This window comes from Amphiura filiformis, chromosome 10, assembly GCF_039555335.1.
Source record: "Amphiura filiformis chromosome 10, Afil_fr2py, whole genome shotgun sequence".
Classification (NCBI taxonomy): domain Eukaryota; kingdom Metazoa; phylum Echinodermata; class Ophiuroidea; order Amphilepidida; family Amphiuridae; genus Amphiura; species Amphiura filiformis.
Window position 1 is genome coordinate 14414765 of NC_092637.1, and position 144179 is coordinate 14558943.

The following is a 144179-nucleotide window of genomic DNA, read 5'->3' on the forward strand; positions in this document are numbered from 1 at the left end:
ACCTTGGGTCAAATTGGGCTGATGGGTCCACCACCAGAGTTCCTCTCGCGCGATCTCCGACAACGGAACCGCGAGGGATATTGGGTGACGACTGGGCCTGCAAGCAGGCTAGAAGGTGTAGTTGGGTAAGCCGAACGTAGAAACGGCAGTACAGTACGAGGTCTACCATACTGGCCATTAGGCCTACCACCTTCATCCATGCCACAGCGGGTTTTGCCCGAGACTCGCCAAGAGTCAGGCACACCGCACCATGTTAAATCACCCGCTCGGGTGAGAGCACCGCTGAACCCCTCCGTGAGGGTGATCTGGGCCCCTACAAATAGTGGTGACTGCGTCGGGACCCCGCTGGACTTTTTTGGAGCTGATCAAAAAATCCAGGGTCCCGCACCCTACGGACTATCAACCCCATGAGACCCGTAGTCTTCAGTGGGTGCGTCCGTATATGAGCCAAACGTCCAGGTAGCAACTGATGTTGACACCCCTGTGCTTCAGGTGCGCTGCCACCGCTCTGACCAAGAGTGTTAAACACCCTGGGAGAGATGGACAGGCTGGATGGCCGGTATCAAAACTGGTAATTTTGATCCTGTACCTAGAAGCGCAGATGCCTCCGATCTTGAGAGGCGATTGGCATATGCAGATAGGCGTCCGAGAGATCTAGCGATGCTGTTCCCATGCCCCTGATGGAGCAGGCTAGCACCGGCGAGAGTCCCCATTCTGAACCTCTGGGCCTGAAGAACGTGTTCAACAGCCTGCGGTTCCGGATGGGGCTCCGTCGCCGTCTTCCTTGGAGCCAATGGCTCCAAGATCACCCGTAGAACGGGGGTAGACCGGACAATCGCCCGCCGTGAGAAGCTGTGTGATCCCTGTCAGTAGTGCCCGACGCTGGGGGCCGTCTGACGGCACTACTGTGGACCTCTGAAATGTGCAGATGAATGTGGGGAGACTGGGTTGCCAGTCTGTAACCCCCACTCACCACTGACCATACCCAGGCGCTCAAAGAGATGGTTTCCCACCTCTGGGTGAAAGCCATAGCGGTGGATCCACTGGGAGATCCCCTGTGGAAAAACCGCTGAGCCCCCAGGAATGCTCTGCCCAGCTTCCCTTGGAAGAGCGCTTGCTCTTCTTCGGGGCTTGCCAGCTGTTCCTGTGCTACCCTTGCGCCTCCCAGAAATGGGTGCTGCAGAGGTAGTGGGCTCGGGTACTGTTGGTGGTGCACGGCCTGCTGAAGTCGGAGCTCCTACCCATGGTAAGGGCAGTTTCCGACCTCTTCAGAGTGCTCCCGTTGGTAGCTTCTTTGCACGGTCCTCCACCGTGGCGCAGAAGCATCCAAAGAAAAAGGACCCTGCCTTTCCATCGCGTTGAGCGATTGGAGTGGCAGGCCCCTCCCAGCGCTGAGTGGACACCCTATGGGCTAGGCCCATGGAGCTCTCGTTGAGGCTAGCTGTTAGCACCGCTAATAGGCTCACCTCGCGGAAGAGCTCAGATGTTGTCTGAGCGTGATACGCTTGACGACATCTGGGTCCCTCTCGGCTCCCCTCAGGTAGGGCCCGTGGTCCTCCCGCGTTTCGCGCAGAGGAAGCGTGCAAGCACGCGGCGTCCATAGCTCTACTGAGCTCGACAGCCCTCGATATCTACCCGTGAGGTTTGCCGGGAATGAGAGTGTAGGCGTCCCCTGTGAGGAAGCAGCAGCTGAGTATCCTACTGAAAGGATCCCCTGGTCCTCCTCCATGGACTCCCCCTTAGGGGGTGTCCGGAGGAAGATCAGTGCTGTTGCTCCCTCGCGGGGCAGCGGGGAAGGAGACTGTAGTGATGTCACTACCGGACTCAGCTTCCGACTCCTTTCCTCGCCCACAGTATCCGTATCATGCTCCGATGATGACGGTAACTGAGGACGGGCATCTGAAAGCGGGTAAGAAGGCATAACCACTGTGTGGCTCGCCGACTACCTGCCAGCAGAAGAGGGAGTACTCCCCGCGCAAGACCCTGAGGTATCCGCCATGGCACCACTGGGTCCGCTTGCTCTCGCAGCCGTCGTCCTAGCGCTAGCAGCACGGGCCTACCCTGATCAAGATCTGGGTTAGCCCCATGCCGGCTGGCCTGGTCAACAGCTGATGTTGGTACTGCGTGGCCATCGCTGGCGACACTTGCCACGGTGCTAGGCCGTGGAAGAAACACCCTGTGGCGGGTACCACGGGCATACCCGCCGGCAGCTGACCCTGAAAGGATCCGCCACCAGGGTAACCCCATGGTACTGCAGTACCAGCACCGCCTCCCCCTTGTTGCCACAGAGACTGTGGCGACTAAAGCGGTGCTGCGGTACCGGTGCGCGGTATCAGCGTGGGTACCCGTGAGGGTTCCCAACTGTGGACCGCTGTACCCTCGCCACACTGCGTTCCCTGTTTTGGGGGATCAAGCTGTGTGCTGGCGTGGTACCGGCGCGGTACTAGCGTAGGTGCCCGTGATGGCTCCCGGCTGTGTACCACTGTACCCATGCCTCACTGCGTTCCCCGCAAGGATCAAGCCGTGTGTATGGGTACCCTTCTCGGCTGTCCCTTGGCTAGAGGGAGCTTGCCTAGTACCACGGGTAGCTGAGCGGGGATACCCCCGACAAATGTCCTCGCCACCTGAATAGGCAGCGTCAATCAATGGAGCTATGCCCTGTTGATTTGACAGTGATCGATCAAGAGAGGGTAATTGACCCATTGACGGTAATGGATCACCCACGCTCCGCTGGCTCTCGAGGACATAAGTGGGTTGTTGATCAGCTAGGCTGTTCAAGCTACTTACTGTACCCTCTAGAGCTTAGCCCAAGGTCGCTGTGTGTGGCGGACCACTCACGGCAGCTATGGGCGGGTGCATAGCGGCTACCACTGAAGTCAAGCCGTAGCTCGTCTTTGTAGCTGCCACCGACTGCACCTGGGTCGCTGTCCCGTGAGAGACTGCGAGCCCAACCCCTGAATAATCGCCAGCCAGGCCCTGTGGACAGCCAGCAGCTATTCTAGGGCCCAGGGTATCACTCGGCGGTCCCGCCATGGAACGCTGCCGTGTGACAACCCCAGTTGGTTCTGCTAAGACTACACCCACAGCGTTAGCAGCGGTATCGTCTCTGCTGAACCCATGCATGCTAGGGTTCAACCCAGGCAAGCCGGGTACCCTTGCATGCTGCCCGTCGCTGGCTACTACTGTGGCTGTTTGAGCCTGTAGATATGCCTGCAACAGGCGGGTGTCCTCCTGCTAAAAACCCGTGAGGATTTTCGCTGAGGACTGGTATCCTCCTGCTACAAACCCGCTAGGGTTTTAAGCTGGTGGTTACCGCTCTGCTGCCTGCTACTTTGCTCCGGCGTATAGTCAGTGCTTTCGCTGGCTGCTGAGCCTTTGGGCGCTTCTAGCAGTCCCGAAGGAACCGCTTGCTTGTCCGGGGACCGGAGCCCCTTAAGCAGACCTGCCATGACCCATAGGGGCTGTCACAGCAGAATCTACCGTATCGACTGGTATCCTCCTGCTGCAAAACCCGCTAGGGTTTTCGCTGGTGGTTACCGCTCTGCTGCCTGCTACTTTGCTCCGACATATAGTCAGTGCTTTCGCTGGCTGCTGAGCCTTTGGGCGCTTAGCAGTCCCGAAGGAACCGCCTGCTTGTCCGGGGACCGGAGCCCCTTAAGCAGACCTGCCATGACCCATAGGGGCTGTCACAGCAGAATCCACCGTGTCGACCTTACCAGTGCCCTTGGTAGATTTCTTCTTCGTCTTATGGCGATGACGGAGCCTATCCAAATCGTCAAGCTGGAACTCGGAGAGTCCTAAGCAAAAGAAAGACATCTAGAAGATCGTGAGCACTCCCTGTGGGTGAAACAGAGCGGTGTGGGTCCCGCCCGTCACCAGGGAAGGGCAAGCCCGACAGGGCGAGGCGAAGCGAGGAGAAAAGGGAGGGGGGCACTACCCCCCAACACGCGACTCAAGCCCAGTAAGCAAACCTGAGCACGGAGGCTGGTCGCTAACGTTAGTGGTAAAAGTAAGGACTGGCTAACTTTATTACTAAAATGTCAGGCGGTCCCTACCAATCCCCACCGTATGAATATCTGATTAACTTGTCTTTATTGGGCGGTAATGAAGACATAACGATAGAGTAATCACCCTAACATAGCAACAATAACCTACCGTACATGAAATACAATGTGTATGTACAAACATCTATTGTAACTTACAGGCTGCAATGGTTGTTTTACGTGGGAAACAAAATGAATGGCGTCAACGAGCGGCAATTTTGAATTGCTCGTGTGTCCCCTATACAACGGAGGCACGATATGTAGCTAAGTTTTGGATCGTTTTTGTCACTTTTTCGCCAGAAAATGCCGTCAAAACTATCCTCAGCCCGAACAATACCGGTTTGGTTTTACCTAAGGTGTGAAACTACAACCAGTATATCTCGCTTTGGTCGAGAAATTGATACACAGTGCTATGAACAATCGATAGGCACGTCTGTGTCAGTCGGAGACCAAGGAGGATAAAGGCGATCATATGGTGTGGCGTCACCTTTTGGGTGAGTCCACCGGGGATCGGGGTTTTTGTTATTTATTCATTTATGTGGGACAAAATGACTATTGGTTTTTCCGCATCTCGGGATCGATGCAAGAAGTATCTTAATCAACATCGGAAGCGGTAAGATCGACCGGTGTACAATCTGACTTGTACAGAAGCATGTGCTTATGGAGCAGATGAAGAGTGTACCAATACAGCTATGGTGATGGTGAAAATACTGATAACATAGATGATGACAACTAGGCGTTCAAATGCCTCAAGGTCAGCTCTATCATAAGCGTCTACAGTTGAATTACTATATTGAAATTTCAACTTTTTAAAACGCGATTTTCTGCATTTCATTGCATAAATGCTGACAAATTAGCTGAAAATCTTAGCCAATTTCAAGATACTTTAGTGGCCATTTTGAAAGGTGAAATACACCTATATTCTCCTTAAACAATGTTATTGCAAAAGATGTTTAGAATCATTTTCTTACCCATATCTGACAGAAATGAGTTTGTATTTCTCAGTGGATTCTCAGAAACATAAGTAGTGAATAAATCAGCAAAAAAGGAAAGAAATCAATGTCCTTATTGCTGGCAGACCATTTTAGACAAATTGGCGGCCATTTTGGATTTGGCAGCCATCTTGGATTCTAGAAAATGATCCTAATTATGTTCTTAATGGATTTGACAATCAAAAGTATAAATAATCAGTAAGAAAAATATGACTTTGTGCACTTTCGGGATAAATATGGCTTAAAAAAGGCTAAATATGGTGGCCATTTTGAATTTCAAAATGGCCGCCGAAAAAAAAAAAAAAAAAAATGGAACCAACTCAGGTTTTGTTCGTAGGGGTATTTAGAAGCTAAAAAGCATTGGTTCCACTAATGTAGCAAATTTTGCACTGGGTTACATAACACCATGTACTAGTATCTTTAACATTGCCGCTAGATAACTTATCAGTAAAATAAGATGCCTTGGCACTGTGGATAAGTTCAGAAAGCACACCCAACTGAACAACATATGCTTCATGGGTCAGTATCCAGTTTGCTCTTACGCCAGCGACGCTTCAAGTCTACGCTTAAACTTTCTAGCAAGATGAATATCATCATTATACCAAGGCACTCTTGGGCTAATAGTTCTATTGCGAGATTGTATAGGGCAATACCTATCAAGAACATCACAAACAGTGGCATCATAGAATTGCACTTGCTCATCAACATTCATGATGCTCATTAAAGGAGCTAACTCAGATGTCAAGTCCATCATGAGTTGATTAATGTCAACAGTCCTAAAATCACGGCAACTAGTATATGTTCTAGGCATATCTGGTTTTTTACGATTTAGTTTGAAAAACACAGAATAGTGATCATCAGACATTAGATTTTGATGGGTTTTGCAATTCATCACAAGATTATCATCAACATTACCAATGACTAAGTCTAACTGGTTTCCAGATTTATGAGTAGGACCAGTCACATAGTTTTGTAAGTTATTGCAGGAGAGAATGTTAATAAATTTGGCAACATGAGATTTTGTGGGCTCATTCATATGAATATTGAAATCCCCCAGGTAAATATGTTTACCTGGTAACTGGGCTGTTTCCCCTATAAAGTTGTCGATTTCAACAAGATAGTCACTTAGTTTGAGTTTGTTAACTTTTGATGGTGGGGGCCTGTATATGACAATGAAAAGAATTGATCTAGATTGATCAGTTACTACAATATGCTCAAATGTCGTTGTTACAATACCACTACTAATTGACATCAAATTCAATTCGGTTTTATATAAAACACCAATACCACCTCCTTGTGTACCACTTCTTCCATCGTGTCGAGGGTGGTTTAGGAACAGATAACCCGGGGGTTTGAATTCCCCAATAATGACATTTTCGTCGTCATACAGCCATGTCTCTGTCAGAAAAAAAGACGTCAATGTCATTTTCAGTTGTGTAATCACATAGAAGAGCCGTCTTGTTCCTGACAGACCAGGCGTTCCACAAACATATATCAAGAGTAGTTTCATTGAAATTTGAGACACACTTAATTGTACGCAAGTTATTAAAGTTAGGTTTAGAGTTAATCTGCAGTGATAGTTTAGAATTGTTCCTCCTAGGCGGAAGATGACAGGTATAGGTTGTATTACTTCAGTCCCATTAAAGAACCCAAGATGATGTTGTTTGGCTATCTGCAATCGTCCACGTTGTTTCTTCACGCCGGCTCTACATCCACGATGGGTAGATGGTTTCCGATTTATGTTCAGAGTCTTTATGGTATTCCAAACAGAAACAGGAAGGAAAGGTTCTGATGGTTCATGTCCAGCAGTTGCTCATTGGTATAACATATCTTACTGGGATCATATGGGGGAGCAGTGTCTCTATGTTTGCTAGGATTTACTGAGATTTCACTTGTAGGGCCAGGGTTCGGGTTAATATCGCCTGAGCGAAGCAGTTCGGCTTGAAACGTTGATGATGAGTTACTGTACAAGGGGATCCTACGTGCAAGGTATCGGCAATGCACAAGTCCATATCTCCCATTGCAAGGTGTTGAGGATTCAATAGAACAAAGATCAGTAAAGGATATGGAGGTCCAGTTAAATGATCTGAATAAAGGAAGTAAAAAGATTGGACTGAACATACACAAGGGCAAAACAAAATATATGACAAACTACCAGTCAGAGGATGTCATTGAAGTTGAAGGCGATGTTATCGAAAAGGTGGATGGTTACAAATATCTCGCCAAACAGTGAAGATGGAGGACAACACCAGGGAAGAAGCTTTGATCAGAATAAAGGCAGGTTGGAGTTGCTTTGGAAGATTCAAGGACATTCTATGTGACAAAAAGTTACCAATGTATCTGAGAAGTAGAATGTTCAACCAGTGTGTATTGCCAACAATGACATATGGGGCAGAAACATGGACAACAACCAAGTACCTGGAACAGAAATTACAAACAGCCCAAAGAGCAATGGAAAGGAAGATGCTTCACATTACCTTAAGGGATACAATTAAGAACACTGAAATAAGACGTCAAACTCAAGTCAAAGACATTATGGTGAAACTCAAAGAAGCGAAATGGAGATGGGCAGGTCACCTTACACGAAGGGAAGATAACAGATGGACTAAACGGCTTACAGAATGGCAACCAAGAACAGGGAAAAGATCAAGAGGAAGACAGAAGAGGAGGTGGCGTGATGACATTACTGCCTACATGGGACCTACATGGACAAGAAATGCAAGAGACAGAGAACAGTGGAAGAATCATGAAGAGGGCTACGTCCAACAATGGTCGAACACAGCCTGGTGAGGTGAGGTGAGGGCGAAAGTTTGTGACTTTGTATTTAAAGTGTTTACAGAAACTCTTATTGCTATCTACTGAAGATAACATGAGCATTCATTATCACAGAAACGCAGACGGAATCACAGAAATGGTAATTATAATATGTTGTTCTGGGTTTTTTTCCTTTGTATTCATGCAGATGTAAGAACATTTTCCATTACTGTTGGCAAGAGTGTGGGAAATAGGCACCCATTGGACAGCAAAGCCAAAGAGGGTGGAAAGAAGTATAGAACCTGGGCCAATGCAATCGCTGTCTTTGACAGAATTCTACAACGCTGTCTAGTGGACGATTGAGAGGAACCATAATGGGGAAAGGCCGAACGGCATCCCCCTGAAAGACCTGCTGCCAGACCATAGGTTGTGGTCAATGCTGAGAGAACGCATGGTGAGTTGGTGACCAAGGCATTAGCCAGAGGGGCATCTTTAGGGTGTCCAAAATGGTCAAAAATACCTTATTCTACAAAATCAGGGTGTCTACTTCCTATTCTCTCCATTATAAAAATCAGAATTTTAGGGTGTCCAAATTGAAAACAGGGCGTCCAAATGACACCTGGACACCCCTCTGGCTAATGCCTTTTTGGTGACACACACATCCCAGACACTAGCAAAATTCGTTCCAGTTTCAAAGGCATACCAGTGGTGGAAAACATTGCACACAAATTCTCAAAGGAGTCATCACAAAAAAGTGAAATAGTAAGTACTATTTTCAAATGGTGTATACTTGCAAATTTTATATACTTTGTTACAGAATGAAGGTCAACTTGGTAGTCGTAAAAAAAAAATCCAATCAAATTGGGCGGCGTCATCGACATCACTGGCTGGCTATCATCATTTGTCCCCATAACACCAAGTGGGAAGCACTGGTCACAATGACTTACGGGGATCAAATGAGTGTCTGGAGGATGATCCAAGCCAGGATGGGGTTTTCCACCACCGAAGACGAAATCCAATGACGCAAAGATTTGAAGCCAATACCCCAGGAGTGGCATATGAGAAACATTTTGTTGCAGATATATTTTCTTACTATCAAACTTCACATAGCTAAAACTATTGTTGTTTGTGAAAATAGAGTAGACATTTAACCATGCAATATATTAAATGTTGTGTGAGCTGTGTTGTGTGGCCAGGAAACCTGGAACACCTTCCACTATAGGAGTTTAAACATGGTGGATCCCATACAGAGTTTCCACCAGTGGATGGAGTTCGCAAACTTCGCGACCAATGGATTTACTGGTGCATTATATAAAGATCTTCAACCTAAGATTTACCAGATGCGTCAGCAGAAAACGACAGTTCCTGAACAAAACATCAGAGAGACTTGTCAACGCCATATGGCCTAACACCGCGGACAATCAAGGCAAAATCATTGCGGAAGCCGCAAGAAAAGACTTCTGTCAATGCAAGAAGTCAAAAGGTATAGTGATGATGCAAATCATGATTTCATACTTGTTACTATCATTATTACATGTATTATTATTATTATTATTATCTTGTTTACTGAAACTCTTTTATTGCTATCTACAGAAGATAGCATGATCATTCATTATCACAGAAACGCAGGCGGAATCACAGAAATGGTGTTTATAATGTTCTTCTTGGTTTTCTGTTTTTTTTTGGTTTTATTTATGCAGATATCAAAACATTCTCCATCACATGGGATAACGTTGGGAAGAGTGTTGGCACCAATCACCAAGTAGACAGCAAAGCAAAAGAGGGTGGGAAGAAGTATAGAACCTGGGCAAATGCCATAGAGCTCTGTGTTTGACAGAATTCCACATCGCTGTGCAGTTGATGATTGGGACGAAACCAAAAATGCGCGAGACATCCCCCTCAAAAACCTCCTACCCGACCATACGTCCTGTTCTATGCTGAAACAGCGGATGGTAACACTGACATCAAGGACACTGGCCAAATTCATCCCGTGTTCGCAAGAAACTGAAGTAGTGTAACACATTCCACACAGATACTCAAAGGAGTCATCACAAAAAAGTGAAATAGTAAGTACTATTTTCAAAAGGTGTACGGTATACTTGTTAATTTTATATACTTTGTTACATAATAAATTTTGGTTTTTTTTTCCATTTTTATTGCCCTGTACTTGGGACTGGTGGGTGGAGAAAAGATACAGAAAACCACCAGCCCCCTTCTTCATGTCAGCCATACAATATTATAAACAAATATATGCAATTATTCCTTTAAGCCCAAATTAAAGTTTGATATGTAGCTACACTTGTAATTATTGACACCCACCACTCACAAGTGCTGTGATGTATACACCACACAAGCTGAAGCCAGGACATAAGAAAAAGAATGGTAAAAATCAGAAACTGGACCAGGCCTGACAAAAGCACAAAACGAAGACCATCCCAGCACTGTCATAAGCGGTGAGTGTCAATTGAGATATAAATGAGACATCACATTCAAGAGAGTACGGTATCAAATTCAAGGCATCATAATCTTATGGTTGAACAAACACTCAATCAAATCTACATACCCAAGGAATAAATGTGTAATTAATGGCCTTACACTTTTTCAGGTCAACCTGGGGGTTGTCGAAAAAAATCCCATCGAATTGGGAGGCATTATGGAGATCAGTGGCTGGCTCTCACCACATGTGCCCATAACACCAAGTGGGATGCACTGGCCACTATTGACCAACGGGGATCAAATGAGCGTGTGGAGGATGATCCAAGCCAGAATGGGATTTTCGACCACAGAAGATGAGCTGCAACAGCTAAAGGGTTTGGAGCCACTACCCCAGGAGTGGCAAATGAGAAACATTTTGTTACAGGTATATCAATCATGTATATTTTTTTACTATCAAACTTCACATAGCTAAAACTATAATTCTTTGTAAATACCGTATTTCAAGTCAAATAAATTCCCCGGGCGTTACATTTTCCAAACGGGAGGGGGGGGTTATTCAAGGTCAATTTTAGAACGATAAATATCGTTAAAATCATTAGGTAAACTTAAAACTCACGCTAAAATGACGAACTATGGTTCACTTCCGGGTTTCCAATCCAGATTTTCTCCAAAAATGACGCTATTATCGACCATGTGTGCAACTTGGTAAGCTTACTACACAAGATAGCATGGAAATATCAGCATTTTTGAAACATCTTGGTTGAAAAAAGTGGTGGGGGCGTTTATTTGAGGGGGGGCGACTATTTGACAAAATACGGTAGACATTTATAACTATAACATTACACACGTTTTGTCTTGTGTATCAATTATATATTTGCACGGTTGCACCAAATCACAGTTTTCAGTGTTACGCACATTTTGCTGGTGATTGTTCGTATGGAAAACCTCCTGGAAAACAACATTCCACACATCACTTCACTGCACTAGAACACAATATCCGTGAATTAAGCATTGCTACGGCATTTGTGTACATGTATGTTGAATTTTTAAATCCATACAGTATGTTGTAGGAAGGTTTTTTCACGGAATTCACCTTTGAATGACTACCATTTGTGTGATGATCATGATGATTGAAGACATAGTTGATGGCAATAATGTACGTGATTCAAAATAAGATGCAAGGTAAGAATGCTATGTATATGTACTAACATGGCTACGGTAACATGACCGGTATTAACGGGTTCACTAACAAAGAAGCCTTTGATTGACGTCTCTTTTTTGTGATGAATTTAAGCATTTACAGTAAGCTGTGTGACCCCGACATGGCCAGACAACCTGGAAGTCTATACAACATCAAAGATGCCTTCCACTATTGGAGTTTAAACCTAGGGGACCCCACACAGAGTGTCCACCAGTGGATGGAGTTCGCTAACTTCACGACCAAAGGATATCTATATGTGTACATGTACACAGCCATTTCCATGGAATGCTGTGTACTAAAGCAAATCTTTATTGTTTCAGCCAATTCAGAGTCTATCTTGTTTACATTTCAGAACATGACTTTCTACACCAGTTGTAAGCAAATTAATTGTCCAGACTTTTAGATAGTACCAAAAAATATATAAATTAACATTTAAGAAAATTGATCCCTAACTTAAACTTACCTATTTGCAGTGTTTTCTTCTATTTCGAGAAGCCTGCCGTTGGTGCATTGAAAATAATGAATAAATGAAATTTCGTCACAAGCTAGATAACCATCACAGTATGCAGAAAATGATACCTCGCATATATGCATGCATGGCAATACCTATTTTGTATTTAGTGCCACATCCACATCATGCCACATGGCCTTTCATTGAGAATCAATCATGCATGCCTACACACAGGCAGCAATTTGTTCAGAGAGCCAATGACAATGTAGGTCACACAATGCATGTGTCCTTGGAGCAATATCATTGGCTGATTTTTGTTGACAGGTCAATTACTATACATGTAGCTAAACAGCAGTATCTTACACAGATTTGACTTGCATGCTCTGTATACTTCTGCTGTGTAGAGTAAGTGAAATGTACACATTGTGAATTTGTGTGAGGTGCATTGGCCCCTGTGTGAATGATCACTGGCCATGCTGGTTAAAAATGCAACAGAGGCACTGCAATTTTGATTAAAGTTTATGAGCAGAAATGGTAATTAAAAACAGGAATATATTTTAGAAACACAGCTGGTAAAGATAGGAGTCAATGGTAAGTAGAACATGTATTTTTGTTGTAATAGCTTGCTGTACATTTTCACATGTGAATCTTCGTGCTTCACAAGGATATTTCAAATGGGCTTTACTCAGTGTGGGATATCTACTGGTGCACTATATGAAGATGTTCACCTTAAGATAAAGAACCGAAAGATGTACCAGATTCGGCCGCAGAAAAGTAAACTTCCTTAACAAAACATCAGAGAGACTGGTTAACGCCATATGGCCTAACACCGCCGACAACCAAGAAAAATCATTGCGGAAGCCGCAAGAAAATACTTCTGCCTGTGCAAGAAGTCAAAAGGTAAAGTGATGATGCAAATCATTGTCTAAAATGTTATGTGACATAGATGTTGTTAACTCTACTCCATTGCACATTGCAGATTTGTAATAATTAAATGTAAATCATACTAAGTTAAAGTAACTTTACTTTATGTTTTGTTTTGTTAAAGTGGACCGAACCATGTTCAAATGGTCAGCCGGGGAATTATGTGAGTGTGTCATCCAGCCATAGACGGCGACGAGGAGTGGTGGTGATCGCATGGGCGTCACCAGAAGTCAACAAATTGCTTTTGTCTTGAAACCTATATGGATGGCAAAAGTGCTGACATCCTATGCAGTAATAGCAATTGTATCGGCTATAAGCGATTCCACATGGACCAACACTGACGCAGTAAAAGAATACAGCAGATTCACCACATGGCTTAGGTTGCTAATATTATGTCATCAAGACGCGGAAAGACAGAACAACGGCCCTGCGTTGATCAACATAATTTGGAAAATTGCTCAAATTGGGGTTTTCAGTAGCTCATCGATTATTAGCAGGTATATGCCGGGGGTATATGCACACTAATAACATGAATATCTAACAAATGAAACATTTTAAATCCATTTATAGGATATGAAAATTTATTATCATTTTGTTCCCAAACATACATTTAAAAAGTATCAAAAGTATCAGTGGCTATTGTACAAGTCTTGCACCTAGTCTATTGTAAGGAGCACACATCCCATTTCCTTGCTGTATAACTAAAAACTTGCCAAGGGTACAGAATTCGAATCGGCAATAAAAATATCCAATCTTTGCGATCAAAAACACAAAATTACAACTTTAAACATACTAATGGCAAAAGACAATATTGCCAAACAATATAGAATAGAACATTCGATGTCAACTTGTCAAAATATTGGAGAAAATATCCCCACCAAACATTGGGAAAGGGTGCAATCCAATTCCCATTCGAACGCGTGGGAAACTGAAAGTGCATTTTATACACACATGCACAGCTCAGGCTATAAATCCCGGCCAGTGTGACACTCATTTTTAAATCCGTTTAAAACACAATTAAGATGACTGTTTTGAAACGAAAATTGGTATCCTGAAACATTGTTACATACATTAAATATTGTGAATGCTACTCACGTTATTTCGATGACAATTCAGCTGTAAATTTTGGTAGAAAATCAGGAAAAAAGAGAGCGACACTTTTTCACATTTTCCTGCGATAATTTATGTCTTAAATACAGCTTGTAACCACGCTAGCGCCCTCTATGATTGCGATAATTGATTGGATTTGCAAAAAGTATAGGGTGGTACAAAATTGCACATAAATTCGCAATACGGTCGAGTTTCTAAATTTTTAAAGGAGGGGTAATGAAATGAATAGACATGTGTAGGACCGAGGGTTAAAACTTTCTCAGTAAGGGACATTCAGTATGAACAAAATATAAAAAAAACATAGGGTCATTTTGTGAGAGCATGATTTTTGAACAAATTACGGTGGACTGTAATTAGGGGGCCATACGGTGAGAATAGTTATGTCATATTTCAAAATGGCATCTTAAGATAGGCTATGTGAGTCAAAAGAAGCCTCCGACACTGAATTTCTATATAGTTCATAGGCCTATCAATGATTTGCCATTTCAGTGCTAAGTTGTTGTTGTTCAAATTGAAAAATAAGGGTTTTGGGGGGGTGACAAATCGAATAGGGATATAGGCCTACGTGACAGAGTCGGTACGCGGTGTGTTCGAAAAAAAGTATGGGATCTTTTGGTGACAGGGGGGGGTGACATGACAGCAACAAAAGAGCGTCTCAACAGCACATTTAGGCCTACATGTCACCTCCAAAGTGGAACTGCCTCCTGTAAAGTCTGCTTGTTTATTTCTTCTCCCCCCCTTCATATATAGCGTCGCCAGGATTTTGGTGAGGGACAAAGCCAAATTTTCGTCCCAATTGTTTGTCCCATTTTATTCATTTTAAAGACAATACTCTTTGCCGTCCATATTTTATCACTGAAAAAGTTATGGCGGCACTCTGCCCATATCAATTTGTAAGCGCTCTTTAGCAAAGTCATAATTCATTAAATTTACAACCGTAGACCTATGACAAAACAGGCGAAAATAGTAACTTTTTGCACAAGATTTGCAATTTAAAGAGAATTGGTCATCATTGCTTATTAAAATGAAGCTAGTATGAACAATAAGTGTGCTCTTTCATTTAATGACATAAAATTTTAAAATATTGCAAGGAACACTTGAGGTTTTGACTTTTAAAACCTACATTTTGGTTAAAAATTGTGCTGGGATAGGTCGTTTTCAACAGATTTAGCATAATATTCGCTAAAAAATGAATTGCGTTATCTGATAATCTAATGAAAAAAAAGTGTTTTTAGGGTTAGCTTTCGTTCGAAATTTTTTTTTAAATCTGATTGGATGAAGGGAACACTTGAGGTTTTGACAAAAAACCAATCACAGAATCCAATTTTCCACTAGATCTCACACCGCTCTTATAATGCTATGCACTCGGCGTTTTAATAACATTTAATGTCGGGTTAAATGAAGATCATGATTCATGAATAGGCCTACGTATATATAACGTTATTGTAAAATTATTAGGCAAATATTTTTACAAAATATTTTGTCAATAGTTAAATAACATTCTGTTAAAATATTTTGCATCACGTTTTGTGCATGTTAGGCCAAATACAAAAATAAACATGTTTCACGTCCCCTCCTGCTTCCTTTTTTGAGGTTTCTTCAATTTTATTTTTATTTTTTGAAATTCAGTTATAACTTTTCAAAAAATATGTGATAGTTAGAGGGGCCTATCTCTCAGAACAACAAATAAAAAGAGGCCTCCTCCTTTTTCCAGGCATTATTGTTTACGCTAAAACAGCTCCAATTATGGGTATTTACACCGATTTTGCGATAAAAAATAAAAACGCCCCTCTTCCTCCTTTTTTTCAAAAACCCGGACGTGAAACATGTTTTTTTAAATTTTACTTGGCCTTATTAAAACGTTTTATAGGCCTACCCTTATAACCCTTCGTTTAAACCTTTTCTACAAAACGATGTGCGTTTACTGCATGGGTAGGTCGTATTGAGGATACGCAAATTCAGAGAGACATCAACATTTTTAAGCCTGCTACTTTCAGTCCAAATTGGAAGAAATTCATCCCAGAAGATAATGGCGGACCTAAAAAGTCTTATTATAGCTCCAAATCTTCGAGCAAAGCTAAAAATTAATTGTTCTCAAATCTCAATGTTGATGGGGAGCTTTATCTAGACTTGTCCGTAGTCCACTTGCCCATTTTGCATACTCTGGCTATTACATTTAACCATAAAACACTGATTTGTATTAATTTGTGTGCAATTGATAGATTTTCACATCTGATAGGTTATTTTCAGTCACCGTACTCTCTCTGTTTGTATAGCTTCCCAAGTGGATTTTTGACTATAGGCCTAGTGCTTTCGTGATCAATAAACTGGTAGATTCCAAAATCAGAATTGTTCAGTATTGAAGTGCAGCCATTATAATTATGCAACATATGTTGCATTCAATAACTTTTATTGTCACTAACCATCTAATTATAAACTCTTTAAGGCAAATAAGACATTTTACATGAATCTGCAATATATTGACAATATATAAATTCACGTATTTGAATGGGGATTAAACTTTGTCAATACTGCTTATTTCTTTGTTTTATGCCAAATTTTTCATTTCATAATTCGAAAATGACAATGTCCTAGGCTATCCTTCACTTTTAAGCAATTTATAAACAATTTCAATTTTTTTACACTTGCGCTGGGATCACTGAATGGGTCTTTCAAGACCACATAATCCTGGAAAATATGAGCCTAAGGCCATATAAAATTAATGTTTTGGTTCTCGTCCCCTCCCTCCTCAATTTCTGGGATTTTTCAGATTTTTTTTTAAATAGATTTTTCAATTATTTTAGACTTTGGAATGATTTATGAATTTCATACATATCCATAAGTTTATTAGAGAACAAGGACCACTTCCAAGTCTTTTGTGGTACTCTAGGGGTTTATACCTCAGAATCTCACATTTGAAAAAAAAAAGAAGAAGTTCCTCATCGTTTCCTCGAGCACTGTCGGAAAAGACCGAAAACTGCAGACAATGCTGAAGACTGCCAGCAAGACTAACACCGGAAGTGACATAACTTCCCGCCAGTCGTCAGCTGTTGGATCATCACAACAACACCAAGCTTTGATAAAGTCAGTTGCTAACTGACGAAACTGTCAGCAAGAAAAACTAGTAAGTTTTCTTCAAATTGGTTTTGACAAAAGAAAAACTCTATTTATTCGTTCATTACCAAACCTGATGAATTTGTTTCAAAAAATGCTGATTTTACACTGAAAAACAAAAAACAAAAAAAACACCTCCCTCCCTCATCAATTCATGAAAATCCTCTGGACGAGAACCAAAATATTAATTTTATACGGCCTAATATGAATGGGCTGCCACCTGTACCTGCTCGATCTCGCCTTCTCTCTTCCCCATCGGCCTCGGGCACTCCTACCCTCCATCCATCAATCAATCAAATCCGCGGGCAAACATTTAGCCAATCAAACTGATTGCACAAGCAAAGCTCGTCACCGTGCTAATGACGACGAGCTGTATCATGTGTTTATAAATAATCAATGAAATATTTAGATGCCGAAGTCCCGGAAAAAGTGCAGATATATCACATTTGTATACACGTAAGAAGTATGTAAAATGTATTTACTATGAGGGATGGAATTAATCGAACCACAGAGTGAAATTTGATGAAGCGTTTGTTGAGAATCGAGTTTAGCGCAAATTCAAGTAAGCTTAAAATTAAATTTAAAAAAAAAGACATTTTGATTTTTTGCATTGCATGATTGTTATTAATTATTGTTAAAAATATGTTTGACAGGGCCTACATGATCATACATGCACATTGCCGGGGGTACTCAGTAGCAGTACAAATGACCATACGGGACGTGCATAAAACATGGGTAGGCCTAGCATTTTCAGCCTTAAGTTCTGGTATATCAATGGCCCCTTTTTCAAAGCCTATTTTGGTATATGAATGGGTCCTTTTTTCAAAATGTTCTCAATTTTTTTCGGAAAACAGCCCAATTTTCCCTTAATCTAGCCAAAATTTTCAAAATTTTCCCAAAATTTTAGGAAAATTTGTACCGTAGAATGGGGTGAATAGGGACGCAGGGGTGAATAGGGACAGGAAAGAGAAAAGTTTTTGAAATCTCATTTTTTCACGTATGGTTAACACTTTTTTTTTTTTTTTTTCCACAGATTGAAAGAGCAATCAAACAGTATTTAGAAAATGGTTCAGCAGATGTGAAAGAATAAATTTAGGATACAGGGTGTCCAAAATAAAATTATCTAAAAAAGGTTCTAAAAAACAGGGTGGTCAAAACTTTCCTGCTCCCACGGCCACTATTTTAGAAAATGAGCTGTAAATTCACCAGGACCTAGCCTGCCAGGTCCTACAACTTTCTCTAAAAGATTATTTAATAATTCTGACAGGAATTTTATAACAATGTGTAAAATATTTTTCAGATAAATGTCACCTAATACGGGGTGAATAGGGACACCCTCCACACCCTATCCTATCACCCTACCCTGCTCCACCCTTACCCCACTACCCTCATGAACCTACCCCACCACCTAAACCCTACCACCACCACCCTTAAATCACTATACCACACCTTGACCCCACTAGCCTCATTAAGCCTACCATCCTCACTACCCTACCCCACTACCACACCACCCTACCCAGGCTACCACCCTCATCCACCCCTAATACTATCATGCCACTGCCAGAACTCACTACCCCACCCCCTACCCCAGCACTCCACCATCCTACCCCACCCATATACCCCACCACCCTATCCCCTACCCCACCACCCTATCCACTGCTCCACCACCACCACTTTAATCTACTACCTCTACCACCCTGATACCTTTTCTCATACTCCACCACCCTGATCCCACTACCCCAACACCCTACCATACCTACCTACTTCCCTACCACCCAGAACCCTACCCCAGCCACCCTTACCCCACCACATCCTACCCCACCTCTTCTTGTACTGACGAGCCTGATTAACATTGTCAAGAAATCAGATTTTAATCAGTTATGGTGGTATGAATTACCCTGACATGTTTCTATTGTTTTTTAAAACACACTTGGTGTCCCTTTTCCATCTATGTGGGGGTAAAAATGCATGTAAACTCCTTCAAAGTTGTACTTTCCTTATCAAGATTAGTGCTGTCCCTATTGACCCCAAGTCGGGGTCAATAGGGACACCAAACTTTATTTAAAAATATATACCCCCACATATATTCAATTTTTTATTATGGTGGATTAAAGGCATCATGGGTGGACATAATATGCCCTCAAAAGTTTGGCTTATCGGGCTACAGGAAAAAAACTACAATCTAGAGAGTGCCCAAACTGTCCCTATTCACCCCATTCTACGGTACTAAAAACTAAGACAATTTTGGGTAAATTCGGCCGAAAATTGTGACTTTTGGTGACAATGGGTCCAAATTTCTTGAAAAATTGGTATATTTATGGGTCTACTTCCAAAATCTCAGCGGCACGTCCCTACCAAAACCAAACTTGAGTACCCCGGGCACATTAGTACCAATAAATGGAACTCACGGCTCCAAACATGAGTTCCAAGGAGCTACGTTCCAAAAATTGGAACTCACAGTGAGCTACGTGTAGTTGTGCAATGTGCATGTGTCGCCATGATTTAGCGTGCATACATCACCATATTCACATGTACATAGTCTTTTTAAATATTTCTTTGGACAAAAGCTGATGCGTAGAATAAGTTGAGCAATCACAAATGACATACATCAGTGACACAGGTTTCTGAAGTGAGTATTTTACTAGATATACTAATGCAAACTTGCCAAAATAAAATCCTGGAGGCACCCTACAGGAGTACCGTACCTACAACTTGAGACCAAGTCCTCAAACATTCGAAATTTGTAGTTACTACAATTACCTTACCAAGTACCGGCAGTGAAAACAACTTGCGCAGATCAATCAAATTAGGTCACTGGACCGTGTGCCCACTGCGCATCGCAAGCGTTACACTTTGCCCCGAGTGCGTGCTTGGAATGTTTTGTTTTTGAGCTGCAAGTTGCCAGGGAAATTTGCTAAAAATAACCCAAGTCTGCTCTCTCTAAAATGTCCAAATGGAGGATAGGGTCAGGCCCGTAGCCAGGATTTATTTTGGGGGGGTGCTGATTTTGAAAAAAGTGGACCTTTTTTCAAAAATTTTTCACTCGCTACGCTCGCAAATGGAACTTTTTGGGTCAAAAAAGTGGACTTTTTGGGTCATTGGCATTTTTGGGGGGTGCATCGATAGGATAGGGTTCGAACATATTGGTTACTAGTAGTCTGACTAGTCTAGGCCTACATGTATGCCAATCATTTAGTACTAGTAGCTAGTAGGAATTAAAAGTGCTCTTCCAGGTGAAATCCATACGCCCCCTGGAAGACATGCCACAGGGAGTGTGCAGTTTTCAAATGGAGCCACCCATTCATGTAACCACATTTGAAATTCACCCCTCCTGTGTGGAGGATTATAAAGTGGGTGATGGATTTAGATGGACTAGCCCATTTTGAATGTTATTTGTTTTTACTTCAGTGCCACAGCATTTCAATTTTGGTGTTGGTAACTGCCCTTAATTCATAATCTCAAGAATAAAGTGATGCGTGTGATCCGATCATATTTTATTATTTTGTAAAAAGGCCAACGCAAATCGAGGTCATATTTTGGTTATAATATTCAAAATATGCGTTTTATATGTCTAACTGCAGTATAAACGACAAACACATAAATTGGTCAATTACTCACAAATTGTGACTCGATTTCTGTGGTTTTTTTTTGTTAATTTCGGCAGCGTAAACATACAGATCCCGCCAGCTGTGGATATTCACTGCCCATTGTTGTTTTAAACATGACCAAGGTGTTGGCACCAAGGGCAAGTCAACTATTTTTTAGCCTAATATTCTCTGGCATGATATTAGATTAGAATAAGCAAATTTTAAAAGTCTGACATACAGTAACTGGACATTTTGTGTTTGATTTTTCTTTGTAGGTCATAGACCAAACGATACACAGAGACGATTAAATCCATCCATCCTGCATTGACACGATGGGAAAAACATCAAATGGCAAAGTCGTGAAACGATTACTTCTGTATGTGGGTGACAAGAACAAACTCCAACACCACTTGAACACTAATAGCAGAATTCAACATGAAGTCGCTGGAACATTACAGTGTACTGTGACTCAACAAATCAGCGAGACAGCTTCAAAAACCAGAAGAATCCAACTGACAGGACCATTCAGAAGCTATCGATTCCCATATCGGTGCAGATACTGCCGGAATCCAAGGTACTTTCACAATTTTGATGCTTACAAGCGTCATTCCAAACAGCATCAATATGGGTCACATTGGACGAAATGTTTGCAAAGAAAGAGAAACCTCTTACCGCAAAGCAGACAAAGTTCAAGAAACGATTTCGTTACAATTCCACTACCAGAACAAGTGAATATTGACTTATCGTTCCCGTGCACTTTATGCGATCAAAAATTTTCCGACATCAGAAGCTTGCTTGTTCACAAGAAGCGGTCAGCATGCAGATCAAGCCGTCATAACACACTACTAAAAGCAAAAAACACAGGAACAGTAGAGATTACTGAAAAAATAAATATTTTACAACAAAATGGTGTTACCGTTAATCACCAAAAAATTGTTCCGAAGCAATGTTCAGGATGCAAGCGTTGGTTTTCCTCAAGTACACCGTTTTTCAAATGCCCGTCTTGCCCAGATGGGAAAATGCAATTTCACTCAGTAGCCGAGTTACAGAATCATAAAGAAGAGTGCATCTTCAGAAAAGACGAATTCCGATGTTCCGGCTGCAGTGTATGGTATTCAACCAACACCATGTTCAATTGCGAATTATGTCCTGGTCAGAATTCACAGTTCCACTCTGAAGATGAGCTGCAGAAACACATGGACAAGTGGCACAAACTATTTCGCTGCTCGTATTGCAAACAGAGGTTTAGAACTCTGGGGAATCTAGAAAGACATCACAAAGTTGTCCATAAAATTGGCATGTTCTTGTGTTCTCGTTGTCAAAGATGGTATCGAATTGGCAGACGCGTCACATGCAAAACATGTAAAGAGGGCGTGTTTCAATGTCATAATAAAAGCGAGCTCCACAAACATGAAAGGGAGATTCACAAAGTCAAAGCTTATGCACCGTCAGATCATGTTTGCAAAGACTGCGGGAAAGCTTACAAGAGCGTATATACATTGCATAAGCATAAAATTCAAAAGCATTTGCAACATAAATATTTGTGCTCAACTTGTGATAAGTGGTTCCATTGCTTGGCTAATCCCAAAATAGCATGCCAATTCTGTGGGGAAGGTCAAGTTTTCCACTCCGAAGTTGAGTTCAAAGAACATATTGCTGAATTCCATCGCCATCCTTGTACCAAATGCAAGAAGATTTTCGCAAGGCCTGATTTCTTGAAAAGACATGAGCAACGCCACCAAAAGAAGTGTTTGAAATGCAAACACTGCCCTCTAACATTTGCATTTAAGTGGCAGTTGATTAAACACAGACAAGAGGAAAATCATCCAAAAAACCCGCAGCGAAGAAAGAAAGAGTTTGAGTGTGCGTCTTGTAAACGATCGTTCCCGGATCTGCGAAGATTGCTGTTGCATCGTAAACGATCGCATCTGCTTTTAAAACCGTGCAAGTGCACCCAATGTGGTGTTGGTTTTAAAACACGAAGTCAACTGCATTATCACAAACGTAGAAATCATTACACCTCGCAGAATAAATGTGATTTGTGTTCAATTGTTTTTCAAACCAAGAAGAAATTATTATGCCACAAAAGAGCAAAACACAACGAAGATGGAATGTTTGATTGTAAACATTGTAGTCAACATTTCACGCAGAAGACATTTTTAAGCCACCACATGAAGCAGAATCACACTGAACATGTTTCGTATCAATGTAGCTTATGCGACATCTTGTGTGCAACCCCAAATCAACTGCGACACCACCAAGATAAGATACACTTGGGTCCTTTTTCGTGTAAGTATTGTAACCATTCTTGCGCAACAAGAAAGGCTTTAAGTCGCCACGAAACTCAGCACAGAAGTGACAAAACATTTAAATGTAAACAGTGCCCGAAAGTGTACTCTTTCAGAGTCAGCTGTACAAGCACGGCTAAAGAACATGACGCTAGACCGTACCAGTGTCCGTACTGCAAGACAGCTCTTTATACTAAAAGGTATCACCTGTGTGATCATTTAGCGAGAGTCCATGGTAAAACGGATTTAACCGGACTTGAGGAGCGTGTGTTTAAGCCATTTCAATGTGAAGTATGTAATATGTTGTTTAGATTAAGGCGAATGCTTCAGACTCATAAAGAAAAAGTGCATCAAGTTCATGAACCGTACATGTGTACAAAATGTAACGCGAGTTTTAAGACAATAGCTGGCATAAATAGGCATGAACGTCAACATATCAATTATAAGCAATTTAATTGTCAAAAATGTTACAAAGCTTTTTCAAAAAAACAATATTTAGCTGCTCATATGAAGCATCACGCTACTGGAGAAAGGCCTTTTAAGTGTTCGCAGTGTCCCTCGTCTTTCATTGTGCGCAATCATCTAACGGAGCATGAAAAGTTGCACTCTACCGTCAGAGCTTATCAATGCGAACAGTGCGAAGCAGCGTTTCCGACAAACTGGCGTTTGACTCGACACAAAAAGAGCCACACGCCTCAGGTCACCTTGCGATCTTATGGATGCGACAAGTGCAACGCATCTTTCCCAACAAATGCACGGCTAAATCGTCACAAAAGGTCGCATGAGAATATCAAAGGGTGTCAGTGCCAAATCTGCGACAAACGTTTTTCAAATGAGGATTTTGAGGCTCATAAGCAAGTTCATGGAACGGAAGATCAGAACGAAGGAACAGTTCAATCCAGTGCCAACAATCATGCGGAAAAGAAGACGGGCAGAAACTGAAATGCAGTTACTGCACAAAATCATTTTCAAGTAAACAATATTTGGAAGCTCACAAATTGTCTCATTCTGGAGTACGACCATTCCAATGTAAACAGTGCGATCGTTCGTATATCATTCGTGGCCATCTAACAGATCACGAAAAGATCCACAAAGACGAGGACAAATTTCAATGTACACAATGTAGCAAAGCTTTTCCAACAAAATATCGACTTAATAGACACGTTCGGATTCACAATGGTAGGAAAAGAAAGAGTATCACAAAGTTTGAATGTGACGAGTGTGGGTCAGAATTCCCAACAAAGGCGCGGTTGAATAGACATGCTCGGATTCATTTTGATCCTAAGCCGTTTATATGTGAGAATTGTGGCAAAGGTTTTGCAGCGCATACCACTTTGGTGAAACATCAGGCAAAAAATCACCCGGATAATAAGGGAAAATTCAGGTGAAAAACTCCAATATGTCATTGCCATTGCCATTGCCAAAGTTATTTTTTATCAATATTAATATTGGGCAGAAAAGATATCTTACCCTTCCCAGAATCCTCTGCAACATGATGAATCACCTCATTACAGCAGATAACACCAGCGGCGTAGCTGGGATTTTTCCCGGGGGTGGTGGGAAGCCAGGGGGGGCCCAAATCCACCAAATGTCTCTGCACTTGGGGGGGGGGGCCCAAATAGACAATTTTTGCCAGGCTTATTGATAATAATCGTATGGTATTGCATATCGTATGGATTCTCCATCTCTCTGCCCCTCCTCTCCCTCTCTCCCCCTTTCTCTCCTCTCTTTTTCCTCTCTCCTATTTCCTCTTTTCCTTAAAGGGATCGTTCACAAACACTTGTAAGGGGGGGCCTGATGCAAAAAAATTTTATCGCAAACATTTTTTGGGGCCCCCCCCTTTACAGACCTTTTTTTAAAATAAATTTCCCATTTTCCCGGAAAATAGCCCAATTTTCCTCACTTTAACCGAAATTTTGGAAATGTACCCTAAATTTGAAGAAAAGGTTGTAAAAACAAACAACTTGTGTAAATTATGGCTGAAAATTGACTTTTGGTATATTGATGGGTCCAAATTTCTTGAAAAATTGGTATATTGATGGGTCTACTTTCAAATTTTTGCTACCCAAACCAACTTTAGTACTCCACTGCCCTTACACACCAAAGGACCAAGTGGACTTTCGTGGTAGCGGCTTGGAACTAACAAAAAACCAAAAGAAAAAATTCAAAAGTAAATGTAGCGCAAAAGTGGCCAATATAAAGTAAATGTTATTTTAAATGGGCTATTCCTGTTAAAATCCATACACCCCCCTATGGAAGACGTGACCTTAATCTCCCACACAGGGATCGAGGGTGAATTTCAAATGGAGTTACACCGGAATTGGTGATTCAATTTGAAATTTGAAAGATTAAGGTCACCTGATGTCTTCCCTAAGAGGTGCATGGATTTCAACTGGAATATCCCAATATGTGCAGTGTGTGACATGATATGTGACCATCCAGCACAACTGAGCCCTGAAGTCGCCAATCATCATTTTTGAGATATTCAACCAAAATATTCTGCTTGAAATTAGCTTTAAAATGATGTATCATGTCTATAGTACTTGACATTTAAGTAGTGAAAAATCAATAAAACAGTCAATAAATCCTTTGTTTCCTATTGTTTATTGTTAACTTCAATGGAGCATATCTCAATAGTGGCACTGGCGACATCCGGGCTCAGTTGTGGTGGATGGTCACATATGGTCAATGGAGGCCAAAGGAGGCATTTTTGAAAATTGAGTTATAATTATTTCCTTAAATACATACACATGTACAGTAGGCTATCATACAGGCTGAGTCAAAAAGAAGTAAACTCATGTTTGAGGGGCTGTAACTCAAGATCTGTAAGGAATCTGTCAAAAATAAAAATACCACTGGAAAGAGCAAATTCTACACGTCTAAATAAAAAACCAATTGTTGCAATTGCTTACAGCAAACTAAAGTTATACTCATTTGAATACAACCACCCATTTTTGTAGCTGCACACGACTGATTGATTTTCATCCATTTCAATTTCGACGAATCATCAAAGTGCTAACAGGATTTATTGTTGATAAGACAACTTTTGCTTTTAATTAATATTCAACAAAGTCCATGAAGGTCCTATAGTTTGTAGGGATACCAATTCAAGTCTTTACGAACGATCCGGCAGAAGCTTGATTGGGGAATGTTGGGTAAGATTGAGCTGATATTTGGTCTTGCTCTAACGTATGTCTAGCAATGTTCACTTGTGATCTAGCAGTTCGTGGTCTGCATGAAGCATCAGGCTGTCTGTTCCTTAGTGTCCCATGCACATTGAGCTTGTTCACATTCTTATATACTGCTCCCTTACATGAAACCCGGTTAGCTGTAGGAAATTGGAGACAAAAAGACGCTGAACTTCAGTGGGACTCTTAGTTTCATGATACTTCGTCAACAGAAACGTGCGCTCCCGTGCGGTAAATTGTGGTGCCGTGTTGTCATTTGGCCCGTTTTATTATAATGTAGTGCAATGAGGTAAAATTCATATTCAAAAGAGCCCTTTAACATGTAGGAATTATTGATCAAAACCACAGAACTTTATTAATTTTTTGCATTTGAATATCGCGCCTTACCAATCAATATAATAAATAGGCCCCTACTTGGGAAGTGAAACCGTGTGCAGCTACAAAAATGGGTGGTTGTATTCAAATGAGTATAACTTGAGTTTTCTGTGAGCAATTGCAACAATTCTTTTTTTTATTTATCCGTGTAGAATTTGCTCTTTCTAGTGGTATTTTCATTTTTTGCAGATTCCTTACAGATCTCGAGTTACAGCCCCTCAAACATGAGTTTACTTCTTTTTGACTCAGCCTGTATACTGAAAACACAAAAGGTTTAGCATACTTTAGTTCTAAAGTTATGCAGTTTTGTGATGTCTATTTTCTTATTTAGTTTGTTTTTTACTGCATATTTTTGCCTTTATCTCAATTTCAAATTTGTTGCCTTTGGCCTCCATGGACCAGATCGTGTATGTTAGTTTAAAATAATAGGACTTGATTCCCTTTTAATCTTTTTGATTCCCTTTTAATCTTATTCAATGTTGACTCTTGAGAAATTCAAATGGTGGCCTTTCACTCAGCTCAACAGGTCATGTTGCGCTTGAAATATATATGAAGCCATTAACATATATGAAGAGTTCAAATACATAACACAATATATGCCAGTTATGTATATTATAGGGGCAAGGAATCCAGTTACTACACTGGAATTTCAGTGACTCAAGACAAGCGGTACGTTTTTATGATAAGAAAAGATGTACCGTTTGAATGTACCTCATTTCTTAACATATAATGTAATTGGATTCCTTGCCCCTATAATATACATAACCTTTGTTACCAGTGTGTAGTTATTTTTTGAGAAAAATGCAAAATAAGTCACAAAATTTATCAGGGGGTGTAGTACCACCTTAAGATCGCAGGGGAATACCTTCAGGCGTGTTTCATCACACGCATTGTCAATGGTGGAGATTGTGTTGTTGATCTCTCAAAAGACCTGGATGCCGATTCTGTGCATGCTCAGTTCCGAAATCTCAAAAACTGCGAAAGAAAGGGCTTATTGGCAATTGTCCACTCAATTTGCTGTCAAAGTGATGATGTAACAGGATTAATAACCATAGCAATAGATAAATATACAATTTTTGAATAGATCTCCCTGCACTATAATGTTCATGCAGTACCTATGCATCTTTGAAAAGAGCGGTATTGTATTCAATCTATGATTGCAGACATACACGTGTGATGAGTGCAATCAGCTTGTAGTGCAGGCCGATCTATTCCAAAATTGTATTCATCTATTGCTATGGGAGTAACCCGATTATTACATTTAAGGGGTACTACACCCTGTGGTAAATTTGTGACTATTTTGCATTTTTCAAAAAATAATAACACACTGGTAACAAAAGTTTTGTATATTATTGGGGCAAGGAATCCAATTACTACACTGAAATTTCAGTGACTCAAGACAAGCGGTTCAGTATATATGATAGGAAATGAGGTACATCCTAGCGGTACCTTATTTCTTATCATAAATAACAAACCGCTTGTCTTGGGTCACTGAAATTCCAGTGTAGTAATTGGATTCCTTGCCCTATAATATACATAACTTTGTTACCAGCGTGTTATTAGTTTTTGAGAAAAATGCAAAAATAGTCACAAATTTATCGAGGGGTGTAGTACCCCTTAACTTCATTCAACGGTGAATACAACACAAATAAAATTGTAAGAAAAAGTCAACATTTGTTATCTTGTTTTTATTTTGTGCTTGCTGTCAACCATACATGATGCTGTGCAGGCAGGGTCTTAGCTAGAAATTGAGAGTTGCCCGTCATTTGAATAAAATTGCCTGTCCTAATTTGACCTTTAAAACATTTACCAGACGTCTATAGCCCATTGGGGGTTCAAAGAGTTCAAATATGTGTTGACATGGCCTTGTTCTACAAATTGGGTCTACTAAAAAAGTCAATTAGCTTCTCAAAACATACAATTTATAATATAGCATCTGTCAAAGGCATTAATTTTGCCCGTCCCAGGAGCAAACTCCCCGTCTAAAATGACGGCCAGACGGGTGGCTAGCTAAGACCCTGCGTGCAGGTTTATGCATGGGAGTATAATAACATACATTGCATATTTTCAATCACTTTTTTGCTGCTGAATGGATTGATGAGTAACCATTACTAAGATGCAGTGTGCAGATTAAATGTGAAGTGCATTGCGTCTAGATATTGGGCTGAGTGTGTTTAATTCAGATTCAGATTCAGATTCAGATTCATTAATAATGACAATAGTTTTCATTTTCTGGAACGTACAAGGACCAATCTTTTTGAATAGCAATATATAAATAGCCGATTTAGGTTCAATATGATATTCGAGGTAATACAATAATTGCATAACCCATTGAGCCAAATTGTTTCCATTTGGAGGGAACCTTTGCTTTCCCAGATAATAAAAATATAAACTCCTTAAAAAAATTTTGGCAAGCATCTTTATATCTCAGATTATTTATGACATGTTCATATCATGTTGCATATCAATAGAGGCCCTGCATGAAATTATCGATTGGCTCCAAACAAAGGATTTGAGCCGGTGTCCTTCACAGTAGTTAAGGCGGAGTGCAGTCCATTCAATCAAATGTTGTCATCAACCTATTTGATCGTAGTGCAGGGTTATGTGTGTGAGACGAACTGTCACGGTAGATTGCAATCATGCTTTTGTTGAATGCATTTGAGTAGTCCGCCATATTTACGGGATGATACGTCACATGCAAGGCCTCTATGGGTAGCTAATTTATTCCCCTTCTGAGACCCACTACATTCACAAGACGTGCACTCAACCATGAAAAAGGTGATTGCCAAGTGGTCTCATTGTAATTAGAGAATAAAGGTATTGGTTTTAGCCACTGGAGTGCATCTATCATCTCATATAACACGGGACGACATCATTATTTTAATTTTTCAAAAATAATGATGTTGCCCATGTTATATCATTATTTTAATTTTTCAAAAATAATGATGTTGCCCATGTTATATGAGACGATTAGATGCACGACAGCGGCTAAAAACAATACCTTTATTCTTATTCTTAAACACTTCAATTCATATTATAGAAATATCATAAGTATTACAAATTATAATCAAATAATATTAAATCCCACATTTTACAAGGAACTACCCAGGCTTAAAATTGATCAGTCCCGTTGTTGCTATGCACCTCCGATTGGTTCAAATAGCAAGTACGTGTAATTATAAAAATTATAAAATGGTGTTGTTTTGGGAAATGTGGCTTTCAGTCTGCCATAGGAAATGAACATCTGTTTCCAGTCCTGCAGCTAATTTTAAAATTTACCCAGATTACCCAGGGCTCAGTGGCACAAAGACCATTAGCTACTGTATAAATGACTGCACACCTAGATTACCCAGGACTCAGTGGCAGAGAGACATTATAAATGATTGCATCTAGATAGCTCAGGACTCAGTGACACAAAGACATGTCCTAGTAGCTGCTGTATGAATGATTGCATCTAGATTGCCCAGGACTCAGTGACACAAAGACTTATGTCCATTAGCTGCTGTATGAATGATTGCATCTAGATAGCTCAGGACTCAGGGACACAAAGACATGTCCTAGTAGCTGCTATATGAATGATTGCATCTAGATAGCCCAGGACTCAGTGACACAAAGACATGTCCTAGTAGCTGCTGTATAAATGATTGCATCTAGATTGCCCAGGACTCAGTGACACAAAGACTTATGTCCATTAGCTGCTGTATGAATGATTGCATCTAGATAGCTCAGGACTCAGTGACACAAAGACATGTCCTAGTAGCTGCTATATAAATGATTGCATCTAGATAGCCCAGGACTCAGTGACACAAAGACGTATGTCCATTAGGTGCTGTATAAATGATTGCATCTAGATAGCCCAGGACTCAGTGACACAAAGACGTATGTCCATTAGGTGCTGTATAAATGATTGCATCTAGATAGCCCAGGACTCAGTGACACAAAGACATGTCCTAGTAGCTGATATATGAATGATTGCATCTAGATAGCTCAGGACTCAGTGACACAAAGACATGTCCTAGTAGCTGCTGTATAAATGATTGCATCTAGATTGCCCAGGACTCAGTGACACAAAGACGTATGTCCATTAGGTGCTGTATAAATGATTGCATCTAGATTGCTCAGGATTCAGTGACACAAAGACATGTCCTAGTAGCTGCTGTATAAATGATTGCATCTAGATTGCCCAGGACTCAGTGACACAAAGACTTATGTCCATTAGCTGCTGTATGAATGATTGCATCTAGATAGCTCAGGACTCAGTGACACAAAGACATGTCCTAGTAGCTGCTGTATAAATGATTGCATCTAGATTGCCCAGGACTCAGTGACACAAAGACATGTCCTAGTAGCTGCTATATGAATGATTGCATCTAGATAGCTCAGGACTCAGTGACACAAAGACATGTCCTAGTAGCTGCTGTATAAATGATTGCATCTAGATTGCCCAGGACTCAGTGACACAAAGACATGTCCTAGTAGCTGCTATATGAATGATTGCATCTAGATTGCCCAGGACTCAGTGACACAAAGACATGTCCTATTGTCCTAGTAGCTGCTATATGAATGATTGCATCTAGATTGCCCAGGACTCAGTGACACAAAGACGTATGTCCATTAGGTGCTGTATGAATGATTGTATCTAGATAGCCCAGGACTCAGTGACACAAAGACATGTCCTAGTAGCTGCTGTATAAATGATTGCATCTAGATTGCCCAGGACTCAGTGACACAAAGACATGTCCTAGTAGCTGCTATATGAATGATTGCATCTAGATTGCCCAGGACTCAGTGACACAAAGACGTATGTCCATTAGGTGCTGTATGAATGATTGCATCTAGATAGCCCAGGACTCAGTGACACAAAGACATGTCCTAGTAGCTGCTGTATGAATGATTGCATCTAGATAGCTCAGGACTCAGTGACACAAAGACATGTCCTAGTAGCTGCTATATAAATGATTGCATCTAGATAGCCCAGGACTCAGTGACACAAAGACGTATGTCCATTAGGTGCTGTATAAATGATTGCATCTAGATAGCTCAGGACTCGGTGACACAAAGACATGTCCTAGTAGCTGCTATATGAATGATTGCATCTAGATAGCCCAGGACTCAGTGACACAAAGACATGTCCTAGTAGCTGCTGTATGAATGATTGCATCTAGATTGCCCAGGACTCAGTGGCACAAAGACGTATGTCCATTAGGTGCTGTATGAATGATTGCATCTAGATACCCAAGACTCAGCAGCACAAAGACGTATGTCCATTAGGTGCTGTATAAATGATTGAATCTAGATTGCCCAGGACTTAGAGGCACAAAGACTTGTGTCCATTAGTTGCTGTATGAATGATTGCATCTAGATTGCCCAGGACTCAGTGGCACAAAGACGTATGTCCATTATAATTAAAGACCGAGATAAAAAGAATTTATCGCGTCTGACGTCATCTGTCAATCAAATTCGAGCACGGTTTGTTTACAAGTCTCGTGATGACTTGCTGAACGTGGCGGTATAACCGGGCGCCTTATTGTTAATTGCAATGCAAACCATCTCAAAAGTTAGGTCTTTATAGTAGAAACTTTCTTTTTCGAAGGCACCATGTCCACAATGCCTAGAAAAGCTGCTTTTTGCCTTGTAAAAGTACGTAATTTTTCGCCATTTGCTGCTATTCCTTTTCTCCGATCAGCACCAGATAGATTGCATGGTCTTCCTTTTACGCGCTATTAACCTGCGTAATTGACAGTGACATCAGACGCGATAAATTCTTTTTATCTCTGTCTTTAATTATAACTGCTGTATGAATGATTGCATCTGGATTGCCCAGGACTCAGCGGCACAAAGACACATGTCCATTAGTTGCTGTGTAAACCATCAAGGATCGTAATTGACAGTGACATCAGACACGATAAATTCTTTTTATCTCTGTCTTTAATTATAGCTGCTGTATGAATGATTGCATCTGGATTGCCCAGGACTCAGCAGCACAAAGACATATGTCCATTAGTTGCTGTATGAATGATTGCATCTAGATTGCCCAGGACTCAGCGGCACAAACTGTGCGTTTCTACTGGGGAAAGGTTGGCAGGTAATGTTGTTTAGTTTAGAGTGTTACCGGTTAATGTGCCCAGTGGAAACAAAATCGGTTCAGAGTGATGCGGTGACCCGGCAACCGTGATCCACCTCAAGAGGTAGACCATGTGGTGTGAAACCGGGTATTTCTGCCAGTGGAAACACAGCGGTTAACACTTGCTGGGTGTTGAACTTCTTTTATGTTGATCACATTGTGACCTCGCGGGGTCAGGAAAATACTTTCAGTACTTACGGTACACACCACAACCCTTAATATTTTAAGCACCTGTAGAAACGTGGTGTTTGTTGTCTGAATCGGATTGTGGGTTACCAGGTAATACCCAGTAAAAATACAGAGTGCTCAGTGTAAACACGCAGATTGACGTATGTCCATTAGGACTCGGCGACACAAAGACGTATGTCCATTAGGTGCTGTATGAATGATTGCATCTAGATAGCCCAGGCCTCAGCGGTACAAAGAGGTATGTCAATTGGGAACCATACACTTGTGGAGGCTCAGAGGTACAAAGATGCAACTCCATTGTTGGATGAAAATGTGTACATCCATATGAAAATGATACACTTGTCGGCTGCTACATGTGTCTCTTTTTAGTTTTACATAATAGCTAGGAATAAATACCAGACTCGTCAAGTGAAAGTTACTTCAAATCATCCCCAATACAAGTCACATGGTTTAGGAATACAAAAAACGTTCTTGTGACTTGGGATGATTTGAAGTGACCTCAACATGAAATGAGTCCGGTATTTATTCATAGCTTTTATGCAAAATGAGACACCTGTAGCAGCTGACAAGAGCATCGTTTTGATATGGATGTACACAAATGAGATTTTGGTGGTATACTTCCTTGTTTGCTAGGTCAGTATCAGCTTGTTTATCCAACTAGAATTTGTCAATTGAATGCAAGATGGCTGTATGTGTAAATTGTGTACAGTATATGAAAATCTGAGTGCAAGAAGACCGTAAGTCCACTTGGCCCCTCAACATGTATACACTAAAGTTACGCATAGTTTCTTAGGGTTTGATGACGTGTAATACATGTTCAGGGGCTAAAACCTTATGACAGGTTGTGAAAGATCTGTTTTGGCCCCTGAACATGTATTAAACTTCAAACTATAAGAAACTATACGTAAATTTAGTGTATACATGTTCAGGGGCCAAGTGGACTTAGGGTCTTCTTGCGCTCGGGTTTTCAATTGTTATGCATTGAAGCATTCAAACTTGCTGCCGGGGTATTGACTTGGCAAAACAAACAGTTCATAATATAAAGGCCAAATTGAATTTTGAATTGCTTGAAAATACAATATAATTTTTATAAAATATAAAACCTAACAGGACACAGCTCCTTCAACCTCATATGCTGTTGCACTCATAGAATGACCTCTTAAGGGGCTGTCGTTTTCTTTGGAAGGGGGGTCATGAATATGTTGGTAACTAAAGTCAATTTTTATGACTTTCCCCTGGGATTGTGGGCTGAAAAAAGTTTATGACCTTCCCTATCTCAGGCTGAAAATATGACCCACTACCGCACACATACCTGAAACAAATGTTTCCGCAAAGGTCAAGAAATGTGTGCGCTTGACAATTTTCGATTGTAACTAAAGATTGTATCTAAAGATTGTATCTAAAAATTTTATGACTCCCGTATATTCATGACACCCCATTCATAAGAAAATAACAGCTTGATACAACTAAATACTCCACAGCTAAAAAGTCAACATTTTGAGTTATAATAATTGAATCAAGGTTTAATTGCCATTGGAAATGATGACCATTTTAGTTCATAGACCTGTCACTACTGTGACCTACTGGAAAAACCATGCCATAACAAGCAGTCATTTTGAGCGATAACCCTTTTAAAATTGATTATTTTATATTTAATAAATGTATTCATATTTACATATAAAAATATCAAAAACACATAAAATCAAAGCAATTTCAAGTCATAATTTACACACTTATACTCACAGAAAAATGCCTAAGCTGTTGCGATGTTAAAAAAAATTGATTATTGACATTGCAGTCTTGAAAAATATTGACTAAGACTAATAGTCCATCAACTCGGAAGTACAAAGTAAAGACCTCGGAAACTGGAGGTATCAGAATAATTAATTCAGTGCAATGTGTGTGTAAATGCTTTGGTGTGTCAACTGCTGCACGATTTGTACTCGCCGAGCGCACCACACTCTTTTTGCGACACGTTTTTGAACACCCAGTGCGTGTGATGCAAAGCATCGACCCCCGATGCCACAGATTTACTTTGTACTTCTTGTACGGACTATACATTGAATATTTGTGACCCGCTCTAAAATGATGAGCACAAAGTCAACCAAATTACTTTTGAGATACAACAGATTTGAAATCTTTGTTTCAAAGCTTTAAAATCATTTCAATCATGTACCAGTTACTTTTAACAATGTCATTAACAATGATTTGGTTTTTTGTCTCCTTTATTATTCAAGGAAGTATGAAGTTTTAGAAAAGTACTATTTAAATGACAATAGTATTGACAATTTAACAATTTCAATGTTATAGATTGAATAAGTCAATTAATAAGTCAATCAATAATGGAAATTTTTTTTAAATTTGTCAAAACATTGAAACATCGCAACACCTTATAAATGCCTTTCATACATTGGAATGTATGGTAGCTTTTTTTCTGAGAATATTTTAAATCAGTCATCAGTACTGGTTTGGGGAAGGCTTCAACACCCAAATGCCAGTCAACTGCCGACACACTGACAGAACTAGCAGATACGCCTGGCTTCTACTGGTCAGAACAATTGAAATGGTAAATCTGTTAGGATGCCAGCCAGTGACAGCGCCATATGGGGCATATGCCCCCAGTCAGAACTCTTGCCCCCCTGTTGCCCCCAGTAAAACCCAAAATTATGAAAATGTCCACTTTTTGCTGCAATTTTGCGCAAAAGTGGTTGATTTGCTCCCCCTTGAAAGTCACATTGCCCCCCCAAAAAAAAATTCCTGGCACTGCCACTGATGCAGGCGGTTGGGTTTTGAAGCCATCCCTTACTGGGCTATTCCAGTTGAAATCCATACACCCCATGAGGAATACATGACCTTTATCTCACACACAGGGGGTGTGAATTTCATTGACTCCATTTGAAATGCACACTCCCTGTGTGGAAGATTAAGGTCTTGTCATCCATAGGGGGTTTATGGATATCAACTAGAATAGCCCATTTTCATTATTCTTTGGTATACTTGTGACTTCATAGTTTTGACATGGATGTACAAATATGACATAATCTCATCCACGCAGGCTAACATTGCAATCTGAGATATTATGTAGTTTGAGAGCAATATGTGACCGCCCACGACGAACCAGGCATAAAGTTGCAATTTTAAGATTTTTTAATTATTTACAATGTACAAAATATTAGCTTTAAAATGTGTACATCCATATCAGAATGATGCACTTGTCGGCTGCTACATGCGTCCCATTTCACATAATATCTAGGAATAAATACCAGACTCATCTCAAGTGGAGGTCACTCCCACTCATCCCTAAGTCACATGGTTAAGGAATGTTCTATGTATTCCTAAACCATGTGACTTGGGGATGAGTGTGGTATTTATTCCTAGCTATTATGTGAAACAAGACAAATGTAGCAGCCGACAAGTGCATCATTTTGATATGGATGTACGCTACACAAATAATCATCTTGAATTGACATTATTTCCCATTGAATTTTGTTGAGTTTATTGAATCATCTCTGAATAGGCCCTTGGGTGACTTTACACCTGGTTCGTGGTAGTAGACGATCACATGTAATATGTAACATGATCTGGTCCATGGGGGCCAAAGGAGGCATTTTTGAAAATTGAGTTACTGTAATTATTACATTATACATACAATAGTCTATCATTTACTGAAAACACCAAAGGTCTAGCATACTCGGTTATAAAATAATGAAGTTTTTGATGTCTATTTTCTTATGTATTTGATTGTTTTTTACTCCATATTTTCATCTTTATCGCAGTTTCAAATTTGCCGCCTTTGGCCCCCATGGACCAGATCGTATCACATATATACTTTGAGGGGTGAATCAGTGAGTGCAAGACAGCCTCACCTGCAATAGCTGCCAAGTGTCATATTTTCATGTGTATACTTATACAGTAGTTGTCAAATGTTGACGGAGCAGCTACTGCAGTTAGGTCGTTCTTGTACTAACCCCTCGACTTGAAGCTATTCGATTTTGTAGTTTTACAGAGTCATGAGAGTAACTGTTAATTGCTTCCTATGTATGAGAGCTCTCATTTGTATTAAAAGTAGTCATTTTTTGCTTTGCGTTCTTTAGCAAGCAGCCAATTATAGGTTTCTTTGTGCTGTGACTTTGTGTCCGCTACTGCATCGTCCTCTGGCAGCAATCTAGCAGTTTTTTTGTGCTGCCAGATGATGTTTACCTGATGACTTGATTTTGCTGCAGACTGCAGAGAGAGATAAGCAGCCGACCCCATCTGGCAGCTACCTAGCCATTTGTGTGTGCAGTCAGATCTTGTTATCTAGTAATGACTTGATTTTGCTGTAGAGATGGGCACCCAACCCCCCTCTGACAGCTATCTAGCCATTTGTTTGTGCTTTCAGATCTTCATTATGACTTGATTTTGCTGCAGAGATGGGCAGCCAGCCCCCTCTGGCAGCTATCTAGCAGTTTGTTTGTGCTGTGATAACATGTTCACAGTAACTTGATTTTGCTACTTATGGGCATCAAGGCACATGCTACCTCATGACATCATCACCTTCTGTGTTGATTCCCAGGAGCCATGCTCATTCTCCTTGAATTGCCACTGCAGAAAATACAAAAACAAAACAAAACCCCTTAGTAGTTAAGAAAGTGTTATACCAAAGCCGTTATGCCTCTGCACACTTTTACAGATAGTCGCTGTGACACTGAAGCCCCAATTATTACACTAGACAAAGCTGTGGTCTAAGCCCACGAACACAGCTGAGGTGTGACCCCTTAATGCCCTTTGACCCCAAAATCTATGAACCTCCACAGACATTGGCTAATGTCAATGTCATGTGTGCACGTAGCATCACTCTGATATGTTATTTGCGGCAGAAGAGGTATTTTGAAGGTTTTTCGTCTCGGAACGGAAGTGACCCCTTAATGACCTTTGACCCAAAATTTAAAAAAAACCATGTATACACTGGGTAAAATCAATTCATGTGTGAATATACCGTCACTATGCTATGTTTTTCTTGGCTGATAAAAATTACTGACAATTTTATATGTAACATTTTTTCTCTCAAAATTTCACATGTCCTGGTTCCGTTCATTTTGATAGAGTTTGTATCCCACATGTACACCCTCTGAACTTACAAATTCATTGTCGCTGTTGAAGGCCTATTCATCATGGTTTCCCTTCTCCTTCCTGCCCCAGACCGTGAGTAACCAAACCCGGTTTGCTCGCCGCTACCATTATTACCACTATTGTTCTCTTTGCTGTTGCCACCATACCGCCGCCTCTTATTCGCTGCCGATGCTGTCATGGACATGTAGGCTGGGACGGGTTTCTTCTGACCTATATGTACAAAACATAGGGAAGTGATAAACTAAGCAACCGATGAAGAATGGGGGCAAGAAAAAAGTGACTGGACTGCGCTTTTTCTTTTAAAAGGTTTGCCGGAATCAAAACAATCTCACCCTCCTGACCACTGCAAACAGTACCGGATCTGACAAAGCAAAGATATTTGTAAAATGTTGCAGCTTGCATTAATTTAGACAGTGTTTCAATGTCAACCTGTCCCCCTTCCCCCCAACATAAACTCACATTGATCTTCATAGCCCAGATAAGGCTAACATAGCCAAGGCCTCTTTCATCATCGATGGTAGGCTGCATTGTGTCCTCAATGTCAACCTGAACCCATCCCATCAAATCCACCTGCCCCCCAACTTGAGCCTATATACCTAACAGCCAAGACAAGGTGAGCTGTGTAATTGCAGTGTCCTGAATGTCAATATGACCCCAAACCCCATCCAACCCATTAATACCAAGGGCTGTCAACTCTCGCATATTCAGCATGAGACTCACACACTTGGCCATTTTTTCATGCTCTCATACCAAGGTTGTAAAATCTCACACATTGTGAAAACATGGAAAAAATATTTTTTGTCCCTACTCCTCCCCACTTTTAGATTCTTGAGCGCCCTGGCGAAAAAAATTGGGTCAACAAAGGACAATTTTAGTCCGCAAACTTGATTTCCATTCCAGTAAGCCCCTCTACCCCAACTTGACCCTATATGCTCCTCATAGCCCAAATAAGGCTAACATACCTGAGGTTTGTTCCATCATTGAAGGCAGGTTGTATTTATGCAGTGTGTTGACACTCTGTGATCTCTCCATATGGCCCCCTGATGACTGTGGATGGTTGTATGATTTGCTACGATAATGACGAGATGGCCCTTGTTTTGACATTGTGAACGTATCACGTCTGTATGGATAGGAAGGAGAGAAAGAGAAATACATGTACATGTAATAGCATGGCATACATTTGGCAAAGACATTTGTTGCAATTCTACAAATAAACACTGTCTAAAATTCTATGAATCAATTGAGTTTGATCTGTGGAACATAAAACTGTTCACCAATCTGTTATTCTGAAGTCTTCGCTTGAAACAGACGTGCGACAGCCTAGGGGTGACATGCACTGTTTGGCACCCTTGAGACCAGTGGATGTACCTATAAGTTCACTTAGAATGTGCAACTAGCACCTGGTATTCTCTCAGATGGGGTTGTTCCATCCAGTGCAATTACTCACTTCTCACGTCTATCAAAGGGATATCCTTGCGAAATCCCCTATTGGTTTGTACAGGCCTTTCAGTTCAAGTCAATTTTTTCAGCACAGAAAATAAAAATTTGCCTTGTCTTTAGTAATTATTTAAAGTTGATTTTCCTGATAAGAAATCCAACTTTTGGAATTGTTTCATCAATAGGTATTTGTTTTGTGATTTTCCCATTGAGTGCAACAGTAAGTGTCCCCTTCGTGTCCGAGGGGGCGAGATGGAACAGCCAAATCTCGGCAAAAGCAACCAATGGGAAGAAGAAATCTATCGCAAGTGATGACATGCAGACTGACAGTATAAGTGATAGGGAAACCAATTATATAAATATTAGCCTAATTTGGTGAATCCTTTTGAAATCTACACACCTGTGTGGGATTAAGTTTGTGTATATGGATTTCAACTGGAATAGCCAATTAGGACTGTAAAAGTGGAATTTTTCGTGCTACATTTATTTTCGCACTTTCTGTGTTACAAGCTGCTACCATGAAAATAACAACATGCGAATACACTAAGCCAAAAAAGAAACTTATTTGTTTGGACATGTGACATGATGATCCTGGTAAGTTTGTTTTGACTTTCTTTAATGTTTTTAACTTAATGTTCTTAAAATTGTTGGCTGTGACTTGTGATTCAAGATGCCATTCTCACAGATTTCTTTTGCTGGGTGCCAATAGGGTTGTGAATGTGGTCCAGGAAGTTGTTCCATATCAGTGCATTTTGTGGTTGTGTCAGTTGGCCAACTGATTGGTGACCGACATGTGTTTAGAGTAGAGTATTGAGGCAATCCTGTGTGTAATTTTAGTTAATTTTGATGGACAGGATTTTAAGATATGACCTTGTGAAAAATTATAAGTTTCTTTTTTGGCTTAGTGTATATTCATTTTGTGAGTAGGTCAATGTTAGGAAACTTAGAATCTTGAATTTAAAAACAAGGGAAACAGATCAAAATTGGCAAAGCACAAAAAATTAATTGCACAAAAATTTTCCACTATTACAGTACCGTTTATTTCTTACCTTTTAACAGGTCTAGGTTGAGTGGATACCTCCCTGAATCCCACAGTCTTTGTCCTATCAGGGGCCGGTTTGATGGTATACGATTCATTCAACGTATGGTTTGTTGCCGTGGCTAGTTGCGGAGAATTGGTTATTGCACCAAGTGGTTTTCTTCTCGGATCTGTGGCGAGAGCATTGGTGTCTCGTGATGGCGAGCTTACAGCTTGAGCATAGGTCATGGGGGTACCTGGATTAAAAGGAACAACATTTTAGGTTAATTACAGGCTAGCATAGCATAGTGGTTGTGATACTCATCTTTGGCACCTACATGAGATCCTGGGTTCAATTCCTGGTGCTGGCAACTTGCTGGTGGGATATTGACTGGAGTGAGTCCAAATTTAATTAGCAACATCTGTAGGTTGAATTCAGACATCCACTCTCCCCATGGTGCATTTAAAATTGGGTTTAACGGCCATGACAATACTCGTCCTTTGGAGGAGATGCTAAGCCACCTGTCCCAGCAAGCAATTTTTTGCATGCATCTTGCAGTCAGTTTTAAAATCTGTCCCAGTGCTGTTTGTCACATCAGGGTCAAAATTTCGTTTTGCAGTGTGAGAATCAATCTTGATTTTTTCAGAATAAATTTGCTGGAATCATTTGATTCTTGCAAATCAACTTCAAAAGTTTGCAAGAATCAACTAGGATTCATGCAAATCTGTTTACAAGAATCTTTGGGAGAATCGATTCTCAGATTTTCGCCAAAATTCTGAGCCTGCACATGGTGATCGTCAGTGACGTAGCTGAAATATTTGTCAGGGGAAAGCCGGGTGGGGGCAGGGCTTAACTTTAACTCCTCAAACCAGGATACTGAGCATGTTTGGGATGGTAATAACTCAACTTTGGTCTGAATGAATAAGATCAAGACCCATTTTTTAAACAGGGTAAGAAACAATTACTTACCTGTCACTGGACTGACTTGATGGCTGACATTTGCCACCTGTGGGTCAAAGGTTATTGCCCTGGCAACAGGCTGCTTCAGAGCCTCTTGTCCTGATTGGCTTGAAGTAGTTGCCTCTTGGCTATTGTACAGGTTTCTATCAAGTACAGCTGAATTTGTTGCAACTACAGATGTACTCTCTGCAGATGGCGGTGTCCGTAACGGAACGACGCCTTCTTCCGCAAAGTCCATCTCTTCTAACGACAGATTCTTTTTGCAGTCGACAACTTCTGGGCTTCCACTTGATCCCACCACACTTGTTTTCATATTAGTGGCACCGGTTTGACGGATTTCCATGCCAACAACCGATGGATTGGCATCTGGGACTGCACTTGGGGCAGGTCCGTTAACATTAAGATTAGGAGCTCTCATTGGTGGGCCAACGCCTAGAAGCTCCACCCTCTGTGGTGGTCCGTATTTGGTGCTCGGTGTTGGATGGGATGGGACATTACAGTTGGCCCTAGGTGTTAATGTAGCTTGCTGTAGCGGTACTCTTATTGCTTGTGCTGTGCTGGGTGTGGCTTGGGGGATATTGGAAGACTGATTCGGTGTCAGGATATTTACTGGTTGTTGTCTTGTGATAGGCGTAACAGGGTTGGTATCAGATGCTTGTGGTGTTGCCTGAAGGCCAAAGGAAACAAAGAAAGAAAAGATTTCTAAGAATGAATTTCGAAATTAACAAACTTTACGGGTGTAAGTCACCTAATCGATATTGGGGTCTGAGATGAAAACAAACAACACATGCGTTTCTCACGTGTCCACGATGTAAAAACACCAAATATTGCGTATTTTCTCCTCTGTTTTGTCATATTTCATGTTAGCTTCCATAAAATAATTGTTTACGGGAACTGTATACTAGTTACCTTTGTTCCAGTTAGTTTTGATGCCATAAAATACAAAAGATACAGAAAAACGCAATGCTATTTAAAATTCAATCTTTGTTTTGTTTCACAATTTTGTTTACTTTTTACACCGTGAAGAACTAAGCGTGTACTGCGAGCTGGCAATTCCGCAGGGGCGCCTAGAGCGGCGCATAAAGTTGATCGCGCGCCGCCGCGCTGTATTTGCGTTTGGGTGCTGATGACTCAAATGCTGGACCCCAATATCGATTGATTGGTGACGTCTGAGAAAAAGGTCTACAGGAAAAATTGGTAATTTGTGTTCAATCAAGAATATTCACCTACGCTTGTTAATCTGTGACTATGCACAAGCGCACAAAACTACTCTACTCTCCTATCTTGGCCTTCTATTTAGGTTGTCGTTTTAGCCAATCACGTTTGACTATCATGACATGGTGAAAGGTCAACTGATGAAGTTTACATGGAGATCTTTGCGAGGTTATTAACGCAATATGCTTAGTTACGCAAAGTGTAAATTTTCTACCTCCAATCATATATACCTCCAATCAACGGCATTAGCTTTGAAGTTCAGCGTGTCCTGCGTTGGCTTAGCATTGTTTCTTGCTTTTACATACGCGCCACTTTGATTGCGCGCGTAAAAGTATGTACACGCACCAAGTAACACAAAGCTAACATAAAAGACACTGAACTCCAAAGCTAGTGCTGCTGACTGGAGATAGATATATCGTCAGCCTGCTACGCTAAATGCCTATAGTAGGAGTTCCAATTGAATGAACGCAGCTTTCAGCAGCTGTACTCGATCCAACCACGATCGTATATCGCGTATTTCAAATTACAACGCAAACGCACGACCTTGGATACAATGCTAACCAATCACGAGTGCGTTGGCATGGTTGGATTCACTTTCGCATTACTCACGCACAGTCACACACGCTGGTGTACATCGCGCAGTGTGCGCAAAAAATTGTCACGCTATTGAAAGCTGCGTTCATTCAATTGGAATTCCCACTATAAGTCATTCTTATATGTTTCTCATTTGCAATTTTGATTTTCAGAGTAATAAACCCATAATTCATCAAATTTCCAGCCGCATTTTTCATTAACTTGTGGAATACATCAAATGAGAAACATGTAAAAATGACTTAGGCATTTAGTGTAGCAGGCTGGCGATATGCTAACTATCAGGTTTTAACGGTAACCTATCGGTCAAAGTGCCGCTGACTGGAGGTAGATATATGGACTATTATACCAGGATTGATTAGATGGATTGATAGATTGATTGATTATGCTCATACCTGTGTTACTGTGTTAACCAATTGCATATGAGGTGTCAGAAGTGCCTGTGACTGTACTCTTTCTAGGGCTGGATTCACAGGTGTGGTTGGTTGTGATGCACGGGACGGTGTCTGACGTCCTGATGGTGTGGTATTCTGACGCTCTCTATCACGCTGCTTCAGGTGAGGAGCTGTCAATAAAAAATATTTTTAAAACAATTAAGCAAAAAAATGTGCAAAAATATTACTTCTATTTTGTTCCATGGGTTAGTTTAAGCTCTAGTAAAAGACTTCTCCCTTACATGCCGTAAAAGTCAGCACAAGTCAGCACCTACTAGTCTTGATGCGTCCAGGCGGTCATTAAAAAGTCATGTCCAATATTTGTATCTGATTTCTCCCTCAGAATCTGTGGAACTGTTTTGGCCAATAGGCCAACAGTTGTGTCCAATAGTCCAAGTAAACATTTTATCCTGCGACTGTGTTTCAGTGAACGATCCTGTCACAATGGTGAGCAAAGACGCAGACACTTTAGTAGAAGTCGTGAGATGGTAAGCTATTAAAGGCACATATGCACATTTTATCATGTCCGCCGATCTTGGAATGCTGGTTTTTTTTTTCAGTTTCACTAATCAACATAACCCAATAATATTCTCATTTAGTAGATGATGAAAGGATAAGAGTCTAACTTGATCCCATCAGAATCCACAGAATGACCATATATAAACAAACTGCCTACCTCTTGGTGTCACATTCACACAGCTCAAAATTGGTAGCTCTATTAGCGACTTCACATCTGTCAATACGCCATCCAAATTACTATCATCAGTCACTGACACATTCTGATCGGCCCACACTACTTCCCTGTCACCTTCCACTGCTTTCTGAACTGTCTCGAACTCAGCGTCTGTGTCAGAGGTTGCCAAGCCGGCACCTTTGATGAGGAAGTACTGCTTTCTCACCACTGATATTAGCGATAAAACCAACCTGTTGAAGAGATGGGAAAAAATTGTCTTGAAATATCATGTTTTCGATTTCAACAAGCATACATATGAACAACTTTATTTGTTTGGGCTCTACACCTAGGTTTCATTATCATTGAGGTATAGGACTTTTTATTTTTTCAGAGAAGAGCAGGTAGGGCAACTACTTGATTATATTTCTACATGTTCATACCACATACTCTAAAAATGTTAGAAAATTCGCATGAGTCCGTTTTTTTAATCACATTTTGTTCCTAAAATGGGGGTTATAGCGCCCTCAACGGGCACTCTCTCCATAGGGCTACATGTAAAGACCAGTTATAGACAAATGGCCCAAAAATAAAACGGACTTGTGCGAATTTCCTCAAATTTTGCATATGATGTAGATTTAACATCTGGAATGTAATGCAAGTGATGTTGTTGCTGCTCTTCTAAATTCATTTTTAAAATGTCCGCCCCAGACCAAGGTGTCTATCTAAGGAGAAATATGGAAAGAAATGTCTTATGAGTTTTATAATTTACAGTTATTCTTTCCTAGGTTGAATCTTCTAGTTTTAATGTAAATCAAAATTCTGGACTCATCAACAATTCTTAGATACATTTTGATTAATTCAACTTCCATGGGTCTTTTTTTCTTCTTCTTTGTTTGCATTGTAAGTGTTCAGAGCAATAATAGTTATCATCAGTACTCTAAATATTGGCATTTAAACAACCAGTGTAAATTCCCGAATCCCAATTTTGTCACTTATCCGGCCATTGTGCAATTTCAGTTGAAATCCATACACCCTAACACCCCTATGGAAGACATGATCTTAATTTCCTTCACATGGAGTGTAGATTTCAAATGGAGTTACACATAACCCCATTTGAAATTCATACTCCTTGTGTGGAAGATTAAGGATGCACACAGGATCACTGAAGTGTTACATGGCCAAAATTGAGTTTTCATCACTAATGTCATCTCCAAACCGTATTTTATCTTGTCATTAATAGATTTTAAAGAAATCTTAAAATTTGAACCATAAGAAAAGCTATTTTAAAGACCCTTTTTCATTAAAACTTCGTCTAAATGCAAAAGCAAATAAATCATTGTTTTCCATAATAGATCGGCGTTCTCGAATGCTAGCGTCACTGCGGCGATACAGCAAAGACACGCACACATGGTAAACTGGATGGGCGAGGTGATTACTGATTGAGCCGCTGGAGTCGCCAATCGCGATCACTACCCCAGACAAACAAGATGGTATGTCTATGATCACTACCGTATTTTATCGTATTGATCTCTTCCAAAGTTCCAAGGTAGGTAAAGCTTGCACCATTGCAGTGCGAAACTGCGGGCCGACAGACCACCACCGTCCCAATCCAAGAATCAGTAGGCCTACTCGATAAATTTCGCCAAAAAAGTGCTGATATAGTGGTATAAATTATAGGTTTTTTTCTATGAACATAATAGTGAATTTTTTTGATTTTTTGTTTGTTTTGTTTTTCAAGTTTCATTCTGAACTTGAAAAGATGAAATTTATCTGTAAGAAGTAGTTACCCGTAAGAAGCCCTGTAATGATGACGCAATCTGGTAGATACGATAGAAAACGTAGGCCCTAAATATTTTGCTAGTAGGCTAGACTTAGCCCGTATAGTACATCATTAGGCTTATTATTTTATGTTAAAAAATTTGTTTTATTTCATTCATTCATTCATTCATTCATTCATTCATTCATTCATTCATTCATTCATTCATTCATTCATTCATTCATTCATTTCATTGTTATTATTTGATTTACCAAGTTGGTGTAGTTGGACAAGAATATAGGCCTATTATATTAGCTTATATATTATGCAGTCCCAGCCTTGGTTCGGGAGCCTCTGCGGTCGTTCAGTCTCGTCTTAATTTTGAAGACCATAAAAAATAGGCAAGTAGTTACTACCGGTAGGCCTATATTATATACCTAAGGCCCTGAATAATGCTTTAAGATTCGTTTGCAAACGTTCTCTACTTCTGTTTGACCATTAACGCAATGTCAAAAACGTTGACATTTCAATATACATCATATCGACCATCTTATAGGCCTACAACTCTATGTCAAAAATGTCGATATTTGAAATCGGCATAGCGAGCACGTGTTTATGAAAGCATTTTCATGAATGTTTTAATGCTAAATAATAATTTCAAACGAGAAATATAATCGAAAACGCAAGTTCGTGCCATTTTAACTACATTTCTAGGCCTATTAGGCCTATTAGGTCTACCATAAACTATGATTGCGATAAAAGCTTTTGGTTTTACAACACCTTTTGCGAATGTTTTGGCGAATGCCTTTTTATTTGCAATGTTTGTCTGGCTTTCAACTTTCACGTTTATGTTTTCTGCATACTTTAAAAGGTAAAGTGCTTTAAAGCATTTTTTTGTGAATGTTTTCATGCAGTGTTTTAAAACGCTCTTTATAGCATGATGCCTATATACGGTAGGCCTACTGCATAAACCACAATCTAATTTAAAGCCATAAGTGTTCCGTTTTCTACTTTTGAAATTCGGTTTTGTTAGGCTATGTTTTTCAGTTTTCATGTGACCTCTCCGTGTTTTGCCCGCTTAACATATATATAGGCCTACTTTTTGTCCGTTTTACAAGAAGTTTATTCAAGACATATTACAACTTTTACCCCACTTTTTACACGTTTATTTGAAAACAACAACAAACACACTTTTTTAAATTTTGTTGTTGTATTTTATTCACTTTTTATGCGGTACAAAATATTTTACAACTTAATTGTGACTTTAGGCCTATAATAGGCCTATGACTTTTGTACGTGTTTGATATTCCGTAAAAAGTAAAAAATAAAATATGATAACAAAAAACAATTGCAATAACAAAAACGGAATATTGAGTAATGCGACACATCAGAATCTTTTAAAATTTTACTTGGGATTCCTGTGGTGTAGGCCTAGCTATAACGGGCGTTAAAATGCCTATCTTTAGCGCGGAAGGGCCGATGTGGAGCCTCTCAAGCACCAACTAAAAAGAAAAAGCAACGAGTAGTAACAACATCATATTTGCGGTTCAGAAAAGGACAATGAACATTAAAATGCAATATTTGTCAACACCAAAAAAAAAAAAAAAAGAAAGAAAGAAAATCACCAAAAACGATAAATTAAAAACATTGCATTTTTAAAGCAAAATTATGAAAATTAGTACAAAACAGAAATCGCAATTATCATGATTTATGTCTCAATTTATTCTTCATTTCATAAAACTTCCTGATTATCTGCTAAAATAATTGCTTGTCAGTTATTCTATGCTAATTTTAATGTTCTGATGTCCGCAAATTTTAATACAGAGCATGATCTTTTTTTTATGCGGAACAGGACAAAATTGTGCTTAAATAATCATGGTTTCGTTCAAGGCAACACGACCATGCACTGTGCAACTTATTCACGAACCTGTCTGTCTGTCCGCGCCTGTCGCTTCCTCAAACGCCGACGCGACATCCGCTGCCTTGCCGGAAGCTCTGCTGCACCATGGAAACAAGACTGCAGTAAATAAAATGGCTACACCATGTGGATAAACATCTGCAGAATGTGCACGAATAATTTTGTCATATTGCATATTTTACCTTCTAAATCACCCAAAAAATGCCAATCTGCTGCAGTTGGACGCCCCTTCTCATTTTCTAACTTGACCAAACGTCACAAGTCACCGGATTATATATTCATGGAGTAATCTTCAAAAATGGACCTAAAATCCGCTGTATTTTTCTAAATCGCGATTTTCGGCAAGTTCACTTTTGACCGCTTTTAACCATTTTTGGTCCGCCATAGCGTCTAAATGAAGCATCACTGAGGTAAGTTTTTAAGTCAAACGTTTAGATATGGCCAAAATCTAGATAGTGTTTTTTCATTTTTTAAATTAGGGCCTAGAACTTTTTTTATCACCCATGATTCAAAAATTTGAACACGGGTCACACGGTTTTACTGATTTTTTGCCTATATTTTAAAAACTAAGCAAAATTTCGAAAAAATAAAAAAACACTTTCTAGATTTATTTGTCTAAATTAATAAAATTCATGTTTTACAGTTTTTGATTTTGAAATAATTTTTTTATGGCGGACCAAAAATTTTTGGTCAAAAAAGCCGTTTTTTGAGATTTTCTCGAAAATTGTACTTTTTGACCCAAAACTGACATTTTAAATGGATTTATGAGCTCATTTCCATTCAAAAAATGCATACTTTTATATACTTTACATAAATAGTTTTCGAGTTATGAGGTGAATAATAATGGATTATTAGTGATCCTGTGTGCCTCCTTAAGGTTGTGTCTTCCATAGGGGGTGTAACAATTTCAACTGGAATAGTGCAATGGTCGGATAAGTTACAAAATCGGGATTCGGTTGCACTGGTTGTTTAAATGCCATTATTTGGAGTAGTGATGATAACTAGTATTGCTCTGAACACTTGTGCAAACAAAGAAGAAATGGCCCGGTTAAAAAAGGGAAGTTGAATGAATCAAAATATTACTCAGAATTTTTGACGAGTTCAGAATTCCCATCATGGCTGAACATCAAGAGTTAGACTGTACTTACTTTTCTGTATTGGATATCTGGCTGTCCTGTTGTCTTGCCATTTTCTTGATATGTTTGACTTGTCTGCGGCTGTCCTTCAATTCTATCTCTAAGTGCCTTGTCCTCAAGGCATCTTGTAACACCTGAAACAAAATCCAGAAGAACTTTTACATTTACTGTTACTTTTGGAAACTTTGTGTACCGTATTCGTTCCATTAACCGCCCATGCCCCTATAAGCGCTCATCCAGCGACTTTACTACACACAATCCTCTATCATTTCATTATACGCAGAATCCATGCATGCAACTACTGCGGCTAGTTAGCTGAAAAAGCTGCATAGCATCGCATCGACCTAATCATTTTTATGTGATAATCGAGAGGAGCAGTCGTACACTGCTGAAGGACCTTGCCGAATACTATAGTACATTTCCCACAATCTCTTATGTTTATTACATGGGGAAGCAAAATTTCCCTGAGAGGAGCTTCGTATATACCCCATTTTGTCTACGTCCGCATACCTTCCTCGCGTCAGTCAAGTGAAATCACATTTTGACATTTTCTAAAATCCTTTCTGAAAATTGTATACTTCTCACCATTAGATTTAGAGATAAAATAAAAAACAATATCCAAATTACTGACTCGAGAAAGGTGTACACACTATAGGCATGCATTTATAAGAACTAAGTTTAAAACCTGTGAGAACTACAAGTAACAATATCATACCTCTGGCATTTGTCCATCCTTGCCGGCGAGTCGCATCTCAGCTGATACCCTACCAAGCCAATCTTCATTGTCTTTCATGCGTTGTTCTACCTCTCCCTTGCGCCCTCGAAGTCTGCCTTGCCTTGCTTTAGAAGCAGCGATGACCCTCTCTGATTTCGACATGGTCTGTGGTAAGGTGATTTTAAAATTGATTATTCATGCATACAAGAGTTCGGTTGATTCTTTAAATTAATTCTTACATATTTCAGTATTACATTATTTTGCTGTTTGTAACTTGAACTTTGAAGTTGTCATACAAGTGTGACAGACAGTAATTTAGGGATTCAATCATGTTTCACCGTTGTTCATCACCGATTAACAACGATGCGTCCGCGTCGTCTGAGTGGTTGACTTCGCCGAGTAGCTGCCCGAGCGAAGTAAACCACGCAGACGCGCCGGACGCGAGTTGTTAATCGGTGATGAATGACGGTGAAACATGATTGAATCCCTTTCAACAACAAAAAGAAGCTAAAGATCGTATAATTCATGATTATTTTACGAGGAATGTCAGTTAATAATTGCCACTCAGCCTTACAAAATCTTCGATGATTTCTCTGTTGATATCAGCAATAAAACTACAGAATAAAATGGCAATGTTTAGCCGCTACCTGAAAAATAATGTAAACTTGCATACGCACAAAGGTTCCAGGCATGACAAATTTTACGGCGCTCGCGAACGCGTAGTCTCGCTTCGCGTTCACAGCGTATACGCTTCAGTAAAAGTGTGGATTCATCACGGATTAACAACGGTTGTTGAATAATCTTTTCACAATGCTGTATTTAAAAAATCAGGGACTGTAGAGGGCTCTGCAGTACCACCGTCCAAGTACCACCGTCCAAAGTACGTATATGCGATAATAATACGCAAAGTGAGTGTACATATACCATTTTGCATTGCACGCTTTATAAATCGATTGGCCCTCACCTCATAAACAATTATGCACATTTGCTAGATATTTCTCTAAGTTACAGCGTAATGGTAAAATTATTTCAACAGAAGTGGTAAAATGCATCATGGTAAAGTTCTGCATTGTGGGTGTAGTAAGCTGCAGCAAGTTACAGAAAGCCTGTGGGAGGCTATGTGATGGTAAATAGGTATGGGCCCCAAGTCAAAACCTGAGAATTACCACATTGTTAACAGAAACTCACTACCATACCGTATTTCCATGAATAGTTGCCCCGGGGGCATTGCATTTTTTAAAAGGGGAACGTTTATTAGAGGTCACTTTTAGAACGATAATTATTGTTAAAATCATTAGGTAAGCTTTAAACTCGCACTGAAATGACGAACTATGAACTTAGCACTGTTTGTCCGACACGCTTTCTACAGCGTGGGGGTTGGGAATTCTGAAAATCTGTAAAAGGGTGGGGGTTAAAATTTTGCTGTATAAAGAGTGGGATTCTAAAAAGCGTGGGAGCAATATATAAAGCGTGTGGGTTAAAAAAAAAAAAAAAAAATATAATATAATAAAGTAATTTGATGATCCGTTGAAAAACATTCATATTTTCTTCATAAATCTCGAAAGAAAATGTCATAAATTAATTTGCTGATGTTTTCGATTCATACGATGTCACCCATAGTAGAATCGAGCGCCGTGAATTTTATGAATGAATATAATTTTCAGCCTCGTCACCAGCTGCTTTGGCCCGCTTCGCTGCACACTAGAAGTGGGGCGATCGGAACCACAGCGCCTGTGTAGAGACTGATTTATCGGAAATTCGAACCGATTCAGGATATCAGCCATGTGCAGAAGTTCACGCGTGTTGTTGTCATCTGATGAATAAAACGAAATTGATGTTGAAAATGGCTTCGAAAAAAGGGACGCACAGTTCGTTCAGGGACCTTTTGAGGCGAGTAATTGTGCCAATATAATGTTGCAAATGTTTCAGATAATGAATAAAATCATGAGTGTTTGTTAGATGAGGATAAATTCTGCATCAATTCGGACTCTGAAATGGACAATGGCGGGTGCAGATTGTGAGAACCCGGAAGTGACTATGTTGGTATGTACGGTAATTGCGGTAGCAATGAAGCTTCCGAATTTGGCAACTACAATGTCGAATGCTTTGGTCACAAAAGGGTGGGGGTTCAGTTTCGGGTAATAAAGGGTGTATACCTAAAAAGCGTGGCGGAAAAATAAAAAGGGTGGGGGTTTGACCCCCTGACAAACAGTGCTTAGGAACAATGACTTCCGGTTCACTTCCAGGTTTACGACCAGATTTTCGCCAATTACCGACGCCATTAGTGACCATGTGTGCACCTTGGTAAGCTTACTACAAAAGATAGCATGGAAATATCAGCATTTTTGAAACATCTTGGTTGAAAAATGTGGTGGGGGTGTTTAATTGAAGGGGGCAACTATTCAAGCAAATACGGTATACTATACTGAGCCTACCTTGTCAGCTTGCATAGTCTGTCCATATACAATTCTGACTCTCTCTAGGGTCATTTGTTTTCTAAGGATCTTCATAGTCAGGTCTCTGTCGGATGATTCCAGCTCCATCAGCTCTTTGCGGATACTTGATCGCTGCACAAAGACATTATGAAGCTCTCCTTGTAGCCTGTATAGTCAAGAAAGAGAACATAGTAGAGGTCAATCAGTGATTTACTAAACCTGAGCGCTCACAAAATTTGACACAATTTAGATTTTGTATCTTTGAAAGAAGTTAGCAAAAACTGTGCTAACTGTGCCAATGTGAAAGCCAGCGTTTGAAATAAGGCGCGTCCTTGCGTCAAATACCCGTGAAAGTAGGTGCGGACCCGCAAATTTCCTACGGTACAGGTCCACCTACTATGTCCAGCTCCCTGAGTATACTTTCATTTTAGTTTCCAATCAAGCTAGTTTTCAACTTTCAAGTACAAATCATACATCGCTATTGTCTTATTGTCGACAACGACATACTGTGACTTGTGACTGCTATAATGTTAGTGCACAGACAGGAGTTTACCCCAACATTTAATACTTCATAATAGTTAGACCCTTGAAAATTAGTGAGGATCCTTGCAATTTCAAAGGTAAGGGTCCAGGGTCGGACCCTTGAAAATAGGTGAGGACCCTTGAAATTTCCATGGCAAGGGTCCAGAGGACCCTAGGATTTTTTTTCTTATTTCAAGGCCTGGTGAAAGCAATCTATAAATATATTGTAGGTCTACAAAAAATCTTTGATTGTCCATCCTTGATGATCCAAATGATAGATAGCAGAAATTCCACTTCAGAAAAGTCCACTTCAGATTATTTTTGTGTGAAAAAGAAACATGGTACAGCAATTGATGTTGATACATGGTACAGCAAATGATGTTGATACATGGAACAGCAATTGATAATTTGTTGATAAATAAACAGGGGATGAGGGTGTTGCATGTTGATGTGTGCATTTGCAAACACCATAAAAAGAGGACACGCTACATGAATACACTCCAAAATCAATGGACACACACACCAACCATAGACATGCTCAGTTAGATTTCACCACCAGCATATTGCAAACAATGTTACGATGCAAATATAAGACTATGTTTTGTTTGTCGGTACACGGTATTTATTGTATAGGATCAAGTCTTAGGATTTGTCTGTTTTTAGATAGGTCTAAGCAAGGATTCTTGAGTAATAACATACTATAGGATAAGCCACACGTTTGCGCAAATGAAAATTTGTTGTACCAAACTCCCCAGCAACTGTCGGAATAACTACGGGATAAGTCTGCTTCACTATTGAAGTAGTGCACACAAAGTTGTTGTGCACATGTATGTAAATTTTAGGCTAAGCGACTAGTAAGTGTTACTAGGTGTACCAAACTCCTTAGCAACTGTCAATCAAACTGCTGTGAAATGACTTCAATTTTTATACAGGGATTGAATACGAGTATCACGGCCCTGGTCCAAGTTAAATGTCCTCGGATGGAAATATATGTCCTTGCTAGCCAGTCTCTACAAGTAGGGGGTCTGTGTAGGTCTGTATCTCACCTTTGTAACTCATCATCACCGGCTACTTCAATGCTTCGTCTCTTTGCTATTTTGGCTATTTTCAGAGTGCCTGCCTCATAACCTGACAATTGTTCCCTGTGTGGGTGGGGGTGTGGGTGTGTTTTGGGGTGTGTGTGTATCTCACCTTTGTAACTCATCATCACCGGCTACTTCAATGCTTCGTCTCTTTGCTATTTTCAAAGTGCCTGCTTCATAACCTGACAATTTGGTCTTCAGTTCAGTCACCTGATAATGAGGTAAAAACACAACAAAAACTGAATCTAAATCTTCTATGAATCTGGATTTCAGAATTTCTGTGTCTTGTTCCCTACCCAAGTACTGCAGTCAGCTATGGAACAGAGCAGTAACAGGTACATGAGGCTATTCCAGTTGACATCTATACACCCCTATGGAAGATATTACCTTCAGTCTCTCACACAGGGAGTGTACATTTCAAATGGAGTTACACATTCACGTAACCCCATTTGAAATTCACACTCCCTTTCATAGGGGTGTATGGATTTCAACTGGAATAGCCCATGAACTGTGCGCCTTGACCATATATGCAAAATTAGCATTTTAAAACAACAGTTACCTTCTTATATCAAAACTCAGGGACTGGTTTTTGAGGAGAGCGAGAGCAATTGCTCTCTACTGCTCTCCTTAAATCTGATATAGGAGAGTGATTTTCAGCTTTCCTTAGTTGACCATTCTCTCCTTACATTCTATTGTAAATACTCTAAACTGCTCTCCTTGAAGGAACCAGAAGAGCTATGTAATGCTCTCCTGCAAATTCCAAAAGACAGTCCCTGAAAACTCCTCTACTCTATCAAGCCAATGATTTTGGTTTTGGTTGGAGCAGCTGTATAATGTCTTAGCCACTGATTTTCAGCTTAGCCCTTTTTTGCATGTTATGTTTTTCTTCTTGTTTTTTTTACAAAAAGCAGAGAAAAGGGACATATAAGAATAATATGTGGGAAAAAACAATTGGTTAAGTACTCACCTCAGTCCTCAACTCTGCTACAATTTGTTCATAGCGGCTGACATGGAAGTCCACACTCACAATGTTGCGCTTCAGCTGCAATGACAACAAACATTGTAAAAAGTAAACCTTGTGGGTCACAGGTCTGCTAAAACCCATAGCTCTAAAAACTGTTTTTCAAATTTGTTTGATGTTTATATCTCAATTGAGATTACAAGAGTAAATTCTACTCAATAAAACCAATAATTGTACCGTTACCTGTACCCATATTTCTGTCAATTCTTTAAGGTCCATTCATACTATGCGGCCAATTGCGATGCCATGTGATGCGATGCCGCACTGCATTATAAAAATACATTTTAACTTGGAAATGCGACGATTTGCGGCAAAAAGAAATCGATATATCAGCAACGCACCGCACTGCAAGGCAATTGCGGCGCAGTACGAACAAACCTTTATCTGATTATTGTGCTTCACAATGCACCTTGAGATCCACTTGGTGACGTATTGTGCTTCACAATGCACCTTGAGATCCACTTGGTGACGTATAATGCACCTTGAGATCCACTTGGTGATGTATTGTGCTTCACAATGCACCTTGAGATCCACTTGGTGACGTATTGTGCTTCACAATGCACCTTGAGATCCACTTGGTGACGAATTGTGCTTCACAATGCACCTTGAGATCCACTTGGTGACGTATTGTTCTTCACAATGCACCTTGAGATCCACTTGGTGACGAATTGTGCTTCACAATGCACCTTGAGATCCACTTGGTGATGTATTGTGCTTCACAATGCACCTTGAGATCCACTTGGTGACGAATTGTGCTTCACAATGCACCTTGAGATCCACTTGGTGACATATTGTTCTTCACAATGCACCTTGAGATCCACTTGGTGGACATAAGTTGCATATTATGATCTCTGGCTGTACTTATTTATTTAGCAAACAAAATCATGTGTGCTGATATCTTGAGGAGTTGGCTAGACATTTCTGCCAGGCTGTAATAAACAGAAGCAAGGACTTACATTGGATTTGATCTCCTTGGCCCTATTGGCATACTTGAGTGTGTTATAGGTATCTTCGTAACTAAGGCTTGAAGGACTGGAACAGAAAATTATGATACAATAAGGTTACGAGTTAGCATTGCATATGAAAACATTTCATCTGTTGATATGCTACAAAATGTTGTCAAGAATCTGGGTGTGCATGCAAACTTTCAATAAAGCAAGAGCAACATTTTTTTAACCCCATGAGAATTACCTGCCGATTGACCAAAAAGAAGTTTTCGTTATCAATTGGACCAGTCAGCAACATTGTTAGAATAATTTCACCACACAAAAAAATTGTGGTGAAATATTTGCTAAGCTCCGATCTGATTGGTGATTAAACTAAAGATATCAGGTAATTGACCAATCAGAGGCAATGTTAGATCGGCAGGTAGTACTCAGGGGGTTAATGTGATAATATATGAGTTTCACTTCATTTTTTCCCTTCAGTTCAAATAGTTCAACCTTACGGATCTTGTTATGCCCCTGTCGACTATCATGCCGCTTGCTGCATGAAGTATCAGCCAATGACAAACCTTTGAGTCCGTTTGTCTGCAATGGTGTGCATGAAAAATGCTCAGTGGCAGTGGTAAAAGTATGTACATGCACCAAGTAATGCTAAGCTTCAAAAACTTCAAAACTAGTGATGAAGACTGGAGGTAGATGAATAGACCATATACCAGGCCTTCTCAACTAGTTTATTTGAAGTGCCAACTTTGGGAGGTAGCGTGTGTGCATAGAGTGCAAGGTGCAGTGGTGCTTTATTGGGGGTCCAGGGGGCAGCTCCTGGATTTTAAGATTTTTAGAGGTCCAGATTGGGTATTTTAATCCCTTTATTGTTCAAGATTTAAGTGAAAAAATTCCTCGAATTAACCCAAGGCACCCATGGCATTTTGCTGTGGGTGCCCATCCCCACTGCCCTAATGCCCTCAAAATATGTACATGTACTTTACCCAAGGCAGTTGCCGTGCCCTCTAATGGAAGTTGCCATCGGTGCCCCAGCCCTGCCCCTTCATTATAAAATCATATATCTATGTTTGTGTGTGTTTTCTTCACTTTTGAGAAATTGCCTTGGTGCCCTTCTCTAAATTTTCAACAGTTGCCATGATGCCCTCTTGAAATATTACAAACTGCCGTGCTGCCTTGCTTTTCAGTGAAAATCCAAGGCAATTTTCAACATGCCTTAAAAAAGTTGCCATGCCCCTGCAGATCCTTAATTCGAGGGCTGATCACTTCAACTGACTCCAAGCGCCACATGCGCCACCAATTCAGAAGGTCTGCCATACACCATTTTGCACCCTGATGTGGTAGTGACGTCAGTGCGCAGTTGGGTGCAGCTTCAACGCATGCAAAACAGCCCCATCAAAGCGTTAACACCACAGTCACATCGATGTAAAAAATGGTTAGATGGATAGTCAAATGATATATAGCCTTTATGTTAACATTTTTCAAAATCGCATATTGAACCCACACAGATAATATGGTTTCAATGACATGCATATGATACCTTACTATTATGCTCCAAAACACTGGAAGGACAGTTAACTGTGTTGATTCATTTATATTCAAATACATATTTTCAGTGTTTTTGATTTTGTCCCAATTTCAGCACTTTGACAAATTTAATACAGAATTATGCATAATTCACCTATCAGATTTTTCAAATATCTGGACAATGCTTGGTCCCATCATGGACGGATAAGAGAGGTTGGACTGGATGGGGTGGCATGGTTAAACAAATCTTCTCTTTGTTTGTACATCATTTTATGTAATTAACCCCATGAGAACTACCTGCCGAATGGCCAAAAAGAAGTTTTCATTATCAATTGGACCAATAAGCAACATTGTTAGAATAATTTCACCATAAACAAAAATTAGGGTGAATTATTTGCAAAGCTCCATTCTGATTGGTGATTAAAGTGAAGATATCATGTAATTGACCAATCAATGGCAATGTTAGATCGGCAGGTAAAAGTTAACTCAGGTGGTTAAGTAATTTATGAAATTATTAACCAGGAAAGTTTTGGAGTGTTCTCACCTTATAGCTGCAATCATAACCGTCCGACAGTTTCCCCCAAGTGAGTCCTTGAGAAGTCTTGTCAGCTTACTGTTACGATATGGAATGTGCATGCTCTTGTTCTGTGGAGATAAAGAAAACACTGTGACAAACACTTCAAACACTAAATGAAACCCTACTACCTGGGCCTTGACTAAGGGCATTGGACTTGCTGCTTATTGGTTTTCCTGTGAGAGAGCTGCCACCATTCCAGACTGCTGTTTGCAAGCTGTTCTGCCTTGCAGACTAGAAGCTGGGAATCATGATGTATGATGTCGGTCCTACCGACGCATCTAGTGGTGGACGGCCTCTTCACTCTCCGCTTGATTGAAGACATGATAGACTTGGTGTGGTAACCCGTTGTCAGGCATCCTGACAGCATCACCAAACCACATGAGACATTGTTTAGATGTACATTTTCTGTCATAATTGTTGCATGCTGGGCAATGGACTATTCCATTAAAATCCACACTACCCTTGTGGAAGATTTTGGAAATATCTACCACAGGGGGAGTATTCCATTTGAAACTCACTCTCCCCCTGTGGACGATTCAGGTTTGAATCTTTCTCAGAGGGTGTATGAAATTCAAATAGAGCTGTTTAATGTGTTCATTCCATTTGAAATTCATACTCCCCCTGTGAAAAATATTTCTAAAATCTTCCACAGGGGGAGTGTGGATAGTAAATGGATTAGCCCTTTTCCTTGTCCGTTCCCAACCGACCCTAATCTTGAAAAACCTTTAAAAATTTGTTTTGTTTACCTTCTTATCTGCTAAGGCATTGATGCAATTTCCCAGTGCTAGGAGTGACCTGTTGATATTAGCCCCCCACCCTGAATCTGGCCCCCCCTGTTGGTTGTCACCGTGGCCCTCTCTGACCCAGCCAGGTCTATTAGTGACATCTTTGCGACACGGAAGTCTGTGCTAAGGCCGGCCGTGCGGTCTTTCTGCTTGACGAACACCTGTGAAAATGAAAGTGTTAAACCAATTGAGTAAAACAACAGGATCCCAACATCTACACATCTTCCAGCATTTGGACACTTATCAGCTAAGGCATTGATACAATTTCCCAGTGCTAGGAGTGACCTGTTGATATTGGCCCCTCCCTGAATCTGGCCCCCCTGTTGGTTGTCACCGTGGCCCTCTCTGACCCAGCCAGGTCTATTAGTGACATCTTTGCGACACGGAAGTCTGTGCTAAGGCCGGTTGTGCGGTCTTTCTGCTTGACGAAAACCTGTGAAAATGAGAGGGTCAAACCAATGTTACCGAGTAAAACAACAGGAATATTCCAACATCTACACATCTTCCAGCATTTGGACACTCTTCTCAAGAATTAAAGATGGGAAAGTGGCATTTTGCAATATTTAAACATAAGAAAAGATGTCCTTCATTTCATCATTTGAATGATCCTTCATGGAAAACTGCAGATTTTTTTCATTAACTTCATAGAAAGTTTGAATTGGAGAAGAAGACTCGAGACTCCATATACCACTACGTACAATCGTGTGGTCAGCTATGGGCAGACAATTGGGGTATTCGGGTCCTTGCCGACAGTAAGCAGAGACGAAGAAAAACAATTACGTGTCTCATCTGAAGCGTCTTGGTATTCACGTGCAGGTCGCATCAAGTGCGTCTCTCAAATCCGCCCTTCATCCATGTCGCGCTTGCATGACAACGAATGCCTCGAGTGCATTCCGAGGGAAACCGAATACCCCAAATTTTTGCTCCATGCCTGTATCAAGATGGCGGTCGAGTCCTGATTCTCTCTCTTTTTTTTTAATTCTGTGTTGGCTTCAGATAATAACAAGAATAGTTTAAATGCTGCATACACAAAGACAAATGTTACATTCATTTGTGCACCTGGGTAATAATTCAAGGCCTAGGTACCCAGGCACAAAGTTACCCAAAAATCTCAGTCTTACATCAAAATAAAAGTAATACCTGAAAGACAGCATGTGATCTGGATGATTGAGCATTGGCATCTGTAGGGTGCTGGGTGCGGTTCTGATTACCGTATTCCAACATACGAAGTAGCTCCTCTGCACTCTGAGGCTATTGGGTGCAAAAAAAGATGATATTAATGATTTTGATGCACGATTCAAACATTCCCTCCATAACCCCTTTTAACTTTGACGAGCATTGTAAAGGAACCAAACAAAGGTCATATACACTTTATGAAACTCCCTTATAGTAATCTTGGGATGACCACACACCTGATTCAAGTATCAACCGCACACTGACTGACCACCCAACTCACCTGTTGAAGAGAAAGTCCGCTGACAACGACCCCCTTATTAGGATCCTCTCTGACTGCAAGATATCCAGATGGTACCAAGAGATCACGGATGTTTTCATTGTATACCTAAATGTCAAACAAACAAGTGATTTTATTAGTAGCTATTGGTAGATTCAAATAAATAAAGGTTAGGGCACTGGACTTCGACAATTGCGTGTAATACGAGTGATCTGAATAGTATTATCTGCAAGAAAAACAAGAACATCAAAGCCTTCACAGCTAGGGTTTAACAAGAGAAACCTCTGCAATTTGCTTGAAAAAATGGAAGGCCAGAGCAGGGGAAATTATGATGCTGTCCATGTAAGTATTATCACTGATTCCTTCATACAATGGTTTGATGTTATTGATAATCAATCCAGGAAACAACTTATTGATCATGTCTGAAGTTCCCAGACCAGAGAGGTTATGTAAAGATTGCAGACACAATGAGAAGCCATGGTAAATCAGCAATATCCAATTGGAAACATAACTGGACCCGAAATAAAGTACCTATGTGGTCCTCCTGAGTAGAAACATGGCGGCAGAGTACAGATTCTTAAGTATATCTTAACCCACTCCATGCGGGTGTCGACTGCAGACAACAAGTTTCAAATTTTCTTAAGAAATTCAAAAATTTCAGAATTGTACATTTTCATGACCATATTTGGAATTGGCATGAAAAATGCAAAAATATGTGTACAAACAAGCATAGTATTGGCTCAGTGGTTTTGAGATAGCTCTAGATATTTTGAGAAAATATCTCAAAACTTTTTTTTTAGTTGAAGCATGTGGCTAGCACGCAGAACATTAATGAACTTCAGAGAGCTCAGGGCTTGATTTACAAAAACAAAAAGTTATATGCACTGGTGCATGTAGAACAAAAAACCAGAAAAAAGTAAAAATATGCATGCACCCGGGTAAAACAAACCCTGACAGAGCTCATTTTTGCAAGTGTATTCTCTGGTGTAATACAAATTGTACATCATTGTCACTCACCTCCAAGTAAGAAACTCTGACATCACATAGTTTCTCTTCTCTTATTTCACCTATCCTCTGGTATAATTCCATCATTGTCAGGAAAGTTATGCCGGGATGTCCGGGGGCACCCAGCATGGTGAAGGTTTTACCGGCACCGGTAGCTCCATATGCAAATACTGGGGAAGAAAAGAGGGGGGTAAATAGATCTAAAATTGGAAGAAATGGAAGCAAGATATGCTGGGATGCCAAAAGTTACCTAAATATTATGATAAATTAATATTTACAGCATTACAACATATTTGGTTTTATTCAGTAACTCTGATAAGAAGGGTCTAAGATTCACAAGCACAGTTAACTTTTACATTCTACAGATGGGGTGGAGTGTCTGTAAAGACGTTGATAGTATAGTCTGTTGTTTTTCATACAAGTGGGGACCCAGGCCATAACCATAGTGGGTCAAAATAATTTGTTGGCACTGATCCTGATGAGAGTAATGATTGTGTATTTTGGTAATGCAATTCCAACCAAAGTAAATTGACTGAAATGTAAATGATAACGTGCATCCTTGCTTATCCATACCTCATGCATGTAGATGTTAGTTATTGAAGGATGATGGAATTAATTATGATCTTCTGTAGAAGAGGATAACATTTGTTACTGTCCACGACGAAACCAGTGTAAAGTTGCACATTTGAGTATCTTAGATTTTTATTTTGCTAAAATCCACATAAAACAAGCTTTAAAATGGTATATCACATGTCACAATTGCTTGTAAACTTGGTACAAGGTACATATGTACTCAAAATTCAATATTTTGCCTTGTTTCCTATTGAATTTTATTTTGTTTATTGGTCCATATCTCTGAATGTGTACTGGCGACTTTAGACTGGGTTCATTGTGGATGGTCACATTTGTGTTTTCCAATACCATGACACCAGACCGTAATGGGCTATTTCATTTGAAAACCATACAGAGGGTGTAGATTTCAAATAAGAGTCAAACATTCAAGTCACCCCATTTGAAATTCACACTCCCTGTGTGGAAGAATAAGATGTCATCCATTGGGGATGTAAAGTTTCAACTGGAAAATCATGTCTGCATACATAATAGCAGTGAACAGGTCATATGACATATATGTTTTAAATTGCACAAAGGTACAATCACCAGGGTTCGAAAATTTGGTTGTCCGTTCGCCCGGGACAACTAAAAAAGTCACCGGACAACCAAAGATACTGATTTGGTTGTCCGCCAGACAACAATAAATCTGTTGCCAAAACTCGCCTTTGTATGTGTATCTTTTAGCTGATGGTAATATGACAACCAAAAACTTAGATGGACAACCACAAATTGTAACCTGGTTGTCTGTGGGACAACCATTTATTTTTCCAGAAATTGTAACCTGGTTGTCTGTGGGACAACCATTTATTTTTCCAGAAATTGTAACCTGGTTGTCTGTGGGACAACCATTTATTTTTCCTTAATTCGAACACTGACAATCACTAACTAGGATGTCATACTTACCCGAACAGTTATAACCATTCAGTAGACTGTCTACAATAGATTTGGTGGTATGTTCATAAACATACTGCTGTTGAGAGTTCTCTGGGAAGACATGATCAAAGGCAAATTGCATGTCGCGTTTTTCTTCTGCATTATGTTATGCGTTTCTGGCGTCTTCCCTGAAAGTTTGTGAAACATAAGTTTGGTCAGGGGACACTTTTAATGTACATTTTGTAACTTATAACAAGTTTTCAGGTACAAATTGCACGTAAGGTTAATTCTAGTTGATTAGCGGTAAATTGGGTGTTGAAGCGTGCCGAAAAATTCTGATAGCACGATAGAGTACTTTTCTTATAGATCTACAGAGGTGGGGGTTGTTACACCCCTTCTGTAGATGAGGGTTAAATAATTTTGTGACTATTTTTGCATTTTTCTCAAAAAATAATAACACACTGGTAACAAAGGTTACGTATATTATTGGGGCAAGGAATCCAATAACTATACTGAAATTTCAGTAACTCAAGACAAGCGGTTCAGTATATATGATAGGAAATGAGGTACATCCTAGCGGTACCTTATTTCTTATCATAAATAACACACCGCTTGTCTTGGGTCACTGAAATTCCAGTGCAGTAATTGGATTCCTTGCCCCCTATAATATACATAACTTTTGTTACCACTATGTTATAAGTTTTTGAGAAAAATGCAAAAATAGACCCAAATTTATCGAGGGGTGTAGTACCCCCTTAATTGAATTTGTTTGAATTATGAATCCCAGCTTCATCACAACAAGGGGTCAAGCCATATTGACCCTTTGCACAGATCCGCCATTGTGCTACATTTGAACCAAAACGAGGTTCTCCCTGCAATGCATGCGCAAAAAGTGCAAATTTTATGGGATTTTGGTGCTTTTATTATAGTAACGTGCCAGAAGGATTTTGAAAAATAAATAATAAATATATATATTAAATAAACAAATTCAAAGTATAGACCTCTGGCAAGGCAACCCGTTACTTAAAGTTTCACGGAATACCCTCACTTACGATCATTGGGTAAACCGATCATCAGACGGATAATTTGTCATGATTTCAAATTTAGGAATGTAGAATGTATATTCTTGTATATACATTCCTGTAAATTTGAAATCATGACAAATTATCCGTCTGATGATCGGTTTACCCAATGATCGTAAGTGAGGGTATTCCGTGAAACTTTAAGTAACGGTTGCCTTGCCAGAGGTCTATACTTTGAATTTGTTTCTATAGCTCACCTGTAATGGGTTTGAGCACTCTAAATTCCAAAGTTAGTCACTTGTAAAGTATACTTGTTATTATATGCATTTAAGGTGTACATAAGCACACACAACACACACTTTGTGGGTAGAACCTTGTTCTGATGACAGTGCAAAGAGTCAATAATGCTGTGTTTCAGTCAGCAAACTTCAAAAGAAAAACTTGTGCCATACTGTACCTGAAATAGCTTGGTGATTCTTGCTCTTTGGGGTCAAAGATCATCAGGTTCTCGTTCAGCACTCGCACCACATTCTTGGAACTGTGCGACTCCTGCTCCGCATGGTTCGTGGGACGAATCCTGACACATACTTGTAAGTTGGCGTTGCTGCTCTCATCATCGTTGTTGGATGTTGACGAGCCAGCCCTGCTCCGCCTGCGAGGGTTTGATTTGCGTGACGACATGATGCTGATTGGTCCAGTTACATCTCACAATGGATCCTGTCAAGTCGAAAGTTAACAAATTTTATTTAACACACTGTGATATTATACAACTGTGATATTATAAAAAAATTTTTAACCCCATAATTTGAATTTCCCTCATAAGTGTTTGGTATGTGTTTAACTTCATGCAAGAGTAAACATTGATGCAACAGTAAATATAGCAAGGGTGGTCTAAAGGAAAGGATAAGAATGCCAGGAATTTAGCAAAATGGAGCTTTCTATGCAGAAAAAAATGACTGGAACTGATAGGCCCTACAAAGGTACTTGAACGATACAGATTTCGAGAGGGTGTCCCCTTCTACATGAGAAATGGGCAAGTGCACTGGATGGAACATGCATTGCAAAAGCACTTGATGTACGTTCGTTTTGACATAATTTGCACTAGTGTGTTTGATAAGAGGGCACCCATACCATTAAAATAGGGCAGCATCAATCAATAATGAAAATGTCATACCGTCCCGATAAATGACATGTGTCTGTTTTGCCCGTTTTTTAAAGTTTGCTTTGCAAACTAGGCAGCATCAATAACGAAAATGTCATACAGATAAATGTATCTGTTTTTGCCTCAAGTGCGAACTAGTGTTTGACATCTTTTACAGCGTGACACAATTCATGAATTCTGCATTTTATTCAAGATGGCAAATTTCTCCAAAAAATATTATTTATTTTCTGAGAAAATATCCTCATTCCCTCAAATTCTCTGCCACTTTCACTCATCAGATTCAGATCATCTTTTCATGTGACAGAAATGATGCTGATTTTATAATAAAGTATAAACTTTTTTGCTTTCTCAATTAAAAATAATCGTTTAGATTAGAATTCTGAATTCAATGAACTTGTGACGAATAATCAGGGCCTGAAAAAATGTAAATTTCCCGGCAAGGAGCTCTGAATTTCCCGCTATTCTTACATGTAAATTTCCCTCCAAAAGACCAGATTTCCCTCCAAAAGTGCTAATTTCCCGGCAAGGAGATTGCCTAATTGCCCACTTTTTCCCACCATGGTGACGATCTTTTCTTTTAGACCACCCGAGCTACAATGTATACAAGCCTTGAAATAAGTGGGCGCGGGGAGCAAATTTACCCTCGTAAAGCCATCAATTGCTCCTGGTCTTTGTAAAATTCACATGAACCAGGAGCAATTTTATAAAATAAATTGCTCCTGGTTACAGTTCTGCACTTGATGCAGTCGTGCTGGTATGCTGTATTGTATATACCGTATTTCGTCGAATAAACGCCCCCGGGGGCGTTACATTTTCCCAAGGGGGGCGTTTATTAGAGGTCATTTTTAGCACGACAATTCCCGTTAAAATCATTAGGTGAGCTTAAAAGTCACGCTAAAATGACGAACTATGACCTTTTGACACTGACTTTTGGTTCACTTCCGGGTTCGGATGCAGATTTTCGCCATTTATTGCTGCTATTATTGACCATGTGAGCAACTTGGTAAGTTTACTACACAAGATAGCATGAAAAAATCATTATTTTTAAACATCTTGGTTGAAAAAAGTGGTGGGGGCGTTTATTTGAGGGGGGGCGACTATTCGACGAAATACGGTATGCAGAAAAGGATTTAATATTGAAAATTGCTCCTGTTTCTTCAGAAATTGCTCCTGGTTCTTGTAAAATCCCAGTGAACCTGAGCAATGTTCAAAACAAATTGCTCCTGGTTCCAGTCTGCTTATTTCAAGGCTTGAATGTATAAGGTTAAAATTACGAATTTATCAAATCAAACTTTCGCATCAAGGTTAAACATGTTTTTAGCAATATACCTTTTATTTGTTCGAACAAGCTTTATTTTGTTCCAACATCCATGTTTTTATCGCAATTTTTGACGTAAAAGAGCCGAATACAAAACCGGCTGATTTTATAAAGGTATGTTTTATGCTTTTCAGATCATTTTTAAATTGTTTTTGAGACAAAAAAACCTTCTAGCTGTTAGAAGCTTGTTTTCAAAAAGTTGAACCCTGCTTTTTACCCCATAATTAATTTCCCTCATTTTCGAAGCCCTGCCCTCCTTCCGATACATTAAACATTGACTTCAAAGTGTTTGGCAACTGTTTAACGTGATAGTTTTGGAGTTTGCATCACGGTCGGTTTTCCATGAATTCAGCTCTTTAAACGTCAAAAATTGCAATAAAACATGGATTTTGGAACAAAATAAATCTTGTTCGACGAAATAAAAGGTATGTTTTTATGAACATGTTTAACCTTGATGCGAAAGTTTAATTTGATAAATTTGTAATTTTTAACCCTATAGCTAGCTCGGGCCGGTGGTCTAAAAGATCGCCATTCATCTTCATCATGCATTGTAAACATGATTTTGTTACTTACAATTTAAAGTAACAGTTCTTCAGTCCCTATAAGGCCAAATAAAAAAATAAACATGTTTCACGTCCCCTTCCGCTTCCTTTTTAGAGGTTTCCTCAAATATGTTTTTATTTTTTGAAATTCAGTTAAAACTTTTCAAAAATATGTCAAGGAAGCTGGGATGCTTTCTATAGCCTTGTTAATAAGATACAAGAAACACTTTACTTAGGAAGGTTTTGTGATCATTAGAGGGGGTTGTAACTCTCAGAACAACAAATAAAAAAGGGCCTCCTCCTTTTTCCAGGCATTATTGTATACGCTTAAACAGCTCTAAGTATGGGTATTTACACCAATTTTGCGATATAAAAAGCCCCCTCTTCCTCCTTTTTTTTATAACCAGTACATGAAACATGTTTTATTTTTTTATTTGGCCTAATATAGCGATTTTGTTTAAAATCAACTTTATCATTTTAGACAATAATTATAATTATAAGTTGACACTGCCCTACCCCTACATGCCTGATATAAGGCCAAATAAAAAAATAAACATGTTTCACGTCCCCTCCCGCTTCCTTTTTTGATGTTTTCTCAAATTATTTTTTATTTTTTGAAATTCAGTAATAACTTTTCAAAAAATATGTCTAGGAAGTTGGGATGCTTTCTACAGCCTTGTTAAGATACAAGAAACATTTTAGGAAGGTTTTGTGATCATTAGAGGGGGTGTAACTCTCAGAACAACAAATAAAAAAGGGCCTCCTCCTTTTTCCAGGCATTATTGTATGTACGGTTGTACGCTAAAACAGCTCTAAGTATGGGTATTTACACCAATTTTGTGATAAAAAATAGAAAATAAAAAGCCCCCTCTTCCTCCTTTTTTTTGAAAACCCGGACGTGAAACATGTTTTATTTTTTACTTAGCCTAATGTCTATTACCCAGGGTCTATTAATGACACATAAAAAAATATTTTATTATAAGCTTACTCAAATTATTTATCAATTCTTTTTTCTACTTTTTGGACTCTTAAAACTACCAAAAATATATTCCACAGATTACCAAAATACCTTACGTGCTTGTTGAATATTCTTCAATTTCCGAAGAAACAGGTTAAAAAGATTCGGTTCCAATTTCTTTAGCTGAACAGCTGACACAGCAAATAATCATCCGGCATGCCAAATAATCTTGTTTTGTTTCGTCCCTTTAAAATCCCCACACCCGTGTAACGGCAAATATGATTGGTCAATTTTAATATTATCGGATCGCTCATTGGCCAAATTCTTAGAGGCGTGGTTACTCAACCTCTGACCTTGTAAATACACATGTGGAAGATGGTGGACGTGTGTTGACGTGCTTGTGATTTTGTGCAGCTATTTTACCAGTTTTTGAGAAAATATGGACTCGCCGAATTTCTCTGGACTTGGATTAAAGCTGCAACGAGTTCTCCAAGCTCTAGATATCAACAATTTGGAGCCTCCGTCGTGGACTTTGAAGGATAACAAGGGGAAAATTTACCTTGATATCTGTTGGGTTAAGCTTAAATCTCCCGCCACGACAGCTGTGTCAAGCACACGAATCGATACATGTGACCAAGTGAAGCGTGGTAGAGACATTTTGGATAAACGGGGCGTGGAATGTCCACCTCACTGCGACAAAAAGACTGCTACCGCTCCTCTGGATTCCCGCATTGTGCCACCAAGAAGAAGAAAGAAGAAATCCCCCTCTACACAGAAAAGAGATAGGCAGAGACTTGAAAAGTGGTTAGACTCAAAACGGGAAAAAAGATTGGTAGCCATCTTGAAACCTGACTCTGTGGTGCCAGTTAAAGATATTTCTATCACTCCACCTGATAAACATCTTGAACAATCTCTTGCTGATGAGCCTCTTGCATGTAGCCTTGGTGACCAGGCTGCCGCAGCTCCAGGCCCCTTTCCTGTGAAACCCCCTAGTGACTCTCATGACTCCCAGTGTCATGTCCGTACAGACTCATCCCAGGTAGAACAAACCCAGGAAGTGAGTGTTGACACGGAACCCATTTCAGATGAGGAGCTGGATCTAGACCAATGCGCTAACACAGTTTGCATGATTCCAGGATATTTGGCTCCTGGAGGTCTCAAGAAATGCACCCGTTGCTATATGGCATCCTATTGCAGCAGGAACTGTCAAGCTCAGCATTGGAAATTCCACAAACTTGACTGTTACAAACCATGAAATAATATTTTCATGGAGAAACTTCTGCACTATATATCTTCTGCACCTTGTAATTGACTTTTTGTGTTGTTCGTGACCAGTGGATTTAAATCCTGGACCGACTGTAGAATTAGTAAAAAGGATCCCGGATCTATCCGTTGTTTGATCCTGTAGTTTGTAGCGTAGCTAGCGTTTGACCAGTTGATTTGAATCCTGGATTAAACCGTGTAGAACTTGTGAAAAGGATCCTGGACATTCATTGTTTGATCCTGTAGTTTAGCGCCGTGTTTTGGACGTGCGATGCGTTTGCCCCGGAGTGACGAACAGTTCTTTTCCGCAGTGCACCCGTCTCCACAGACCACACTGGCTTCTGTTGTGAAAAACTCTTTGACTTTATAGTTTAGTTGATTGTAAATTGTGTATTTTTTTTGGTGTTAATTGTACTTTTGTGAACCTTATCATTACCCTGTTTATCAGGGGTGCGCCTACTGTAAGGCGGGATTTACGAACTACTACTACTACTACTACACATGTACGTGCCTGTCGTGCCAGGGTGCAAAATTATGCACCCATGTTACAATGGAGTCGCGTAAAGAAAAGCATGAAAAAGTAGGCAATGCAATATAAAGTTATACATTTTAACCAACTGGTCAAAATAATGGTACAAAGGCAAAAGGTGTTCTTACCTCGAAAGTTTCGTTTGTGTCAGTCAGAGCACCAAAGTGGCAAAGATCGAACGGAAAATAGTAAACCAAGTAAGTATTGAAGTAAGCTTAAAAATATAAATAATGTGTGTCAGGTCACTAATTATCTACGTTTTTGCCATTAGTGAATATTTCGAACAAGATACATGTACAACCCACTTGCAAACTTGAGAAAACACAATCGCCGGCAGGGTTGCCAAAACTTTTTAGCCCAAGTCGCGGGTATTCATAGCCGTGAAATGTCGCCCAAATAGCCAAAAAAATCGCCCAAAATTTTAAGGTCGATTTAGGGGGGCTCTACACCCCCCTTTTATTTTGAATTTTTGGAAAATGCTGTAATAAATTCTAAAAAACAACAAAAACTCAAAAAAATGAAAAAAAAAAAAAAAAAAGTGGAAGAAATTTGAGAGGGGGGGTTACATCCCGCTTTATTTTGGAATTTTTGGGAAAAGCTGAAATAAAAAACTAACAAAAAATGAAAAAAAAGTTTTAAAAAAGAAAAATTAAAAGACGGCTCAGGATTCTACACCCCTTTCTTTCTATTTTTTTGGAAATGCTGAAATAAATTATAAAAAACTAACAAAAACTTATTTTTGTTATAGGCTTACTGTAAGAAAAATTTAATTGTGAATTTTTGTGGAAATATTCAAATAAATTATAAACTAATAAAACTGAAAAAAAATGTTTAAACTGCAAGAAAACACACGTGACATTTTGTGGAAATACTGAAAAACTGACAAACATTTTCAAAAATTTAAGAAAAAAGTAAACTGCAAGGAAAATAAAATGTTGACTTTTGACGGGGTTCTGCACTACCGTACCTTTTTAATTTTTGGGAAATGCTGAAATAAATTATAAACAAACGAACAAAAATTATTTTAAAAACGCCAGGAAAACAAACACATTTATTATATACATGCCATTTATTACAACATAGGCCTACAAAAATTTGCCTTCAGCTGAGTGATAACAACATGTGCATGTATATTTTTAATCAACCCCAAAATGGCCAGGTCCGTGGATAATGACTCGGTGGTACTTTTGATCATCATGCCGTTTCAAAAGAAAATATGCGGTAGGTGTTTGCACATTTTATTTCAAAAGAACCGCCAACGGAAAAAAAAACTTATGTTGAAGTAGAAACTTGGCACCCCGCTGACACTAAGATCTAAGAAGCTACTTAAGTCGTCTTAAACCACTTGTGAGTATTTATATTCTAAGGATAATCCTCCAGCTCAAGTGGTCTTGATCAACAACATATGATGCTATTAACCAGCCCCCTCCCTGTGCGTGCCATTGTCATGGGAAGCACACTTACCACAAAATGTTTTGTAACTTTTGTTTATTGAACTAGTTGTTTGGAGCTTTTGTTGAATGATAGTTGTTTGGTGCTTTTGTTGAATGACCATTGAAAGAATTGGCAATCATGGTCAAAAATAAGCTTTGAAGTCGGCTTTGTCACAAATCGCCCAACATTTAATATATTTCATGGGTGAGATTTTCAAAGTAGCTCAAATGTCGCTAAATCGCTGGGAGCACTTTCTTTGTCGCGAGACGAAGTCGGAAATCGCCCAATTAGGCGCCCAAATCGCGGTTTGGCAACCCTGATCGCCGGTCATTTCTAAAGATGCATATTTATACTCTTGAATCGCTAAATTGCATAAACCACAAGCGGCTAGGGGACGCAGGGGTAACCTTGTCAATCAAATACTTCATCTATTGTGTCCAATACTTATCCGATAAGTGATCGATAGGATCAAGATCATGGCAGCGGCGCGCTTTAATACTTTACGAGGTGACAGCACTCAACAACAGGATGTCATGACTTAATTTATTCTTTATGATTACGATTTAAAAAAAAATAATAATAATAAAATTATAAACAAAATAATGATAATAATTATTTATAAGGTAAGATTTCTTTTATTAAAGAAATTTAAAAAAAAATTATCATAGGCCAAAATATGAATTCGTAACGTTATACCAGAGAATGCGCTTTGTGATTTTTTATTTGGTTAAAACCTGTAGGTTAAAATTAAGCACTTGAATAATTCTCATATTGTTAATACAAATAGGAAAGCGTCTTTTGAGTAGGCCTAGTACGTATTTATTAGTATTATAGTTTTGCAATATTATTTTTGTTATTATTTATATTTTTTGTATTATTCAATTTTGAATAATGTTCAATTATCCCAGCAAACACAAAATGTTTTCGAGTTTTCGACAGCATTCGCAAAAGGTTGCTAGAAAATGTTTAAATGTTGGGTTATATAAAGGTATAAAGGGAATAAGACTTATTCATAACATTCAAAAACATTTTTTGATAACTTACTACAAATATTCTCAAACATATCAGTATTTAAGGGGGTACTACACCCCTGTGGTAAATTTGTGACTATTTTTGCATTTTTCTCAAAAAATAATAACACACTGGTAACAAAAGTTATATATATTATTGGGGCAAGGAATCCAATTACTACACTGAAATTTCAGTGACTCAAGACAAGCAGTTCAGTATATATGATAGGAAATGAGGTACATTCTAGCGGTACCTCTTTTTTTTATTATAAATAACAAACCGCTTGTCTTGGGTCACTGAAATTCCAGTGTAGTAATTGGATTCCTTGCCCCTATAATATACATAACTTTTGTTACCACTGTGTTATTAGTTTTTGAGAAAATGCAAAAATAGACACAAATTTATCGAGGGTGTAATACCCCTTAAGTGGTGACAAAATATTTGGCAAAAATGTTTGCAGAAAATATTTTTCAATAACATTTTGAAAACATTTAAAAAATATTTTTGTAGTGTGTTTCCATACAAAACGTTTAAAAAATGTTTTCATGACCTTTGTTTAACCCGACATTTACTGTTCTTAAAACGTTTTTACCAAAACCAAAACCCAAAAATATAGGCCTAACCTGTATAAAACTTTTTAAAAACGTTTTGTGTTTGCCGGGATGGCATTTCAGACCTTCACATTAAAATGTAGATTACTTGGTAGCTCTAAATAGTCAATGATTTGACATAAAAGTTATTGTGATGATTTTTCATTATCAATTTTTATTTCATTTCAAATTGTAATATTATATTTATTTAACTTTTATTCCATGCAGATTTATGCGCACATGTTAAACTTGGTCAATTTCGCACAGTGGTCCTCTGGGGATAATTGCCTATCGATTGGATTGATCATGGATATCATATAAACGTATGGTGATGTCATAAGCTTAACTTTGGTGGACAATAGAATAATCATTGATTGACAAGGTTACCCCTGCGTCCCCTAGCCGCTTGTGCATAAACCTGATCGCACACATGATCAGTGTACTAAATCGCTGTCGTATTTGATGCTGAGCATGCGCATGATTCGCTGTTTTTCAAAAGCGACACGTAGGCCTATATTGACACTCTCTGTCGGTCAATGTTCTCTAAAATTACGCACATAATTTGTGCAGTTGTAAACGACAATAATTCATCTGATGATGAGTAACATATGGGTATAACACAGCTTTACACAATGGCTAATTTACACAGGCACAAAAGACTGTGTTCATGTACCGTTACTCAACCAAACATGGCAGAGTAGGTCCCGGATGTTCCTATCTCCACAAGTCCCCCAACGTTACCTTTTCAGAGATACGAAAAGCGAACGTCTAGGGTCTATTGTCAATTGCTGTGGAGAATGCCCTGTTATTTTTCAAAATTCTGTTTTTTACATGATTATATTGTACCCTGCAAAAATCAAGACTATTATAAATGTGCTTTAGTTTTGTCAAAATTCAAGATTTTGAATAAAACGTAGGAACCGTCCTTTTATTATTATGATGGAAAAATACTAGTCAAACGCGTACACGATGTGCATAGCACATACTCGTACACGGATATACACATAAAAGGATAGTACTGTAACACAACCGACAGAGTGATACACATTGGCGACATCGGCGCTGGTAGTAAATTCCAATTTTCTTTGCTTTACCTCAGTTGTTCAGCTCAAAATTAAAAGAAGACATATCTGATAATAAAAGCTAACATTTCATGGCAAGAAATACTAATCTATTTTGTATAGAAATCAGTGTCTTAGCTAGCCACCCGTCTGGCCGTCATGTAAGACGGGGAGTTTGCTCCTGGGACGGGCAAAATTAATACCTTTGACAGATGCTTCATTATAATTGTGTGTATTTAGAAAGTCTGTTGACCTTATTACATGTAGTAGACCAGGTTTGCAAAACAAGGCTATAAAAGCACTAATTTGAACTCTTTGAACCCCCAATAGGCTGTAGAAGTCTGGTAAATGTTTTTAAGGTCAAATTGGAACAGGCAAATTTATTTAAATGCAAACCTGAATTTCTAGCTAAGACCCTGATGGAAATGTTATAATATGGCTTTAACGGATATAATTTTTTCCAAGGTTCCTTTGACAGTGTTAACCGTCGGAATCGTGTATCAATCACCAATGTAATAAAACACCAATTTGGTGTTTTCCGTTCCCCATAATAATGTGTCTTGCAAACAGCAGCTGGAATGGACATATCTCCTGACGGTGAAAACTTTACACTACAGTATGCAAATAAAGCCCAGTTATCACTACATGTAGCGGTGGGCTATATGGACGTCAAAAATACTTTATTTCGAGGGTGTAGCCTTAGAGCCAGAAGTAGATGTCCACAATTGGTCGCATGTCATAAATTGGTCATCTTTTGTGTAACATAATATAGAATGAGAAAAATATCACAAATTTTGATTCCCTTCATTCAACACAACTTTTAATGAATACAGTTTAGACCATTATATTAAGTATATATTTCTGGAAAGCTTATATTACAAGCAGGTGGTGGTCGCATTGCATTCAGTAAATTTTCATCGTCAACCGTGTAATTGAATGGGATGATTTTGAAATTTGAAAACGCTTGAAATATCAAAAACAAATACATTGTAGGCCTACATGTATGTTAATAAATAATATAAATACATGCTAAAACCGTTGGGGTTCGATAATGAACCCCACTAAACTAACCGAGTATATGGTAAACCCCATATTTTCCTTTTCTGAAAGCTATGTAGCTCAAAATAAATATTAAAATATGGATTCAGAAAGACATTACAAGGGTCCTTCAAGCAAATCAGGAAGAAAGAGTTTGGTATCCCTTGCGTTAAAAACCTTCTTTTTTTTTTGGTGTTTTTTTGGAAAAAATCCATATCTTCAATACGAAACGTCAAAATTTTCAATTGATCGTCGGCTGTTCATCCCACCTACATACACTTTAAGTATAAATTTAGATTTATAAAGTTTACAAGTTTCAAAAATATCAATTTTAATCATTTGCCATAAAATGTGTATTACATTGCAATTTCAAAAATCAAAATTATTTGATATCAGAAGGACATTCTTCAGTATTCAGAATGCAATTCGATATGTCTGATGTGCTCTAATGTCCCACAATAAATACTATTCAAACGTTCATACCCCGTCCCTTAAAGTACGGTACTTGAAAAATGGTTATTTTGGGAAAATCTTAAAATTTGCGGGTCGGATCTATAATGCGCAATTATACGTACCCAAAATGTGCAAATATCAGTGTTTTTTGCGCATCCCGTAATTGCTATTTTATTTTTCTCTTTGTAGAAACCACACTGATCTTTTCAATATGATGTCTTCAACCATTCTCAGAAGTCAGTCTGCCAAAACCAGAATACATCTTGCTGCCATGATCAATCTCTACCACAGTGCCCCAAGACATCACTCTGTGGTTCAACTTGCAAGCTTGTGTAAAAAATCAGGTGTCTGCTGTACAAATTCATCAATAAAGCTTGATAAAACTTTGTTAGTCTGTTGTCAAAGAACTGTGTCATCGCACACTTTTCCAGCAAAACGTAATACTATTGCCAATAGTGAATACCAGACTGTGCATAAGGCTAACCATAGTCAACCAAAAAGATTTTTCTCAGTGAATATGTACAGAACTCCTCTATGGAGTAATGCCAAGAAGGCTATCTCTCCAACACCACAAACAAGATATCATCCACATAGTCCATCATATTTCAATGCAGCAACAACAATTGGCAATCTTCAAACATGGAGGGCATTTTCAACAACGAGATCGAGAAATACGCCAAGAGGTACAATGCTAGTTGAAATGATGGGAGAAGAGAAGAGGAAGGAAAAACTGGTGGAGATGGAAGAAGAACGGAAGGAGGAGAAGGATGTTGCTATGGCGATAGATGAGGATGGTGTGGTTGCTGATAGTGATGCGCCTGCACGCCCACATACACCTGTTATGCTGACAGAGGTTCTTAACTTTTTAGACCCAAAAGAAAATCAGGTATGTAGTATATGTGTGTATGACACTGCCAGATTCCTATTGCAGTCGCCCACCAGAGGTACACTACTGCAGTGCCCAGCAACTTTAAGTTCATTTGTACTTTAGAATACCTGTGTAGGTACCGGTACTTTAGAGTATTTGTACACATCATAATCACCATACAGTACTCTAGAGTACATGTAGCCACATACATGTAGTAACTGGACAGCAGTGTACCTATGGGGTCTTCAGCAAGGGGTCTCTCTGACAGTCCGAAACACTGTCAGTCGGAACCCACATCAGTACAAAAACCTGTTAGGTTAAGAACCCACGTCAGTACAAAAACCTGTTAGGTTAAGGGTTAGGGTTAACCCTAACAGGTTTTCGGACTGACGGCGGTATTCATCTGGGTAAAATCCAGCAAATTCAAAAGACTTTTTACCCACTTTGTGCAATGCCATCCCTTTAAAAGGCTAATTTAAATTATATGGCAGTTATTATACCATATATCTGACTAATTTTGATGTTGTTTGGCCAGGATGTTACTACATGTTACTAACCTCAGGTGTGTTCAGTTTATAAGAAACGTTGGAGACTGATTTTCAGCATTTTATAATCTTAATTTATGGGTTTAAGGCCTTTTAGGTAAGGATTAGGGTAGGGATAAGGTTAGGGTTAGGATTATTAGCATTAGGGTTAGGAATAGGGTTAGTGCCCTGGTGTAAATGTTAGGGTTCGAGTTGTGGTTATGTTTTTGGTTAGAGTTACGTTTAGGATTAGGCCAAAAAAAAAAAAGTTGTTTTTTTTTCCTACACTGCCCGCTCCTCAGATTAAGGCCTGACCAATATTTTTTGTTCTATTTTTTTTAAATAAAAGTAAAATTCAATTTTTTTCAGATTTGGAGTATATTTGGACCTAGCTAGAGCTAAATACTAAGATCTTTCATGGTTGAAAATAAAAAGCCCCCAAAAACATTTTGTGTCTTCAATGTGCAAAGTTATAACTTGTGTTCATGTCATAGTCTATTATTTTTAGTGACTTCAAAATACATTGGATTTGAAATCATTAAAAGACTATGACATGAACACAAATTATAACTTTAACTGCATATTAAGGTTAAATACAATTGATTTTCAAGGCTTGATTCCAGAGGGGCGTAAGTTAATAATGGAAACAGCCATGCAGAAAAGAATGAACTCACGCGTACAATAGTGTATCAATCTGAACTAGGGCCACGGACAAACCGCGGCTCGTGAGTCATCCTATATGTTGCAGGGATAGGGAAGGGGCGACCATGATAGGACCATATGGGCTGATGGGGGGGGTTGTGATTGTGGGCAGCCGTTTTCGGCAATTTTCCTTTGGATTTTCTAAATTTTCAATTTTTAAAATTATCCGGGATGATATCTGTCGTGAAATAAATCAATGCTTCTATAGGCTATAATAGGCCTAGTACAAATGTATGCCTATTTATACCCTGATTATGCAAAATATAGGCCTACAACAATAACTACAACAACAGTAACAAAACCCACAACCAATATTTTGTTAATCTAATTTGTAAAAATATATTAATAGGCCGCGCCTATTAGACTAGTATAGCCTAAAAATTCCTGAATTATATAATGAAAAAAACGGGCAAAAACAACCAATCGCTGCAGTCAGAAAGAAAGAAACGAACAAGAAAAAAGGAAAAAGTGAGAGAAAAATAAAATAAAATAAAATAGATGGAACGGACCACATAGGGACTCGAACACGTAACAAAGTTTTCCAGCTCAAAACTATAGTATTATATATAGTCGAACGTGATCCAGCGCGCTAACCGATTGAGCTACTGAGTGATCTGCGAAATCGATTGATCTCAAACTGACTATTATGGAATAGTGCATACCAGGCTCTTATGATAAACAATCTCATCACCGCTGTAAATGTCGGAGATATCGATGGCGAAAAACCTCGATTTTTGCAAAAGTAGCTTAAATTTGGAGTGAAATTCAAATGGTAAAGGAATCGACATACTTTTGAGAAATAATGTAGGCAGTTAGAAATCAAAATTAATGTTCCACAATCCAGATATCGATAATGTAACATAACAGTGTTTTGTGGTCCAAGATTCTCGAAAATTGTTCCCAAAAACGGGCTAATAAAATTTAATTGGTACTGTTTTTGGTTCTTCCCCATGGCAACATTATTTCTTTGGTCGATTTGTAGTACAATACAAAACAGGAGAAAACAATCACTCGGCGTAGTTTTATACGGAGCGAATATTTGAAAAAAAACTGCATGGAACGTGTTTTTGATCTTGTTAACATGGTGCGTAAAAATGATTTAAACGAAGGATTTTCAAACGGATTCTAAAAATTTGTATAAACACACAAATATAATGTTAAGATACATCCATGCTCCAACATTTGACTCACTGCGATATTTGATTGCTGAGAAAACGCGGTTTTAGAGAACAACTTTATACGTCTTTTATACGTTTTTTATACGTTTCTTCGTGTAACCTTAAGGGATCTAAAATGAGCGTTTATTGTGTTTCGACAGTATTTTTTGTTTTTCATTAGAGCACCTCAGACCTATCGAATTGCATTCTGAATACGAAGCATGTCTTTCTGATATCAAATAAATTTCATTTTTTGAAAATTACAATATAATACAAATTTTATGACAAATTATAACAATTTGATATTTTTCAAATTTTTGATATATAACAGTCCTCTAAGTAAATTATATAAATCTAATGATATATTCTTAAAGTGTATGTAGCAGGAAGGAAAAGCCGACGGTCAATTGAAAATTTTGACCTTTCATATTGAAGATATGGATTTTTTCCCAAAAAGACCTAATTTTTTTTGTGTGTTTTGGGGAAAAAAATCCATATCTTCAATACGAAAGGTCAAAATTTTCAATTGATCGTCGGATTTTCATCCCACCTACATACACTTTAAGTATAAATCATCAGATTTATAAAGTTTACTTCAAGTACTGTTAAATATCAAAAATATCAATTTTTAATGACTTGCCATAAAATGTGTATTAAATTGCTAATTTCAAAAATCAAAATTATTTGATATCAGAATGACATTCTTCAGATTCAGAATGCAATTCGATATGTCTGATGTGCTCTAATGTCCCAAAATAAATACTGTCCAAACGTTCATACCCCAGCCCTTAAAGAAACAAAATGGGGTTTTTTTTAAGTCACCATGAATGATTGTAGCATTTAGCTCTAGCTAGGTCCAGGAATACTCCAAATCCAAAAAAAAAAAAAATTTTTTTTTTAAATCCGCCTACCCTCTTTCAAAGCTGTGGAGGACAAACAAGCAATTTTTTTTTTTTTTTTTTCAGGGCTAGCAGGGCTTAGGTTCGGGAACTTCGGGTTTTTTCCCAAGATATTGGGTTTTCAGACTAATGACCCTTCAGACTATGGACGAAAAAGATTACAGACCGCATGCCAGCAGTCAAAGTCTCAGCATCACCTGATAATGAGGGCCTATTGTTCTATGAAATGCGACAGGCAAAACTGCTACGCACTTACCGCGTATCTTTACTGTACTATCTTGTATAAATGGCGATGGCACGCAACACTCTGTCGCGTACTTGCGAAGGTACGCAACGCTGGCATGATTGTTAGACACTGTACGATCGAACAATCGGCCCTCATGAATATGTGAGAATTCACAGTATACAATGCACAGGGACTTTGGCTGTTGATACAATGTACATGGTCTGTAGTAGTCTGTGCTTCTGACTATCAACCTAGCTGTAACCAGATTATGATATGTGTGTAACACTTTTGTTTTCCTTACAGGTATTTCTGGACATGACCTTTGGTGCGGGAGGTCACACCGAGGCTATTTTACAACAATGTGACACAAGCAAGGTATTGGCTCTAGACAGAGATCCTGTGGCAATTGAATTAGCAAACACCATGGCAGAAAAATATGGGTAGGTAAGAGGCAGTGGTATAGATTTTAAATTCTAATAATTATTTTGACTGGTCAGGTGTACAATCCATGCAAGGTGGAGAGTCATGGTGTGCAATTTATACTTGATCGCTTTTGCAGAAAAGTGATTCTCATGCATGTTCTGTGTTTACTTAGCACTGTTTTCAGAGCTTTGAGTCGATCAATCAATACCCACTGCCTTTGCAAAAACTGACAAGTTCAAAATATTTAACCAAAGTTTTAAAGCAAAAGTATAAGCAAAGTCAACTTCCTGCAAATGTGGCCAGACATGGAATGCATGGATGACAATAACATAATTTTATTAACTTCAAATGCATGAGTTTTATTTCTGAATACTTTTAATCAACTTGTCCATTGTCAGATATTAGACCCAGCTGCCATGGTTCACAATTTGCTTTTTCAGAGTATTTTTACATGTACTTGCCAGCAGGGGGGGTCATGGGTCTCGATTCCTCCAACTGCTAAAAAAAACATTAGAGAGCTTGCGAAATGGAGTTACTTTAACTTTAACTTTAACGTCTAGAGGATTATAGAGGATTATGTATTCAAAACCACTCTGCCATTAAAGCCGCTTGAAGTTAAAGTTAACGCCAGAATATATAGTGTGCCGTAAATTATGATGAAAATACGTCATAATTAAAACAATGGTTTGCATATTTCCTCATAGACTACATAATTACCACTTATGTATTGTCTAGAAAATAGACCAATTATTGGAAATCTAATTTGGTTTGGGTAAAAAACATGCCACATGATGCTAAAAATTACTGATTGAATTAGATCAAAATAAATTTTGTTCCAAACGTCACACTTGATATATACATTTGTGTGTGCTCATGACGTACACCAAATCAGTTTACGGAACCAAGTTTTTGGCTTGACTTCAACGCTAAGGGGATTAAGTTCCAGTAAAATGGACTGATTTTACGGGACCCAGCAGTGTAGTGAACTTCATGCAATTGCAGCTACTGTAAACATTTTTTACAACGTTATGTGTCTTATAATTACACCTCTATATAACCAAATATGTTTGTACTGTTCAGGTATTTTATTTAATTATTATTTTATTCATTTAGGCCTACATTATGTACCCCAATTCAGCAAAAAGCTGGTCTAACATGTGCCACGCTATTATACGTATATTATAGGCCTATGGGTATTGTATATGTCAACCACATTATTCATTATTAAAAGAGGAGGCCTATTTGTTACAAAAAATAAGAATGTCAGAAAAGGAGCATCCAGAAATATGTTGGTTGAAATTCAAAATTCTGGGAGTTTTTAAAAATCAAAATGAGGATCATTCGGGGAGATATATTTAATTCAATCAGAATGCAAAGAGGAGTCCTTGCCCTCCTAAAAGAAAACTCCTGGCAATGCCACTGGGGAGTGGGAAAATGAGGATAGATGAATAGATGGAGGGAGGGGATGATATGCAGAGGTGGTGATGGTGGTGGTGGGGGGGGGGCTAGGGAGAGCAAACAGATAAAATGGGCTTGTGTCCTGATGGAAATATAAAATTGACAAAGCTGACGTTTACTGGAATAATAATTGAGCTTTTATTATAATAATCCGGGACACTAATATAGGCATATCACAAGAATATTTAATTGAAACATGTTTAGAAGTATAATATTAGCGTATAGCTCATAGCATAGGCCTAATTCCCATTGCATTGGTCATCGCCAAGAGATGTAATCCATGTTTATTCAAACTAAGCGCCTATTGTAATAAGTGTTACCAACAAACCACTTCAGCAAACAAAAGGGAGAAATTTGATGCAGTCGCTTTTACATACCCTTCTTTTGATCACCCATTGACACATCCCCTAGTTTAAACAACAAGACGCTGTTGGTACAGAAACCAATCTGACGTTCGCGTTGAAGTGAAGTTGAGCAAGAAATCGAATCGATATTTTTGAAGTTGCCGTTAAAGTTCCAGTAACTTCATTCCGCAAGCTCTCTATTGGCTTGCTTCACCCGTTATCTGACTAGGTGCATTTCAAAACTATAGAAGCGGAACATCTTAACAGGAGGCCTTGATAGAGTACTCATCGATGGTAGAGACAGATATTGTGCCCAAAGTAAATATGGGCCATCGAACATAAGAATATACATTTATCTTCTCAAATTACTCTTCTTGTTTCCCCACAGAAAGGACAGACTCCTTCCTCTGCTTGGTAGATTCAGCAGTCTGAGCAAAATTCTTAAGAAGCAGAACATCTCACTAGGAAGTCTTGATGGTGTTCTTATTGATGCTGGGTCATCATCCATGCAGTTTGATACAGCTGAGAGAGGATTTGCTTTGAGTCGAGATGGACCGTTGGACATGAGAATGGATGGAAACAGGTAAGTTTATTTATTTATTCTTTCTTTAACCAGGGTAGCCCCTTCAGTAACTGGTACTGATCTCCCTGAGTGACAATTTACAACACACAATATAATAATAGAAGTTAAAAGCAATGCATGGAAAGCTTTTAGAATGTCACTCGCTGAATACCAGGGTCTAAGCTAGAAATTGAGGGTTGCCTATCATTTGAATAAAATTGACCTTTAAAACATTTACCAGACTTCATCAGCCTATTGGGGGTTCAAAGAGTTCAAATATGTATCGTACTGCCTTGTATTGCAAAACTAGTCTACTAAAAAGGTCAACAGCCTAATTCTCAACACCTACAATTATAATGTAGCATCTGTCAAAGGCATTAATTTTGCCCGTCCCAGGAGCAAACTCCCCGTCTAAAGTGACGGACAGATGGGTGGCTAGCTAAGACACTGCTAAGTACTCACCCCCCCCCCCCTCAAAGGCCATCCCTTGCTCCAATCCTGATCTTTATGATTTACTGATTTTGTTAGGGAACAAACCAAAAGAAGATTGATGGTTAATTACAAAGACAATGCAATCTAATGATTGTTTTCAATCCAAATCATCTGCTCTCTACAGAGGAAAATGTATGCAATGTGAAAAAGGATACAATATAGCATCTTGTGATCACAATTTTTTGAACGTGGGACAAAGTTGGATGCAGAATCGCTCATTGAAGCAGATCAGAAAGTGGGAATGGCTAATGGCAATCGCTTGCAATGCTAGCCAAGAGTGATGAATTTTTGATCCGAGTGTCCCATCCCTGGTATATTAGCTACCTCCAGTAAAATGTTCCTTTGGCAGGGTTATGCACTTGTGTGTATCCTACAAGGCACTAGACCAAAGGTGATTTCAGTGGTATATTTATGTCAATTCATTAAAATGATGGGAATAGTGGTTGCTAGAGCCTTTTGAGAAATTTTTTTTTTCTTATGAACATTTGCTGTCCCATATGTGCACAGAGCTGATGATTTGACCAGGCACAAAAAATAATAGCGTCTGCTGTCTGTTCTCTTTTTCCAAATTACTTAAAGAGTGCATTTGGCATTTTTAGGGGGGGGGGGGGATTTGCACTCTTCACCTGCTTAATTTGATCATTGTTCCTAGGCCTATAATCTGTTTTGCCTCAAGAGTAACGCCATGTTGGATTTTGCAGTGGCTGATTTTAATCGCGCACGTGCGGAGCATAACACATGTATGAGGGCAGTTTGACTCAACCACATAAGCGCACTGATTTGAATCTGCCACAGCAAATCCAACATGGCGTTACTCTCAACTTGAGATGAGACATTATACAGTGGAAACTCGTTAATACAAGCTCTGATAATACAAAAACCTGATAAGACAAGCTTGATTTTCAGGTCCCTGGCACTGAATCCCTATGTAATATGTGATGGATAAGACAAATCCTGATAAGACAAACTCAATTTTGTGGCCCCACAAATTTTGTATTAAAGAGAGTACCCATTGTGCTTTCCCACATTTATATCTTTTGCTTTCATTATCCTGCAGGATTACCAACCAGCCAACAGCAGCAGATTATGTCAATACTCTCGATGCACCAACCCTCGCAAACATCCTCCACAAATATGGTGAAGAACCAAGAGCCAGGAAGATAGCCAAGACCATCGTAGATTATCGCGAGAAATACCGCCCCATCCAAACCACAAAAGAATTCGCAACAGTAGTGTCATTTGCTTTCACACACAGCGAAGCCGGTCGTAGCAAAGACAGTTTGGGTAGGCACGCACACGTCGCAACTAAAACATTTCTTGCACTCCGGATTTTAGTCAATAACGAACTTCATGAACTGAACGAGGGGTTGAAACAAATTGAAATGTTTGTGAAACCAGGTGGGAGGTTAGCAGCGATCTCGTTCCACTCGATGGAGGATCGCATCGTCAAACGGTTCCTTCAAGGGAGGGATGTTACAGAGAAAGCAAAGTCATTACATCGAAAGAAAGCGGAAACGAGCGAAGTTAGGGAGGAGGATAGTGAAGTTGTCATGGAGTCAGCATGGGATATGGAGAAAGATTTGCAGACAGCAAGTAAAGAGGAGATTGAAATGAATCCAAGATCTAGGTCAGCAAAATTGAGGACTGCTGTGAAATTATAAACAGACTATCAACTGCTATTGACCCTTTGCAGGGTCATGAGCATAGACGAGATCCTGGGGGATGGGGGGGGGGGGGATGGGCCATACAATCACCCCGCAATGTTGAGACCTGTATATAGGTTTCTGACCAAATTAACCTTATATTTGGCCATTTTATCCCTAAAATTTCAAAATTGTCAGCGCTACGTGCGAATTTATCCCACTTTTGCACCATATTTCATCAGTTTAGCTTCAAAATGGCAAATTTGTTCGCGCGCATTTGTCAAATAAACTTAATCTGTCGGCAAAAAGTGCTGGATTCACTATACTTCAAGAAATTTTTTCCAACCCCATCCCCCCCAATGTCTAAAAGAAATCTACGCCACTGGTCATGAGGTTTTACTTGGAAAGTGTGTTTTGTTGCTTATGCCTTTCATATTGCTTTAATTGCAACATACGCCTTGTAAAAGCATTCCGACACGTGGTGTTAAATGTGCAAATCAAACGTGCACTTTTGCCATTGCGCATGTGATTGCACAATTTGGTAGCAAGATGGCAGATCCCTGCAAAGGATCAATACAGCCTAGAAATTGAGGTTTAAGCTGAATTTATACTCGATCGCCGAGCGATGCACCGCTTTTGGAAAGCGATTGGGCAGTTTTGCGATTCATCGCTCGTCGCTTTTGCATTTATATTTATCATGGCGATAGCGATTGCAGACAACAATTGAAATGTTCTAAATGCCACAAAATACATTTTTAGGACATCCATTGCTGTCAATAATTATTGCCTTGAAATAATTCTTCACCAAAAGTTTATAATCGAGAAAGTTAAATTAATTAGCAAAATAGGAGATCCAGTTGGTTGGAAATGATTGGTTGATGCATCACGTGTCAAGCGATATCGCTTGAAAAGTGAGATTTCGTCAACTCGCAAAAGCGACATCGTTTTTACCTCGGCGATTTGTATCGATTGATCGGCTTGACGCTTTGAAAAACGGAAATAAACATTGGCCATGCGTGAGAATCGCTTTTCTGCAAAAGCGATCAAGTATAAATTCAGCTTTACTCTTAATTGTAATAAAATTCTTCAAAACAGGGAAGTTTTCCAGTTGAAATCCATACACCCCCCATGGAAGACATGACCTTAATCTTGCGCACAGGGAGTGTGAATTTCAATTAGGGCAATCTGAATGTGTCCCAAAGAATGTGCAACTCCATTTGAAATCTACACCCACTGTGTGAGAGATTACGGTTGTGTCTTCCATAGGGGGTGTATGGATTTTGACTGGAATAACCCATTTAAGCCAAATTGATATGCTGCTGAAATAGTGGATGCCATAGAGAATAGAACCAAAGAGAATTGACTCAGAATTGCCTTGTGCATAAGTGGAAAATTCGCCATATTGGTTTTTTCACACATGCAGAGCAAAATAATGTACCTCGGAAAAAACTGGAAATCAAATGTGATGTGATCAAGCAAAATGAGTCGGGATGTCAGGTATATTGATTTTGAGATATAACCAATAATAGTATTAAACTTCCTTTGTATATTGTTCTGAGGAACACTAAAATGGTCATATCTCTGGAACTGTAAGTCTAATTATGATGGGATTTTGAGCAAAATAAAGCTCTGAGAATGGCTCTTTTAATGAAACTGAAATTTGATTTTATCGACATCAGACTCATTTTGCTTGATCGCATCACAAATGACAATTTATATCTTTATGCTTGAGCTTTACAAAGGTTTGCATATAGCTTTGCGCAACCTATCAGCACAGCACGTACACACAGAATGTAAACAAGCACACACTTTGAATAAAAATTGGTTGGGTACATGGCAAAATAATTCAATTTTTAATTATTTTTCTCTCCATGTCTGACACACAAACATGGCGGGTGGGTATTCTTTGTGTCCACAGAAACCAGAAAAAAGTAGTTTTCTCACCATACACACTGGCATAGCTAAGGGGCAAGACCCCCCCTCTGAGAGAAGTCTTGCCCCAGAGATGCCACTTGGTGAGTTGGTATGGTGTTGTCAAAATTTCCTGAAAATGCACTTTTCCCTATTCTTTTGCACGGGTAGAGCTCAAGGGTAGAGCTAACATTTCCTGAAATTGGTTAATTTTCTTGAAAATTTCCTGGCTTCTCTGCTTCCCCCTCCCCCTGATGCTGGCTACCGTGATATTTAAGATTTTCGGCCTTTTTAGGGGGCTCTAATTTTCTTTGGAAGGAGGGGTCCCAAATTTACAAAAAGTAGGTGTCAATAAAATTGTGACCCCCTTTTTTGGCAACAAAAATTTATGACCCCCCTCACCACCGAACCCTAAACAGGCTAAAATTGTATTGAATTCAGTCTTTTTGAATAACATAAACACACCATCTGTGATTCTGTGGTCATCTTGTGACTCCCTACATTTTGGTCATCAAACATTTTATGATCCCCCTATTTTTTCCAAAATATATGACCCCCCTTGTATATTTGCCCCCTCCCCCTTAGCCCGTATTTGACCATTTTCCTCAAAGTGACCCCTTGAAAATTGCCTTGCCCCAGTGTTCGATTTACCACCTGCACATATGCAGGTGACTGATTAGCTGCAGGTAACTTTTCAAATGTACCTGCACAAGTGTGTGTAGAATTTTAGTTGTAAATTACAGTTGGAATCAGAAACATGTGCCTCTGAATCTAAGAAGTAATATAAATTTCCTCTGAAATATCCCTTACAAAATGACACCAGTTTTTACTTTTTATTTGTAAAAAAAAGGTGATTACTTTCACAGCACAAACTTCATAATTTATATTGTTAAATTGTGTGCAAGTTACTTTCACTTTGTGCATGGTAACTTTTTTCTGGTAAATCGAACACTGACTATACCTCATTGATGGTCAAAATATGTTACTCCTCTGAGTACAGATTGTCCTCTAAATTGTCCATATTGATAAAATTTCACATATTTTTTGAAGGCTTAAAAGCCATAATGTATGATTTTGATCTAATTTTAATTGAGTTATTCCGTCTTTTTTTTTTTTTTTTGGGGGGATGGGGTTGGAAAAACTTTAATAAAGTACAATGTTATGTATACTGAATCGAGCAGCTTTTGGCGACAGAATATTAAGTTCATGGTTAAAACTAAAATGGTGAAATATGGTGTAAAAGTGGAACAAAATCCACACCAAAATAGCACTTTTTAGGCCAAAATGTCCAAGAGATTTCAGAAACCCACATAGTGTCAACATGGGGAGGGAGATAATTGTATGGACCCAAACCATCCCCCCTATCAAAATATTGGGGGATTTATCTCTTTATGCAGGAATTCCGGGGGAAATTCATGGCCGATTGATCCGGAAACAAAATTTTGTCAGGCTGCCCATTTCACCACTGGGGGTCAACACAATTAATTTTTATTGGCATTATCAACCTCTGCATGTGTATTTGATTATTTTATTTTCAATTTGTTGAAAAGTTGTGGATGAATAAAACCATATTGCTTAAAAGTTGACATCCTGTGTTTCTTTATGATGTATTGATATTGAGTAGCTTCAAATAAAGTACAAGACCCAGCAAATAGGGAAGAGATTCATCAGGTTTGAGAATAATTATATTTTGGGAGTTTTCGTATTACAAAACCAAAAATTTTGACACTGACCCGACACTTTCGTACATGTCATCCTGTTGCACAAAACATTTTTTGACAATTTTCCTATAGGATTTGATTAGAAACTTTCAGCATTCAACTTCCAAAAATTTACCTCTTTAGTGTGCTAATTTAAATTGAACAAAGTTTGGATAATACCTTCTTTTGTCCCATCCTATCAATGCAACTAAAACTTTTAATAAAAAGTTAGCCAAAATCCAGAGATTTAGATTCTCATTTTTAATATTTCCTTCACTTAAAAATATACATGTACGTACACAAGCAGACAAAATAAAAACACAATCAACATCCAAATTTGGGGAATGAATCCACCTTGTTATTCCATGACATTCAAAACTGTTCTATAATTGTGCACTGCACTTTCCATCACACCGACTGTATCAAAGATCATAAGTTACAAATTCCCATATTAACTGATATACAATTATTTTATCCTGGTTTACTGAATTATTAAAGTTCCAAATTAGTCACAATTTATTACTTGGTCGTTAGTTACAAATTCTCATATTCACTGACACAACAAAACCTATTTTACCTGGTTTTTAAATAACATTTTATTTTAGTGAAAGAGTTCCAAATTATTCAATTTATTGCTTGTTAATAAGTTCCTAATTTTCACACCGTATTATCTCCAACAGTTGCCCCCTCCCGTTTTTTCAACCAAAATGCTGAAATTTCTAAGCTCTCTTGGTCAAGTAAGCTTACCACAGCCTGTACACGATCAGCATTGGCTAAAAATGACCACAAGTTCATCAGGGATGCTAGAGGCCTGAAGTGACTTTGTAGTTAAAGACTGAAAAAGCGTGCAAATTTGGGTTCTAATTTAGCCTCAAAACGGGCTGAAAATAAATAAAATTGCCGAAATTTGGAGTAAGAAAAAGTATGAAATCAGGCAAATGCCTGAAAACTGGCATCTCTGGTTCATCATTGCAGCCCGATTTTTCAAAGACAACATGTACTGTACCTAACAATTATTTGGGAATTACCCTTGTAAAATACCTCTATTAAATGCCCCACACCTCCCTACAAAATGTCACACAGGGGCCATTTATTGGAGATATACTGTATGATACACAAATGATTTTACCTGGTTCTAAAAATATTGTTTTATAACCTCGCTTTCATTTCAGTCATGTATTTATAATTGTTAAAATAGTTACATAGCAAATTAATTTTACATTCATTGTGCTGGCATGAACAGAACTGGTTGCAAAGAAGTTGCCGACCCCTGTTCTAGCATGTGCCAGAGGTTAAATTAAAACAGGGTAGCATACAAAAAGAATTTGGAAATAAATGAATCTCACTTTTGTACAGCTGATAAAATGCTAAAATAAGAATTCCTCCAAAAACCTCATTCCTGCTGCTTAATAAAGCAATTCTAATAAGACTTGTTAAAAAATTCAAAGCAATGATAAAGCTTTGGCAAGTGATACAGTATTCCAATCCACAACTGGGAGTCTTTGGACTCTGCTTATTCTGTTAGTATTTGGACTGCTTATTCTGTTCAAGCTACCACAAAGAATGGTGTCACCTCCAATTCCTGTAACTAGTACCAGGGATCCTGAAACACCTGTTCAGTGAACAAAAAATACTCCTGGTGGCTTGACATTTGCAGCCATTGATATTGATACAAAGTATGATACAATTTAACTTTCAAAAATTTAAATTACAATGGAATGGATATGAAAAAGACACCAACTGGTTGCTTTGTATTACATCCCTGAAATATCCAACGTAGGATCGAAAATGAACAGTCTACACTTGTTTAAAATATGGTCAATTTGTAAGAAAAATAGGTGTGCAAATTCAGATTATTCAAAATAGACATCTTTACATACACCGAGAACATCATGATTTCATTTTGCTTCACTGACCCAATTTCACAAAAATTGCAACATGTCACTCGAGTGCCCAAACCCTGCCTTCAGAACAGCGTTATAAAATGGAAGATTGAATTGAATGGTTTTTATGAGTTTAGCTCTTTCAACATTCACAGCAGCAATTTTGCCCCAGCATTTTTCGCTGCTGCTGTAAAAAAATGTTCCGCCGTGACAAAAACATCTTATAAATTAAAAACCTTTTAACAAAATGAATCAATATGCTAAAAGTCCGGCGACAAAACAGTATTTGTCATACCTGGGTAAACTTATAAATATAAAACTATACTGAACTGAAGCATGGATTATAATAAATTTGTCTGCAATGGATCTATGGAATGTTTAGTTTCGACAAACAAGACACAAATCACTGGTTACCATGGTTATAGCTCCCCTTCCTCGTGACATGTTGCAAGTCTGAGAAATACAAATATCTTTAGAATAGAACAAGGCAATTTTTTTTTAGTTTCTAGTGTCATCTTCCCTCGCATATTTCCTCATCCTCCAATCTTCACGCTACTTTTCTATTTACAAGTCTTCACAAAAACAATACTGAAACATTTAAAAACATCACTACAACAACAATGCACCTTATGTGTAAAGTAAAGTCACACTGAAAATGATTTACAGCCAAAATAATTCCATTACAAATAAATAAACTGTCACTACTCTATAAAGTTGTACAACGGAACGATTGGTTGAAATTTTGTCTCCTTGCAGGAATCGGATTATGTTGTTATATACAGCAAATTAGTTTGTAATTTTGTTCATTGCATTTGGAAATTAGACGCTTCTCCAGTAAATTCCAAACGCTTTACATCCCAAGATGCACATATGGTCTTGATTGAGATATCTCTTGTCTTGCACCTCAAATACAAATTTGACAAGCATTAATTTTGCTTAACTAGCATTGTATCATGCAAACAATTGTATCACCTTGTTTTCTCCGATTCCTGCAATTCCTAATAGTGTACTACACTACTCGAGTGCTTGCTACAATTTACATTATTTTAAAATGGCAAGTTCCCCAAGCCCTAGGTCTCATGTTGTAATTGAGAACCTGTGACAAAGTCCATTTATTTTTCAGTTTCATGAAATTCCAGCTTTTTGAAATTACACATCAAATTGCTCGACATTGGGCACTGTCAATTTACCATTTTGTTTGAAAGAAAATTGCACAATTATAGTATTTTTATTCTTGGCAAGTCGGTGACATCACATCGGTGCACATTTTATTGGGCACAGAATCAAATAGCGAGCACTGCTGCACAGATTCGCTTGAGAAATGCGCAAATAATGCGTTTATGTCACAGACTTGCCGAGAAGCAAAAATATTATAGCATGCCTGCCTGATGTGGGAGAATAACTTCAATATACACTACACATTGCTAGACCACTTGTTAACACTAGTTTCAACAAAGTGCACAATTGAACTAAGTCAACTTAACATTACATTCACAAATCTAGCGCTACGTCACCATGCGTAAAAAAAAACGCTGGCATGAAAACAAACGTGCCATACCAACCGTATGCTTCTAGGCTCGCATACATTTTTATAACCTGCATAAAATTGAGCGTTATGAAAACCTACAATTACAAATGGTGAACATTTTATTTAAAAACCCTGAGCTTTGTTTTACACTTTGTGAAATGTTTTACAGCCTTTACACCTAAAAATCACTACCAAAATCATGTATTAATAAAATTAAATCCCACACAGTGGGCTTCTGTTGGAAAATACATGTACTACGGTACTATAGAAACTATACAGGCAGATATAATAAAGTAGTGCAGTTTGATCTTTTTGACTTGACAAATATCAAAAGATAAAAAGTTGTGCACAATTTCAAAAAAAAATCACAAAACCAAATTTCAGCTGTAAAATTCTTGCCATCTTGTACTCCTCACACAATATTGCCAAAGGTATTGCCTTTCATGCGGCATATTATATTTTTGTATAAAGTCAGTTTCTTCTTACACATACAATGATCAGGCACTTCATATTGTGCTCAATTTTAAATACAGAGGTAACTGACTTTCAATACAAACGGCCACCTTTCAAAAAAAGAATGCCATCAGATTCTAGTCCAATGTGGAGTTTGTTTCGTCCACATTTTGTTAAAACCTTTGGCAATTCTTTGATTACCCTACATCTTAAAAAAGTAATAAAACAACTATTTTACAAAATATTTACAGTATAATACAGTTTTGTTTGCGGAATGGCACAGCCATTGGAACCAAGTAGGCCCACTTCCGTCGTAAAAATCATTTCAGTAAAATAGGATTTTCACATATTTAAGATTCGTACCAGAGCACCTTTAAAAAATCAAGACACTTCAGGAATTGACATATTTTACTATTGTGCATCCAGTTTTGAAGTGCTATGCAATGCTATACAATGCTACCAAGTACAAATTAAGGCGTAATTGTACTGTGCATGTTCACATATCATGGCATAATTACATGTGATCAAAGAGCTGCGCCAAATCCTGCGAACAGGACAACGTGCAACTTTCCAAACTAAATGACTTATCTGTCAAATAGACGGACTACAAATACACTGCATCTTATTTATTCATCAATATAAAATAAAGTTCTTCATATACTTTTTAAATGTCTACTTCCTCCTCGCCCTGGTTGTTCTCTTAGCTACAGGTGATGCAACTTTCTTTGCCGCTGCCTTTGTGACCTTTGCTGCTTTCGCTGGCGCCTTCTTGGGTGTGACTACCTTTTTTGACCTGGTGGACCTAGGCTTTGCGGGAGATGGTGACGGTGCAGACTTTTTTGCCATTGCTGCCTTTGCTGGAGCTTTCCTTGTTCGTGTCTTGGCTGGTGTTGCAGCAGGAGTCGCTGCTTTCTTGACTACAGCTGCCTTCTTTCCTCTTGTTGACTTAGGTGTTGCTGGTTTAGGTGACGCCGCTACTTTCTTAGAGGCTGCTGCTCTTCCTCTTGCAGCTGGTTTGGGGGTTGCGGCTTTTGGAGTCGCAACCTTCTTGGACCTTGTTGTTCTTGCCTTCTTGGGTGTTGGTGTGGATGCTGGTTCAGGAGTCGCTGCTCTCTTTGTAGCCTTCTTAACTGGTTTGGGGGTTGCTACTTTTGGAGTCGCAGCCTTCTTGCCTCTTGTTGTTCTTGCCTTCTTGGGTGTTGGTTCAGGGGTTGCTGCTCTCTTTGTAGCCTTCTTAGCTGGTTTTGGGGGTTGCTACTTTTGGAGTTGCAGCCTTCTTTCCCCTTGTTGTTCTTCCCTTCTTGGGTGTTGGTTCAGGGGTTGCTGTTCTCTTCACTGGTTTGGGGGTTGCAGCTTTTGGAGTTGCAACCTTCTTGCTCCTTGTTGTTCTTGCTTTCTTGGGTGTTGGTGTTGAAGGTGCTGGTTCAGGGGCTGCTCTCTTCGCTGGAGCTTTGGCTGGTGAAGGTGCTCTCCTCTTACCGCGACCTTTAGCTGGTGTGGTGGCCTTTACTGGAGTCGCTGCCTTCTTTGCAGGGGCAGCCTTGCGACCTCCTCGTGTTTTCCTTGGAGTCGGTTCCTTAGCAGGAGATGGAGCACTAGCCTTGACTGGGGTTGCTGCCTTCTTGGGTGCTGCCTTAGCCTTTTTCACTGGTGTTGCTTTCTTGACCGTTGCTTTGCGACCCCCTCTGGTCTTCCTTGGAGTTGGGGACGCAACAGGTGAAGGCTCAACGGCTGCTGCAGGTTTCTTAGCTGTCGTTGCCTTTGCCGGTGTTTCTGGCTTGGCTTGTCGTCCACGTCTTGTGGTGGTCTTTGCAGGAGACTTCTTGGCTGGACTTGGTTTTGCAGCACCACGGCGGGATCTTGCAGTCTTCTTCACTGGTGAGGGGCTCTTTACTGGTGTCTCTTCAACAGCTGCTGCTTTCTTTCCACGTCCTCTTGCTGGAGCCTTCTTGGCCGGTGACTTCTTAGCTGCAGCTCCACGACGAGTTGCACGTGGTTTTACCGGAGTCGGTGAGGTCAGGTCCACAATTTCCTCTTCTACCTTTGCAGGTGTTGCCTTTCCTCTTCTTGTAGTTCTCTTTGCTGGTGATTTGGCAGGGGTAGCCTTCTTGGCAGGGGACTTGGCTTTCTTGGCTGGAGATTTTGCCTTCACTGGTGTCTTCGCTTTAGCTGGCGACTTTGCAGGAGTTGCTGCCTTTGCTGGAGACTTGGCAGGAGTAGCTGCTTTCACTGGCGTCTTAACCTTGGCAGGCGTCTTGGGTTTTGGAGTCTTGGTAGGCGAAACCATGCGAGCACGTTTCGCAGCTGGTGCTGGCGTTGTCGCTCCACGTTTACGTTTCTGAGCGCCCTTCTTTACAGGAGATGCTGGCTTTGCAGCCTTTGGGGTGATAAAGATTTCTGGAATTCCTTCAAAGTCGTCATAAGGATCTTTCTGTGGCTTTGGTGTTTTCATGAGGTTTCTTACACCAACCAGTTTAGGAGACTTGGGCGATTTTGGTGTCTGCATCAATTTAGATACACCGGCTAGACCCATTGACTTTCTTCCGGGAGACTTGGCATTGACGACCTTGCCGCCCAATTTCCATGGGGTGTTGCGCTTAGCTGACAGTGGAGAGACCATTTTAGATCCTGGTGTTCGCTTGAAAGGTGATGTACTCTTCCTTGGGCTTGGTACACGAGGGGAGAGAGGTGAGACGGCCATCTCTCCAGGACCTACCGGTGTCTTCAGATCCGGTGTAAATGGGGTCTTTGGACTCTTGGCTGGTGTCTTGGCCTTGGCTGGAGTCTTCTTAGGAGTCTTGGCCTTGGCTGGAGTCTTTTTGGGAGTCGCTACCTTGGTTGGAGTCCTAGTTTTCTTAGGAGTTGGTGTCTTCATCATGTCGGCCAACCCAGTGAAGCTGGCATTGGGATCAGCTTTCACCAGTGGAGCTTTCTTGTATGGAGTCTTACGTCCCTTCTTGGTCTTGGCTGGTGTCTTGGGGCGTTGTCGGCGGCCAATGAGGATAGTTGCTGGGGAGTCGGCATGACCAGTACTCTTCACTCCGAGACGAGCACCCTGAAAAAACAAAACAAGTGATTGACTGTTAATAGCCTGAGCATACAATACCATTTATGAATTTAAAACAATTTAACCCATCTTGAAATCCAAATATTTATTTTTGGTGAAAATAATGAAAGAATGTTGCTTCATAGTCGGGGTCCATAGTATTCAGATGAGCATTTCACACGATCAAGCTAATTTCAGTCATTTCTTAGTTCTTACATAAAATTCCATTTTACAGGATAACATATTTTTCTAATCAAACTTTATTTTTTCATATAATGTTTTGCTATCGTTCAATAGGTCTCTACAATAAAAATATTAGTAAACATCTTATTGCTCAATTAGTGTATTGACTGTCAAGTGTGCCGAGTGTGTATGTGGAAGAGACTATGCAACTTCAAGTATATTAAAAATTTCAAAACCACTACTCTGAATAATCGAATAATCTATATATTTGTATCCCTCGTTTGTTCTCAAGCAACACACAAATTATCACTGGTTTGAGATCGTAATGCGACATGAAATCCATTGATATTTTTCATTTGAATGAACAAACAGGAGATAGCTAGCAAAGTGCAACCAACAATAATCAGAAGATATGTCGTTTGCATTCCTGCCAACATTTGAAACTCATAAAAGGGGCAGCTGTCGGCACGCTGCAAAATGCCAAGTTATTCCAGAGATTCAGAAATGCATGGAAACTGAACTTTATATAATCTATAGGTCATGTAGCGTTTATTTGGTTTCTGTCAAGTTTCATGTACGATTTTGCGTGTATTGAATTCAAGAATCCACCATAGATAAAATGCCAAATCAATGCCGCCAACACACAAGGTTCTGTTACAAACATGCGGGCTACCATGAGATTGTGACGATTGTCAATGGAAACCATGTGGCAATCCTGTTTTTTCACAGAGCACCATATTTTTTCCCAAGAAAACAAAAAACGGGACATGTCCATTGTTTATTGTTCAAACACAGAAAACGGGACATATCAACGTAAAACGGGACAGTTGGCAGGTATGCACTTGTTTTAATGTAACAATTTTGAAGCTTTGCCCTGAAATAGAATGCGATCTGTACCCCTCTAGTTTTACTCATCCATTGCAAGTTTAAATTTAATAGAGCCAACATCCACCACTTACCTTTGGTGTCTTTCCTCGTAAGTTTGCAAACGCCTTTGGGTTTGCCTGGCTTCACAGTCAGACGGGCACCACCCTTCGGAGCAACAGTTGGGACAACTTCTGCCATCTGCGGTCCTCTCTTCACAATATCAGCCCATCTTGGCTTCGCAGGAGTCTTGCGAGCTGGTGTCTTCTTTGCTGGAGTCTTACGAGCTGGGGTCTTCCTTGCTGGTGTCTTACGAGCAGGCGTCTTCTTCGCAGGGGTTGCCGCTTTGGGTGTGACATCTGGGGTCTTCACTGTTACCCTCTTAGGGGTCTTTGCTGCTTTGGCTGGAGTGGCCTTCTTGGGTGTGGCCTTTTTAGGTGTTGCAGCTTTAGCAGGAGTTGCCTTCTTGGGCGTGGCAGCTTTGGCAGGAGTTGCCTTCTTGGGCGTGGCAGCTTTGGCTGGAGTTGCCTTCTTGGGCGTGGCAGCTTTGACAGGAGTTGCCTTCTTGGGCGTGGCAGCTTTAGCAGGAGTTGCCTTCTTTGGTGTGGCAGCTTTAGCAGGAGTTGCCTTCTTGGGTGTGGCAGCTTTAGCAGGTGTTGCCTTCTTGGGTGTGGCAGCTTTGGCTGGAGTTGCCTTCTTGGGTGTGGCAGCTTTGACAGGAGTTGCCTTCTTGGGCGTGGCAGCTTTAGCAGGAGTTGCCTTCTTTGGTGTGGCAGCTTTAGCAGGAGTTGCCTTCTTGGGTGTGGCAGCTTTGGCTGGAGTTGCCTTCTTGGGTGTGGCAGCTTTAGCAGGAGTTGCCTTCTTGGGTGTGGCAGCTTTAGCAGGAGTCGCCTTCTTGGGTGTCACTTTCTTCGGGGTAGGAGTCTTGGCGGGTGTTGCCTTCTTGGGAGTGACCTTTGCTGGTGTCTTCCTTGCTGGAGACTTCAATTCAGGGGTGGCCTGGGCATCTGCCCTATCTGGTGTTGCAGGTGGAGTAAGATCTGCTGACTTTGGCGACTTGAGTGCTGCACCCTGTACAAAAGTAAAGAAAAGAAAAAAAAAAAAACATTTTATTTACGGTACATTTGTTTCATGGACATAAGTAACCTACATGGTTAAACCAGAAATAGGGCAAATTATTTTTCACAAGGTACTGGCTACATTCAGGTTCAGGCCCCTAGCCAGTACTGAGGGAAAAATAGTTGCCTTATTTCCGCGATATAAACATGTAGTATTTCTTTTAAACTTAGGCTATGGGGAGGAGGTTGTGTACAGATAGGGAAAACTATCGCACGGTGAATTAGGTAGTGTCATTTGCGATTGACCAATAAAGTGGCATAATATGCTTATGAATATTTACGAGGTGTTCAGTTTTTCAGTTGGAGGTTTTTAGGATTCATTGCAAGAATCAATCTGTGGTTGCAAATTTAACATTCAATCAGCTGTACTCGGAACTTTGATACTTGCAATGTAAATAAATTGAGCACTTTCCAATGATATAGAACATTGGTCAAATATTGGCACCAAAGAGACCAGGACCCAACCAAAGATTTGGGTTAAATTTCAGTTGAAACCCACACACCCCGTATGGAAGACATGACACAGGGAGTGTGAATTTCAAATGGGGTTACCTGAATAGGCGACTTTATTTGAAATCTACACCAGGCATGAGAACATACTCCAAATGGAAAAAAAAAAAAAAAAAAAAAGAAAATTCTGAAAAAAGTTAATGCTCAAAACATTAAGAAATAAAAACACAGAAATTTGGGCAACAACAAAACAAGGAATTCCTTTTAAAAAAAGAAAAATTCTCATGCCTGCTACACTCCGTATGGGAGATTATGGTCATGTCACTTTGATAGGGGGTGTATGGATTTCAACTGGAATAGTCCATTGCTCTGTGTAACTGTAATGCTTGATAAATCTGCCATACTTCACATATATAAGGTCGAGTGTGACAAAGGTCTGCATGCGCACATTTTTAGCACATGTTTAACAAGCAGAATGCAAACAAACACGCACTTCAATCAAATTCAAGTTTGCCGGGTGTAGCGTGAAATAATACAGAGGTACACATCGTTTGCCCTCCACAATCGACATGCATATATATATATGTGACATGATTAAGGGGAATGAGTCGCATGTCGGCCCTGGTCGAAAATGAGTTTTACACATGTTTCTAAAGAGGACATTTAGAGCTTTCAGAAACTGAAAACCCCATGTTGATACAACTTTTCTTTCTGAAGTTACGCCAATTTATCAATCGCTAAAAACAACATAAAACAAAGAATTTTAACACTTTCTTTGCCAATATCTCAAAATCAATATTAGCGACATCCGACTCATTTCCCTTGATCGTGTCACATATTTGTTTTATATTGTTTTCAGCGATCAACAAATTGACATAACTTTGCAAAGAAATTCGTATCAACATGTGGTTTTCAGTTTCTGAAAGCTATAAATGTTCTCCTTAGAAACGTATGTAAAACTCATTTTCGACCAGGGTCGACATGTGACTCATTCCCCTTGATCATGTCACATATTACAATCATGGTTGATTTGGTACTCATTGGTTCACTCACCTTGCGAATCTCCTTCTTCAGTGGAGTAGGAATCTTCTTAGGGGAGCCAATGCGCTCTTTCCTTGCCATCGCTGCTGCAAATATGGCAACCTTCATCGGCGTTGCCAGCTTCTTTCCTTTCTTGGCAGACTTGGGGGTCCTCTTGGAGACCTTTCCACCGCTCACTCGTGATTTCTTGGGCGTGGGAGTCTTGAACATGTCTGGCAAACCTGTGAAGCTCACATCAGCGATTGCAGCCGAAGGCTTTGGAGTCCTCTTGGATCTCGCTGGACTCTTAGCTGGAGACTTAGCTGGTGTCTTTTTAGCTGGAGACTTAGCTGGTGTTTTTTTAGCTGGAGACTTGGCTGGTGACTTTGCAGGACTCTTGGCCGGTGTCTTGGCTTTGGGAGTGGCTGCCTTGGGGCTCTTTGCTGGACTCTTGGCTGGAGACTTTGCAGTTGTCTTGGCTGGAGATTTTGCAGGACTCTTGGCTGCTGCCTTTGCCGGACTCTTGGCTGGAGTTTTAGCCTTTGGGCTGGGTGTCTTGGCTTTGGGAGTGGCTGCCTTAGGGCTCTTTGCTGGAGATTTTGCAGGACTCTTTGCTGGAGATTTTGCAGGACTCTTGGCTGGAGACTTTGCAGGAGCCTTGGCTGGAGACTTTGCAGGACTCTTGGCTGGAGACTTTGCAGGACTCTTGGCTGCTGCCTTTGCTGGGCTCTTAGCTGGGGTCTTTGCTTTTGGAGTAGCTGCCTTGGGGCTCTTAGCTGGAGACTTCTTTGGCGACTTGGCCGGTGACTTTGCAGGTGATTTCTTTGCTGCTGGAGATTTCTTGGGAGACTTTGCAGGTGACTTCTTTGGTGTTGCTGCCTTCTTGGGAGATGGCTCCTCTGCAATGGAAGAATGAGCCAAAGAACGACGCTGCTTAATCAACCCTTTGGTCGGAGTACCCGATTCACTTGTAAATCCACTGAAAGACCTACGCTTGCCTTTTGGCGTAGTTCCAAGTCTGATCGGAGTGAGTGGAGGTAGACGTTTGTCAAAATGCTCTGGGCTGAGGTTTGGTCCAAACGACACTCGCTTTCTCTTGGCACTTGGTGCAATGTTCTCCACCGACTTGCGCTTTTGTCCCGCACTTGGAGTGACCTTCTTACCTGCAGTGAGAGAGAAAACAAAATGGTAATGGTTGGTGTAGTGCGGTTGAAACAGACTTTTTAAACTTTCATTTTATATTATTCATTTTGTAATATCCAATTCATCTTCAGATTTGTGGACACAAATTTCTCACCACAACCTCCATGATGTGTGATAAACTTGCCACAGTTGAATTGAATTTACCGTGGCAAATATTTACCAGCAAGAGATTGCATCTGAGAATCCAAGTGTGAATAGGGCTATTCTTGCCACCGATTTTGGTTTACATAAATGATGTGACATGATCTGATCCACTTGGACCAAAGTCAGAAATTCTGAAAATTGAGTTATGTGCTCAGTACCTAAACTCAGGCATAGCCAGTGCCTCCACTCAACATTGCCGTTGGTATACGGGTAATACGGCGGGCCTTGGCGAAACAAAAAAATGTGGGTCAACAATAGACAATAATTTTGAATGAACAGCATGTGCAGAAACAAAGTTCATGTTGCCCCAAACTAATCTGCCTGTTTACGTTGCTCCATTAAACAAGTTTGAAAATGTTTGTCTTCACAACCCCACTTTTTAGATTCTAGAGCGCACTGGTGAAACAAATTGGGGTCAACAATTCACAACTTCCGTTGGTACAAAATATTTCCGTCTGTACATTAACAAGTTTGTGCCCTCCCGGTTCAGAAAGGCATTAGCCAGAGGGGTGTCCTGGTGTCATTTGGACGCCCTGTTTTCAATTTGGACACCCCAAATTCTGATTTTTATAATGGAGTGAATAGGAAGTGGACACCCTGATTTTGCTGTTCAGAAAACCTGGCTATGTATGCCCTAAACCTACTGATGTTGAAATACTTGGTTGCAAAATTATTAACTTTTTCTTATTTTATGCTCCTAATTTTCCGGTATCGCAATTACAGTATTACTGACTTTGGTATGGTTGGATCAAATTGTGTCAAATACCAAATTTGCCACATGTTAGTACATTAAAAATATCAAAATATGTTCAAATAGGCCTACAATTTAATTGTGACCTACAATGTGGTGTATTAACTCCCAAACATGGAACAATGGTCTGGGAAGTCCAATGGAATCACAAATCATGTCTAGGGCTCCAACAAATACGCAAAAAACATTATTGTGGTCAGTGTTCGAAACAAGCACTCCTCTTGTCCAAAAATCACTGAGGACAACCAAGATGAGCCATGCACTTGTCCGATGAACAACCAGATATTTTGCCTACAAAATCATGATTAATAAATAAATAAAAAACATTAAATTAAACTGGACATAAATTTTTAACTTGTCATGTTTAAATGTCATTGTCTTTCAAGAAAGATCTACTGATCTACTAGCACATCGTATGCTGTTTTTTTTGTTGAATTTTTAAATTCCGGTTAACCGACAGTGCCATGTGATCGAAATCTGCATGATCAAGAATGACAATTAATTTGCAATAGCACTGGTTTTCCAGATCAAAAGACATCAAACAAGTTTTCACACCCAAAAGTATCACACATTTTTGGGACAACTTACATTTTTTCCTTATTTCGGACGCTGTTCGTGGTGCAAATTTTGAATTTTGGCCGTTAATACGGTTTTTTTACATTTGTAAGAAAATCTATAGTTATTGAAGCGAATACAAATTTACCACTTTGCGAGTTTCTTTAAGACAATTTTTTTCCCTTAATTTATTTTAATCAACCACAAATGATCCAAGCACCTGGCTCTAGGATTTTTTTTAGCTTTTGTGTTTTTTGCAGGAAATTGTTTCTTTGCATTAAAAATATAATTTAAAAGTGTATGTTTTGGCCTCCCTAATTATTCATACATTTGTTGTAGTGTAACCCTTAGCATACATGTATGGGGCAGGGAACAAAACTTAATTTCTGATCACAATCTTACCGGCAGGTGATTTGGCCTTTGAAGCTGGAGATTTTCCCTTGGGGGACTTTGGTCTGGCTGGTGAGACCGCCTTTGCTGGTGATTTGGCCTTTGGAGAAGCAGCTTTCTTGGCTGGGGACTTTGCCTTTGGAGAAGCAGCTTTTTTGGCTGGGGACTTTGCCTTCGGGGAAGCAGCCTTCTTAGCTGGAGATTTTCCCTTCGGTGAGGCAGCCTTCTTGGCTGGGGACTTTGCTGTTGTTGGTGTGGTTGGCGCAACATTTTCTTCTTCCTCTCTTACTGGTGCCGAGCGACGCTTGAGCTTGCTAATCGACTTCTTTAGAGGGGTATTGGAAGGCACACGAGGGCTGCCAAATGGTGTTCTCTGTAAAGTATCATCAAATGAGAAGGTTTATCATTATCAAATGTGCACTGTGCATATCAAATAATTTCCAGATTTATATCTTGGAACAAAACAGGGTGAACAAGATAAGATGGGACACCAGGGACATGATGGAATACGGAAAAAGGATAAATTTTAGAATGCAGGAGGAATACCAAAGCACCAGTTAGGAGGGTCATGGATTGGGAACATATTGATGCGCATCATGAACAACACACTATTTGGCATTGGGATGCCTAAAAGTAAAATCTATTTATAGTTATCAGTAGAGTTTGCTACATTCAGTGCAACATTCGATAGCTTGACAAGAAGATCTGGAGGAGCTCTGTATTTTTTGTCACTATCAACCCATGTTGCACAAGATAGCAAATCAGTACAGGGAAGAAATGCATTGTGGGAGTGTAAGATGATCTTCCCACTCGCCCCTGGTCGACAACCATGCTTACCGACAGCATTGTGTGGGACTATAGCTAAAATAATAATTTCTCGATCATGAGAGTATGAATGTACTGCGTGCACTGCGTAATGTCGCAAGTTTAGTGGAATGACACGATAGCGCGATCGATTGTGCACGCACAGGAAATGCAACGCGACCCAAAGCGTGTATGGTAGGCATTGTGCGCCGACGCAATGTCATTGGGTGCCTATTGAGCTCTCATGATCGAGAAACTATTATTTTAGCTATAGAACCAGTTTTGAGACAACTAGTCAATAAACTTACTATACCAGGCTTTGATTTACTTTGAAAAATGTGCCTAGCAATTTTTTAGCGAAAACCTTATTTAGGCGATGTTCTTATAATATTAGCATATGTTTACATTGTAAAAAATTGCTATACAAGCTGAAATTTTGTGTAGCAGGTTGTCCAAAATGGGGGAGCATTTTGCTCACGACACAAGTTAAATCGAACCCTGCGGTAGACTATCATACTTGGCAGTGGGGTTTGACCCCCACCCTTTTTATTGAGGCACCCTTTATATTGAAAATTCCTGACCCCCATGCTTTTTGCTGAGGCACCCTTTATACTGAAAATTCCTGACCCCCACCACTTTTTACATTTCCCCCCTATTTGTATACATTGATGAAGTCACAGGCAGTTTGGTTCGAAGTAAATCAAGTACACCGAATTCTGCACCTATCATCACACGATAGCCTAGTGGACAATGGTGGATGTAAACATGCATCAAATGGAAATTTATCTTGCGATATGGTTTGCTGGCAGTGATTTGGCACTTATTCTTGTGGTTTGGCACTTATTCTAGGATGATTTTATCATTCAATGAAAATATATTGTAAGCTGGCACTCCCACCCTTTATATCAATCTACCCTTTTTACCAACAAAGTTTTAAGGATTTTCCAAATTTCCAAGTGGCACCCTTTAAAAAGGGTGCCCTGCCAACAGTGCTATTCAATTTGTTCCTGCCATAGGTGGTGTAAATAATGACATCTTAAATTCCTAAACATACCTTTGTCGCACTGCTCAACCTCTTCACCACTGATCCACTCAGCCTCTTTGGAGTCTTTTCCTTGGGTGTCACCGCCTTCTTGGGGCTCACCTCTGGTGCGGCCGGACTGCTTGCTGCCCTCTTGACTGGGGTCTTCTTCTGAGCTGGGGATTTCTTGGCAGCAGGAGACTTCTTGGCAGCAGGAGACTTCTTAGCTGCAGGAGACTTCTTAGTTGCAGGAGATTTCTTGGCAGCTGGGGTTGCAGCTGTTTTCAAATAAAAATTTGAAAAAACATGGACTTAATGCAGACCTGGTTATTCGTACACAACAAAGATGTAACTTACAACTATTACTCCCCTGAAAGAGGTCATAGTGGGCAGCTTTAAAAGCATGTGACAATCAATTTTGCATATGCGACACCATCTGGTCCATGGACACCAAAGGAGGCAAATTTGAAATTGATAAGTAAAAAAACTAAGATAGTAATAAAATACATAAAATACAAAACTTCATAACCATCTAAGCAAGTATGCTAGACCTCAGTATAAGATAGCCTAATGTTTGTATTTATTATTAGGTAAATGATTGTATAGCAAGTCAATTTTCAAAAATGCTTTCCTCAGCAGCCTCCATGGACCAGATTGTGTGATACACTTAGCCAATAAAATATTCATAATTAAATTGATGTCTGCATAAATAGCCACAAAACTTTTATGATTGGATTCTAAGGGTATGCTTACAAGTTACAATATCCAAAGAAGTTCTTTGGCAAATGTAGAATGTGCGCTGCATACAAAGTGTACACAGAAGTAGGGCTCTAATTCGCTAATCACCAGTGTTCGAATTAAGGAAAAATAGATTACAATTTCTGGTTGTCCGTCTAAGTTTTTGGTTGTCCGTATGTACAAAGGTCCATTTTGGCTACAGATTTATGGTTGTCCGGTGGACAACCGAATCAGTAATTTTGGTTGTCCGGTGACTTTTTTAGTTGTCCCGGGCAACCGGACAACCAAAATTTCGAACCCTGCTAATCACGTCATGAAGTATTCGCAGATTCAAAAACAATCCTGCTAAAATGATTGTCAGAATCTCACTTGCAACGCACAAACAATTTAGATTTTGCACTTAAATCAATGCATTGCACTGGGCAAGGTTGTGTGGGTCAACTTTTGTGAACCGGGACAGAACAATTAAACAATACAAGCCCTAAACAATGGGATTTAAGCATAGCTCTTATTTACCTTTAGGTGATGGTGTTGCAACCTTTGGTGAAGTAGCCTTCTTGGGTGTTGCTGCCTTCTTTGCGGGTGTGGTTGCCTTCTTTGCAGGCGTGGCTGCCTTCTTCGCAGGTGTGGGAACCTTTGCAGGTGTGGCTGCCTTCTTTGCAGGCGTAGCTTTCTTGGTAGGGGTGGCTGCCTTCTTTGCAGGTGTGGCTTTCTTTGCAGGTGTGGCTTTCTTGGCAGGTGTAGGTGCTTTGGGTGAAGCAGCTGCTGCTTTTGGCGAGGGTGCTTTGTTGGGTGTGGCCTTCTTAGCCGATTTGGTAGTTTCGACTTTGGCACCTTTTGCAGGTGTCTTTTTAGGAGATTTAGGCGCATCCCCTCGCGCATCTTTCTGTGGCGTTTTCCCACCTTTATTAGTCTTTGTAGGTGTTGTTGATGTGACCTCTGGAATCTGCACCTGTGAACGGTGAGCAGAGCCTGGAGGAAACTCCCACCTTGAGGAAAAAAGCAGGATCAGAAACTACATTAAAACAGCTTGCTGAGCTTCTTCCAAGGAATGTCATCTGGACTTAAGGGGAATTTTACTTTCCTTCTTCACAAACACATTAAAATATTGGTAAATGTAGCTAATGTTGTGGGAATTTTTTCTAGGCATGTGTGCCTCTCCTGTGTGGGTATTACAGAATTAGCAGAATACAGACTCCCTGTCTATTCGCTGTTGTACTTGTAGTGCACGTTAGTAACCATTGGTTACTGCTCCAAGCCTGGGCTCATACACCTGTTCAGAATTTTGACAGGCCATAGGCTTTAATCATTTCAATCAGTGGTTTGTAACAAAGAAAGGGTGATCCAGTTGACTTGACCTAGCAACGGTCATATTCTAATGTGCACTACGACAGCGAATTACTGCAATGTATGATGGGCTGTCAGCTAATGAGCCAAGGAGTAAATTAAGGTCCTAAAAAAAATTGGCCAAAAATGCAAACTATTGGGTCCAAAACAAGTCAACAATGGTTGATAACAAAAGCTGGAACCCTTTTAAAATAATTTATATTCTAAAAGTACACACCATATTTTTAACAGACTGTGTATAATAATTTGAGACCGAATTAAAAACTAGTTTGCTTATAAATGACGTCCCGTCAACCAGACCGAAAATGCGGTATTGCGCAGGACAGCAACCAATCACGCCATGCCTTTGCGGTGACGTCAGGACTAGTCTTTAATTCTGTCTTTGATTAAAGTACCTTCTAATGCGGTAGACTATTCTCATAATTTGTTCCTGCCGTAGATGGAGTGAATAACATCACATAAATGACGTAAGCAAGAGCAAGAATGGTATCACATGATTACCTGCCATTACCATCCTTGACCCCATTTTCATTTATTTGATGTCAATGTCCACCCCATTAAAGGCAAGAATGTTCCGATTAATATAAAAATGGTCTAGAGACCTTTCAGCTCATTTGCATATCGTGGAACATCTAGGTATACAATGCAAGTGTTCCAGTTGCATTAGTACGGTAGCCAATTGTGCTCTGCAACAACATGGGTATGTTCGACGATGACCAAAGATTACTTAAAAGACTTGGCTCCCAATTTTTCTTCTTTTACAAAGATGGCGGAGAGTCAAGATTCTTTGCTCACCTGAACGATCTGTCTATTATTGTGAAGGTATCCATATGTCGTACTTGGATTACGTCAGCAACAGGCTTTTCATTCAACAGGGTGGGATTTACCTGACTGAGGTTTGTGAGGAACACCTACAATTGCAGGATGGGAATAAGAAAATAAAGGATTCAATTTAAGGGTTAGTTAGTATTTCTTGAAAACTAGGGTATATTTTTTATGGACAAAATTGCCTGGCATCTATAATAACAAAGGTCTGGGTATTCTTTCTCACGGATGCCTGGAACTAATTCTGACAGTACAGACAGACTTTCCATGTCTTTCTGACAACGTCGTCAGGCCCAGGCTGCATGATGTAGGCTAAGATAGTGGATACTCAGATGGGCTGTGTACCTGCCTGTCCGTAATGCGGCCCATACACAATCAATGTGATTGATCATATCAAAGACCCCGGAGATAAGAGTGGATACAAAATATACCATTGTGCACTGTACACACAAACATAATAGCGATTTTATTGCCCAACCGTCAATAAAATCAAACTAGATTAGATCTCTTCAATAATATTGAAGAGAAATATTATTTTGTATCCAGTCCTGTACCTAAGGGTCCCTAAATACTGATCAATCAAATCGATTGTGTATGGGCTGCATAATGAGGCCCATACACCTTGATCTTATTGATCAACATCAAAGACCCTAGATACAAATCTACCACTGAACACACACATTTTGTATCCACTCCTGCATCTACATGTAGGGTCCCCAATATTGATCAATATTTTGATTGTGTATGGGCTGCATAAGGTACCCGGGTGTCAATTTCTGGTATGGGTTACCCGAAAGGTCAATAGGTCTTACAACTTTAAAAGTCTTGCCAAGTTTGTGTGAAAAGTTCAATGTCAATGAGTTGGTAAACTTGGTGCCTAGCTACAAAAATCTGGAAATTACGCACTCCACAGCAAAGTAATTTAATCCCGGTGATACTGTTACCCCGGGCACAAAATTAACTGAAAATTACATTGATGCAAACCATACCAAAAGTTGATGGCCCTCCAAGAAATCCAGGAGGCTCCTACTAATATCTTGACGCCTACTTTAGTACTTACATCATTATTTGGCTTGACGTTTATCCTACAGTGCTCCTTGGATACGTTTGGCAGCTGAATTCGGATGTCACAATCATTGGTTCTGTAACAACAAAAATAACACTGGTCAATATTATTGAAATCAAATGTTTTCGGGAATGGTCCTACTGCTCCTTCAGCAGTCTACCGCTTTGGCGCTGTTTACAGCGTAATACACGAAGTGGAATTCCGATTGGCTAATTGAATCACGTAATAATCACATTAGCACCTCATTTGCTCATTTGGCTGAACAAGCTACATTAGAGCATCACATGACCTAAAGTTATTTTTTTTAAACTTCCGTGGTCCGAGCTGTGCGCCAAGCGTCTACGAGCGTACACACAGAAAAAATAAGCAATCACGCTGATTGGCTGATCAACGCACTTGACAACAAGTCGATTGACCCATTGGTTGTCTGTTTGGCGCGTAGTAGGCGACCTTGTCACTTTTACGCGATCGCAATTCACCAGCGCGTACCCCGACCACGGAAGTTTAAAAAAACCAACTTTAGTTTTTACGAAGCACCTGGCCAAAAACTATAATTATTGTTACGCTAAAAGCTCTTGTAGTACAGGGTGTATCAAAATGTTTGGTACCCATCAGATGTGGTGTTTATTGGCAAGCTTGCTTCTTCAATATGCGACATTGGATTCTCTTGGAATGCTAAGGATTTATAGTTTTATGACCTATAGAATAACAGTCATCCATGAATAAGGTAGCTCCTGGGTTGCGTTTTGTTGTGGTAATCTTGTCCATAATCACTGTAAACGGATGGGTACCAATCATTTTGATACACCCTGTATAATCACAATTTAAGTTTTTCAAAACAAAACATGAATCTGTAGCATACATCCTTTTCACTGGAAGAAAGCAAGCGTTTTATTCACTGGAAGAAAACAAGCGTTTTATAAACATTTAATATTTCATGATCACTATTCACTAAACATGTATAAATCAATTCCAAAAGTTTTGTACTTTATACACTGGTCTTCAACAATATTTTGTAACCTAAACAAATACAGACACTTTAACATTTAAGGTGGCTGTGTACTCTCGAACATGCATGTAGTAAAAGTGCAATAACTTTGTAATTATTCGCAAGACATATAAAAGTATACATTTTTATGACGGCAAGACATCAATATATCTTAATATAAATACAGATTTGGGGTAAAAACAACAATTATGAAAAAAAAAAAAAAAAAGTGAGTTTTTGGCAATATTTATTAGGTACATCATTTAACAAAAAACACTCTTTCCAAAATATTTTATTTTGTTTTTAGCTCAATCTTGAGGCTCCATTCCAAAACGGTTTTTTTTTTTTTTTGATATTGGCCTTATTTTTTGAAATATTGACCATATAAGGCATCAAATTGAACTTTTAAAATTCACAAACGCCTATTTGCACAAAATGATGCCTAAAATCGGAAATAGACCAAAATATAAAAAATGAGAAAACCGTTTCTTGAGTCGATCATGCTTTTTACGATGATCATATTTGCTTACCTATAGATGCTGTATTTATTGAGTTATCGTGTACCTAAATCGTCATTTTACCGAGAAAATGAACATTGAAATAATGGCCGTTAAAGTTTAAAGTGGTCACATTTTGCACTTTCATCGAATCTACGCAGGAGAATGCGGCAGTTTTCGTTTTCTACCTTATATTATGTGAACATCGGGTAAATCCACAGCCCGTTGAGAAGTTTAAGCGAAATCCATTCATAACTTGATATTCAAATCGAGGAAAAGAACTTGAAAAACCCACATTTTATCAGCTAAAACGGAGCCATTTGACCACTTGAAATTAGTGTTTCCAAAGGATGCGCCACGCATGCAGATAAGCGTCGCGTATGCGTGAGCGTATCTGTGCGTTAACAAATTGCGCGATACGTGGCGCGATGCGTTGTTGTGCTAAGCGTGTCACCCCGCTGATACAACAAAGATTTTCTCTCTTCTAAAATTGCAAACACGAATGAAATAGTGAAATAAAATCCATAAAATAGCGCAGTTGGAGTTTATAAATCTGGATTTTCTTTCCTTGTATTTATAAAAAACATAACAAAGTAACAAATATCAAAAAAGCTCAATTTTGTGAAAGAAACAACGTCTTGAGTACACAGCCGCGTTAAATTACAATCTATTAGTAGGCCTACTTACCTTCCAAACAGACACTGGGTTGCTGTCATGGGAAAGTGTGCCCCATCTGCTCCATTCCGTCTTATCACAACTATTTTTCCGAACAGAGGCATCGTGGTACCATTGATTCACTTGGGTTGGACACTTATGCAATTTCTGTAGCAAACAAAATTATATTCAAATCAAAGCACAATTAGTCCAATGAGACATTGCAATCAAGGCATTAGCCAGAGGGCTAACACCCTGTTTTTAATTTGGACACCCTAAAATTCTGATTTTTATAATGGAGTGAAATAGGAAGTGGACACCCTGATTTTGTACATTGTACAATAAGATACCATTTTGGACACAAATGCTAATGCTTTGGTTGCAATAAGGGCGGTTGTTGACAGGGCTGTTGTATGCATTGCAGGGGTGCTATTTGTTTGTTCATACACGCTATGTAACAGCGCGCGTGATTAGAATTTGTTCGAAAAGTTCTAACTTTAGTACGAACAACCGATAGCTTGTGATACGAAAGTTAGAACGTGGAACCGAAGGATCTCGTAATATGTCACATACTTGTTTACGCAACAGCCCTCGAATTAACCCACGGCAGTACGGCACCGACGGCATATTGCCGTGGGTGCCCACCCCCATTGCCGCAATGCCCTCAAAATATGTCCTTTACCGACGGCAGTCACTTGCCGTGCCCCTAAATGAAGTTGCCGTGGGTGCCCTAGCCGGCTAGCCTTGCCCCTTCATTATAAAATAATTAACAAGTACTGGTTAAAACCCCGAAAAATTGTGGAAAATTAAATCGAAAATCTTGAACACGATCGCTATTTTGAGCATCGTAACCCAGCTATCAATCATAGTTTGTTATCAATTAATATTCATTACCCCTACGTAAGCTTACATATCCAGCCAATCACATCGGCTTTAAATACATTATTATTTATAATCTGGTTGCTAGAAATCTGACTTAATTTTCCCGATTGGTCAGAGAAATACCTTCAACGTACTATTAAAGCTTCCTGTGTCGTGAACAAAATCCGAGCGCTGGGCAAATCAATATTGATCTCTCGATTAGCAAACATTGACTTCCCATTGCAAACCGATGGCGATCCCCCTTCCGGTATCGTCTTATCTTGTACATGTGAGCCCATCTCTAGATGTTTTGCACGAAATAGTTTTTATCCCGGCGAATTTGATCAATATTATTACCAAAGTTACAGCTGTTTCATTGCTGTTTCGAGTCAGTTTTGCAGCTCAGAACTAGGGATCGCAAATTTAAGTAAATTAAACTGTTGATTTTTGATTGCTTTGTAAATTTAAGCAGGTTTTTTGAGCAAGCAGGTTAGTTTTAGTGTAAAGTCGAGAGTCAAATTCAGCTGACAGCAGCAATGCATCTATTCGCTTTTGAAAAATTGCCTTGGTGCCCTTCTCAAATTTTCAACAGTTGCCTTGATGCCCTTTTGAAATATTACAAATTGCCGTGCTGCCTTGCCTTTTCAGTGAAAATCCAAGGCAATTATCAACATGCCCTAAAAAAGTTGCCGTGCCCCTTCAGATCCTTAATTCGAGGGCTGTTACGCAATGTACAATGATGTACGCAGTTGCCATGCAGGGCACAATGTCATGCATATCATATGTATACAAACTTCTTCCTGAAGTTTCTTATTGTCTCAAAAACATGAGGATATTGTTCTTTAGGCTAATGAAAGTTGATCCCCAGTTTCCCGTTACATAGTTTTTCATGACTGGGTAGGTGACTGTTTCATTATTCATTATTCATTATTTTCAAACTTTCATTATCGGTGCAAAGTTAATTACGGAATGCTATGTTTTGAGGCCCAAATAAAATAATAAAGTATAGTTAGTAATGACCATGCTTCACTTCAAAACAAATTTTAATTAAGCACATCTTCTTTGGAATCTTCAATTTAATGTCAGAAACGTACTATTACGTTGACTTTCGTATTCGGCGTGGAGGACGATTTCGACCTCCTCGTTTGTTTACAAACAGAGAGGTAGACAAAGGGGCCTGTCAAACCTGTTCCGCTTGTCCAAATACTCAAGTATCAAAAGGATGGTCCACAATAGAGACTAAATCAGTGATTCACGCAACATGAATAGGGGATTAAAAAACTGTGAAGTAGCACCATGTGCTTCTATTGTCCAATTTGCCATCAAGATTTCGAATGAAAACAGTTCAGACCCAGTACACGATAATGTCAGAAATTAATAATTTGTTCTGGGTCTGATTATTCGGACTAAATTTAACCTATAGGTTGTGCAACATATGAAAGCACCGGAAGTCCATGATAGTCTTTGGAGAACCACTTTTCCATATAAATACACTGTGTCTGTGTGTTCTATTGCACACTACTTCTTACAAACCAAACTTACTCTCCACTAGCACATCTTTGGAAGCAATATTTATACGGAAATTAGTTTGTCTACTTGCACAAACTGGAGGTTGCTGGTAAAAATCATCACAGGGTGCACGTGTTAATAATAAAACAACCATGCAAGAAATTGACAAATAAATCATTTTATTTATAAGTTTATTTTATTAAATACATAAATATTTGTAAGAAAAGCAGAATAAATTTGACTTCAAATTTTGTTTATTTTATTTATTTTGATGTTGTCTATATATAGCGCGCGACGTAGTGCACGGTAGAAATGCTTTCATATTTGTTCATACGCTGGTTCCCGAACTTGGCTGCCTCTCTTTGTGTTCGGTCTATCCATTTAGTGGTAGGAGAAACTTAGATGCAGGGAATTCCTAGTCTCCAGTAAATGCGCCCTACGATAACGCCATTTTACCACGTAGTTTAACCCAGCGTTTGCAAAGACTATTCGGGCCGGTCAGGGTCGGCGTAAAAGTGCTTAAAATACGTGTCGGACGTGAAAGATGACATTAAAACTATCCTTTTTTTCTTTAATTCTTGAAAAATGTGAAATAATGGAAAATAATGAAATATTTGATCGGCATTTTTTCTGACCGAGTCGGGTAACGGAAACTGGGAGTCAACTTTCATTAGCCTTACATAATAAGTGACACACTGTCCTATACTCCTTAGGCCTATGTAATGAAATTATTAGTTTCCCTCATCACCTTTTCAATTTGACCAAAACTTTCATTATTTTCATAAAAATGTAAATTATCTGAAAATTGAGATGGAAATAATCAAAACTGAAACTCTCACCTGTCTTACATCCCCTGCTGATCATAATCATAAATCAGCCGTTTTTCTTAGTTGTAGGATTAAAGGATTACCTTATCATGTTTCTAGTGATTACAAAAATTGCATTTTTATGCATTTTAATGAAAACAAATTCAAATCTTTTCTCAATCTGTTGCAAAATGTCTGTAATGATGATCTAAGCATTCTTGTTTTGAGATGGTCTTTCATCAACAATATCTGGCCACGCGTTTTGAACTTGACACCCAAAAATGGTGCTTTTGTTTTGTTACGCTTTTCCAAATCGAGACTCGTTCAAATTGTTATCTCTGCTTAAAACAAAAGGTAGGCCTACTGTAGTATGTTTGCTGTCATTTTGTAGCTAAATGAGTGCCCCAACAGACCTCCAAAGGAGAATTGTTTATCAGCTAAGATAGTGGCGTTATAGTTCTTTGAGTTCAGAATGGCCGAGGTGGTTGTGCAAAGTCTATGGGAAATAAAGATTTTGTGTGTGCGCGTTGAATCAACTGATCATATCTTTGCATCCATATGGGCTACAAACATGGTTAAGAGATCTTTTGAAAGATTATTAATTCTGCTAATTGTTTTTAATCATTTTGAACTCTTTATGATTGGATTAGTCTATAAAATGCAAACTTTTACGTACAAAACTACCCGTTTTCATTAAAACACTGACACTGTAGTACAAGCAATGCGGATGTCTTCAAAATCTAAAAGTTGCTGTAAATTTTTTATTACTTATCCTATACATTTTCTGAGAGGAAATTTGATGAGGAATCTAAATATGGACTTACTTTTTCTGTATGGGTTAGGGATTAAATGTTTCAATTCAAAATATGTTGAATTGTAAAAAAAATTTGAACATATTTTGGGACACCCTGTATTTATACGCTGTGATTTTTTTTCTTCCAAAGTCAGTAGGCTCCCCCTACCCTCTAACCAAATCAACTTTTGACATAAAACTAGTACAATCTACAATGTATAAGAGCCCCAAAATCCCAACACTTTCACGGAGCACAAGCGCTTGTTGATGTACGCTCGTTTTGACGGTGATTTACGCTCTTGTATCAAGCATTTCACAGGGTCTGAAATTCTGCTAGAATCCATTCTCGCAGATTCTCGTCAACAAAATTGCAAGAAATGGATTCTTGTAAATATTTCAGTTTATCATACAACTTATGGTTATAATGGCGAGAATCCATGGATTCTTGCAAAATTGCCAGTGGGAGAATCCAAAAGGATTCTCCCACATAGTTGCGAATTTCCGACACTTGATTTCAAGTGTGTATGATACTACTTTACTGCATGCATTCACTTGGTCGGACATCCGGAACGTCATTGTCCCTTTCGCACAAGCGCGTGCATAGCAACCAGCTCGAGAAAGGGGAACTGCACATGCGCACACTGGTTTTGAAACTATTTCAACCTTTGTGATGTCATTCCGACCAAGAAAATGCATGACGCAATTCTGCATTTATTCAAGATGGCAAATTTCTTGAAAACACAATGTATTTTTCTTACTTTTAAAAGTCCTCTCATTTCACAAATTCTTCACCACTTTACACCACATCTTTTTATGTAGTGTATGGAAGTGATGCTGATTTGAATAGCCAATTTCACTTGTTTTCAAAGTTGTTTTAACCTTGCATCTTGTTTTTTACCGAACGAAGCCCTGCCCTCTTACATGCTTTGGTTCCAATAGAACCAAGTGTTTTGACATGTTTGATGTAAATGCAACATGCCAATTCTGAAATTACTACCGTTTAAGTCTTGATTCTGATCCTAACTTCACGAAAAACAATTATGTATTTACCATTTACACTATAAAAAAATATAATCCGACATTGTCAATGTGAGTACGTCAACATAAATAAAGACTTGCGAGTGATAAACATGAACGGACATGTCGCATTTTAAATTACGTTTTTTGTATTTACAAGTTTTCAATGAAAATTCACATTAAAACTCGTTTTAAGCTTACCTTAATTATCTTATGGGATATTTTAATATTTTGTGGGCACGTTGGTACCAATATCGTCAACTTAAACGTATAAATACAGTAAAAATCTTAGCGAAATTTGTACTACGCGCGGGTAGTTTACATTCGCTGTCCGTTCCCAACCGCGTAATGAGAGGTCACAGTGCGCCCGTTGTAAACCTCTTTGTCCTGGCGAAGAAAGTAGTTCCACACAGAAATAAGGACATTATCACGATAGAAACCACATTTTGTAAAAATCATGGCTTATTTAAGAATTGTGCTTTATTTCTCAGCTAAAACCACAGAAAATATCAGTTCAGGTCAAAAATTGAAATATAAATATGACGATTGCGTAGTAATACTAAATTGACCTTTGACACACAGCTCCAGGTCGTTTGAATTTCAGCGGTTCCCTGTTTTGATTGGCCGTGGCCTATGCGTCTCCATATAAGGAGTTTGTATTTCCAAATATAGATGTGTAGCCTTTTAAATTGATTGTTACCTTTTCAATAAATTGTAAAGTTTTATTGTAATGTAAAATGATTCTGGTTCAATGATTATTATGCACTCGGACTCAGAGGATGTACCAATTTATGCCAGGACAGCAATGTGTAATTGTTTTGTTCGAAATCATTAGGCCAAATAAAAAAATAAACATGTTTCACGTCCCCTCCCGCTTCCTTTTTTGAGGTTTCTTCAATTTTATTTTTATTTTTTGAAATTCAGTTAGGCCTATAACTGTTCAAAAAACATGTCTAGGAAGTAGAGATGCTTTCTATAGCCTTGATAATATACAAGAACCACTTTTATAAGGTTTTGTGATAGTTACAGGTGGCCTATCTCTCAGAACAACAAATAAAAAGAGGCCTCCTCCTTTTTCCAGGCATTATTGTAGGCCTACACGCTAAAACAGCTCTAATTATGGGTATTTAGGCCTACACCGATTTTTTGATAAAAAATAAAAAGCCCCCTCTTCCTCCTTTTTTTCAAAAATCCGGACCTGAAACATGTTTTTTATTTTACCTGGCCTTATAATATTAGTCCCCGGGCGAAAAACAAAACAGAAGTCAGAAAAGTTCGGGAACAAAGTTTGTCGCGAAAATATTTATAAGATATTAATGTTTTGGTACTCGTCCAGAGGATTTTTCATGAATTGATGATTCTTTTTCAATGTAAAATTAGCATTGTTATGCCAAAAAAAAGGGTTGTCTCAAAGCTCACGCCCGCATTTGTAAAATCGCGAGATTTGAAAGAAAAAAAAGAAATGCGGAATTTTTTTTTTTTTTAATTTTTTCTCAAAATACCATAAAAAAAGTCAGGAATAAAAAAAATCGCATTTCCCATTTTTTTTGGCCTTAGTAGTTTTCGGTCTTTTCCAACAGTAGCTATAACAGTGCTCGAGGAAAATCACCCGTTTTGAGTTGCCTACACCGAATGACCTTTTTCGGAAAATTTTTACACCGATAGACCCATAGTTTCGTACGCTGGTGGGTACAGGTACGTCAGGTACGAGTACTTCCCCCGGGCATGTTTAATGAAATAGGCCTAGAGGAAAACAATTATTTGGTGTTTTTTAAATTTGAGATTCTGCGGGATAAATGGAACGCTCAACACAATGACCATACAGGTATGTTCCCCGGGAAAGCCCCCCTTCATCAGCTTGCCCAGGCTCCTTCCCCCTCCCCCCGGCTCATAATTAGGCCTATTGCACAGCCTCTTATGTCACATGATCGAAAAATATATTTTACAATTAATCAACTTTTTGACCCCTCCCCCTCACGCGAGGATTTTCGTTTAGGCCAATGGAACTCGATTATTAGTTTCCGATTGAATGTTAAAAAAAGGACGAGGTCGCTATTTCATTATTCATTATTCGGTCTCTTTTCATTATCCATTATGTCAACAAAATCAATGAATTTATGAACAGCTTTCTCCAAATTTAGGTACCCAACCAGTACCAAAGTATATTGTTGATGAAAGACCATTTCAAATCAGGTATTAATGCTTAGATCATCATTACAGACATTTTGCAACAGATTGAGTAACAAAAATTTGAATTTGTTTTTATGAAAATAAAATTTGCAATTTTTGTAATCACTAGAAGCATGATGAGGTAATCCGTAAATTTCCATTATTTACCCCATCCTCTACCCCTACAACTAAGAAAAACTGCTGATTATGATCAGCAGGGGATGTCAGACATTTTGAGAGTTTCAATTTTGATTATTTCCATCTCAATTTTCAGATAATTGACTTTTTTATAAAAATAATGAAAGTTTTGGTCAAATTGAAAAGGTGATGCGGGCGGTCAATAGGAAACTAACAATCGAGTTCCATTGGCCTTATAGGACGTCATCTAACTTTTGTTAACTTTGTTCCCTTATCCAATTGAATACCTGAGTGGAAGAAGGGCCCAACTCCATTTTTTTACAAAAATGAGTTAGACCCAGCATTTTATTACCAGCAGACTGTTCTTCCTCCTTGTGTGTGAAAGATGAGCCAAAATCCACTCTCTAAATAGTCTTCCACGTACACTTAGGCCTAATCATGGTTTTCATGGAAGAAAGGCCCGACTCCTTCTTCCACAAATATTGGGTTAAAGTGAAATTTTGTTCATCCATGAAAACTGCTTTTCACTACAATAAACTTTCTTGCTAACATATCACAATCATGTGCAACTAAAGGATAATTATCAAATTTTTGTAGCTATTTATAACACATCTGCTAGCTTACGGAACTGCCAGTTTTGTATAAGGCCAAGTAAAAAATAAAACATGTTTCACGTCCAGGTTTTCGAAAAAAAAAGGAGGAAGAGGGGGCTTTTTATTTTCTATTTTTTATCGCAAAATTGGTGTAAATACCCATACTTAGAGCTGTTGCCTGGAAAAAGAAGGAGGCCCTTTTTTATTTGTTGTTCTGAGAGTTACACCCCCTCCAATGAACACAAGACCTTCCTAAAATGTGTCTTGTATCTTAACAAGGCTATAGAAACGCTATGAAAAGTTTATAACTGAATTTCAAAAAATAAAAATATATTTGAGGAAACCTCAAAAAAGGAAGCGGGAGGGGACGTGAAACATGTTAATTTTTTTATTTTGTCTAATAAGACATCGTATATAATTTCGAATGTATGAGAGCTTATGAGCTGTATATTCATGTGTTGAACATGTTGAAGGTCCCCTGAAGATGACAACATTCTGTCTATAAAACTTTTCCAAATATTGAGTTTTTCTTATTATCTCAAAAACAGTTTTGATGGAGTTGGGCATGGGCCCTTCTTCCACTAAGGTATTCAATTAGTTATCATCAGGGCCGGATTTACCTTTCTGTGGGCCCTGGGCCAGGCCAAAATTTGGAGGCCCCAACTCACCGTGATGAAGGCATGTGCACTTAAGTTTTGGTATAGATCGACGGTATATCGGCGGGAGCATTACAATTTGAAGAAAGAGATGAACGAAGAGCTAGCTATGTTTTTCCAATTTCAGACTATTTTAGCCCCAAATGAAGGTGAATTTGGGTATATAACTGGCACGCGCAAAGCGAGCAAAATTTTGCAATTTTACCTTATTTAGGCCTATCTAAAAAGGAATATGCACAGACAATCAAAATGTGGGGGCCTGAGCCCCGTATATCCGGCCCTGGTTCATACCGTATCACGCGTTGTGATAAATGAGTTTTCCTGTGAATTTCTAGCTTAAAATGAAAAAGTTTCATGTTTTTGGATCTCGCCTCCTCAGTCTCGGTAGTCAGAGTTTTTATGATTAATTTACAGATAAATACATAATAGGGAGCAAGGAACAAGTTTTTTCGGTACCTTAAAGTCTAAGGGGTTTGAAAAAGGCTATTGGGCCGCGTGCGTGAAGCGCACACAATTTCGCAATCATTTTACACTATTCGGAATAGACCCTCCCTCGGGTCCGTGGAGAACGACTGGTAATGTAGATTACATAGCATTAAAAATCAACCCAATGCATTTTTTTTCATAAGGCATTACGTAATTATTTATTGTTACATTATCCAGAGATGGAACCGAACCGAGACTGGGGCCAGGGCTTTCGCGTTCACTTATAATACGAGTATATTTCTATATTGCTGCATGGTTGACTGTGGTGGGTGTAATTAGTGGCGTCGATTTGTGGATGAAGAGGAATGGGTTTTTGGCATTGAAGAAAATAAGGGGGGAGTTGGCATTTTTTTTTCATAAGGCATTACGTAATTATTTATTGTTACATTATCCAGAGATGGAACCGAACCGAGACTGGGGGCCAGTCTATATTCGGAACCAAATTACCAAAACACGGCATGTTTCATACCAAAAGACAAATGTACGAGTAGAGGGCAATTATTGCTTTACTTTCATCTGTTATGATGTTTATTAGGGGCGGGACACTGCAAAAAAAGGGTCATTCCCGTTGTCCCCGCGGATGCCCCGCGTGCCGATATCGGAACTTTTTATTATCATGCAAACATCCTTTGTCACTTTTGGTATATATTTATTATTGCTTTAATTCTTTGTTATAAAATATGGTAACAAAATAATTACACAGTCTATTTTCATGATTAAGCATGCTTCATATGATATGCTATAGTGGTCGGGCTGTATACTTTATTATAGCTTTTATTGTCTCTTTGGTCCAGCAGCATCTATTAGTATACAATGGACTTGAACTCCAAATACATCATAATGGATGGAAGACATGCCGGACCTTAATCTTCAAATCTGAGGTTTCGTTTCCTGAATGGGTGACTCCAGCTCCATTTGAAATCTATCACCCCTGTGTGAAAGAGTATGTTCATGTCTTCCATATAGCGGGTGTGTGGATTCCCCCTGGAGAGCTAACCATTGCTATAACGGGCACAAAAATACTTTTGTCAAAGTTTTGCCAAAAACTAAATAACATTGATATGTCGGGTCACGAAACCGATTGTTGAACAAAATTCTACAACGTTTTTTTAAATGTTGTCAAAATGTTGTTGTAAAATATTTTTGCAAACATTTTGGAAAAATATTTGATGTTATTTGCAGCAAGTTTAAAAAAATGCTTTGAAATATGATATTAATTAAAAACCTTTCATACAATCATAAGGCCTACCCTTTAGGGACTGTTCACAAACACTTGTAAAGGGGGGGGCGATGCAAAAAGGGGCCCTGATTTTTTAAAAATCTCTCTGAAGGGGGGATGGCTTTAAAAATCACCTAAATTTTTCTCGTAGAACATGAATTTACACTATTTTCTATGGGGTTGACGTTTATTTTCCATGGCCAAAAGGGGGGCATGGGGGAGGGGCAGGGGCCCTGAAAAAATAAGTGAATATTCCTTTTTGCATCAGGCCCCACTGTTACAAGTGTTTGTGAACGGTCCCCTATACAAGTCGACATTTAAATGGCTTTGTTATTTCAAAAGAATTAGGCCTATCCAAATCAGTGATCATGGTGATAGACGAGGCTCGTTGCTGTTCAGATGGAAATAATCGGTCAAGGTCTTTGGGTGACAGATCTAAAGGAAAAATATGTGGTCTTTGGGTGACAGAGCATGCGGTAACGTGGTATGTGGGTAACACTAACAGCCTATACGCGTCACCTCCCATTGGGCGCCCCATTCCTTTTTAAAAGGAATTTTAAAGGAATTTTTATGAAGTTGTCTAACCTTCAAACCTTTTTGCGAATTGTTGGAAACGTTTTGTGTTTGACCTGGGTAAATAAGAATTTGACAAGAATTAATTGCAGATTTTAACAGATCATATCAACCTTTAGTTTCAATGATTTTCTACAATTACAAGTAGGCCCCCGGGGGAGGCACTACCTATCTGAAATGTGCCTCGGCCATGTTAAAAGTAGGGGGCATTCAAGTCAATGTACAATTACAAAAATATGGGGTCATTCAGTACACAACCTGAATAAAAATGGGGTCATTCGGTATGAAACTTTGAAAAAAGGATGGTCATTGGGGTAACAAAAAGTTAGAATGGGAGTCATTGAGTAGGCCTACAGGATTGCCAAAAGAGTATCATTAAGTACACATAAATAAGTGCCAAACTGCGTAAAAACAACTTGGCCACCTTGGAAATGTGAAAAATCTCCATTATTTCTGGAGGAGAATTACACAAATACCACCTAAATTTGGGAATTAAAACTAGGGGTCATTGGGTATAGCAGGAAATAGAAAAGGGGGGTCATTGAGTACATGATTTTTTAAAGGGGGTCATTGGGTAATAGGTAGGACCATAACACAAAAAGGGGGTCATTGGGTACAAGCCGGTTTGAAAAAGGGGTCTATCCTGAGGCACATGATGCATATCTGTCATGGAAGTGCCCCCCCGGGAGTAGGCCCCTGGCCTTGTGGTCAAATTGAAGCGAAACTTTAGTATAACATTGCTGAAAGTAAAGATAAACTGCGGCCCATTGGACCATTAAGCATCATGTTGAATTTTTGTCCTTTTCTTCAATTATTTTCAAACTGATTATGAGCTATTATGGCAGGATCATCCAAGATGGGTGTAACCAAGTAATGAGCTATTCCAAAAAATAGATGCCCATTAGAGGAGTTCGGATTTCCGGACTTTTTATTCAGTTGGAAATCCAGTGTCTAAAACTTAAAAGCGAAAAAAGCCAGCAGAAAAATAGTCCAAACTCAGAAATCGTCAATTTGAGAAGGTTATTTTGATTATTCTGTGATTTTTCATCCATTTTATTACATTTCATTCAGTGAGCTACGATTGTGCACAATCAGAAATTTCATGGAATAATTTATTAGACTAGTCTCAGGTTATTATGTAACTTCATTATCGAGATAAAAGGGTAACAATAATTATAAAACAGCTTGCATTATTCTAAAAGCTTGTGCAATCACACAAATAAACTATTATTATTATTTTTTTTTTAACATTTCAACCTGTGCTGAATTATGAAATAATGTTCTACCGTAAAACCCCGTCTACAAGGATATACCTAAGAAACGCCCTCAATAAAATTGGTTGCTTGTTGTATTTGGAGTTTGAGCAAATATATACTGGCACTGGGTGGCTATGCATTCCATCTAAGTATGTTGTAACACCAATCAATTGTATTGACATAATAACGACTGTTTCGTATATCAGGATCGTATAGCTCAATTGATAGAGCGTCAGACTTTGGAACTGAAGACATGCTGAAGAGAGCATGGTCCGGGCACCGGTTCCGTTTTTTCATTCTCGTTTAATTTTAACTTTTTGACATGTTCTTTTTATCTTTCTTCAAATCTACCTTTCTACTTTTAATTTTAGGTGTGTTTTTTTTGTGTTTTTTAGTTTTTTTATAGTTTTTTTTAGTAATTTTGTGGTTTTATAGAAACTAGTAAAAGCATTTATTCTAAATAATAGCGAAACCCACGGTTAGACAGATGTGTTGTAACTACTTGTCTGTCCTCGTCTTTGCAATAAAAACCTATGTTGCACCTTTGTGCCATCCCAATTCTTGAGGTAGGGTGCGTTTTTGGCTTAAGCACGATTTTGTTTCTACTTGAAATGAAATCAAAATAAATATTGTTCTGTTGCCACAATTGCAGTTTTTCAATAAAAAAAATAGATGAGGAATAATAATTATTCCATATTTGAATATATTGTCCCATCAAGAATAAAGAGACATCAAAACTTCAATCAATTCATCTGACAAAGGAAACTATTCTGGTCATTCAATTTTGTTTCGCTTGCACCTGTTATATCACAGGCGTTGGTAGAGAAGGCACACTTCTCTTGTCTTCACCGAAGTAGTGATGTAAACACTAACATGATTAATTACCATAGCTAGCAATGGACATACACTATTTTTTGTTCCACTTGAACCCATGCTATAGGCTATTCGCTGTCGATGTGACGTAATTAATCGGATTAACTACCATAGCAATTGATGAATACAATTTCGAATTATATAGCCCTGCACTTCATCGTTCACGTGGCACCTATGCATTAAACCATAGTTGTCAAAGAAATGCTAATCACTCGCCATGTAAGATTAGTATTTATGAAAAGAGTGGTATTCAATCTATGTTTGGTGACATACGCGGGTGATTAGTGCAATCTGCTTGATGGTAGTTATTGCGATTATTACGTCACTTCGACAGCGAATTGTAGTATAGACGAATCCAACAAGCCAAGTGATGGTCAGAATTTATTCGGCCATTATCAGTCCCAGAACAACGCCAAATATGGATTAAAAGACCTTTGACCTTGGATGTACAACAGCATGTTATGATCTAATGGGAAACTGTGCACATCAACAAACACCATTTCTATCAAAAAGGCAACGTCTGATATAATTTGAAACCACATAAATTACTAGAGTTGGTTCTTCTCATGGATTTGGACCAAGCTTTAGAATATCGAATGTTGCGTTTTGAAATAAAACAAACCAGAAATTTATCACCCATTGTAAAAGATATGGTACATGTACCGAATACATGTACATACATTGGCTGACCTTGTGGATTTCCTGGCCCATCCATGCTAACCACATAAGGAGATTATACGATTAACTAGTGCAGCTATTGTCATAGCAGGGTATTATTATGTAATACTCCTGATCCATATTTGGCGTTCTCTTGGACTGATTATACGCTGGTGAAGTTGCGTAATTAATCGGATTAATTACCATAGCAATAGGTGAAAACAATTTTGAACATATCGCGCTGCGCTACAAGCAGGTTACACTCATCACCTGTACTGTGTATGTCTGCAATCATAGATTGAATACAATACTGGTCTTTTCAAAGATCTTACAGGTGCAGCATGATATGGTTCAATGAAGAGGTACCGCCTGAACGTATCAGTGTATAACGCGGTATATTCAAAAATTGTTTTCACCTATTGCTATGGTAGTTAATCCGATTATTACGTAACTTCGCCAGCGTATTGGAATAAAACAGGAGGATGTGAGTTCATAAGGGCAATGTCGGGGATAGGTCACAATCGATGTGGAGAGATGAGAGGTCCGACCAACAGCCATAGCGATTCAACTAATTCCAGCGGACGGTCTGTGGCTAGTAAGGGATCGTCTTTGACCACATGCGCAGATCTGTCTCGTCAGGAAGATATTTAATATCCCGAATTTATAATAGGCCTATGCCTACCAGTTCCATCGTATAACCGATCTGCTAGAGAATATTTGTTACCATGTTTAATAAATTCGTATTTATCGTATAATAAAATGTAGCCAAATGTATATTATGTGTCACACGGTTTTCTGCTGAACCACTAGCAGGCTATGTTACCACATCTATGACAATGACAAAGGTGAATTTTGATGATTTTACGATCGTCCGGATGAGCAAATCACTGAATGGGTCTTTAGTTCCTCCTCTCCTTATCCTGCCAATATTATATGAATCAAGAAAAATAAAGAAAAAATAAAATTAAACAAGAAAAAAAGACAAAGAAAAGAAACAATAAAAGAAAAACAATAGAATAAATTAAACTAAATATGAAAAAAAATGATCACGAAAGGAGTCTTTAGAAAATGCAAGAAAATATAAATGAAAAGTTTGAACAATATCACTGAATGGGTCTTTAGTTCCCTCCTCTCCTTATCCTGCCAATATTATATGAATCAAAGAAAAATAAAGAAAAAATAAAATTAAACAAGAAAAAAAGACAAAGAAAAGAAACAATAAAAGAAAAACAATAGAATAAATTAAACTAAATATGAAAAAAAATGATCACGAAAGGAGTCTTTAGAAAATGCAAGAAAATATAAATGAAAAGTTTGAACAATATTTTGTTTATGAAAGTTTGTGTGACCGTGATGAGGCTCGAACTCACCATCTTCCGATCTAAAGAACCAAAGTCTTATGCCTTGCCAAGTGAGCTATGCTCGTGAGATGCGAAATAAAGATAAAATAATACATTGTATACCTGCTTGTGTCGGTAAATGATTTGCTCAAATTCCATAATGATATAATATTGTGGAGGGCGCTAGCGTGAAATATGCTATCATCACAGTCGCTTCTATTCCTTATAGACGGGTTTCTACGGTATTTTAAGAGAATTTATGATTTTGCTATCTTCAGTAGATAGCAAAATCATTATTCTCTTAATAGAGGGCGGTATGACAAATTTCCAGGCCATCTTTTCATGACCCAGCTTGACCTGTGTTGATGTTTTGATGACGGAATGTGATTGCAAATTGCTGAAATTTAGGTGTGTTTCGTTTAATTAAAGGTAAATTATTAAAATTGCATGTTTCTTAGACTTTATTAAACATATTTGGGTAATGCACAAGTGTTGTTACTTTTGGGAAGAGGCTTTTTGGAGCTGTTATGTGTGTCGAGTGTCGACCGATGTTCACTGACTGTCATGACTGTACTGAGGCTCTGAGCGGCCCTCTGAGCATCAATATATCACAGATTGATAAGCTTATTGAATAAGTTATTCTCTCAAGTTCATTTGACTCAATCATACAGTGATATGCAGATGCACTATGCAGATCATAAACTTACTATAGTGGGAATTCCAATTGAATGAACGCAGCTTTCAATAGCGTGATGAATTTTTGCTTACACTGCGCGATGTACGCCAGCGTGTGCGACTGTAGCTGTGCGTGAGTAACGCGGAAATGAATCCAACCGTCCATGCGAGGCCGGTCGACTGCATATCCGTCAGTACACGCTTTTCAATATGGAATAAATGCTAACCTCTCGACCGTGACATCATCCAAGCAGCAAAGTTCATTTCCCATTGAAAAGCGTGTAAAACGGATATGCAGTTTACCGTTCTGATGCGAACGCACTCGTGATTGGATAGCATTGTATCCAAGGTCGTGCGTTCCCGTTGTAGTTTGAAATACGCGATATACGATCGCGGTTGGATCGAGTGCAGCCGTTGAAAGCTGCGTTCATTCAATTGGAATTCTTACTATATACACTATGTGGCCACAGCAATTAACGAACTTAAGATTAAAAGGAGTTTGAAGATTAGAGTTAGGGTTAATGTTCGGCTAATAGTTTAGACTTTAGAGCTGGATTAAGGTTTTTAACAAGCAGCTACATGTATGGGCATGACACAATGACGGGGCGCCAGCCAGGCAGTGGCGTAACTCGGTCGGGGGCAGGGGGGCAATGTGCCCCGGCCGCCACCCTTAGGGGGCGCCAAATTGACCAATTCTGCAATTCAGCATCGATTCTGCGCCCAAAATTTCCACGCACATTTCAGCACAAAATAAATTGAAAGAACATTTAAAAGACTGATATTCAACTTCTAGTACGGTACCGGTAACCAAAATGATTAATTAGTCATTAGTGGTAGTCCTTACTTGTCCAAATTTTTTCGTGCTCCGTGCGCAATTGTTTCAAGAATTGGGGGGGGGATTATGTATCGTTAGCCCTGGGCGCCACAACCCTAGCTACGCCACTGCCCGCATCATAAGATATTCTCGGGTGGGGGTAGGGGTGCCAATTTTGTTTCTTTCTTCGGGCGCTACCAAATTAACCCTAGTTACGCCACTGACGCCAGGTTAAAGTAACCTCGGTATTTTCTTGTCAACTTAACCCTAACCCTAACCCTAACCCCCCCAATTAGATGTCGATTGACAGGATATAGCGGTCAACGGATTACTGCATATTGTGTAACCACAATAGATTACCTGGTGTCCTGTAGCCGCTTCTAGTTTTAAAGGGCTGCAGTAAATGAGGGGGAGGGGAGGGATTTTATAGCAAGCTGATATTGTAAAAGGGAGGAGGGGGAGTGATTTTTGGCAAACAGTTAGGCGACAAAAAAAAGAAACCCTGTTCTACATGCGGACAGACCTTTCAAGTAGGGTCGGTCATTAATAATTTGCAATTTGAGAAAATACAAAAAAAAAATTCCGAAATTTGGGTCGGCATTCAATTTGTACAGGAAATTTTTTTCTCCCAATTTGTTCAAAATCTGGGTCGGTCGGGCCCGTAGAACAGGGTTTTCTTTTTTCGTCGCCTTTTGTTGCCTTTTTTTCATGGGCACTTCACTGATCCGGACGTTCCATTTTCCATTTTGCAAAGGCTAGTATTGACAAATGCTTGATCATATTCTGTCGGTCCAACATCCGGGCTACTTCTAGTCTTGGACCCAAGGTTGATGTGGCTCACAGTTAGTTGTTATGAATAAAAACTAAACTAAACTATGAACGATAGAAACCGGCTGTGGAGGAGGCTGCATATCGATGTTGCTCACTCCAAATTCAATTTCGGAAAAACAACACTTTCGACCAGTGGCGTAACTAGGGTTGGTAGCGCCCGGGGCAAGAAACAAAATTGGTGCCCCTACCACCCCCCGCGAAAATGTTGACTTTCAACGCTTAAAGGGGCGCAGAATCAATGCTGAATTGGTCAATCACGTTGCCCCCACCCTTAGTTACGCCACTGCACTTGACCATGAAATTTATAATTGTCAGTTTGTCATAAACCGATAAATCAAGTTAGTAACTTCCACTCTGCAGACTTAGAAACTTCTTTGATTCCACTGACTATTTGCGATCGAAATATGCACAACACCAATGACAGAAATTATCAACTGCTTTCACACGACCGTGAGTCACATCATAAACCGGAAGTGACGTGGCATGGACCGACAGAACATGTCCCCCCTTACAAAAATTTAGGTGGGAATGTGCCTCTCCTCCCCCCACTTTTTCCGCCTATGGCACCCACTATATATATGTATGGGCTATAATAATATGTATGCTATATATTGAACTTTCATGCTCTTTTGTTTTATATACAGATTGAATCATCATGACTCACATTGGAGCAACGCTTACTCCAGAAACACTGCACAAAACGTACACTGAACTCCACGAAAATCCTAACACGCGTCAGACCGATATTCAATCCGTACGAGACCTGTGCATCACAAGGCCAGAAATCCACTTTTGGCGCACCGACGATGACTTCATCATACGCTTCCTGCGTGCTAGAAAATTCGACCCTCTCGAAGCTTTCAAAGTGTTGGCTCGGTATTACGACATCAGACAACGCAAGAACACTCTGTTCGGTCATCTGACGGCAGAGGACACTAACATACGACAAGCCTTGCTGGGTGGCTTTCCGGCATTCTTGACACTCTGGATCCGCTCGGACGTAAAGTGATTCTGTTCTTTGTCGCCAGTTGGGAAGAATGGTTGTTTAATTACATTCACATCTTGAGGGCGCTGTTGCTGACGTTGGAGTATCTGTTGGAGGATGAGAATAACCAGGTGAATGGGTTTGTGGTGATCGTGGATTGGAGTGGGGTCAACTTCAAGCAGGCATCACATATAACGCCAGCTTTGGCCAAGCTAACCATTGAACTCTTTCAGGTTGGTGCACCCAGTTTTCAGTGAATTTCTCTTTAAATTATATATTTGAAATTTTATACTGGGACTAAAATTTACAACTCACTTTGCTACATTGGGTCTGATATAAGGCTGGCATTTTCGGTCGGGTAAACGGGTACCCGCCCGAGATTACATTACCCGGGTAGGAAATACCCTCCCCGGGTACCCGAAATTCAAAAAAAAAAAAAAAAAAAAAAAAAAAATATATTTTTATTTTTTTTTTTTTTTTTTTTATTTTTTCGGTTTTGTAGTGCCCCAGGACATAGAACAAAAAGCTAAGATCATTAATGGTTGAAAAAAAAAAAAAAAATTCAAGATATTTTGTTATTTTTTAATATGAAAATTGATAATTTGTATTCATGTCATAGTCTATTAATGATTTCAAAATGCATTCAAATTCAATACATTTTGAAATTATTAATAGACTATGACATGAATACAAATTATCAATTTTCATATAAAAAATAACAAAATATCTTGAAATTTTTTTTTTTTTTTTTTTTTTTTAGGTCAACCATGAATGATCCTGGCATTTAGGTCTAGGTCCAGAGACACTACAAAACCGAAAAAATAAAAACTTTAAAAAAATTTTTTTTTTTTTTTTTTGTATTTCAGTACCCGTTACCCGCCCGAAAATTGCGGCGGGTACCGGGTACAAAATTACCCGAAAATGCCAGGCCTAGTCTGATACCATCAGAATTCATGAGGCACATCCCTCGAATTAAGGATCTGAAGGGGCACGGCAACTTTTTTAGGGCAAGTTGATAATTGCCTTGGATTTTCACTGAAAAGGCAAGGCAGCACGGCAGTTTGTAATATTTCAAGAGGGCATCATGGCAACTGTTGAAAATTTGAGAAGGGCATTAAGGCAATTTCTCTAAACGCACTCAAACATAGATAGATGATTTTATAATGAAGGGGCAGGGCTGGGGCACCGACGGCAACTTCATTAGAGGGCACGGGAAGTGACTGCCTTGGGTAAAGGACATATTTTGAGGGCATTACGGCAGTGGGGATGGGCACCCACGGCAAAGTGCCATGGTTGCCGTGGGTTAATTCGAGGGCTGATGAGGCATCTGATTGATGATGGTGTGATACCAGACGGCAAAGAATGTTTTGTAATGCCAGGTCCCATACATTCATTACATTACATTATTTTATAAAGCATCTTTACCGCTGGATGCAAAGCGCAAAAAAAAAAAAAAAAAAGAAGCAAGAAGAGAAACTAAACATAGGAAATCTGAAATAGATGAGTTTTGAGAGCAGATTTGAAGGTTTCAACTGTTGGAGAATTATGGATATGATTTGGGAGATTATTCCAAGCCCTGGGGCCAGCCACGGAGAAGACCCTGTCCCCAGCACATTTATTCCCCTTTCTTGTTTAATAATGATGTGCTCCTCCACTCTGGATTCCATAACTCCTCTCTCAAACCACTTCTCCTGATCATGTATGATTGATGCTTCTGGATTGAAGAAGTGTTCATCGTTCTTGCAGGGTTGTTCACATTGGAGTTTTGAGCTTTGTTGATACTTGGGCACCCGTGTTGGTTTAAGCATGCTAGTAGTGCCTCCTGGACCCCACAGGCTTTCACCTGGACCGTCCCACCAGGAGCCATAATGCAGGCCCTTAAAGCCCACCCGTTCAGGCTCATTTCATTTCACACAGTGGCACTTCAGGATGACTGTTCCAAACACTTCATTACAAAGAAAACAATACCCATATCCCAAGGCAAATGGGGGAATTGTAAGGTGATGGAAAACCCCTGTTTCACAGACAGAATGACTTCCATGCAGGAACAAAATCCCCAAAATGCAAAATTGCGCTGGTGTCAATCTTGCAGGCCTGTAGAACAGGTTATTTTTGCCTAATGCTTTTTACCTTTCACAAAAACAAACCTAATGTTGAGGAATTACAAACTGTGCATGTACATGTACTTTGAACAAAAGAATTAAATTGGCTGTTTTGTTCTTGCATGCATGGTTATTATTAAATCTGTGCTTCCCATTCCTTTTCAGGACTGTTTTCCAGGTAGATTGGGAGGTCTACATATGGTCAACCAACCATGGTATGTAGAGGCAGCATTGACAGTCTGCAAGCCTTTCCTCAAAGATTCAACACGTAAAAAGGTCAGTATAAGGCCCCACAAAATGTGTCTCAATGATGCCATGCATTTTCGTTTTGTGGAGCACATTTGCCTCAGAGAATTCCTCACCAGGAATGTTTTCAATAGTTCGACTACCCTCTTCAGCAGATGGTGATGTTCAGTGTGATGGTATTCTTGCCTACTAATCAGGGTACTCCTTTTTGATGACGACATGTGTTTGACAGTACTGACATCATATGATATTACGATGCAGTGCCGCCCTGCCCTGGGCATCAGCAGGTTATGTTCCCCCGGAATTTTGAGGTGGTGGGTCTTTGGGAGCTGACGGCGTGCTGGTAAAGTGGGGTCTTTTGGAGCTGCGAACAGTCAAAATCATGGGTCTTTCTTGGCTTCCTGGTTGAAAATTGCATGAGAAAACAAACATAAATATGAGGAATGACCAATTTGGGGGTCTTTTAGAGTTGAAATGATTCAAATCAAGGGTTTTTCGGAGCTCTATTTTGGTCAAATATAGGGGGTCTTTCGGAGCTGCCAAATCCAGAAAGGGGGTCTTTCCGTGTGAACATACCCGTATGGTCATTTGTGTTATTAAAGTGTCCCCTCCCACGATCCCAAATAGGATCTTTTTCTAGTCAGGGGTCACATGACATTATCAAAAAGGAGACGTTAGTGAAAACATTCCAGGTGAGCGAAAAATAGTGTAGTGTTGAAGTGTACTCTTTTTCAAATTAAACAGTATTGATATAGGTTTGATACCAGCGTCCCAACACCACTGGCCAACTCTGGTCACAGTTATTTCCCAGTTTGGACTCACCCTGAATGGTACTATATTGAAGACTGCCGACAGCTTTCTTACTTGTTTATTTTGGGTGGTTTTCATATCCTGTCCTGCATCGCAGTTCGCAAATTAATGACACTTAACAAAATCCATAACCCATAAGCCCACCAGTAAAGCCCATTTCCTAAAATAAAGCTGTTATTTTATAAAGTTACCATCGAGGAATGTTTTATATTCATGCATGGTATATGTATTTTTAAATCTTTGAAGTAGCCAAACCTTCTCCGTGGACAGAGTGAAAAACGGATACATTTCTTTAAAAAGAGGGCGCAATGAGGGGCCTCTTTTATTTGGGATACCCTGTATATGGACACAAACAGCAAAATACAATTGAATCAGATCACTAAAATGGGCCTTAAATTAATCAATCGCTTCTTTGTCACTAACTTTTACTTATTTTTTCTTGTTCTCAGATTTTCTTTCACGGTAACAACCTTGTCAACCTTCACACCATGATCCACAAGGAATCCCTTCCCGCTGAGTTAGGCGGACTCAAACCACCTTACAACCACTTCTCATGGGCCAAGCAACTTATTGGGTGTAACTTCCAACCGAGATTACGTAATGATAGGCCTATTCACCACCAGCAGGTCACAGATATTGAGATAAACAGGTGAGTGGTCTAGATCTGTGTCAAACCACTTGTCGTGGCCAAGCAACTTATTGGGTCTAACTACCAGCTGAGATTAATACCATACAAAGTACACCAACACATTTTTACAGGCTGGAGCTCAATTGTAAAATTTACTCATAATTAGGGATTCAATCATGTTTCTCCGGGGTTCATCACGGTTTAACAACATTGCATCTGCGTCGTCTGCATGATTTAGCTGCCCGAGCAAAGTAAACCATGCAGACGCGAGTTATTCAATGGTACACAACTTTGAAACATGATGGAATGCCTTTCAATAATGATTCACATGATTATTTCACGAGGAATGTCAGTTTAGTCATTGCCACTCATTCGGGCCACTCATTATTACAAACGGGATCGATGATATTAGGATAATAATAAATGGATTCACACAAGTTCCAGGTATGACAAATTTCCTGTGCTCTAACATTTGTGTGCTTCTGTTAATATGCGTTCACGTATCGCTACTGCAAAAGTGTGGAGTCATCACAGAATAATGTTTGGCTCCTGTACAAAGGTATAGGAAGAGTTCTTGCATACATTTTTATCAGTTTTTTATGTTATACTGGTTCACATATATGTGACAGGAGAACTACCTGCCGATTGGCCAAAATGAATATTATGTCCAATTTTGAACCAATCAAGGAGGGTGTTAATAATATCATCTGCAAATGCAAGTTTGGCCATCGATAGTTTAAATCCTAGTCATAATTGGCTATTGAAATGAGCATTTCAAGTTATCAACCAATCGGAAACCAATCGCCTTATTTGTGACACGATCTGGTCCATGGAGGCCAAAGGCGGCAAATTTGAAATTGAGATAAAGGCAAAAATATGGAGTAAAAAGACAATAAAATACAAAGAAAATACACATCACAAAACTTCATAACTTTAGAACCAAGTATGCTAGACCTTTGGTGTTTTCAGTATAGCTTATTGTTTCCATAATTCAACTCAATTTTCAAAAATGCCTCCTTTGGCCTCCATGGACCAGATTTTAATGTTTTCAAGTGTAATGATAAAGTTGAAATTGTGCTCAATAAGTGCCAAGCCATAGGTATAACAAGGTACATATATCTAATTAATTACTCTTTCAATGTTTGATGTTTTCTTCACACACAGACCCTACAGCGACCAAGTAGCAACATTACCAGTCAGCACAATGACGGAAGGATCACCTCCAATGGTGGAATGTAACACACTCATCTCACTGGATTGAATCAAATTACAGCTCATTTGCTATGTAGTTGGAGAACCTTGCCTTAATTACAGGTTTGTTTACAAAACCAAATCTCAAGAGACCTGTGTCTCTATGTTGGGGGTGGGGTGGGTGGGTGTGGATTAAATTAAAGAAGGAGAACCGGGACTCCCTATACTAACACGTACAATCGCGTCGTCAGATATGGGGAGAAAATTGGGGCTATTTGGGTCCTTGCCAATGGTGTGGGGAGACGAACGAAAACAATTCTGCATCTCATCTGAAGCGTCTTGGTACTCACGTGCAGATCGCATCAAGTGCATGTCTCAAATGTGCCTAACATCTTTGTTGCGCTTGGATGACAAAGAATGCCTCGAGTGCATTCCGATGGAAACCGAATACTCCCGATGCCTATATCGAGATGGCGATCGAGTCCTGATTCTCCTTCTCTAATTCTGTTGGTGTAATCAAAGAACTGACTCAGAATTGCCCAGTGTCCCTGGGCCTTGTGTATAATGCTACAATAAATCCACCATCTTGGTTTGTCATGAATGGGGACCATAATACTAGTCGTTGTTGGGCAGGAAAAACCTCCTATGTGTCATTGGCCCCTGAACATGTTTAAAGCAAAACCTCCTATGTAACCTCTTGGCATGCAGAACACAAACAAGGATGCTCTGTAAACCAAATCATCATGTACACATTTGCACTCCATGAGTGATGGGTAAACATGGCGAAGTTGGTACTGTTTAGAGGTTAATAACTGCGCATCGGTTATTTGGAGGGCATTGTGAAAAATCTAAACATTTTGCCTTTGGAAAGGAGGGATATTCCGAGGTCCAAAGCAAAATGTTTAGATTTTTCACAATGCTCGACATATTACCGATGCAAAGTTATTAATCTCATTCATAACCGTCACTTTAATCTTTTCATCTTACAAAATAACACAAAATTTTGCTCAAAAGTTTATAAAAATAGATGATTTTTACATCTTCCCTTTCCAAAAATCGATCAGGCTAAAACAGGACGACCAATAACAAAAGTGCGTATCCCAATCTGTGCAAATATGGTAGCGCGCAATCCAAATACGGCAGCCAGCGCGCTCGCTGTTTGTTCGACGCACAACAACACGCAAACGCCGGTCAATTGTGGGCGACATTGGAACAATTACGCATTTTGCAGTCAATTGTGAGATATTAATGACCTCGATTTGCGTTCGCGTTTTCACAAATAACTAAATGTAATTGGATCGCACGCAATGCGTTTATTAATGAGGTTATGAATTGGGTATAATCACTTTGGATGCATGACATAATTCCAAAATTGTTGTCCTCATCACGGTGGGGGCACGGTGGTGGAGCGGTACGGGCTCTCGCAATCGAAGAGTTGTAAGTTTGAGCCCACAGCGGTGCCATCGCGTTGTGCACTTGGGCAAGGCACTTTACGTACCTCACTTGCCTCTCTCTACCCAGGGTTGAAATGGGGAGCTGTTATGAATATTGTCCTTTGAGTGCCGCCCAAAGGTATGAGCATGCCTTGGGCATTGGATGGCAGCTGACATATTCTAACGAAAGTGGAATAAATATAAAGCGCTTGTGAAAGGCGCTGTATAAATGTCAACATTTATTTTATTTATTTATCAACAACATGCAAACATGGTCTATACTAATCTCCTTGATGTAACAGAGTAAGGTTTACATATGTACATACATTCCAAGTGGAAACCTTAAATTGTTTTTGTTGTGTAAAAATGTTTATCGAGTATTCAGTACGGTGCTGTGTTTGAAAAAAAGAAGTATTATTTAAGTCAATACTGAAGTAATGACACATGCATCAGACTTCATCAATTGTAAGCATTTTGACCAAATATCCACTTTTTTGTAAATATTTTATGTTGAATGATTTTTTAATGAACCAATTTGCCCATTTTGACACTATAAAACTGCACATTTTGAGGATATTGTCACTTAACTTTTGGTGTGCACATTTTCATTAACATTCAACAACTTTTATGGTTATTATTATTAATTGTAAATACAGTTCAAGTGCAGTAACCATTTTGGTATGCACATTTGTACATTGAAGTTGAACAATTCTTATGGACATTATATAAGTTTGTATAATGTAGTCTCTACAAAAAGAAACAATAGCACCAATCATGCGCAACAATCAAAATATATTGAACCAATCAATTTCTGGCGATTTGAACACCTATTTGGCCACATACAGTGGATACAGTGGATGGGCATGGCGTTCAATATACTGAGCCAAGTAATTACAATGTAGAGCAACACATGCTACATGATCATCAAACACACTGTTGCCAGTGTGTGATTGGTTATAGTGTTAAACTGTTTTGTTTACCTCTCTGAACTAATTTCCCAAGATTTTTGATCAACTGCTGAAAAAGATTTTGTTGACATGAAGATGTTTCCAAATGCACTACATTTTTGTATAAATCCTGGTGGAAAATGTTGTTACACAAAAGAGCGTAAATTGCCCAACATCCTTTTCCACTCAAACACTGATTTGCATGCAAGTATTTGGGGGGGGGGGGGCTTTGGGCGCGTGAAAAGCAGGGGGCGGCCAAAGTGAAGGGGCGGCGGAAGAAGAAGGGGCAGCAAAACGAAGGGGCGTCGGAAGAAGTAGGGGCGGCAAAAAGAATTAGTAAAGAAAAAAGGGTACAAAAATTTGAAAATGTTTTTGCTTTTAGGGCGCTTATGCCTGGGGGTCACTCCCATTGTGGCCTGTACACCATCCGCGATAATGAAAACGCGTAAAAGGGTCGTTTTTTAGTGGGTAGGCACGATCGCAGCGTATCGCGTTTAGGGTGTCAAAACATGAAAAATTGGAAAAAGGGTAGCAAAATTGCAATTTCTAAATACGCGAAATGAAATTTAGGGTATGAAATTTGATGTTAGGAATGAAATCCCTGTTTAGGGTGTCGTTTTAGCCAAGGGTTAAATCCTTGTTTAGGGTGCTTTTCAAAAGTTGATTATCGCGGATGGTGTACAGGCCACAATGGGAGTGATCCCCCCGGGGCTTGCGCCTATAATCCTTTTTTTTTTTTTTTGCTCTTCACTTTTATTTTCAAACCACCGAAAAAAAATTGAGTCAACCTTTTCGGGCTGTTGAGAAAGGGGTGGCAAAATTGAATTTTCTTCAGCCCCTCGGGCTAGGAGCGGCCACGGTACGCCACTGATTTGGACAACATCATCCCCATTTCTACTTAGTCTCCCAACATTGAAAGATGGGGGAGGGGAAGGGGAGAGTGTAGGCTGAATGTTCATTTTCAACTATTGTACAAAGATTTGTGCTGGTGTGGCAACATATTTCTGCAGGTTGCTTTCACTGTAAAAGTGAACATTTTTGCGCTGGATACATTAATTTTCACGCTTTTTGAATTTTAAGTAGCTACCACGAAAATAAGATTGTGCAAATATATTCCTTTTTCAACATCATTAGTAGGTATGATCATATTTTTGACATGTGAGGATGGGCTTCAGTCATTGTGACCCAAGATCCTGTCTTAACCGTATCCAATTGGAAAATGAAGAAAAGTTTTTGTAAAATGGCCCTTCATGCTTAAAAATGTAGCCATAAATACATACACTCATGTTAAGACAGGAAGCCATTGAAAATGCTGGGATGCAAAAATTTGGGAAAATTCAGGCAACACAGTTTCTACAATTTATTTATGAATGAACATGATATCCACTAAGATATGTAACAGTGAATAGTTACTTCCAGATAGTATTATAGTATGTTTAATTCTGAGTGCCATAATTTGCCATACATTCCTTGGTTTTGTAATTTAGTGAATTACCTCAAATTTTAAGCGTTTCGATCTTTCCTGTTTGATCAGGTTGTTTTTTTCTAGTGTGTGATGATACATGTATATAACTATATATTGATGATGTACTATTATTTATTTATAAGCTCATGTTCTTTCTGTTGAAAACTGAAATGTTACTTGGAGCATAACATGGAGGAATCTGCACTCTCCTTGGAAACCTCTTATATTGCCCAGTGATGGTATAAGGGGCAGGCATTTTCTTTGGAAAGGGGTGGGTCCCAAATATACTGCGAGGTCATAAATATTTGGAAAGAAAAATAGGGGGGTCATAAAATTTTTGATGACCAAAATGTAGGGAATCACAAGATGACCATAGATAGTGTGTTTATTTTATTCAAAAAGACTGATTTCAATACAATTTTAGCCTGTTTAGGGGGTTAAGGTGTATCAGTCATGGAGGGGTCATAAAATTTTTGTTGTCAAAGTAAAATAGGGGGGAGTTGCAATTTTAGTGACACCGACTTTTTGTAAATTTGGGACCCCCCTTCCAAGAAAATGCCAGCCCCCTATATATGTACTTTTTTTGGCGTTTGTGTAATGTTAACGTATGTACCAAAACCAACTAACCCTTATTGTAATCAGCCAAATTTATTGTGTTTGTAGAACAACAGAGCCATTTTAAATTAATGTCAAATTGTTTATCGCCAGGACGCTCAAGAATCTAAAAAGTGGGGGTGGAGGGGTAAAAAATTTCGCTAGCAAATACTATTTAGGGGCTGTGCAATAATTATGAGCCCGGGGAGAAGAAATATCATGCAAATTTTCCTGCTCACGAGTTTGTTTGTTTGTTTAAACGGTCGTTGCGGGTGGAGACATGCTTGGGTCCTGATGGGACCAGGCTCAAACAAAATGCTCAAGCCAGGCTAAAAAGTCTTATAATAAGCATGCTGGCCTATATGGAAAGAGAAGTGAGAAACAGATTTGAAGACAAAAACAAGGAAAAGAAGGCCACTCCTAACAATCAAGTTAACAATTTTACTGTCATCCTTTGGGTCGCTGCGCTGGCAACATATATCTAGACCATTTAAGGTTTGCAAATTGTCATGTGCATGGGGAGCAAAGATTTTTTGGTGGGCAGAGAGGGTGGAAGCGATTTTTGGCAGGCCGTGGGGGGGGGGGGCAAGCAATTTTGGCGGGCCATTTGGAAATTTTACCAGGGGGGGGCTCATAATTATTGCACAGCCCCTTATTACTATTGACTCGTGCCCATGGTTCATTCTCATAATAAGAAGGGTATATTTTTTTCCTCTATCACTACCAGATGAAAATATCATGTTTTTTCAATATCAAATCATAATTGATATGAACACGTATGTTTTCACTTAATTTGAAGAACGGAAAGTGTGTGAATGCGTAAATATATGTGATATGTCCGTTAAGGTAAACCCTGATCCTGTATTGTTTTTCATATTGTACGTTTTGAAAATATTGTCAGTGCAACCCATGACAAGCGATGTAAAATTAGGCTAAAAAGTATGAGTGGTTTAGTGTAATACATATGAAGTTCATGATATAATGTGAAATCAAAGCTCTGCTTTAAACTAGTATATTTACCTTCCGTAAGTCTGAGATGTTAACGCCTTGAGGAAGCTTTTTTGCGCCTGCATCAATGCTGCATCTGTAAACGTGTGCATGTGTATGGCAGCACTTTGAGCAAACACTCGCGACCCAAAGCTGCGCCCAATGTAATGTCACTGTCAGACTTGCTGAGAGTAGGCGTATTGCTACTTGTAATGTGCAATGGGTTATTCCAGTTGACAACCCTATAGAAGACATGACTTTAATCTTCCACACAGGGAATTCAAATTTCAAATGGGGAACCTGAATGGGTGACTGTGTGAAATCTACAGGAGATTTAAGGTCATGGCTTCCAAAGGGGTGTATGGATTTTAAACGTATTTAATATAATAATAATATATATCATAAATTATTATATACCAATATTTATTTATTAAAAATGTGCAATTTACACTGTTATTATTATAGATAATAAAATTCACCTTTGTATGATGATTACATAATAAATTAATTAAAATGATAAATAGTCTGTGTTTTTTTCAATATGGAAGTAGAGTGGATACAGGCAGAGGGGATCGGTCATCTTAATTTTGGGATGTGCAGTTGGGATTAACCAAGAAAGGTCAGTGATTAGGGCTGGTATACTATTTTCACATGAAGGGGGTCGGTGTTGGAAAATATATGTGGGGGCTGGTCAAGGATGACATGTGATAGTTTATATCCTGAATGTGAAATATTTCCACTCATGAAAAGTAAGTCCAGTAGATTAGATTATAATCTTAAATTCATAGTTATTATAGGCAGAATAAGTAATTCTCAATCATGAGAAGATGTACATTCTGCGTCAGCGTACTTTTCATAGAATAACACAATCACGCGACCTACATGACCGAACCTTGACCTTGCCTAGCAACGACCGTGTGATTGGTCAATTCTCAGCAGCTGCGTTTGCGCCATAAGCGCCGGTTTTTGCGTAGTATGCTCGATGCAAAAACCTGTGCGTACCCAAGTTGGCTCATGATCGAGAATTAGATATTTTGCTTATAACCAGCCCTTGAATTAACCCATGGCACCCATGGCATTTTGCCGTGGGTGCCCATCCCCACTGCCGTAATGCCCTCAAAATATGTCCTTTACCCAAGGCAGTCACTTGCCGTGCCCTATTTAATGAAGTTGCCATTGGTGCCCCAGCCCTGCCCCTTCATTATAAAATCATCTATCTATGTTTGTGTGTGTTTTCTTCACTTTTGAGAAATTGCCTTGGTGCCCTTCTCAAATTTTCAACAGTTGCCATGATGCCCTCTTGAAATATTACAAACTGCTGTGCTGCCTTGCCTTTCAGTGAAAATCCAAGGCAATTTTCAACTTGCCCTAAAAAAGTTGCTGTACCCTTCAGATCCTTAATTCGAGGGCTGCCTATAACAGACTTGTTGTGCAGGAGGAGAGACAGACCCCATCCACACACAGCAACATTATATATGGAGTCCCCAGCAAACACAAAATGTTTTACAGGAAACTTTTAAAGGGTATAAGGGTATAAATACGTTTTAATAATGCCCAAAGACGTTTCTGAAAACTTCTTAACAGAATGTTATTCGATATTCAAGTGTTGACAAAATGTTTTGCCCAAATATTTTACAATAATGTTTCAAAAACATTTTCATGACCTTTATAATAACCTGACATTTAAATGTTATTATTTAACGTTTTGAATAAAACATTTAAAGAAAAGTTTTGTCTTTGCTGGGTCTGACCCCAAGTCACTTTGAAAGGCAGGTGTGGGCATCCTGGTCTGTGCAACAGGCATGAACATTTACCTCATTTTTTGGCCCATGATATTAAAAAATGTGTTTTGTGGCTAGTGCACATTTCGCTGTATGAGCCTAATTGTTCCCAATAAAAAATAATGAGTGCAACATAAACAAATTTAACAAATTTGTAACTTACTGAATAGTCTTTATTCAATCATTCAGGTTGTTTACAGAGAGGATATCTTACACTTCCCACAATGCATTTCTTTCATTTTAATTATCTGCACTGATTGCCTATCGTGTGCAATATAGGTTGATAGCGACAAAAAGTATGTCAATGAACAGATAGCATCTAGATCTTACAAAATATGTTTATTTCTTGACTATTGACCCATGTTTAGCCAGTCTATTCTCAACATGAAAACAAATAGGAGTGTCATTTGATGTAATGAGATGATGCATCATGTTGCAAAGGATTCTGGGAAGGGTAAGATATCTTCTTTGGGTTGGTTACATTGATTACATTTGCTGTAGGCTGTTAAAAATATATCACAAAACAAAACAAACAAATAAAAATATTTGAAGGCATTTTACTTAGTTGCATAATATTAATTTACCAATAAATATTTGGCATAACTACAAACTACAGAATACTAATTCTCTTTGCACTTTGGTGGGTTAAGGTTTAGATTTAGGGTGTGTGGGTAATCCCCAGTGCTGTTCCAAATATTTATAAGTAAAATAAGGCACTGTTGTTTTCCTGAAATTGAAAAACTATATAGTAATATAAAAGTGGATACTATAGGTTAATGAATGCGTATTACTTGTTGGGATAGAAATTAGACAAAATAATGCATGTGCACTGACAGGAAGAAAAAAAACGCACATGATTTTTACCATATCACTATGTTGGAAAATAGAATGAATGCATCAACCCACCCGAAAAATGAATTGATCCTTCGCGACGCGAATGCATGCACAAGCACTGCGCATAGTACACAGAGTGCACATTATACACAATCAATGCACTCTTCTAACCGTATTTCTGATTGGCTGCTTTGACATAGAAGCTAGTGTGAATACTAGTACTTAAAAGTGGTAATTTTCACACAATTATATTTCTTCACACACAACTAAAAAAACAAACAAAAAAATTACATTAACTATAATTTCAAGTGTACATTTCTACATGGAACTACACTATGACAGCAGGCCTCAGATTCCGAGAGGTAAACCCTACCGGGTCTATATACTCCCTGAAGAAGGGACATAATCCTAGAGAGGCATTTTTTGGATTTGATACCCCTCGCCAGAGTCTCAAAACTAGTGCTATAGTCTAGCTTTTTTCTGACCAAGCATGGGTACCCGGCAAGAATCCCAAGTACCCCCAGGCTCATGATACATGCATGCCATTTTGAAATATAATTATGTGAGGTCCCTTCATAGGGAGTCAGCACACATATAGTAAATGAGGCAAAAAACAACATTGGTATGTCTCAAAGCATGCTCAAAATGAGAAAAGTTGAGATGCACAGAACATTCAAAACTTACATTCTTAAACATATAACAACAGGGACTGACTTTTGGAAATTGGAAAAGAGATGTAGAATGCTCTTCTGGTCAGTGGCAGCCCAGGATTTTTTTTGGGGGGGCATTAGGGGGCAAAGTGATTTCAGGGGGAATCCATAAAAGTGGAAATTTTCAGAATTTAGGTTTTCCTGGAGGGCAACAGGGGGCAAGAGTTCTGACTGGGGCCCCCCTGTGGCGCCGCCACTGCTTCTGGTGTCTTCAAGAAAGCTATAGAAGAGCTGTTTGCACCTGTGGCCATTAAAGCATAAAGAATTTAACAAGTTATCTAGAGGAGCTATAAATCGCTCTTGCAAATGCAACTTAAGAAGAGCTGTAGAGGAGTGATTGCTCTCACTCTTCTCAGAAGGCAGTCCCTGTTAGTAAAGTATTTTCACTAATTTGTGTTTTACACAATTCTTCGAACAAATGCTTTTAAAAACATATTTTTACTAACATTTTTGTTAGGGGGAATTTTGAACGGTCCGCCAAAAATTGCTTGCCCCCTCTCTGCATGCCAAAAATTGCTTACCTCCCCTCTCGGCCTGCCAAAAAAAATCTTTGGATCCCCGTCCCCCTTTGCACATGCCAAATTTTTTGGATCCCAATTTGCAAACTTTAACTGGTCTAGATATATGTTGCGAGCGCAGCAAGCAGGAAAATTTGCATATTATAAGCGTTTCCGTACTGTTTTCCTATTAGCCTTTTTAGAGCGTTTTAATTAAATGTATGTGTGCCAAAAGTCGCTGCCCCCCTTGGCTGGCCAAAATTGCTTGCCCCCTTTCAGCTTACCAAAATCCCCCCCCAATTTTACCCTCCCACCAGGACACATAATTATTGCACAGCTCCTAAACCTTTCCAGCTTTCCTAGATTACTGGTGTACTATGCATAAAATCATTTTCATACGACCGAGTAGCTGTTCTAAGCAACGGACCCGAATCATCAAGATTCATCGATCTAGTCGATGCTCGTGAAGATACCCTGTGTGTCCCACCAAGGGAAGCTTGCGAAGACAAATGACCTTTGCTGAAATCTTTGGAAGACGATGTGAGTTTGGTTCGATAGTCCATCAGTTCCTGCCACCTTTCTTTGCTTTTTAGAAGCTGATTATGTTTGAAGTGCTCGTATGTGAAATGCGGAGTTTTCATTTCGTACCTGAAAAATAAAATGCAATGTAGATTAGTAAATTTCGCAGTAGTCCGTCGTATGTGTCCACACTGGAAAGGCATTTCTTGAACTACAATGTTGTACCCTGGGGCTTTAATCAACTTTCACAACTTCTAAAAGGTTAAAAATTAAAAAAATAAATAAAAAGATTACAACAAATTGAGGGAAACAAAACCCCAGAACATCTGAATATCTCTTTTGTGGTTCATAAAAAAATAGGAAAAAAATTGGTTGAATAATTCTGTTACCATATATAAAATGAATCAGCCTAACTGTGTTTACTGGCCATAAGTGTGAAAGGACCTTTTGGTCGCATTCCCATCTCCCTCATCTCACCCACATGCCATACTCACCATTTTGGTGTATGCCCTCCAATTCTGTATAACTCCTCCTTTACAGTACTTAGAGTTATAACCCCTTTCCCATTCTTGACAATATATCCCCCATTCCTAACCTCAGGCGGTGTCGATTTATGAGTCACCCATTTAGGTAACCCCCACCTGATATTCACACTCCCTGTGTGGATGCGCGTATTTTTTTGGGGGGGGGGTGCTTTGGGGGTGCGAGCCCTCCGGGGTAAAAGCAGGGGGCTGCCAAAACAAAGGGCTGGCAAAAGAAGAAGGGGCAGCAAAAAGAATTAGTAAACCTGATGGTACGGTAAAGCTCCTGGTATATAGGAAACCAACCCACACTGACCAATATATCAGTTTTAAGTCAGAACACCCTCTCCATCAGAAAATGGGTGTGGTCCGAACTCTATTTGACCGTATGTACAGTGTGGTCACGGAAGAAGCGGATAGAGTAAATGACGAAAAACATGTGCGTGGAGCCCTTAAAAACTGTGGCTATCCTAAATGGGCAGTAGACCAAGTCAAAGAAAAAATGAAACAAAAATCTAAAGCGGCTGTGAAACCTAGCGCAATGAAAGATCAAAAGAATGAGGACAAAAGCAAGGGGATGGTAGTGCTCCCTTATGTGAATGGAATTTCTGAACGAGTTCAAAGAATTTTCAAAAAGCACAAAGTAGACACTGCAATGAAGCCCCATCAAACCCTCAAAAAGATATTGTTCCACCCAAAGGACAAGAGAGACAAACTAAAGACATGCAATTGCATTTATGAGATTGGCTGCCAAAATTACGATCTTAGTTACGTTGGTGAAACCTCTGTTTGTTCGGGATTAGGCTCGCAGAACATCAAGCGGAGGTCAAAGTCAGCCATATCTGATCATGTCGCTAGAGCAAATCATGTTGTCAACTGGGAGGACTCCAAGGGCAAAATTGAATTTTCTTCAGCCCCCCGGGGTAGGAGCGGCCACGGTACGCCACTGATTAAGGTCACGTTTTCCATAGAGTATATAGATTTCAACTGCAATAGCTCCTAAAACCTCCTCCCCTATCTCCCATACCCACTCATATTTGTCCTTTACACATATTTTGGCGTAGGTCCTCTGAATCTTAACTCCCCTTGTCTCTTGCTTTCTTCTTCAGATTACCCTTCATTCCTTCCATTATCCCATAATCCCAATCCCCTCTCCTACCTCCCATCCACACATATATCTGCCTCATACTCACCATTTGGGTGTAGGTCCTCTAATTCTCTCTAACTCCTCCTGTCTCTTGTTATCTAATATTTTTTCTTCTTCTAG

The 144179-nt window shown here is 39.3% G+C and overlaps 6 protein-coding genes across 7 annotated transcripts in view; 2 read left to right on the forward strand and 4 right to left on the reverse strand.

Annotated features, from left to right (window-relative positions):
* Positions 1 to 35520: 35520 nt before the first annotated feature.
* LOC140162541 (kinesin-like protein KIF18A) lies at positions 35521 to 67847 on the reverse strand. The gene is given in 23 exon segments (XM_072185791.1): positions 35521 to 37360; positions 37897 to 38098; positions 38851 to 39008; positions 40375 to 40600; positions 41314 to 41971; positions 43506 to 43675; positions 44221 to 44468; positions 49040 to 49161; positions 49743 to 49907; positions 52178 to 52343; positions 53891 to 53991; positions 54749 to 54823; positions 55759 to 55834; positions 57818 to 57918; positions 58597 to 58667; positions 58921 to 59068; positions 59776 to 59886; positions 60092 to 60196; positions 61106 to 61263; positions 62609 to 62725; positions 62728 to 62766; positions 64053 to 64317; positions 67697 to 67847. Coding segments are annotated over 22 exon segments (3498 nt in total). The 5' UTR covers positions 64282 to 64317; positions 67697 to 67847; the 3' UTR covers positions 35521 to 37308.
* Positions 67848 to 69368: 1521 nt separating this feature from the next.
* On the forward strand, positions 69369 to 84318 carry LOC140162542 (12S rRNA N(4)-cytidine methyltransferase METTL15-like). 2 transcript variants are annotated; one of them, XM_072185793.1, is made up of 5 exons: positions 69369 to 69569; positions 75149 to 75845; positions 79639 to 79775; positions 81949 to 82143; positions 83672 to 84318. In XM_072185793.1, the coding sequence occupies exons 2-5, from the start codon at positions 75171 to 75173 to the stop codon at positions 84273 to 84275; spliced, it is 1611 nt and encodes a 536-aa protein (XP_072041894.1). In that variant the 5' UTR covers positions 69369 to 69569; positions 75149 to 75170; the 3' UTR covers positions 84276 to 84318. The 2 variants fall into 2 exon arrangements, with proteins under 2 accessions (XP_072041894.1, XP_072041893.1); XM_072185792.1 differs by having other exon boundaries at positions 69390 to 69423.
* A 3886-nt stretch (positions 84319 to 88204) lies between these two features.
* On the reverse strand, positions 88205 to 94610 carry LOC140162544 (uncharacterized). Its single transcript, XM_072185795.1, has one exon. The coding sequence runs from the start codon at positions 94608 to 94610 to the stop codon at positions 92967 to 92969; it is 1644 nt and encodes a 547-aa protein (XP_072041896.1). The 3' UTR covers positions 88205 to 92966.
* A 49-nt stretch (positions 94611 to 94659) lies between these two features.
* On the reverse strand, positions 94660 to 114752 carry LOC140162543 (uncharacterized). Its single transcript, XM_072185794.1, has 10 exons — positions 114584 to 114752; positions 109430 to 109564; positions 107252 to 107333; positions 106162 to 106277; positions 104536 to 105008; positions 103315 to 103559; positions 101469 to 101829; positions 98447 to 99576; positions 95921 to 96896; positions 94660 to 94787 (listed from the first exon to the last, which is right to left on the reverse strand). Exons 2-10 carry the CDS (start codon positions 109519 to 109521, stop codon positions 94678 to 94680), a joined length of 3585 nt encoding a protein of 1194 aa, XP_072041895.1. The 5' UTR covers positions 109522 to 109564; positions 114584 to 114752; the 3' UTR covers positions 94660 to 94677.
* Positions 114753 to 124698: 9946 nt separating this feature from the next.
* LOC140162134 (clavesin-2-like) lies at positions 124699 to 132746 on the forward strand. The gene is given in 6 exon segments (XM_072185409.1): positions 124699 to 124771; positions 127307 to 127633; positions 127636 to 127880; positions 129915 to 130025; positions 131255 to 131454; positions 132598 to 132746. Coding segments are annotated over 5 exon segments (969 nt in total). The 5' UTR covers positions 124699 to 124771; positions 127307 to 127317; the 3' UTR covers positions 132695 to 132746.
* Positions 132747 to 142185: 9439 nt separating this feature from the next.
* Positions 142186 to 144179, reverse strand: part of LOC140162135 (uncharacterized) — a 5644-nt gene continuing 3650 nt past the window's right edge. Inside the window, exons 3-4 of the mRNA XM_072185410.1 lie at positions 144106 to 144179; positions 142186 to 142520 (exon numbers count right to left, since the gene is read on the reverse strand). The exon at positions 144106 to 144179 is cut by the window's right edge and continues 84 nt beyond it. Of these exons, the coding sequence (XP_072041511.1) occupies positions 142232 to 142520; positions 144106 to 144179 (363 nt within the window). The 3' untranslated portion in view covers positions 142186 to 142231. The remainder of the gene's footprint in view (positions 142521 to 144105) is intronic.

Excerpts from the sequence above, each read along its gene's own strand:
- LOC140162542 (XM_072185792.1), top strand. Across the intron at positions 75,846-79,638 it reads TAGACCCAAAAGAAAATCAG|GTATTTCTGGACATGACCTT; the intron begins GTATGTAGTATA and ends TTTTCCTTACAG. Across the intron at positions 79,776-81,948 it reads ACCATGGCAGAAAAATATGG|AAAGGACAGACTCCTTCCTC; the intron begins GTAGGTAAGAGG and ends GTTTCCCCACAG.
- LOC140162543 (XM_072185794.1), bottom strand. The coding sequence starts at position 109,521 with ATGCCTCTGTTCGGAAAAATAGTTGTGATAAGACGGAATGGAGCAGAT. Across the intron at positions 103,560-104,535 it reads TGCAACACCATCACCTAAAG|CTGCAACCCCAGCTGCCAAG; the intron begins GTAAATAAGAGC and ends ATTTGAAAACAG. Across the intron at positions 96,897-98,446 it reads TGAAGAAGGAGATTCGCAAG|GGTGCAGCACTCAAGTCGCC; the intron begins GTGAGTGAACCA and ends ACTTTTGTACAG.
- LOC140162544 (XM_072185795.1), bottom strand. The coding sequence starts at position 94,610 with ATGATGAAGACACCAACTCCTAAGAAAACTAGGACTCCAACCAAGGTA.